Below are 144,179 nucleotides of genomic sequence, written 5' to 3'. Positions count from 1 at the left end.
GCTTCATCTCAAAACAAAACAAAACAAAACAAAAACAAAACCCTAGTATGAGGTACAAGGCCCTGTGTGAATTCACCACCTCTCATTCACTCTTATTATAGACACTGGTGTTCAATAGTGATAAAAAGCAAACACTGTTCCTGCCTGCCTTCATGGAACTTATGGTTTGCTTGGGGAGACAGACATTAATCAACTCAAGACTCAAATAATTGTATATTCACAAACTGTAGTAAGTTAGTAAGTTCTCTGGATGAAAGGTGGTTAGTTCTCTCTCTCTGTCTCTCTTTTTTTTTTTTTTTTTTTGAGATGGAGTCTTGTACTGTCATCCAGGCTGGAGTGAGGTGACGTCACCTGGGCTCATTGCAACCTCCGCCTTCCAGGTTCAAGTGATTCTCCTGCCTCAGTCTCCCAAGCAGTTGGGATTACAGGTGATTGCCACCACACCTAGCTAATTTTTTTGGATTTTTAGTAGAGGCGGGGTTTCGCCATGTTGGCCAGGCTGGTCTCAAACTCCTGACCTCATGATCTGCCTGCCTCAGCCTCCCAAAGGGCTGGGATTACAGGTGTGAGCCACTGCACCCAGCCAGGTGGTTAGTTCTTTAAGGACATATGGTAGGGATCCTGACATATGGTGGGTTTTAGAGAGTTCCATAAGTAGTGATATTTGATCTAAAGGAAGGATTGAATTGGTGTTAACTAGGTAAATGGTGAAGGTGGGGAAATATGTGCTCCCCTGCAGAATAAATAGTATGCAAAGACCTTCATGGAGGATGGACTGGAGGAAGCATAACACATTTTAGAGATGGAAAAATGGCTAGTGTGGCTGGAATGCAAGCAGTGACAGGGAGAGTTGGTAGAGAGAGGCTAGAGAAATAAGTAGGAGCCATACCATAAATGCCTTTTAAAGGCCACGACAAAGATTATTTTCATCATAAAAGCACAGGGGAGAAGCCATTGAAGGTTTTTAAGCTGGAGAATGACATGATTTTGCATATTGAAAGTATTTCTCTGACTTCTTCATGGACAAATGGATGGAGGAGAGCCAAAAAGGATGTGGGGAAATCAGTTAGGAACCTGCTGCAGTTATCCATTTGACTGGGCTGGGACCAGTGTAGTGGCAGTGGACATACAGAGAAGCAGAGATTTGAAAGTTTTTAGAATGGCTCATTGATAGAACTTGGCAATGGGTTGAAATGGCGGGGGTGGGGCGGAGTGAGGAAAAAGAAGATTTTAAAGATGACTCTTAGATCTCTGGAAGGGGACAAGTTTGAGGAGAGGAATGATCAGAAGGGTTTTTGAGGCCTGGAGTGGTCGCTCATGCATGTAATCCCAACACTTTGGGAGGCTGAGGCAGGAAGATCTCTTGAGCTCAGGAGTTTGAGACAAGCCTGGGCACCATAGAAAGACCTCCATCTCTACAAAAAATAAAATTAGCCAAGCGTGGTGATACATACCTGTAGTCCCAGCTATTCTGGAGGCTGAACCCAGGAGTTGAAGGCTACAGTGAGCTGTGATTGTACCACTATACTCCAGCCTGGGTGACAGACATAACTGTTTCTATTCCTTTTTTTTTTCTTTTTGTTGGGCAGCCTCCTAAATCATAGTAGACTCAAAGAGACTCCCCCATTTTTTTTTTTTTTTTGATATAGAGTCGCACTCTGTTGCCCAGATTGAAGTGCAGTGGCACGATCTCAGCTCGCTGCAACCTCTGCCTCCCAGGTTCAAGCGATTCTTCTGCCTCAGCCTCCGGAGTAGCTGGGACTTTTTGTATTTGTAGTAGAGACAGGATTTCACCATATTGTTCCAGGCTGGTCTCAAACTCTTGACCTCATAATCCCCCTGCCTCGGCCTCCCAATGTGCTGGGAGTACAGGTGTGAGCCACCGTGCCTGGCCCCCCATTTCTAAAAGAAAGAAAGAAAGAAAAAGAAAAAAGAAAGAAAGAGAGAGAGAGAGGCCGGGCGCGGTGGCTCACGCCTGTAATCCCAGCACTTTGGGAGGCCGAGGCGGGCGGATCACAAGGTCAGGAGATCGAGACCATGGTGAAACCCCGTCTCTACTAAAAAATAGAAAAAAATTAGCCGGGTGCAGTGGCGGGCGCCTGTAGTCCCAGCTACTCGGGAGGCTGAGGCAGGAGAATGGTGTGAACCCAGGAGGCGGAGCTTGCAGTGAGCCGAGATTGCGCCACTGCACTCCAGCCTGGGCGACAGAGCAAGACTCCGTCTCAAAAAAAAAAAAAAAAAAAAAAAAGAGAGAGAGAGAAAGAAAAAGAAAGAGAGAAAAGAAAGAAAGAAAGAAAAAGAAAGAAAGAAAGAAAGAAAGAAAGAAAGAAGAGAAAGAAAGAAAGAGAGAAGGAGGAAGGAAGGAAGGGAGAGTTTTTGGAAATGTTGAGGTGGAGGCATCTGTGAGTTGGTGCCTATTTGCCGCAGAAACCTACTGCTCCAGCCTCATCGATCTATTTGCAGATCTCTACATTTCCAGGATCTCTCTTGCTTCCTAGACTTTATAGATCTTGTTCTTTCTGCCTGAGGCGCTATCTTCATTACTCTCTCTCCCCCAACCTTCCAACTCCACTTTCCAGGAAGAAGATGTCTTAGTCCATTTCTACTGCTATAACAAAATATGTGACACTGAGTAATTTATAAATAATAGAAATTTATCCCCTCACAGTTCTGGAGGCCAGGAAGTTCAAGATCAAGGCTCTGGCAGGTTCTGTGTCTGGTGAGGGGCTGATTTCTTCTTCTAAGATGGCACCTTGAACACTATGTCCTCACATGGCAGAAGAGACAGAAAAGCAAAAAGGGCCTAGTTAGTTCCCTCCATCCCTTTTATAAAGTTACTAATCTCATTCATGAGGGCAGAGACTTTATGGCCTAATCACAACTTAATACTGTTGTATTGGGGATTAAGTTTCAACATAAATTTTGGAAGGAACACACACATTCAAACCATAGCAAAAGGAATTGCTAGAGGAAAGTCTCCAAGGTGTGAATGAGTACACTGCGTGAGTGTGTGTGTTTGTGAAAACAGAATAGCCAAAGGAGCAGAGTGGTTACAAGTGTGAGCCCTGTATCAGAGCATCTTGGCTCATAGTCTGCCATCCTTAGGTATCAATGACCTTGGGCAAGTTATTCTCTCAGCTTCAGCTTCCTCATCAATAACATGGGGATAATAATCACACCTATGATTTGAGGTTGTTATGAGGATTAAATTACTTAGTAATGCATATCAAGTACTCAGCAAAATGCCTGGCACAAAATAAGCACTCAATAAATATTGATCATAGTTATTGCATAGCGTTTGGGTGGGTGTGTGTGTGTGCGTGCGTGTGTGTGTGTGGAGTGGACATGGGCAATGAAGACACCAGTCTGAGTAGAGAAATCCAGCTGCATTTAAAAGAAAAGACGTGGGCCAGCCATGGTGGCTCACACCTATAATTCCAGTACTTTGGGAGGCCGAGGTGGGTGGATCACCTGAGGTCAAGAGTTCAAGATCAGCCTGGCCAACATGGCAAAATCCTGTCTTTACTAAAAATACAAAAATTAGCCAGGCGTGGTGGGGCGCACCTGTAGTCCCAGCTACTTAGGATGCTGAGGCAAAAGAGTTGCTTGAACCTGGGAGGTAGCAGCTGCAGTGAGCCAAGATCATGCCATTGCACCTCCAGCCTGGGTGACAGAGTGAGACTCCATCTCAAAAAATAAAAATAAAAGTAAAAAAGGCCGGACACAGTGGCTTACGCCTGTAATCCCAGCACTTTGGGAGGCCGAGGTAGGCAGATCACCTGAGGTCAGGAGTTCAAGACCAGCCTGGCCAACGTGGTGAAACCCCATCTCTACTAAAAATACAAAAGTTAGCCACGCATGGTCGTGGGGGCCTGTTATCTCAGCTACTTGGGAGGCTGAGGCAGGAGAACTGCTTGAACCCGGGAGGCAGAGGTTGCACTGAGCCAAGATCGCACCACGGCACTCCAGCCTGGGTGACAGTGAGAGACTTCGTCTCAAAAATAAAAGTAAAAATAAAAAATAAATAGAAGAAAATATGTGGCTGGAAATGAGAAGTGAGGCCTGGGTATGGATGAGGAGAAAATGTGAAAGATCACACTATCCATAAGTGGCCAAGTGAACACCTGAATCTAGGCTGGGATGTCAAATCCTCTGACCTTTCTACTCAACTTACGGCTTCTTTTTACTGGGAGGAAAAATGGTTGCCGAAAGGCAGGGTGTATTACTTCAGCAGGGAGAAGGTAGAATGCTTAAGATATGGCCTAAGGGAAGAGACAACATAGGTCCAATGTGTACAACCTTGTGTGTAAGGGAGAAGTGCTGGTAGGTGGTAACTTAAAAAAAAAGAAGAAAAAAAAAAAATATATATATATATGTATATATGTGGCCGGGAGCCATGGCTCATGCCTGTAATCCCAGCACTTTAGGAGGCAGGGGCAGGCGGATCACAAGGTCAGGAGTTTGAGACCAGCCTGCCAATATGATGAAACCCCATCTCTACTTTAAAAAAAAAAAAAAATTAGCCGGGCGTGGTGCCAGGTTCCTGTAGTCCCAGCTACTTGGGAGGCTGAGGCAGGAGATTTGCTTGAACCCAGGAGGTGGAGGTTGCAGTGAGCTGAGATCATGCCACTGCACTCCAGTCTAGGTGACAGAGCAAGATTCTATCTCAAAAAAAAAAAAAATATATATATATGTGTATGTGTGTGTGTGTGTGTGTGTGTGTATGTATGTGTATGGATACATATATGTGTGTGTGTATATGTGTGTGTATATATATGTATATAAAATTGGGTATAGTGTATGTGTCTATATGTATACGTGTGTGTGTGTGTGTATATATATGTATATAAAATTGAGTATAGTGTCTGTCTGGAGAGCTGGGTTCCAGCTCACTGGCTGTGTGGCCTTGAGCTGGGCTCATACTTTGTCTTTGCCTTTTCATAGTAGGACTAGGAATCCCTACCCCACCAAAGCAAGGAGCAAATGAGGTAACAAAAAAATAACATGTGAAACAGACCATTACCACCACCATCCACAAATAACATATGCACAAGCTCCTGGCACTGCATATGACACACACTAGGTGCTCCAGAAAAGGTTCTGGAATGAGAATCATCATTTCTCTCTATATATAGGTATGAAAAAAAGAACATGTGCACATTGTTGTGTGGATAGACAGGTGGTTAATATAGACTCTACAGGCCTCCTTTTTTCTCTTTTTTTTTTTTTTTTTTGAGGCAGAGTGAGACTCTGTCACCCAGGCTTGAGTGCAGCAGTGTGATCTTGGTCCACTGCAACCTCCTGCTCCTAGGTTCAAGCGATTCTTGCACCTCAGCCTCTCGGATAGCTGGGACCACAGGTGCGTGCCACTATGCCTGGCTAATTTTTGTTATTTTTAGTAGAGACAGGGTTTTGCCATGTTGGCCAGGCTGGTCTTGAACTCTTGTCTTCAAGTGATCCACCCGCCTTGGCCTCTCAAAGTGCTGGGATTACAGGCATGAGCCACTGCTCCCAGCCAACAGAGCTCCTTTTCTGAGAAATAAAAGATGTAGGTGTTCTCAGGCTTCCAGCTTCTCTCCTACCAGGTTCTGGCTGGGGAGGTGTCAGCCTCCTTTGGACTCAGCCCCTTGGATGAAATGGCACCCTACATTAAGGGGCATTATGGAGGCACGATCCGTAAGGCATGCCCAGGCTTCATTCATTTATTTAACCTAATATTAATTGAGGTCCTACTCCGTGCTGGGTGCTACACTGTATGCTGGGGCTATGATGGTGAGCAGAACAGACCTATTTCCTGCCCTCATCAAAATCATGATCTAATGGGGGAATGTAATAGTTTTCCATGTGTCCAGTAACAAATTACGAGTGGCTTAAAACAATAATTAATTTTCTTACAGTTCTGGAGGTCAGAAGTTTAAAATGGGTCAGTAGGGCTGAGTTCCTTCTGAAGGCTATAGAGAAGAATAAATTTCCTTGTCTTTTCCAGCTTATTGAGATTGCCTGCACTCCTAGGCTTGTGGTCCCTTCTCTCTTCAAAGCCAGCAATAGCAGGTCAAATCTGCACACTGCATCACTCTTATATCCTCTCATGCCTCCCTCTTCCACTCTTCCACTTATAAAGACCGTTGTGATTACACTGGGCCCACGTGGGTAATCTAGGATAATCTTCCCATCTCAAGGTCAGCTGATTAGTTACCTTAATTCCATCTGCAACCTTAATTCCTCTTTGCAATGTAGCATAACACAGTAATAGGTTTTGAAAATTAGAGGCCAGGTGCAGTGGCTCATGCCTGTAATTCCAGCACTTTGGGAGGCTGAGGTGGGCAGATCACTTGAGTTCAAGAGTTTGAGACCAGCCTTGCCAATATGGTGAAATCCTGTCTCCACCAAAAATATAAGATCACACCTGCACTCCAGCCTGGGCAACAGAGTGAGACTATCCTAAAAAAGAAGAAGAAGAGGAGGAAAAAGAGGAAGAGGAAGAAGAAGAAGAAGAAGAAGAAGAAGAAGAAGAAGAAGAAGAAGAAGAAGAAGAAGAAGAAGAAGAAGAAGAAGGGGAGGAGGAGGAGGAGGAGGAAGAAAGAAAGAAAGAAAGGAAGAAAGAAACAAAGAAAGAAAGAAGGAAGGAAGGAAGAAAGAAAGAGAAAGAAAGAAAGACAGAAAGAAAAGAAAATTAAGTTGTGGATATGTTCAGGGTGCCATTATTCTGTCTACTACAGGAAGGTAGATATTAAACAAGTAAATACATAGATAAAATACATTATTTCAAACTATAAGTTTGAAGGAAACAAATCTCTGAGATTGAGAATATAGTGTTTTTTTTGGGGGGGATGGATTTTATTTTAGTGAAAATAGGCAAGGAAAGAAGAAATTATTATTATTATTATTATTATTATTATTACTATTATTATTTTGTGATGGACTTTCGCTCTTGTTGTCCAGGCTGGAGTGCAATGGCACGATCTCGGCTCACTGCAACCTCCACCTCCTGGGTTCAAGCGATTCTCCTGCTTCAGCCTCCCGAGTAGCTGGGATTACAGGCACCCGCCATCACGCCCAGCTAATTTTTTGTATTTTTAGTAGAGACGGGGTTTCATCACGTTGGCCACGTTGGCCAGGCTGGTCTCGAACTCCTGACCTCAGGTGATCCACCCACCTCAGCCTCCCAAAGTGCTGGGATTACAGGCATGAGTCACCACACCTGGACTTTCAGTTACTCTTTACTTGCTGTTTTTCCCTTCTATCAGACATCCCTCTAGTCATATTAACACCATCCCAGGCCAGGCGTGGTGGCTCACTTTGAAGAGGCAAAGGCGGGTGGATCACTTAAGGCCAGGAGTTCAAGACCAGCCTCTACTTTCATCCCCTGTGCAGTCTATGAGGTCAGAGCCCTAAGGATGGGAAGCAACCTCCCTATGCCAGCAGGCAAGCCCATGACCCTTGGGATGTGCTGTGGTAATCCAGCCCCTTGGAAGATGGGGGCAACTAGAATGTGGAGCACCGGAAGGCTGGTGCACTTACAGTTTAGTGATGCAGCCAGTCAGAGGGTTAATCAAGATAGAGACCTTTGCCCACAGAGCCAGGATGATTTCATCTCTATGGCAAGCATCATCAATCAATCAGGAGGCCTGGAGCTCGGCAAGTTTTTGGGAGATGAAAAGAGAATGCAAGCCACAATCCTTGCCTTCAGGAGCTTTTATTGGAGATCCAGAACCCATGTCACAGGAAGAGTAAGACCTCTCCAGTTTCCAGGTCAGCTTCTAAACAAGAGAAGCTCTCATTTCTCCTGAGTCTCAGATCTGGTCCCGAGTCATGGTAGGTACTTGGTCCAGGTCTGCTCTCAGCAGAGAGATCCACCAGTAAGCCCCTGTAATTTTTTCTCCCTCTCTAAAAACTTCTCAGCTTCTATTTTCAGATGTCCCCAAAGCAACAGGAGCATGGGATCATTAATCTTTTGTATTAACTTGCTTGATTCTTATTGCTCTTGAGTCTGGAGACCCAGTGGAAAGAACCCTAGCCTGGGAGTCAGGAAAACTAGTCTTTTCCCTGACCAAGTCCATTCACTTCCCTTGGCCTTAGTTTTCTCACTTGTAAAATTGGGACACGGAGCCTAGATGATGTTAAAGGTGTAATATTTTAAGATTCTGATTTCTGTTTTTACTCTTTCATAAGGATGTGGGAGAGATGGATTTAGGCAGTGATGAAGGACCATGCTCTAAGATTCAGAGGTTCTATGAGTTAAACAAGGGGCTCTCTCTTCTCCCAAACATTCTGATTCTCAGAATTAAATAGCTGGATGTCTTTGGAACCAGTCATCTGGCAGTATATTTAGGACTTTGTTGGCCTGCAGAAAGTAGAACCAGACCTCTTGGCCCCCAATCCCAAAGTCTTAGAGAAGTGGAGGCTGGGGAGTTGGGAGTGGTGTGTGTGTGACAGGAAACTGGAGAATGGCTTCTCCTCTTCCCCTGTGGCATTATTTTGCCAACACCACATTCTCTGGAGCCACTGGAAAGGCACATGATGTGGCTGGTTTGAAGGGGCACTTCAAACCCAGGGGAGGGCCCTGTATTTTCCCCACTGAGACACAGCCACATATGGGCTTACATCTTCATGTAAACACATGACTAGGCTGAATATAAACCAATGTCTTTGGTGCAGTGTGAAGTAGGGGGAAGTCTCTTAAAAATAGTTAGGAATTTTTGAGGCCTGTATTTCTCAGAAAAAAATAATGTTAAAATGTGTTCTGGTCTGAGACTAGGGACTAAAGAATGAGAAAAAGTGTTTTAGGAAGGTAAGTGGTGGGAGGAAGGGGCTACTATATATTAGGCTGACTTGGAAATAGAGATTAGGCCCAACAACACACATACAAGCAAATGGGCACATAAACAGGCAAGCATGGGAGCCTGTTTGCTCCATGTTTATGTTATCCGTGTGTATGGATAACATACATATGGCCAAAGGCACATCTGGGCCCAGGAAGACTCTGGAACCTACATTTATATACCACATACACACAGCTATGATCACCCTTTTTCTATGTACAAGTATTTTTTTGTTTGTTTTTTTTGAGACGGAGTTTTGCTCTTGTTGCCCAGGCTGGAGTGCAGTGGCACGATCTCGGCTGACTGCAACCTCCGCCTCCCAGATTCAAGTGATTCTCCTGCCTCAGCCTCCTGAGTAGCTGGGATTACAGACGCCTGCCACCACACCCAGCTAATTTTTTGTATTTTTTGGTAGCGACGGGGTTTCACCACATTGGCCAGACTGGTCTTGAACTCCTGACCTCAGAAGTTCAAGACACACGTGAGTCACTGCACCTGGCCCTAAGCAATCATTTTATGGTTTGTAAAGACCCTCCTTTTTTTCTTTTTCGAGACAGAGTCTCTCTGTCACCCAGGCTGGAGTGCAGTGCAGTGGTGCGATCTCGGCTCACTGCAAGCTCTGCCTCCCGGGCTCACGCCATTCTCCTGCCCCAGCCTCCCGAGTAGCTGGGACTACAGGTGCCCGCCAGCACGGCTGGCTAATTTTTTTTTTTTTTCTTTTTTGTATTTTTTAGTAGAGACGGGGTTTCACCGTGTTAGCCAGGATGGTCGCGAACTCCTAACTTCGTGATCCACCCGTCTCGGCCTCCCAAAGTGCTGGGATTACAGGTGTAAGACACCGCGCCCGGCCTTGCAAAGACCCTTCTTACAGCCAACCTTATATATCCTCCTGATAAATAATCTTGGGAGATAGCTATTATTATTACCTCAATTTTTACAGGAAACTGAGGCTTGGGTTAATCAATTGATTTACCTAAAGTTGCTGAACTATTTATTGGAAAAGCAGACTAAAACCAGGTCTTCTGTTTCCAAAATTTACTGCTTTCAAGGTGGCACTTTCTCTCTCTCTCTTTCCCTCATACATATACGAAAGAAAAAAAAAATGTGTCGTTATCTTGCTATATATACATAAAGGCATATACGTACGAAAAAAGCATATGTACCACCAGTGGCCAGCAGGAGTTTTTGGGTTGTGCTCTCATGGAGGCCTTAGTAAGAAGAGAAGGGTCTGCTCAAAGCCCTGAGCCATCCTCCTTTCTGTTCCTTGTCCAGTCACCTATGACTGTTTTTTCAGAGCATTGTTATGCTGGGGTAATAGTTTTTATTGGCCCTGCTGAGATGAAGTCTTTGATCCCCCTACCTCAACACTTAGGATGCGGGGAGTGGTGAAAAAATATATTATATTCCTGTTTCTTTGTCTGTCTCCCTCACTAGGTTGTGAGCCCTATAAGGGTAGAAACTTTCTTTTTTTTCATGTCTGTATACACAGAGCCTAGCACAGTGCCTTTTGTATAGTAAGCATACACACAAAAAATTGTTGAATGAATGAATGAATGGATGAATAATAAAGTCAGATAGGCTTGTTTCAAGACCCTACTTATAGTGAGATCATGGTCAAGTGACCTTACTTCCTTGAGCCTCAGTTACCTTATCTGTCAAATATGTATTGACACTCTGATTACCTAAGATGTTCTTGGTAGTGAATGACATAATGATTTGAAAATGACTCTGTTTTTATTTGAGGGCTTCTAACATATTGATTTTATAGACCCTTAGAACATAGAAATTTTCTCTTCAACCTCCCAGAGTATGGGGTCATCTAACCTTTGTTAACCAACTTTCAATTATGAGGACCTCAGTACTTTTTGAATGACTCTCTCCAGTTTTGGACAGCTTTGACTATACAAACCTTCTGCCTCCTGTCGCCCCGTGGCTTTCTCCCACTGGTTCCAGCTCTGCCTCTTGGCATTCAGAAGTCTGATTCAGAAGAAGACATAGACATCTCCCTGAATCTTCTCAAAGTCGAACAAGCTCAGATGCTTCAACTGTTCCTCATGTGTCCTGGGTGCCAGCCCCCTCTCCAGCCAGCTTACTCCCCCATGGAGAGACCCTAGTGTGTATGTGTCCTACTTAAAGTGGGGGCCACAGCAGGATACAGTTCTTCAAATGAGGTGTCACTAGGGAAGAAGAAGGTAGCACTGTTCCCTTCCTCCTGGACCCTAGACTTCTGGGTTTGAATGAACTCTCCTGGCAGCCACAACTTCCTGCTAACTTTTATGGGGTTTATTATCAAGTAAAACTTCAGAGATCTTTTTAGCTATGCTGCTACTAAGCCACATCTTTCTTATCTTTTCCTCCATGAGGTTGGCTATTTGGACTCAAGTACAATTCTTCCATTTGTTCTACTTTTAAGCTTTACTATTATTTGGGCTTGTCATAAATTTGGGTCCAGATTCTGTTGCCTAAACGATTTACATTCTCTTTGAGATCCATCTTATTTTTCTCTTTTCTTCTCTTCTTCTTCCTTTTCTTCCTCTTCTCTTTCCACCTCCTCCTCTTTCTTTTTTTAGTGTTTTATATAATTACAAAAGTAATTCATGCTCATTAAAAAATCAAAGAATACAAAAATACACAAAAATATTTACATTACATAAAAATTATCTCTTTACTCTTTTCTCTGATCCCAATCTTCTCTTCAGAGATAAACACTGTCATCAGTTTGCTGTGCACCTTTCCCCTTTTCTAGGGACCTATAAAAACATGTGTGTAAAAGTATGGATATTTTAATTCATAAATGGGGTCATACTATACATATTGATATTGTTCTGTGACTCTTAGTAATAGATCTAATAGATCAAAACCCTTTTTTCATGATAGCTTGTGGATTTTTGTTTTGTTTTGTTTTGTTTTTTGAGACAGAGTCTTGCTCTTGTTGTCCAGGCTGGAGTGCAGCAGCACGACCTCGGCTCACTGCAACCTCCGCTTCCCAGGTTCAAGTTGTTCTCCTGCCTTAACCTCCCAAGCAGCTGGGACTACAAGTGCCCGCCATCATGCCTGGCTAATTTTTGTATTTTTAGTAGAGACAGGGTGTCACCATATTGTCCAGGCTGGTCTCGAACTCCTGACATCAGGTGATCCACCCGCCTCAGCCTCCCAAAGTGCAGGGATTTACAGGCGTGAGCCACCACGCCTGGTTGATAGCTTGTGTTTTCAAAAGATTGAATTACTGTATGGATATACCGTAATGTATTTAATTAGTACTCTAGTGATGGACATTTATGTTGTTTCCCTTGATTATTATAGCATTGCAGTGAATGTCTTTGTAAATGCCTCTCTGTACACAGTAGAGTGTTTATCTAAGGCAGACTGGGAACAGAGCTGAAATGATTTATACCTCTGTGTGTGTGTGTGTGTGTGTGGTTTTTGTTGTGAGTTGGGAGAGAGGAAGTGATGACATAGGATACTCTGTTCCATTAGTCTTGTCTCGTAACAGGATAACTTGAGGCAATGTGAAGGGGAATATGTGCCCTTCGAGAAATGGAACATAATACAAGTTGATAGGCCTAGAAGGCTGGAAATGAGCAGATCCCTCTCTTCTGTGGCCTAGCTGAGCAACCTGTCATGAACTTCAAGGATATGCTTAGAAGTGTTCTGGACTCCTTCTGCGTGGAACACAAACTGTGATCCCTTTATGGGAACAGCTACAGCCCAGCCTGGAATGGAAAATTAAAATAAAAAAAGCAGCGGCTGACAAGACAAAGCAGGATGTGGGAGGGAGACCAGATGAGCTCTGCGAACCTACTGCAGGCACTGTGGGGCTGAGGGAGACAGAGAGCACGAGGAGGGCAGGAAAGACCAAGGGAGGGCTTCGTGCAAGAGGTAGGGCCCAGGAAGCCCAGAGACAAGAGCAAGCACATGGTGCTTCTGCGTGCAGTGAGTAGCCCAGCTAGAGGGCATGACCTGTGCTGAGGAGCCATGGGAGGAAAAGAGGGCTGGGAAGTTATGTGTGTGCATTGGTGTGTGTGTGAGGGGTCACCTGCCAATTCTGAGTACACATGAAGGCCATGTTTCTGAAGATCACCATGGTGACCATGTGGAAGCTGGCCTGGACAGGCAGCCTGGAGGCAGGGAGACCAAGGAGGAGCCTGTTCCGACAGTTGAGGCCAGAGTCGGGGAGGGCTGACCTGGGGCACTGGCAGTGGAGATGGGATGGAGTGAAGCTGTGAAGGATACACAGACAGAGAGCAGGGCTTGGTGACTGATGGCAGGGGTCAGGCAGAGTTAAAGATGATGACACTGTGCACACAAAAGACGGCACCAACAGCAAAACCACCAACAGATACAGAGCTGCTGGGAAGGGGAGCTTGAGGGGAGAAGAGTGTGAGCACCCCTCACAGAGCCTCTCATAGAACCTGACACTTAACGGGCACTCGGTCACAGATGGCTGTAGATGGTTTGCAGGCGGGCCATGAGCTCAGCAGGCTGTTTTCTCTGGGCACATGCAGACTGGTCACATATGCAGGGTGACTGGTCAGTGGGGGCAGGGCTGGGGGGCTGATGACTTGACTGGGAGATCCTGTCTATGGAGCCAATTTCATATTCCAAGAGGATAGTGGCTCAAATTAAATTGATATTGGCTGGCTGGGGAAAGTGCTTGAAAAGCTTCCAGCCCTATCAGATGAAAAGCCAGAGAGAAACTTTGTCCTCTCATGGTGGTCCATTAGTGTGATTAATAATAAATATTCCCAGACACTTGATACTGGCAAAATGCCTCATCAGACTGCTTATGATTATCCACCTGCTATTTTGAGCCATTAGTCTGACCACTAAGGTGCAGGGGTGATGCGAATCTTAAAATACACCCCCTTCCTCAAGTATGTCTGGTCATAGTTCAGGACTGAGAAGGTCACAGATTCAGGCTGACAGAATGAAGGTGGACTTTGGGCTGACACTACCTGGGCCCAGATCCCTGTGTCACTATCCAGAAATCAACAAACATGTGACTTTTGGATAAGTCACATCACTCCTCAGATCCTCAATGTCCTCATTTCTACCAATGTAACTGTCATTTCTCGTGAGGGTTACATTGGGGTTAGATATTGAAATGGCCTCCCTAATGCTCAGCACATAGTAAGTGCCTTGTTTAATATTATCTTCTCTCCTTTTACCCAAATAAGCTTTTTGTTCTTAAGAAGTAGCTACAGGACTGAGGATGGTTAAAAGCATGATTTTCCTACTACTGCAGTTTGTACTCTCAGCCACATTATGCTATGAGAGGGTCTTTTTCCTTAGGGGAGACAACAGTACCTAAAGAATAAGCTAAAGAATACTTTAGTTTATTCTCTTTTTTGTGTAAGGGGCACAGAGAGTCAAGTGTTTGCACTACTGACCCAGGGGAAGAAAAAGAGAGAGAGAGAGTGTGTGGGGCCCCAAGCTGATATTTTTTCTCATCTGTCTTTGACACATTTCTCTTCTATGAATGAAGCTAGAACAGCAATGTCAGGGGCTTAGTTAATTCTTCCTGCAGGAAAAACCCAAGAGCAAATGTGCTGAGTGAAGCAGAAGGACTTTCCAACAATGATGAAAACGAAAAACAGCCCTCAGAAAGTTTTGAGTGATGGGGAACTTTCAATTGCTACCATTCAGTGAATTGTTCGGGTGGAGGGATTCTTTTTGCAATGTATCCCTAGGATTCAAGACTGTTCCCCAACCAGTCTGTCTCTGATATTGCCTCTTCTGCACTGCACTGCATCCCCTGAAGGAGGAATGCCACTTGAAATGCAGAAGCTTCTTTATTGCAGTGAACTTAGATCTAGGATGGGAACAGTATATGCGCAGATAATTAAAAGTCCAATTTCATTTCTCTGTTGAGCTTGGACATAGACTTTCTTTTTCTTTTTCTTTCTTTTTTTGAGACAGAGTCTCACTCTGTCCCCTAGGCCGGAGTGCAGTGGCACGATCTGGGCTCACTGCAAGCTCCGCCTCCCGGGTTCATGCCATTCTCCTGCCTCAGCCTTCTGAGAAGCTGCGACTACAGGCGCCTGCCACCACACCTGACTAATTTTTTTTGTATTTTTAGTAGAGACAGGGTTTCACTGTGTTAGCCAGGATGGTCTCAATCTCCTGACCTCATGATCTGCCCACCTTGGCCTCCCAAAGTGCTGGGATTACAGGCGTGAGCCACCGCACCTGGCTGAGCTTGGACATAGACTTTCATATAAAGCAGCTTGATTTTTCTTTTTTTCTTTTCTTTCTTTCTTTCTTTTTTTTTTTTTTTTTAGATGAAGTCTTGCTCTGTCGCCCAGGCTGGAGTGCAATGGCACAACCTTGGCTCACTGCAACCTACACCTCCCGGGCTCAAGCGATTCTCCTGTCTCAGCCTCCCGAGTAGCCGGGATTACAGGCATGTGCCACCGTGCCTAGCTAATTTTTGTATTTTTAGTAGAGACATGGTTTCACCATGTTGAGCAGGCTGATCTTGGACTTCTGACCTCAGGTGATCCACCTGCCTCAGCCTCCCAAAGTGCTGGGATTACAGGCGTGAGCCACCGTGCCTGGCCACCTTTTTTCTTTTTTCTTTTTGAGATGGAGTCTCATTTTGTTGCCCAGGCTGGAGTACAGTGGCGTGATCTTGGCTTACTGCAACCTCTGCCTCCCGTGTTCAAGTGATCCTCCTACCTCAGCCTCCCAAGTAGCTGGGACCATAGGTACGCACCACCAGGTCTGGCTAATTTTTTGTATTTTTAGTAGAGATAGGGTTCACCATTTTGGCCCGGCTGGTCTCGAACTACTGGCCTCAAGTGATCCACCAGCCTTGGCCTCCCAAAGTGTTGGGATTACAGGCATGTGCCATCGCACCCGGCATCACATAAATCAGCTTCATGCAGTTCTTGCTTGCTGTTCCCTTGACTTTGATGCCCAGACTGGCTGTAGCTCCAGAATCTTCCCAGGCCCCAAGGAATCCTGAGCCTTTCCAACCGGACCCCAACTCAGGCCCTAAAGCCCTGATCAAATATTCCTTTGCATCTCCTGCCCACTGACTCAGATGCCCCTAGCTTCCTTGGACTCCAGCTCCAGAGTGTCCCTGTACCACTTCTGCTCATACTAGCCCTCATTGGCTGTACTGCTTGAAAAAGACTTGCCTGTCTCCCTTAGAACTTTCTGAATTTAGCTTGTCTAAAAACGCAAATCTCTTCATACTCCTTACGTTCCTCTCACAGAGTAACCAACCTATGTGTAGATGTATGGCTCCTATTTCTATGTCTTCTCTCTAGAAACACTGACAACCCTCATCAGATCTAAACCTACTCATGGGTATTACTCTGGCCCCAGGATGATTGATCTAACTCTCAGTTCAAATAGGATCACAGTAGGGGGTAAGGTGGGGAGACTATCAGAAGTTTGGGCAATATAGGCGTGAAGTGGTTCACAAGGAGATAGGAAACAAAGCTGCTTCACTGCCATCTTGAAGAACAAGATAGTACCTCAGCTGCCTCTGCTCTGCTCTGGAGACAGGGGCATAACTGAGATGAGTACCTCCTAGCCAAAGTGTTTAATGTCTAGCCCCTAAACAATGTCTAGCTATTGACCATAATCACCATAACCAGCTTCTGTTTGGTGAAGTGGGGAGGAAGGCACTACTTCTCTAGTTCTAGCCCTCAAAATATATTGCTTTATTTATTTGACTCTCAGCCTGAACATTATTGGTGTATAGAAATGCTACTGATTTTTGTACATTGAGTTTGTATTCTACAACTTTGCTGAAGTTGTTTATCAAATCTAGGAGCCTTTGGGCAGAGATTATGTGGTTTTCTAGGTATAGAATCATATCATCTGCAAAGAGAGATCGTTTGACTTCTTCTTTTCCTATTTGGACACCTTTTATTTATTTCACTTGCCTGATTGCTCTGGCCAGGACTTCCAGTATTATGTTGAATAGGAGTGGTGAGAACGGACATCCTTGTCTTGTTCCAGTCCAGTTCTTTTTTTTTTTTTTTTTTTTTTTCTTTTTTTTTGAGACGGAGTCTCACTCTGTTGCCAGGCTGGAGTGCAGAGGTGCAGTCTTGGCTCACTGCAATCTCCTCCTCCTGGGTTCAAGCAATTCTCCTGTCTAAGCCTCCCAAGTAGCTGGGATTAGAGGCACGCGCCACCACGCCTGGCTAATTTTTGTATTTTTAGTAGAGATGGAGTTTCACCATATTGGCCAGGCTTGTCTTGAACTCCTGACCTTGTGATCTGCCCGCCTTGGCCTCCCAAAGGGTTGGGATTACAGGCGTGAGCCACTGTGCCCGGCCAAGTCTTGTTCCAGTTCCTTAGGGGAAAGGCTTTCAGCTTTTCCCCATTCAGTATGACGTTGGCTGTGGGTTTGTGATAGATGTCTCTTTTATTTGTTTGTTTTGCTTTATTTTTTTGAGATGGAGTCTTCCTCTGTCACCCAGGCTGGAGTGCAGTGGCGTGATCTCAGCTCACTGCAACCTCCGCCTTCCGAGTTCAAGTGATTCTCCTGCCTTAGCCTTCCAAGTAGCTGGGATTACAGGTGTCTGCCATAATGCCTGGTTAATTTTTATATTTTTAGTAGAGACAAGGTTTCACCATGTTGACCAGGCTGGTGCCGAACTCCTGACCTCAAGTGATCTGACCACCTCGGTCTCTCCGACTGTTGGGATTACAGGCGTGAGTCACCTATAGATGGCTCTTATTATTTTGTGGTATGTTCTTTTGATGCCTAATTTGTTGAGGGTTTTTTTTGTTTTTTGTTTTTTTTAGACTGAGTCTCGCTCTGTCACCCAGGCTGGAGAGTGCAGTGGCGCGATCTCGACTCACTGCAAGCTCCACCTCCTGGGTTAATGCCATTCTCCTGCCTCAGCCCCCCGAGTAGCTGGGACTACAGGTGCCCGCCACCACACCTGGCAATTTTTTAATTTTATTTTTAGTAGAGATAGGGTTTCACTGTATTAGCCAGGATGGTCTTGATCCCTGACCTCGTGAACCACCCACCTCGGCCTCCCAAAGTGCTGGGATTACAGGCATGACCCACCATGCCCAGCTGAGGGTTTTTATCATAAAGGGATGTTGAATTGTATTGGAACCTTTTTCTGTCCTATTGAAATGATATGATTTTTGTTTTTAATTGTGTGTATGTGGCAAATCAAATGTATTGATTTGTATATGTTGAACCAGGTTTGCACTCCAGGAATGAAACCTATTGATCATGGCATATTAACTTTTTGACGTGCTGCTGGATTCATTTGCTAGTATTTTGTTAAGGACTTTTGCATCTATGCTCATTAGGTATATTGGCCTGAAGTTTTCTTTTTTCATTTAGTCTCTGCCAGATTTTGGTATTAGGCTGATGCTGACTTCACAGAATGAATTAGTGAGGAGCCCCACCTCCTCAATTTATTTTTAGAATAGTTTCAGTAGGACTGGTACCAGTTCTTCTCAAGAACACATCCCCATTTACAATAGCCACAAAGAGACTTGGTGCTGTGGCTCACACCTGTAATCCCAGCACTTTGGAAGGTTGAGGTGGGCAGATCACCTGAGGTCAGGAGTTTGAGGCCAGCCTGGCCAACATGGTGACGCCCTGTCTCTAGTAAAAATACAAAAATTAGCCAGGCAAGGTGACGTATGCCTGTAGTCCCCACTACTCGGAGGCCAAGGCAGAAGAATTGCTTGAGCTCAGGAAGCGGAGGTTGCAATGAGCCGAGATTGTGCCATTGCACTATAGCCTGTGTGACAGCAATACTCCGTCTCAAAACCAAACAAAACAATAGCCACAAAGAAAATGAAATATCTAGGAGTATAGTAGCTAATCAAGGAGGTGAAAGATCTCTCCAAGGAGAAGTAAAAATCACTGCTCAAAGAAATCAGAGATGACACAAATAAATGAAAAAATATCCCGTGCTCATGGATCGGAAGAAGCAATATCGTTAAAATGGCCATACTGCCCAAAGCAATTTACAGATTCAACATTATTCCCATCAAACTACCAATGTCATTCTTTACAGAATTAGAAAAAACCATTCTAAAATTCACAGGGAACCAAAAAAGAGCCCAAATAGCCAAAACAATCTTAAGCAAAAAGAACAAAGCTGGAGGCATCACACTACCCAACTTCAAACTATACTATAAGGCCATCATAACCAAAACAGCATGGTACTGGTATAAAAACAGACACATAGACCAATGGAACAGAATATACAGAAAACTCAGAAATCAGGCCTCACACTTATAACCATCTGATCTTCAATGAGGTCGACAGAAACAAACAATAGGAAAGAACTCCCTATGTAATAAAAGGTGCTGAGATACTTGGCTAGTTATATGCGGAAGCGTGAAACTAGACCCTTATCTTTCACCATATACAGAAATTAACTCAATATGGATTAAATATTTAAATTTAAGATCTGAAACTATAAAAATCACAGAAGAAAACCTAGGAAACACCCTTCTTGACATAGGCCTTGGTAAAGAATTTTTGTCTAAGTCTCAAAAAGAATTACAACAAAAACAAAAATCGGCAAGTGAGACCTAATTAAACTAAAGAGCTTCTGCACAGCAAAAAGAAACTATCAACAGAGTAAACAGACAACCTACAGAATGAGGAAGACATTTCTAAACTATTCAACTGACAAAGGTTTAACATCTAGAATCTATACGGCACTTAAATCAATAATCTAAAAATAAATAACCCCATTAAAAAATGAGCAAAAGGCTGGGTGTGGTGACTCATGCCTGTAATCCCAGCACTTTGGGAGGCTGAGGTAGGTGGATCACCTGAGGCCAGGAGTTTGAGACCAGCCTGGGCAACATGGGGAAACCCTGTCTCTACTAAAAATACAAAAATTAGCCAGGTGTGGTGACACGCACCTATAATTCCAGCTACTCGGGAGGCTGAGGCAGGAGAATCACTTGAACCCAGGAGGTGGAGGTTGCAGTGAGCTGAGATTATGCCATTGCACTCCAGCCTGGGCAACAAGAGTGAAATTTTGTCTCAAAAAACAAAACAAAACAAAACAAAACAAAACAAAACAAAAAAAACTAATGAGCAAAGGACATGAACAGACACTTCTCAGAAAAAGACATACAAGTGGCCAACAAATATATGAAAAAAAAAAAAAAAAAAAACGCCTGTCATCACACATCATCAGAGAAATGCAAATCTAACCCACAATGAAATACCACCTCACATCAGTCAGAATGACTAATATTAAAAAGTCAAAAAAAAAAAAAAAAAAAAAAAACAACAAATGCTGGCAAGGCTGTGGAGAAAAGGGAATGCTTATACACTATTGGTGGGAATGTGAATTACTTCAGCCACAGTGGAAAGCAGTTTGAAGATTTGTTAAAGAACTTAAAACACAGCTACATTTGTTCTAGCATTCTTATTGCTAGGTATATACCCAAAGGAAAATAGATCATTATACCAAAAAGACACATGGACTTGCACGTTCATCGTGGCATTATTCACAATAACGAAGACATGGAATCAATGTAGGTGCCCATGATCAGTGGTCAATTGGATAAAGAAAATGGTTGACTGGATAAAGAAATGGTTGACTGGACAAAGAAAATGTGGTACATATACACCATGGAATACTGTGCAGCCATAGAAAAGAATAAAATTGTCCTTAGTAGCAACATGGATGGAACAGGAGGCCATAATCCTAAGTGAATTAGTGCAGGAACAGAAATCCAAATACCGCATGTTCTCACTTATAAGTGGGAGCTTAACATTGAGCACCTACAGACATAAACATGGGCACAACAGACATTGAAAACTACTAGAGGTGGGAAGGAGGAGGACATGGGTTGAAAAGCTTCCTAATGAGTACTATGCTCACTGCCTGAGTGCAATATATCCATGTAACAAACATGCACATGTACCCCTTGTATCTAAAATAAAACATGAGGAAATAATATTTAAAAAATTTCTTGCTTGTACTATGGCCAGAGCTTCTTTTTTTTTTTAAATTTTTTATTATTATTATACTTTAAGTTCTAGGGTACATGTGCATAACGTGCAGGTTTGTTACATATGTATACTTGTGCCATGTTGCTGTGCTGCACCCATCAACTCATCAGCACCCATCAACTCGTCATTTACATCAGGTATAACTCCCAATGCAATCCCTCCCCCCTCCCCCCTCCCCATGATAGGCCCCGGTGTGTGATGTCCCCCTTCCTGAGTCCAAGTGATCTCATTGTTCAGTTCCCACCTATGAGTGAGAACATGCGGTGTTTGGTTTTCTGTTCTTGTGATAGTTTGCTAAGAATGATGGTTTCCAGCTGCATCCATGTCCCTACAAAGGACACAAACTCATCCTTTTTTATGGCTGCATAGTATTCCATGGTGTATCTGTGCCACATTTTCTTAATCCAGTCTGTCACTGATGGACATTTGAGTTGATTCCAAGTCTTTGCTATTGTGAATAGTGCCGCAATAAACATACGTGTGCATGTGTCTTTATAGTAGCATGATTTATAATCCTTTGGGTATATACCCAGTAATGGGATGGCTGGGTCATATGGTACTTCTAGTTGTAGATCCTTGAGGAATCGCCATACTGTTTTCCATAATGGTTGAACTAGTTTACAATCCCACCAACAGTGTAAAAGTGTTCCTATTTCTCCACATCCTCTCCAGCACCTGTTGTTTCCTGACTTTTTAATGATCGCCATTCTAACTGGTGTGAGATGGTATCTCATTGTGGTTTTGATTTGCATTTCGCCAGAGCTTCTTAACTGAGCTCTTTGTCTTCTGTACATTAGCTGTCTGGCCTTGAGTAAGTCCTTTCCTCTTTCTGATCCCCAGTTCTCCTGACCTGGAATGAGATTGGACTAACTAGTCTCTGATAGTTTATGCTCTCCCTCTATTTCCCATCCTCTTCTCTCCAGAGGTCCAACCTCATCTTTCTCCCTCAGCCCCTCTTTCCTCCTATTTCTTAGCTCCCCCAGCCTCTGACACCCCCTGCCCCTGCTTGGACTTCTATGCCCCTTTCTTTTTTTTTTTTTTTTTTTTTTTTAAAGACGGAGTCTCACTCTGTCACTCTGGCTGGAGTACAGTGGCGTGATCTTTGCTCACTGCAGCCTCTGCCTCCTGGGTTCAAGCAATTCTCCTGCCTCAGCCTCCCGAGTAGCTGGGATTATAAGCACATGCCACCACACCCAGCTAATTTTTGTATTTTTAGTAGAGATGGAGTTTTGCTATGTTGGCCAGGCTGGCCTTGAACTCTTGACCTCAAGTGATCTGCCTGCCTCAGCCTCCAAAAGTGCTGGAATTACAGGTGTGATCCACCACACCTGGTCCCTGTTTCCCTTTTAGTAGTGTGTTCAACTGCTTGACACTCTCTACCCAATTCTCCCCTGTGCATGTGTGTTGTGGGGAGTGGTTGGCATGGGAGGTGGGGAATGACACAGAGGGAGTTTCCACTTTCCAGAAAGTTGGAGCTCTAAGTAAATTCTTTGTCTTTAGGCATTTAGCTTCATGCCAGGCCCCTGTGGGTTCTAGGTGAACATGAGTGAAGAAATCAGTTGAGTTCCTTGAACTTCTGGTGAAAAAGGGCCTATGGCAGTATTAAGGAGTGTGATGAGCTGCCATTGCTACTCCTGCTGCTGAGGCTTTCTGGTGAGTGCTGCTCTTCCTTGGGGACGACTGCTCATGAAGACTGTTTGGACTTTCCGATGAGTGCTGCTCTTTGAACAAATGCTTAGCTCAAGGAAATGATCTTGGCAGGGAACTTTGTTTACCCTAGCACACATCAATCAATCTTGTCAGCAGTGAGAGAAACCGAGGCACATTGAATCGTGGACACTGTTGGGCTGGGAAGGCAGAGGAGGATGGAATAAGACTACTGGCTCCTGAATGCAAATGCAAGACCAGCCCATATGCAATCCTCTTAGGCTCATCTATTGTCCTAGGGAGTATATTTCCTTTCTCATCCCTTTATAATGTCAGAGTGGGAAAAGACCTTGGAAGTCCAGGAGTCCAGTCCTTTCTTGCTACAGAAATGGAAACTCAAGCCCAGAGAGGGGAAGGGAATTACCCAAGGCCACATAGTGGTCACAGGATGAGTTAATGGCAGAGCTATGAGTAGAAGCCAGGTGTCCTGACCTCTCAAATATCCTTTCTATTGTCTCAAACCGGCTTAGCATCTGTGGTGCCTTACCTCACAAAGGATACTCAGACCATGCCTTCACACGGTTGCCAGCGGAGAGGAGGAATAAAGGACTATTGCCAGCCACTTTCAAACTAAAACTCAGACTTATTTTATTTTACTTTTTTTGGAGACTGAGTCTCCAGCTATTGCCCAAGCTGGAGTGCAGTGGCCCAGTCTTGGCTCACTGCAGCCTCCGCCTCCCAGAAGTGATTCTCCTGCCTCATCCTCCCGAGTGCCTGGAACTACAGGTGCATGCCATCAAGCCCGGCTAATTTTTTTGTTTTGTTTTGTATTTTTAGTAGAGATGGGGTTTTGCCATATTGAGCAGTCTGGTCTCGAACTCTTGACTTCAAGTGATCTGCAGACCTCGGCCTCCCAAAGTGGTGGGATTACAGGTGTAAGCCACTGTGCATGGTCTCACTTATTTATTATTATTATTATTTTTGAGACAGAGTCTCTCTGTGTCACCCTGGCTGGAGTGCACTGGCACAGTCTTGGCTCACTGTAACCTCCGCCTCCTGGGTTCAAGCGATTCTCCCGCCTCAGCCTCCTGAATAGCTCGGATTACAGGCACATGCCCGTCTAATTTTTGTAATTTTAGTAGAGACGGGGTTTCACCATGTTGGCCAGGCTGGTCTTGAACTCCTGACCTCAGGTGATCCGCCTGCCTCAGCCTCCCAAAGTGCTGGGATAACAGGAGTGAGCCACCGTGCCTGGCCCTCACTTATTTTTTTATATAGATATGGGAAGGGGTCTTGATATGTTCCCCCAGGCTGGTCTCAAATTCCTAGGCTCAAGCAATCCTCCTGCATCAGCCTCTCAAAGTGTTAAGATTACAGTCATGAGCCACCACACTCAGCCTAAAACTCAGACTTGACCAGACGACTTCAACAGTCTAGAACACTGCCATCCTGGGATTCTGTGACCTTGACAAGAAGCAGAAAGGGAGCTCGCAGACAAACCCCAAGGGTGTGGACTAGGGAGGTCACATCCAACCTGAGGGAATTACAGCCAGCCTCATCAGGACATCAGAAAGTGAATGTACTGGGGGAGGGGCTAAAGGATCAGGGCACTGATTTGAGGAAGGTGAAGACTGGCATTTAGAGGAAGGAAAGATAAATGAGGACTGAGCAAGGATGGGTAGGAAATATAATGGGGAGAGTCCTACAGAAGAGAATGGATGAAGTGTTGGAAGAGGTGAGGCAGTTTAGTCAAAAGAAGAGAAGTTTCCTGTGGACCTGAGATCTTCAGGCCTTTGAGGAGCTGTTAGGGACAACAGGGGATTTGTGTGGCCTCAGGGAGCAGAACCGAGATCCATGGATGGAAGCCATAGAGAAAAGGAGTTCAGACACGGCAAGAACTTTCTAAGAGCCAGAGTTGTCTAGAGAAGGAAAAGATAGCTGTGATAGGTAGTGAGCTCCCCATCAGTGGAAAGTTGCAGTCAGGGGCTGAGTAAGCATCTGTCAGGGCCCAGGGTCTGGGGCCTGAGTGGGGGTGGGGCTGGAAGGCCAGGACGTGCAAGGCTGGGGGCTGTGATGGGGGTGGGAGAGGAGCGGGGTGGGTCTGGGTCGGGAGTGGTAGCTACCTTAGGTCCGCCTGGGCCCAGCCGGGGCCTCCCACGTGGGCGCTGTGGTCTGGCTGCGCCCGGCCGGGCCAGGCGGGGCTGGGCGGGGCAAGGCCAGCGGTCGGCTGGGAGGCGGGCGCGAGGGCGGGGAGCGGCGCGGAAGCCGGGCCACATAAAGGAGCGGGCGGCGCGACAGGGGCGTCTCTTTCCTGGGTGGGGTTTGTGAAGTCGTGGCCCGTTAGCAGGAAGCCTAACAGTCGCCCCGACGCTAGTGAGGGACCCAATCTGAGTCCCCGGCCAACCGAATCCGAGCCGTGTGTACTGCGTGCTCAGCACTGCCCGACAGTCCTAGCTAAACTTCGCCAACTCCGCTGCCTTTGCCGCCACCATGCCCAAAACGGTGAGTGCCGGGGGTGGGCGCTGTCGACCCCAGTGGCTCTGGCTGAGCCTCATAGCCCTTTGCTGATGGCTGAGGGCTTGGCCAGCCACCGGCCCGCCTGGGACGCCGCTCCCTCCGCCATAGCCAAGGGTAGGGAGGGGACCGGAGTGGGATCCTGGTCTGGTGCGCCCTCAGGGGTTGAGGGGGTGTCCAGGCTGGAAGTTTGGACAGGGCGAGGCCTGCCTCTTTCTCAGGTTCCAGTTCCCTGTGTCTGAGATGCAACAGTGAGGACGGCTTCGTTGGGGCCTGGGGTTTCCCCTTTTCTCTGACGGGCCATGGGCACAGAGGAGAGGATTCTGGTCCAGAAGACAACACTTTCCCCAACTCAGTAATTGACACATTTCTGGGGCAAGGCTGCCAATGTCCAAGAGGGGCCATGGGAACAGAGAAGCAGGGAGGAAGGAGGGAGCCGCTCGGGGCGGATCTGGCACCCCCACTCATCTTTCCCACAGCCTCACCGGGTGGCTCCAGCTGTTTTCCACTAGGAGGTGAGGAGAGAGATGTGAGGAAATCGTCATCGAGGATGCACCCGAGAGCACCAACACTTATTTAGGCACCAGTCTGAGGAGAGGCCTACCTCATCTCCTGGGAGAGAGGACCGGTTTCTCCCTCCCCTCCACCCCCAAATCCCTGCCCCTCCTATTGCTTAATGCCTCTCTAGCTCCTCCTATCCCCTCCGGACTATTTTGTGTGGTGTGGGTTCTCTCGTGGGGCCACACCTTTCTAGAGTGGTGGTTGATTTGGGGATGCGTCTCCACCCCACTGGCTGCTATGAGAGGAACAGAAGCCTCCTGGGAGTGGGGATAGGGGGGCCGGATGCCCAGTAGGGAGAGGGGAGGAGGGGTGTGCCTGACTAATGAGCTCTGCTTGCTTTTGTGCAAGTCATGCCAAATGGCTGCTGAGGCCCTTCCCTTGCTCAGAAAGGCCTGGTGACCACCCTGGCTTGAGTCCCTTAGGCCAAACAGCTTGTTGGGCTGGCCTAGGCAATGCAGTGCTCCCAGATATGTCTCCCCAGGACTGCTTGAGACTTGTAGAGGTGAGATAGTGACTAGTAGCCTTGAAAAGGGCTGAAGGCCCCTGGGATGAGAGGAGGCAAGTTGAGGGACCAGCCTTTTGGGTTTGTGATGAGCTTTGGTTGCCACGTTACTGTATACCAGCCTCACTGCCAAGTCGTTCTTGCCTTTCCAGAACGTTGTCCTTCAGAAACACCAAGTTTTCAAAAAGTATGTGCTTCACTGTCTGTCTCCTTTAAATTGCTTGTGGTTTTAGGACATGCGACTTTTACACACTTTCTTCCCTAACCCCTGCCCCCAAAGAAAGAGAGTAATGGTTTTGGAGAGAGGGGAAAATACCCCATTGTCTGCCAAAACAGGATTATAAAGATCCTGTCAGGAGCGGCTCCTTGGGTCTCTTTCTGCGGTTGAGTCCTGACTCCTCTTAAGGTGCGGCTTTGCCTGAACAGTTGGGTGGATCCCTGGGAGTAGACATTGCTCCATGGCCTTTCTTCTGTAGTGGCATATCTCATCCTCAATTCTGAGATAGCCCACTTTGAAACACAACTTCATGGGCCTGGAAGTTGCCTCAAACTTGCATTAATGTCTCATCTGAGTCAAAGTGGAAAAGAAGACAAGACAGTGTATTTATTGTTTTCCTGGGAACGGAGAGAGATTGAAGTATAAGCTGTTTGTAGTCAGTCCTGGAGTAATGAAGGTACCTAAATACTGAAGGCATTTTTATGCAGATTGACTGAAACCTGAATCAAATTGGAGGGAGAGGGCTGAGTTTTGATAGACTGGAAGCGTTAGAGAATTTTCTATGCTTCGACTCAAGGAATGGTCAACTTTTAGGAAAAGCAACTATATTATGTCTGTTAAGACCGTAGAATCTTAACCTGAAAGGGACTTTGGAGACTATCTATTTAGTAAAACTCTCTTAAAAACAAAAACAAAAACAAAAAACTAATGAGGATATTGAGACCTACAGGGAAAGACCTACCTAAGGGCACATGGTGACTGAGCCAAGATTGGGGTCCAGGCTTTCTGATGCTTATCTCATTGACCCTCTATTCTGACCCAATGATTGAGTTCTTGACATTTGAGTTCCTTTTCTTGCTCCAAACAAATTACCCCCTATTCTCAGACCTTTATGGGCCTCAGATAAAAGGAAATGAGTAATTTGAGCAAAGTGGCCAAGGTTGGCATTTGTGTGGTCTCCTGGTAAGGTTCAGTAGTGTCACCACGTGCCTCCTGTTACTTTTCTTATTCCTCATACCAAGGCCGAGGTGTTCAGGGGCACACCCTAGTTCACTGAATACCAACCAGTAATGTTAATTAAAAGGGGAAAATATTTCCCTTTCTCTGCTCCATTTTCATTTATGTGCTTTAGGCTATTTCTAGCGTATGACAGATAGAGAAAGGTAATGGAAAATCAAACTCCTTCATTCATATGCAGCATGTCTACAGCCTATCTAGGGTTGGTTTCACTTTTATAGCTAATTGTCCCTCCTAGTCAGCCCAACCACCCCTATATCTGTTAAAACATGCCGGCCGAGCGCAGTGGCTCAAGCCTTTAATCCCAGCACTTTGGGAGGGCAAGGCGGGTGGATCACGAGGTCAGGAGTTCGAGACCAGCCTGACCAACATGGTGAAACCCCGTCTCTACTAAAATTACAAAAATTAGCCAGGTGTGGTGGTGTGCACCTGTAATCCCAGCTATTCGGGAGGCTGAGGCAGAAGAATGGCTTGAACCCGGGAGGTGGAGGTTGCAGTGGGCTGAGATTGCATCACTGCACTCCAGCCTGGGCGACACAGCGAGACTCTGTCTCAAAAACAAAAAAGCAAAAAAACAAAAAAAACATGCCTCACTATCCACCGCCACCCTTGCCTTCTTGCCATTCCTTGGACTCTGCTTCTGGTTGCTAGTTTCCTGAGTCTGCTTTAGTAGTCAGAATGGAAAAGCTTATTAATTGCCATCTACATTTTTAGGTGATGATGACAGTTATATATATATTTTTGAAAAGGCCTTTCCCCCTCCCTACCTTCTTTGATTTTTTTCTTTTAAGATCACAAAGGACTTGAGGCTTTCTTGGATTTCCTAAAAAAAGAGTGTTTTGAATTTTTGAGATGTTCTTGAGTTTGTGGGATTTATTAAATACTAGTATTGAAAAGGCTCTCCACAACTACAAAGTCCAATTCCTCTCATTGTATAGACGATGAAACTGAAACCATGTTAGGGGAAGACTAACCTAGAGTGATGCAGTATGCCAGTTGCAAAGCTAGGACTTGAATCCAGGTCTTAGTTAGAGGGTTAGTCTTGGTGAAATACCTCTTTGATCTGCTGGGGTTTTAGCCATAGATCAACAGATCAGGGGAAAGGCAATCAAGTGGTCATTTGATGGGACCATCAATGTGAGCAGACATAGAGCCTAGATCCTTGAAGTATTTGAAGGTGTCTGGGTCAGCATTCAGCTAAACTTTAACAGAGGCTATGTGAACTGTTTATTCTCCTGCCATTCCTAGCATTACTTGAGCCACTCGAGTGGCACTAAAGTGGTACTTGGTAAATAGGAGCCAGAATCTCAGTCTTTTAACCCTTGAACCAGCCCTGCCTGCAGACTTAAGTGTGGGGAAAAGGATCAGGAAGAGAGGTTGTATGAGAGAGGATCCTGCATCTCTTGACTTTGGTTCTTCAGTTCACTTGGCCCTTTGTGAAAGTGTAGATGATAGAGACAGAGCAGGAACCATCTTGGGAATTTCCTTTACACATTTCTTTTAACAGCCCTCTGGGTAGGGAGGGGGCTAGTGGGGCAGGAAGGCCTTTGTGGGACCCACACTAACTAATCTATACTCTCGTGTTAGGCTTGGAGAGGGAAAGGTTGCTCTGTGAGTCAGTGATAGAAGTAGTATTGACCACTAATCTTCTAACTTTCCGTTCTCTAGCTGCCTGCAACAGTAGCTTGTTTTAGGGTGTTGTTCTGACTTTTCTCTTACCTCCTGCTCCCATGAAACTGCTTTACCGAATGATGGAGCTGGAAAGGACATTTGGAAGTCATCTAGTCTATTCCCTTGCCTCCAAATCTAATTCTCTCTGGATGAGATAATATGACAGCTACAATTATTCTGAACTCTGTTCTAGTGTTGCATGGCAACAGCCTGTCTTAGGTCCCTTTGTATCTTTCTGGGAGTTTCCCCCACTGGAATTTCTAAACTCAGGGTCCCCAGAGGGGAGAAGATCTGGCTACCAACACTACCAGAGTTAGGCGTTTCATAACCATAGTTGCTGGAAGTTTGGCATTGTTACAGATTTCAAACAGTCTGTCTCCAATCTTTCAAAGATAGAATTGAATTTATCATATACCTCTTTCCTAACTCACAATCTTCTTTCCCTGCCACCTGCTCTATTACTTTGCTTGCAAAGGGGAAAATACAGGTACAAATGTGGTCTCCTTTGGGATAGTCTGTTGGTTCAAGTGAAGGGGGTGGTATTTTCATGATTGACTGGCTTTGCTGTCCATCCCTCCTTCCCTTTCATGCTTAGAGCTGAAAAACTTTTCAATTCCAGGTTCTAATTTGTGGTGTAGAAGTTGTCACTTGGGAGGGTTAGCTCAGGATTCCATGAATTTGGAACGTGGGTGTTGGGAAATGGAAAGCAACACTGAACTGAGAAATTTTCTTCTCTTTCCATGTAAGAAGAACTTCTCTCCTGTCCTCAGTAAAGTGAGCCAAATGAAGTGGGACTTTAGGCAAGTCCTTTCTTAAGGCCCTCTGTCTCTCCAGCTTGTCATGAGGGAGGTGTACCAGTGATGGGTAAACTCTAGGAATCCCTCCAGTACTGATGCTTTTGAGAATCTTGATGGTATAGCATTAAGTCTCTTATTTGTGTGTTCATTTCTTCAGACATTCTTTCGTCAACGTTTGGGCACCTATGTGCCAGGCAGTATTGGAAATACAAAATTGAACAGTGCTTATTAAAATGTTTCCTCTTGTCCCATTATACTTCTGGAGTGCTGTTTCTTCTTGAGTGCTGAGTTCAGAATGGACTGTTTCTCACATGGGAGTTAGTTTGTTTCATTATTAGATCCAAGAAGAATACTGTCTTGAGTACTCTTGGCCATTTCTTCCTGAGTCTATGGGAGAGAAAGGGCTGTGTCTTTCCTTACTGTGGAAAGAAATAAACCAAGTGAGAGTATATTATGAAGGTTGTGGGTTGACTGAAAAGCTTTGGACAAACACCAGAAGCTTCATAGATTTTCCTGCCATTCTTCCCACATTTTTCAATGACTGCCTGCCTGATAGTAGAATAGTCCCTTTTATTTCTGCTGAAAGGAAGGCCTGGAAGCTACTAGATTATGTTTCAGATTTTCTTCTAACATGGTTAGTGTGGTAGTTAGATATATTGGTAGATATTGAGGCCTTCCTAAGGGCTCCGAAACAAGCCTCCTAAAGTATCTACCACCAGTGAGCTGAGGACTGGCTATTGTGGGGTACAGCTTATTTTTTATTTTTTATTTTTTTTTAATTTTTTGATACGGAGTTTTGCTCTTGTTGCTCAGACTGGAGTGCAATGGCGCAATCTTGGCTCACCGCAACCTCTGCCTCCTGGGTTCAAGCGATTCTCCTGCCTCAGGCTCCCCAGTAGCTGGGATTACAGGCATGCGCCACCATGCCCGGCTAATTTTGCATGGGGTACAGCATTTCAAAGGCATTTGCATCTAGGGCAACCCAGAGCTTCCCTAGCCTTAAGCTTTCCATTAGCTGGTTGTTCTGGATGGGCAGGGTTTCTCACAGGAGTGTTTTGAACCACGGAACAACTGAGTTGGCCTTAATTCTTCTGCCTCAGCCTTTATCTTCTTGATGGGGGCACTAAAGTCCAGAAAAGGGAAAGGATTTGAGTGAACTGGTTATAGTGCCAGGAATAAAACCTAACTTGCTTGGCTCCAGTGTAGGGGAGGGACGTTGAATGCCTACCTTCTAAATGGCACTCACTGCGAGGTGCTCAGTGTCTTCTCCCTCTGTGCTGGTGGTGACATGACTGTGGAGTTATGGTCATGGAAAGAGCAAGTTCTTCTGAGAATGTAGAGCTGACTTCATGGATTTCTTTATTTGGAAATGGTTCAGGCTCTGACCTTGTCTCAGGAACTCTTTGTAGCACTTCCCAGGAAGGTAAGTGTTTTGCTTTGGCTTGTGAAGGGTGGTGGAAGGCATATGTATAGGCTGAAAGGAGGTAGAAAGAGGACACTAGTTACATTTTCCTGCTTGAGACTAGGCCTTGCTGTCCTAAGAAACTTTAGGGAGTAATTTCTTCATCGTTATTCATAGCCAGAGGAGTTAGGCAGCTTGTTCGAGGTCCCAAAGTTGGTAATGGTATTGAAAGGAGAACTTGGATTTCCTAATTCCCAAGTTAGTGGTCTCCCACTGGACTTGGCTGTCTTAGAAGGATGACTCCATCCAGAGAGCACAGACTTCCAGAGAATTGGCTCTGTGGTGATTACATTAACAATATGGCTACAATGGAGTTCCCCTAAAATGCTTTTGCTATAGCAGGTTTTTCTGGGATCTCCGATGACTGTCTTCTCTTCCTGCCCACCCCTCACCCCAGTTCCCTGCTTTCTCTTTGCCCTGTTTAATTCTGAGCTCTGACCTCTTTGAATTCTGAATTCTGACTCAGTGCTCCAGCTTGATCTGCCCCTTGAGTTAGGAGAACAGTATGGCACTTTTTCAATTTAGTGACAATATTTGCTGCTGTAGCAAATTGTTTGAATGCAGACTGGAATCTCCTGTCCTCAAACTTCACCACTCACCTCTAGGTGCTTATAGGCCAAGTCTGGGGCAGGAAGCTAAAAAAGGACCTTTCAAGCCTCCATGGAAAGGAAGCATAGTGTTGCAAAACAGACTCTGAAACTAGACTGCTTGGAGTCACATCTGAGCTCTGCGACCAACTAGTTATGTAGCCTTGGACAAGTTATTTAACTTCTACACCTCATTTTCCTCAATCATAAATAATAATAGTACTTACAGGGTTGTTGTGAGGATTAAATGAGGTAATTTATGTAAAGGGCTTAGAACTGTGCCTAGAATCTGACAAGTGATATACAGATGTTATGATTATTTGTTGAATTAGTATATGCCTAACTTTGTGCTAGATGGGATGGACAAGAAAGAAGACAGGTAGTTGAATTCTCACCATTTAATGAGTGGTTACTATGTACTATTTCCCATAAGGGATAGAAATAAATGAAGGGATGATGTAATTGCTGCCTTCAGAGATCTCCTATCTCCTATTTAATTGGGGATTTAGGGCTAACTCACTTAAAAATGACTTGAGAAAAATATATACTTTGCATGGCATTTTCTACAACTTTTTGAGGAGAAAGGGTTTACTGGGACATGAACAGGGCCTTAAAGGGTGTGTACACTTGGGAGCAGTGGCCGTTCTGGGTGGGAAAGTGATGTGTTTTGGGTATGTGGGTGTAAACCAGGTGGCCCTAGGCTGATGCTCTCTTGACAGTGACTTTTTCTGAAGTGAAGGGAGGCTTGAGGTGCTGACTGATTCAAGGGGAGCCACAGATATAAGCATAGATGAAGCTGCTCTTTCTAGGGTCATATGGATCCAACAGTCCTTTCTTAATTGGCAAACAAGGGTCTGTGGGGGAGACTATACCTTTGGTTTTCCAGAATTGGGCAAATTAATATATATTTTTTTTGAGATGGAGTCTTGCTCAGTTGCCCAGGCTGGAGTGCAATGACGTAATCTTGGTTCACTGTAACCTCTGCCTCCTGGGTTCAAGCGATTCTTGTGCCTCAGCCTCCCAAATAACTGGGATTACAGGCATGAGCCACCATGCCCAGCTAATTTTTGTATATTTAGTAGAGGCGGGGTTTCACCATGTTGGCCAGGCTGGTCTTGAACTCCTGACCTCAAGTGATCCACCCGCCTCGGCCTCCTAAAGTGGTGGGATTACAGGTGTGAGCCACCACGCCCCGCCTGGGCAAATTAATTTTTAAAAATGTTGCTTCTGTTGCCTAAGTAGGTATGTGAGAGGGTCTTTTCTTCATGCTTACACATGAACTAAACCAAAGAATAGAGCTTGGCAATAACTTTTTATGTCAGCAGCCTAGAAACAGCCTTTAATTCTCCCATTGACTGTGCTAGAAAATCAGGTATTTGGGAAAGGGTGGAGATACAGGGAGGATTTCTCAGTGTGTGGTTGTTGGAGGTGGAGGAATATGACGTTTTCTGGCCAGGGCACAGCTGCAGCATCCGTGTCTTGAATTTGGAGAAAAGGCCTTTTGGGCAACTTTCAAAGCATAGCCCTTTGTTGGTGCCACAGATACCAGATCTGATGCTTCTTTCAATCGGCTTGTTATGGCATAAGGTAAGTGTTGATATATCTTCTAGGCCACTAGTATGGCAAATGGCTCTGTGCTTGCTTAATAGAACTTTTTTGCCAGTTATCTTCTGTGATTGGTAACTTTGAAGATTGAAGTTTCTTCCCATTCCTGGCAACCCTTCTACCTTGTGGGAATTTGACAGATACATTGTACATCCGGGGTATTGGTCTGGGCCTAATGAGAGAAGAGTTGAGATGTGACAATTTGGTTGTATAAAACAAGATATAATCCTGAACTTTTCCTGGGTATATATTTGGGAAGTGACTGGGGCCAAGGCCTAGGAGGGGGAACAAGGCATACCTATCAGGCTTGATCAGTATTTCTTTCCCTTTCTTTAGCCTTGGCCTCCATTAAATACCTGAGAAGGATCAAGTCTTATTTTTCTCAAGTTGTGTGTTTAGATAAGGTTCCTGATCTCACTTTCTTGATCTAATCTGCCCTCCCTCCACCCATGATCCATTTCTTTTTTTTCTTTCTTTCTTTTTTTTTTTTTTTTTTTTGAGACAGAGTCTTGCTCTGTTGCCCACGTTGGAGTGCAGTGGCATGATTTTGGCTCACTGCAACCTCCGTCTCCTGGGTTCGAGAGATTCTCCTGCCTCAACCACCCAAGTAGCTGGGACTACAGGCATGCGCCACCAAGCCCGGCTAATTTTTGTATTTTTTTAGTAGAGACGAGGTTTCACCATGTTGGCCAGGCTGATCTTGAACTCCTGACCTCAGGTGATCCGCCTACTTCAGCCTCCCAAAGTGTTGGGGTTACAGGTGTGAGGCATTGCGCCTGGCCGATCCATTTAGTTTTTCAGAATCTCAACCTGGATGTTTGATGAAGCTCACCAAGAGCCTCTTTTTTATCTGTTGTAATTTTTAACTGAGGTTGACTAATCTATGGTATGGAGTTGGAGGGTGAGGGTCAAGGTAACAGTCAATCTGGGTATCATTAGTTAAGTCGTACAAATCTTTGCTATTTTCAAGGGTTTTAAGTGAGCTAAACTCCTCTCCAAACATCCTTGTAGATACTTGTGGGAGACTGACTAATTCCTTTACAAAGAAGAAAAGTCACATAACTTCTTTGCCTTCTAATTTTCCTTTTCTCCAACATGAAAATATCAGCAATATTAGAAATAGGCAAATGGAATTTGAGCGTGGTGGCTCATACCTGTAATCCCAGCATTTTGAGAGGCCGAGGCAGGTGGATCATTTGAGGTCAGGAATTTGAGACCAGCCTGGCCAATATGGTGAAACCTCGTCTCTACTAAAAATAGACAAAATAGCCAGGCGTGTTGGTGGGCGCCTGTAATCCCAGCTACTGGGGAGGCTGAGGCAGGAGAATCACTTGAACCTGGGAGATGGAGGTTAGAGTGAGCTGAGATCACGCCGTTGCACTCCAGCCTGGGTGACAAAGCAAGACTCTGTCTTAAAAAAATAAAAATATAAAAGAAAGAAAAAAGAAATATGCAAATGGAAAAGAACAAAACCCCCTCCCAGGTTCCTTATTTCCCTTGGTGCCTGGGCCATTGTAGATCTAGCATATGCCTGGTGGGAACATCTACCATTTGCTTTAGGGTTACACTACAGCTTTCTACTTTGAGTGCTTGAAGAGCTGCTCCAGCAGGGCCTGTTGTTGGCCTGGTGAAAATCTAGCCTAGTTGCCTTTCTGTCTGCCATAGCCTGGGCATTTTCCTAAGGTTGGGATTTTTTTTCCCTCTGGCCTTAGGCCAGTTGCCAGAGGAAACCGATGACTAAAGGCTTCCTCCCTGCGACGTCAACTTCTGGAACCTTTCCTGATGATTCCTACCAGTCAAGTCTGCCTTATTTGGCTATTTTCTCCCCCCTCAAGTTACTCCCTCTCCTTGCCACCCCACCTCAACTAGTCCTCTGTTCCCCTTTAGTACAGGGATTGCCTTCTTCAAGTTTATACAATACCACCTGCAAACTTCTTTTCTTCTTGTTTAGAGTCCTAATATGGGGGAGGAGTGGGGAAGATGAGAGAGCTCTGGAATGACTGTGATTTCTCCACCCTGCTTTCTTATCTTCCTTTATCCTCTTGGCACTGCCTGGTCACTCCTCTCCAGCTTCTTACCTAGATCTTTGACAGCCTAGGAGTGGTCTCGATTGGCCTAAAGAGGTTCAGAGTGTGGGGGTGGGATGGGGCTAGGGCTTTCAGTATTTGAAACTATTTCTTTGGAGCAGGTAAAACCTTCCAGTTGGTAAGTCTAGTTCTTTAAGTATGCCTGTTGTATGCCCAGGCTTCTCACTTGGCTTTCCAGGGTGGGCTGAGTCTAAGTTCCCTCTACCTCCCCTTCCCAGTCCTGAGCTATCTAACTTTAGGTTAGAAGAGCTGAGCTTTTGACACTTACAGCTTGGGACAGTTGTCTAGGTGTCTTTTTAAAAATACCTTTTGAGAAGCTTCCTTTTCCCATTTAGAATGGCATTGAGTGTGTCATTTTCTCCTCCGGCTATCAATATATGAGCAGCCCCCTCTATTTCGGTGAGCTCTGCTCTGGATATATTGGATCTACCTACCAGAGAGCTCACTGTGGAGATCCTGGCTTGGAGACACAACTGTTGACTACATGCCTTGGGTGGGGTCTTGGAGTCCAGCCTGCAGACTACAGTTGCTGGCTATTTTTGGTTATCTGTGACTCAGGAAGAATAGAAGACCCTTGGATTGGTCATTGTTCCATCAGGGAAAGGGAAGACAAAGAAACAAACTAAAACTGAGCGCATATGAGATTTGACTTCCTTTACTCCCTCCCCCACAACATCCCTCTTTGTAGGGCTATGAAATTGCTTTTGACTAAGTCTTAAATTGCTAAGCTCCTTTTCCCCTTCCTCTATCTTAGTCATTGTTGACTATGTTGCCCTTGGACGGGGAGAGTTGGTGATGTGGGCTTGGGTGGAGCAAAAGGGAGAATTTCTAGTCAGGAAGATTGCCACACACTTAGTATTGGGCTTTCAACTGATCTTATATTTTGTAAATAAGATTTCCTTTGGTATTAGTCCTGGAGATCAAAGGAGAGAGACTTCTGAATTTTCTGTGAGGGCCTACAAGGCTGATAGAGAATAAGCAAGTTTCTGGGAGAGGTGTACCCTTCACTGGATCTGTTTTTGCCCGTCCTCTACTTCTTCCTCCTCTTCTTCCTTCTCACTGACATTTTATCCAGTGCTTGCTTGTGAAACAAGGATCCCACATTGGATCTCTAGCCACCTAAGAGTTGGCCATGAACATAAAACTTAACTGCTCTAGGCCCCTGGAGAAAGCGCAAGAAGTCTTGGCATCCGTTTTCCTTCCTTTAGAAACAAGTTCCTTGGGCATCCTTGGGCAGTTTAAACAGAGAAGCCTTAGTTGGGTAGTGCTGGGCAGTGCTATTAGGGGGAAGATTCTTCTCCAGCATTGAGCTGGAATGGCCTTTGGGCTATGCAGGAGCTTGCTGCTGGAAGCAGCTGCCTTGCTGGAAGCTTCTCATTCTTCCTAGGTGCCTCACATGGGTTGTTAGCCATGCCAGTTGTAGGTGGTGGATCAAAATGACCGTTGGTTTGGGAAGGTAGGCAAGCAGGTGGAGGAGGAAGGAATGTAGAGTCAAATGGAAGAAGAGTGGTTCTTTATTTTTATATTTCCCCTTTTTGTAAAACTCAGCATGACATATGACAAAGTTTAGCAAATAGAGAAATTGTGTATAAATTCATCATTTTAACATGGCAATAATTATTTGTATTTCTTGTCATATCTCATATATGTACCTTAGTTTTCGATGGTGCAATCATTGTGTACATAAAAAAGTTCTACTTCTTTCCCCCTACTTAACACATCACTAAAACTTAGATAAATGCTATTTAATTTTAAGAAATGAACATTCTAATGGCCATGTAAAATTCTATTCAATGGCTATGCCATAATTTAAAATCATTCTCCTTTGGGGGAGCATTTCGATTACTCCCAGCATTTGTTAGTATAGATAACATTCCCATGAATGTGAAAAGAGAAAATTGAAACCTCTTAGCATGGCATGTAGGGAGATCCCTTTGGTACCTCACCCCATTCTAGCTTCCTCTCCCAACTCAGATTCCATTTATTCCCACATGTATGCTATGTGGTAGCTCTGTGGGCCCAAGGTTTCCCAAGTCCAGGTAAGCCATATCCATCCTTTTTCTTCTTTTCATCCAGCTTTCTCAGGTTGAATTTTTGTTGTTGTTGTTGTTGTTTTGTTTTTTTGAGACAGAGTCTCACTCTGTTACCCAGGCTGGAGTGCAGTTGTCCAAACTTGGCTCACTGCAACCTCCACCTCCTGGGTTCAAGCGATTCTTGTGCCTCAGCCTCCCCAGTAGCTGGAATTACAGGCATGTGTCACCACACCTGGCTAATTTTTGTATTTTTTTAGTAGAGTCAGGGTTTTACCATGTTGGCCAGGCTGGTCTTGAACTCCTGGCCTAAAGTGATCCACCCACCTCAGCCTCCCAAAGTGCTGGGATTACAAGCAAGAGCCACAGTGCCTGGCCATGATTTTTTTTTTTTTTTTTTTAAAACTGTGGAAAGCAATGGCATACTTCTTCTTTCTGCTTTAGACTATGTTCTTTCCTTCAGCTTGAAATTTCAGGTGCCTCTTCTTCACCTCCCCCCACCGCTCCATGTCACTTCCACTGGAAATTTTCTTTATTACTCTCAGATAGTATTGTACTATCTTTTGTGTGTCCATTGTACTTTGTAAGAACTTCTGTTATGTTATTTACCATGCGGAATTGCAGCCATCTGGGCTCCTAGGGTTGCTCTTTCATTAAACTCATGCATTTGGAAATTTCTAGCTCTTCCTGCCTCAAGAAGGGGCCATTCTCCAGGTGGAGGTGGTTAGGAATGGACAAACCTTTGAGGAGCATTTGGTCAGTAATATACATGGTGAGGGAGAAGCAGTAGCAATGAATGCAGGGGATCCAACAGTGTTGGATGAGCACCTGGTAGGGCATACTAACCACTAGTAATAGAAAAAATACACCTTGGAGAAGGGACAGGTATATTAGCACCTGTAGGGAAGAGAGGCCTGAGGGTAAGAACAGAGAAAGCCTAGCTGGCCTTGAGTCACTAGTGCAAATTCTGAAACCATTCCAGATTTTAGTTCCCCATCTGTGGAATGGAGAGAGTAATAGCACCCTACTTTTTAGGGTTATGCTGAGGATTCATTCAGTGCACTAATGCATCTGCAAGTGCTCTGTGAGGTGTGAGGAACAAAGGAAGGAAGGTAGGCCCAGGACATTCCAGTATGTTTGTTCCAGTTGGCCTTTTAAAGTTCTGTCCTATGTATGATTCCAATCAAGCCTCTGAACCCAGAAGGCTAGATGCTACAGTTTCTCTAAACCCCATATAGGTGCCCCTACAGCTGTTTTTTTTTTTTTTTTTAAAGTAGGAGGTATGCAGGAAAGTACCATCTCCTCTCTGATTTGAGCAACATGACTCCAACTGACCCTAGCATAACCCTACTCAAGAATGACCACAAGTGCCTGGGGAGGGAGGTGCCACCTTCACCTTAGCTCTTTAGTATAAAATAAGTGGTTTAGAGTAGAGGGTTTCCTAACATCCTTTTAGCTGTAGATAGAAGTATAGAAGCTACAGTGAAACTGAGCACCTTTCAGGTCTTCTGGTCTGAAGCCTGCCATGCACTGTGGGAAGAACAGATCTTCATGTCTGTCACTAACTGTATACTCTTCAGAGGCCTGTCCATCTCATCTGTCTTAGGAAAACAGTTCATGAAGAACCATCTAAGCCAAATTCAATGTCTTTGAGTGGAGAATCCCAATTAATTGCTTTTTGTTTTCACCACATACTACCCATGGCTTCTTTTGTTGTTTTTGTTGTTGTTGTTGGGACCCTTGGCTTCTTGCTGCTGCCTTGACCATTTGCATACCCCCAGTCCACCCCAGGATTTTATGTTTTGTAAGGAAGCAAATTACCTAAGCCAGTGGAAGATCTACTCGTATACTATAAATCAACACGAAGAAGGGACTTGCTCAAGGTCACGAATTGAGGCAGAAGCAGAAACTGGTATTGAAGGCAAGACTCTCAGGAGTGTGGTCTTTCCATTATATCAGTCTAGCCCACTAGTATGTAAGCTTCATGAGAACAGAGATGGTTTCCAACCACCCATTGTATCCCCAGTACCTAACACAATGATGCCTGGCATAAAGTAGATTCTCAACAAATATATATTGAATAGATATGTTAATAGCTACTATTTTCATGTTGGAACTGTATTCTTTAGATTCCTTTAGCTAGATCTACCAGACAGCCAAACAACTATTCGATTGATCCACTGGAAACTACCTAATGTGGACCCAGCTGGGCCCTGGCAGAATGGAGCAGGGTAGCACCAGGGAATGGGAAGGTATTGTCTCTCTTGTGCATCTTGGAGAGACTGTTTGTCTGTGAGTGGCCAGCATGTTCATAGCCATTTCTGCTCCCTTTTCCCATATCTTCACATAGTACTGTAGTGTTCATGTCAAGTGAGAATATTGAAATCAAAGCTTTTTGTGGATTCTAACAGGCAGCCATGCAAACATTTCTGTCCACCTTTGTGAAGTAGCCCAAAGTTTGGCTGTAGAGTACATATTTGAGACATTACTCAATTTTTTATTTTTTGTATTTGTGCTACTCATTATGGCATGGCCAGCAGGCAGGGCTGCATTGTGTAATTTAATCCTGAGAGGTTTGTGCACCTGAGGTTTAGGGATTCCGTTGGCCCCTGTGCTGAGGCCTAGGAAGAGACAGGCACAGATCAGGGAGGATAGCAAGGAAGTCCTGGAGATCATAATGTTGGGGCATCCAGTGGATATCCACTCTTGCTATTGCTACTGTTTCCACCACCACCACCACCACCACTACCACTACCACCACCACCACCACCACCACCACCACCCAGGCTGCTTTAGGGCCCAGAGCTGCATATCTTTGCAGACTTGGTATGTTTTGTCCAAGGTAGGCTAATTTTGGGGGCAGTAGGAGGTATTTTCCTACCATCCACTCCTGAGAGAGGGGTAGGGCCAGCATTTGAGAGGTGTAGGTTTATGCTTACTAGGTAAGGTTGGCTGTCCTAAAATAGAGAGAGCTTCTGAAGGTCACTTCGTCTTTAAAAGACTTTTCCCATCTGTTTTTTAAGTCCTGAGCTAGACAGCATATAAGGAAAGTTAATAGACACAATTTCTGCTGTGTGGTAGGACAGATTTAAATAAAGACAGGCTTTGTTTTATAATTTTGGATTAATTTTTCATTATGAAACTAAACATATTTGTTGTAAGAAGTGAAACAGCATTGAAAAATATAAAACCTCCTGTCTTCTGCCCCTGGCTGTATTCTCCAGAGACAACCATCATTAACCAGTTAGTTATGTGAACATAGACTCTTTTTTTCTGTTTTTTTTTCTTCTTTCTTTCTTTTTTGAGATGGAGTCTTGCTCTGTTGCCCAGCCTGGAGTGCAGTGGTGCGATCTTGGCTCACTGCAATCTCTGCCTCCCAGGTTCAAGTGATTCTCATGCCTCAGCTTCCTGAGTAGCTGGGATTACAGGCGCCTGCCACCATGTCTGGCTAATTTTTTTCTATTTTTAGTAGAAATGTGGTCTCGCCATGTTGGCCAGCCTGGTCCTGAACTCCTGACCTCAGGTGATCCACCCGCCTTGGTCTCCCAAAGTGCTGGGATTATAGGCATGAGCTGTACCAGCCCATAGACTTTTTTTTCATGCATTTGTACATATATGCCTTTAAACGCACAGATAGTACAAATCCATATTGTTCGGCTTTTTTAACTTAGTATGTGCTGGCCATCTTCTAATGTCAAATCTGATTTTAAAGTCTACAGGGGCTCATTAATAAGCAAATTAACAAATAGGTAGAACACTTTTTAAACATTATTTTTATTTTTTATTTTTTTGAGACGGAGTTTTGCTCATTTTGCCCAGGCTGGGGTGCAATGGTGTGCTCTTGGCTCACTGCAACCTCTGCCTTCTGGATTCAAGCGATTTTCCTGCCTCAGTCTCCCGAGTAGCTGGGATTACAGGCGCATGCCACCACAGCAGACTAATTTTGTATTTTTAATAGAGACGAGGTTTCACCATGTTGATCAGGCTGGTCTCGAACTCCTGACCTCCCCTAATCCACCCGCCTCGGTCTCCCAAAGTGCTGGGATTACAAGCGTAAGCCACTGTGCCTGGCCAAAATTTTTTTTGTATAGAGACAGGGTCTCACTCTGTTACCCAGGCTGGAGTGCAGTGGTGTGGTCGTAGCACACTAACCTCCAACTCCTGGGCTTAAGCAATCCTCCTGTCTCAGCCCCCTGAGTAGCTAAGACTACAGGTGCATTCTACCATGCCCATTTTTTTTAAAATTTTTTTTGTATGGACAGGGTACTAGCTATGTTGCCCAGGCTAGTCTTGAGCTTCTGGGCTCAAGCAATCCTGTCACCTCAGCCTCCCAAAGTGTTGGGATTAAAGGCGTGAGCCACCAACGCCCGGATAAATTGGTGGAACACTTAAAATCTACACAAATATAGAGGCCATACTCTTCATTAAGTGGAAAATAAAGAAGATGTAGTGAGGATTTGTCTGTTTGAGAGGGAAGGCTTTCTGAAGATGTGATATGTGAATCCTTCTGCTGGGATGAAAGATGATGGTAGCTGCTCCCCTTTCCAAGCTCAGTAGGCCCCACCTATAGAGATTGCTTTAGATCCTGTGTCTAAATGATCTCAGTGGAGTGATTAGTGGTAGGATAAACTTATTTTCTGTGCTTAGCATGGTCCCCTTCCTGTTCTGTGGTTCTGCCAACTTGGGATGGTTTGATTCCAGACAGTACCTGACTGAGAATCCTGTACCTCAGAAGACCTCTGGCTGTTGGAGCTGTCTGAGGTGAAGGAAAGAAACTTTGTGAGTGTACATATGTGTGTGTTTGTGGTAGGCACATGCTTTTCCAGTGTTCTCCAAAGAAGAGCAGTGGAGACTGGTCCGATGGTAGTGAGTTTCTGATGGTACTGGGTTATCAGAACTTATTAACATTAGCATCACCAAAGTTTTTGTTTTTGTTTTTCTGTTTTTTTGAGACAGAGTCTTGCTCTGTCACTCAGGTTGGAGTGCAGTGGCATGATCTTGGCTCACAGCAGCCTCCACCTTCCAGGTTCAAGCAGTTCTCATGACTCAGCCTCCCAAGTATAGGCATGCACCACTGTGCCTGGCCAATTTTAATATTTTTAGTAGAGACAGGGTTTTGCCATGTTGGTCAGGCTGGTCTCGAACTCCTGGCTTCAAGCAATCTGCCTGCCTTGGCCTTCCAAAGTGTTGGGATTGCAGGTGTGAGCCACCATGCCTCAGCCACCAAAGTTGGTATACAACCCCCCACTGCTAAATTGGACTGGCTTAAAAAAAAACAAACAAACAAAGAAGAGCTTTGGAAGGGCCTGTCAATTATCAGAGAAGCTGGATTAGAATCCCCTTCCTAACAACATACACATCAGGAATCTTGTCCAGGTGGTAGGAAAGTGGAATTTTGCAGGGTACTCAGCTGTAACTGAGCCACTAGTTGAATAATTGAGGAAGATAGTGATTTGTGAAATACAAATATTTTGAAAGAAAAATTCTAGCCTAGTGGTTGCTGGTCCTGGTCTTAGAAGCTTTCTAGCTTGAGGGTATTGATTATGTTGAAGGAACCAGGCCAGTAGAGGAGAAGCAGAATTACCAGAAATGCTGGCTCTATTCTGCCCACTCATGGCAGGCCCCACCTTTCTCTTGCCTTTTTATTCCCATACTTCCACAGTGGGTGGGGCGGAGTTCTGCTTGCCCAGCCTGGAACCTCTGCTACCAGAGGTTGACCCTGACTGGGCTAGGCTCACAGGCCACTGCAGGCATTATTCCCTTCCCCTTCAGACAAACAGGAAGCTGCCTGCAAACTCTGAGTGACTGACACTTTCAGAAGCTTTGTGGGGCAGGACATTTGAGATGAGGCTGCAAAAGGAAAAGGAAATGACATTTTAAATAATTTTTTGGGCTACTTGAGAAGGTGTGGATCCAGAGTATCTCCAGGCATTTATTGTAGGCCAGGCTTGTAGGAATATCTGTGTTTCCATACTTACTTGCTGTTTGACCTTGGGGAAGTTCGTTAACCTCCCTGAGCCTCCCCTTCTCCCATTGGTAAAGCGGGAAGGATTATGTGTTAACCTCAGAATTGGTGGGAAACTTGGTTAAGTTAACAGTGGAAGGCTCTGAAATGTTAGCTTTGTAGAAAATCAAGTGTACGGGATTCAGGTGCTCAGAGAAGTTTAAATCATGTTTTAATAGTCTCTGTTGACAAAAGTAGTAGAGTATGTCAGTAGATGAAAGACTTTCAGCTCACCACTAAGAATAGTTATGATCCTTAAAAGGGTGAGCCTCAGTTACCAGAAAATGTTCAGTTCTGTGGTACAGCTCATTTATAGACCATTTAGGACCAATGAGGCATTGTCATATAATCATCTCTCAACCATCCATAATAAAACTCTCTTCTTGGCCGGGCATGGTAGCTCATGCCTGTAATCCCAGCACTTTGGGAGGCTGAGGCGGGCGAATCATGAGGTCAGGAGTTTGAGACCAGCCTGACCAAAATGGTGAAACCCCGTCTCTACTAAAAATACAAAAAAATTAGCTGGGTGTGGTGGCGAGTGCCTATAATCCCAGTTACTCAGGAGGCTGAGGCAGGAGAATCACTTGAATTCAGGAGGCAGAGGGTGCAGTGAGCTCAGATTGAGCCACTGCACTCCAGCCTGGGTGACAGAGCGAGACTCTGTCTCAAAAAACAAACAAACAAACAAACAAATCCCCTCTCTTCTCAGCTACCTGTGGACTGCCTGTTCTAAATAATGTGAGCTCAGGGAATTTAAGCTCTTCTGATAGTACAAATAACACATAATTAGTTATGCAAACATGTCCCAAAAGTTTCCAGGGTGAAGTGGTTAGGTTGCTATTGCTGAGTAATCCATGGAGTATTACTCTTATGTTGATAGGGGTAACTGATCTTAACTATAAGGAAAATGGTGAACTTTGCACTCTGGAGCAAGGAAAGTGATAGGCTTCTACTTCTCAGATCATTTGTGCCCTCACTGACCATCCCTCCAGCTGTGAACTCAGGTAGAGGCAGCACATTTATGAGAATCGGATTGGAAAGGAGGCAATCCTTCAAAGATTGGAGGTTGAGAAGACATGTTTGAGTGTGCCCTGCGTAGACTTTTATTCCAGGGAGAGTCGAGTAGTTCTCCCTTCACCACACTCTGCTGAGATTGTCCTTTGGCAAGAAGAACCAAGCTTAAAGAAAATCTTAAAAGAGCCATTAGGAACCTCTTGGGGCAAGTTCTTTTGGAACCTCTAGCTGTTTAACAACCCAGAAAAGGAAATTCTAGGGTTAGGAAGCCGGAAAGGATTTATAATTTTAGGGTATAGCTGCCCATTTTACAAATAGTTTTCTGTTTAAAATAGCCAAGTCAGATGCGAATTGAAGGAATCTCTTGATAGGTTGGCTGGCATTGCCCTGTAATTTTCTTCCAGTGTCCATGTAATGATAATTCTCTATATTTATAATAAGTTTCATAGTTGTAAAACTCTTTTTTATTGTTATTACTGTGTCATTCGATATTCATCAACTCTCTACAGTTATGGATTATTATAGTTATCCATAGGTTAGGAATTATTATCTTTTTTTTTTTATTTTTTAAAATAGAGACGGGATTGCACTGTGTTGGCCAGCCTAGTCTCGAACTCCTGGGCTCAAGAGATCTGCCCACTTCAGCCTCTCAAAGTGCTGGGATTACAGGTGTGAGTCACCACACCCAGCCAGGAACTATTATCTTTACTTAAACATAAGGTAAAACTGGGGCTCAAAGACTTTAAGTGGCTGCAAAAATTACTCAGCTAATGAGTAATGGAGACAAGGCTTGATTGGGAGACAGAAGACTTTGGTTTTCGACTATGCACAGGGTGGAGTGTGGGAAGGGAAGGCAGTGTTGTTTCATAAAGGCCTGGACTTAAGCTCTGGTCATGATTAGGTCGGAGTTCTGAAGCTAGAAAGGAAGTTTCAGCTTTAAACATTTGGCCCTTCCCCCGTTCCAGTGGTTGCCCAACCTCTTTTCAGTCTGTCTTCTAAAAGATCGTAAGTCAAGACTAATGTTTAGAGAGAGAGCACTTGGGGGCTGTGTGGGGATGGCCACCTGTTATGTTTGTGTCCTGCCTGCTTGGGGCCTGGCCTGACTCTGGTTTTGCAGCTGGCTTCCTGTGTAACGCATTCTTGGTAGTGTCAGACCACTACCTTCAAGGCTAGTTGTGCTTTCTACCTGGTTGAGCCAATAACTTATTTTGTTTTGCCATGCTCCTGGACGTATAGGAGTTGCTTGTTAGTAAGTGAAAATTGTTTGGGAGCTGCTTAGACCTAGCTAATGTAGGGTCTTGTTTGTACCTTGGTGGGAGCAAGAGCATTGATCCAACTTTTTGTTGAGAGGAAGAGGTATTGGAGAATCATGGAAAGGGCACTCTTTTTCAGTTGAAGAGCTGCTGTTTATTCTGGGCCCTGCTGTTAGCTTTCCAGAGCAATCTTGACAAAGTCCTTGCTCCGTTTTGGGCCATGGCCTGTTCCACAGGAGGTTGGTTTGGCTAATCTCTGAGGGCTATTTCCTGCTCTGAAGCTCTGATTTATTCAGAAATGTTATATTCCTCTAACAATGGAGGCTGGTCTGCCCCACCATGGATACAGGAATGGTGGCACACATCTCAGAAATGGTTTTGTTCTGTGGGGAACTGAGCCAAATGGACAACTCTACCAGCTCTGAAAAGTTGGAAGTGGTCAGCTGTGTCTGAATTTTGTAAGGGAGCATAACTGGGCCGAGGGGTGGGCAGGCAAGGGTGGTAGGCATCATTAGAGGCCGGATGTGGATGAAGAGGGAAGAGGTGCCCCGGAGAGGTAGTTCATAGATAACCCACCAGAAACAGGTGATAAACTGACATCATAAGGTAGATGGTTTATCTCAGTCCATGGGCAGGTAGTTCCTAGTCACAGGCAGTTGGTACTCCCTCAGGAATGTGATACCATCACATGGGAATGTGTCACTAGAGCAGCCAAAAGGCTGTGGATGCAGGAAGAGCAGCTCTCTCTTGTCACCATTCCCTCTGTGTAGGGTGGGAGGTTCTTAAAATTGGGCCATAGAGACCATATATGGCAAATGAAAAAAACAATTCATAATGGCAGATAGGACTGGTCCTTTAGAGAAAGGAAAAGTTGTAATGCTTGCTTGATGTCAAAGCATGTGGGGTTGGATTTGCTAGTTCCAATACATTTTAATTTTTTTTTCTTGTGGACTTGAAACAAGGTTTGGAAAAAGGGGGAAATTTGAACTCATGACCCTAGGAGACCAGAATGAAGCTGAATGTTGACTGTTAGAGCTGCCCTTCTTATAATAGGGGACTGAGTTTTGCATGGAGCCATCTAGGCTCCCTGACTTCTCATCTACCTTGGCCAGGGTGTACCTGGGGAAGTCCAACTTGCCTGTGTAATTGATCTTGATCAGTTGGTAGGAGCACATGTAGACTCTGATTAATTGGTTTGGGTTAAGGCTTTGGGAATCAATATTTTCTAAGCACTCCCACAGGGACTCGGGCAAAGGTTGATACTACATCTCTAATAGAAGCCTCTCCTTGCTACATGTGACAAAACTGAACCAGAGAAAGGGGAGGGAGGCCTATGCCCATGCCAACATGGCATGGATACAGCTGATCTGAGCTCTGAGCTAATGCTTTTTCCCGGGCTCTTTGGACTCTTTTAACAGTTCAACTGGGCATCCTCTAAACTTGGTCAGAGGTCCAGGAGGAGATAGTAGTTATGGCGCCCAACCCACAAGTGCTGGAGGAAGGGGTGGGGTTAACTAATTGCACCCAAGGGAGGTGAGCAGCCCTTTTTAGAGAGTGAGTTCACTGTCTAGGCATGAGCAGACCAGTGGTTGGGGGAAAGGAGAAGGATAGAATAGGGTAGGAGGTGAGTAATGCTGTGAGCATCAAGACATTCAGTTAGTGAGAACTTTATAGGGAGCTGGTGAGCTCCAAGGACCTGGTGACTTCACTCCTCAGATCCATGTGGACTTGCAGGGCTGGGACCCTGTCTCAGTGTCCAAGACTTGTGTCTTGTGCTTGGGAACTGAGGACTGCTTGTTCTCTGCTTCCTGCTTCAGTTGGATGGCCTTTACACTTGATTAGGGAGTGAGCCCAGCCATAGAGCAGCCTCTGCTTGGCCCCAGCCCCTATTGCTACTATCCTTTCAGAGTGCATCAAGCTCTCCCACATGTTGGGGCACACCATACCATAGTGTGGTCTTTGATTATTTTTCCACTGTTTTACATGTAGTATCCCGATTAGAGAATAAGTTCCTTCTGCGGTAGGAAAGGGGTCTTTGTTCCAAATCCTTCCTGGGGGTATGGGAAGGTGCTTAATGGAGAGAAGCAAGTAGTTTGAGTAGGACACTTTGGGTTTCTTTTCTCTCATCAGTATCAAAAGGAACTTTTCTTAGGAGAGAAAGGTGACTTGGAGCTTTAGGGTGGATATAGTACACACTTCATTCTGTGGGGTCCAAGAATTATGTCTTTTTCCTACTAGATGGGGAACCCCTTGAAGTAGTACTTGTCATAGTGTCTGTATTCCCAGTGCAGAGTAAAATACCCCACATTTTGCAGGGATTCAATAGCTGCTGAATTGGTTTAAGGACATTTTTTGTCTTACCCTCTCCCTTGAGTCAGATTAGATTCCCTAGAAGCCCCCTATCTCCTGGCTGAAGACTATGGAAGCTAACGGGGGAGGAAAAGAAGGGCTGTATCCACGGTTGGCTGTCTATGGCACCTCTTGTATCCAGAAATCCACCTATAATTCTTAGCAGTAGTTAACTTTTCAGGTGTATATACTTTCACATGTAGATGTTTTTTATTTATTTTCTTTTCCTTTTTTTTTTTTTTTTTTTTTTGAGATGGAGTTTTGCTCTTGTTGCCCAGGCTGGAGTGCAATGGTGCAATCTCGACTCACTGCAACCTTCGCCTCCCGGGTTCAAGTGATTCTCCTGCCTCAGCCTCTCGAGTAGCTGGGATTACAGGTGCCCGCCACCATGCCTGGTTAATTTTTTGTATTTTTTGGTAGAGATGGGGTTTCACCATGTTGGCCAGGCTGGTCTTGAACGCCTGGTTTTAGGTTATCTACCCACCTCGGCCTCCCAAAGTGCTGGGATTACAGGCATGAGCCACTGTTCCTGGCTCTTTTCTTTTTCTATAGGAGGAACAAGTGTGAAGAGCCAGGGTGGGAGGTTAGAAGGTAGGCACTCCTGAATGGTTGTTTCTTCCCACCACTTTTGAGAGAAGGGCCAAGCAGATCATGAACATCCTATACTTAGTCCAGAGGAGAAAGACCTTAGTGTAGTGTTGGCCACTAATGGAGGTCATTGGCCGTGGATCTCTGTGGTGGCCTTCTTTCATTCTTAGCCTCTCACTTCCATTGAGTTTGGCATCCTTAGCTTGATTTCCTTTTATTCTCCAATCCTTTTCTGAGGGAATAGGGAGAGAAGCAAGGCACACATGTTCCTTTGCTTCTTGAGCCCTTAATTGGCCAACTGGGAGGGATCCCCTTCTTGCTTCTTTCTGCTTCATGCATGCGGAGCCAGAGGCCTGGGAGTCAGGTACTTTATGGCTCAGCTCCTGGCCTGGGGCCTCCTATCGTGGGGATCAGCTTGGCCTAGGGCCTTCCTAGTATGAGAATGAGCTTTTGGGGAAGATGGTTAGTGGTCTAAGCTTATTATCTATTTTTTCTGCCAGTGCCTTTGCATAGGAAGGGAATAGGCTGCTATGTATGATTAATTGGTATGTGGGCCAGTTATCTTTGGCTAACTTTCAGATAAAACCTTTGCTCTCCATCTTTTTTGGAAAGTAGAATGTGAAAAGAGATATTTATCCAGGTTTGAGGCCTTGCAGATAGTCAGTGGAGTTATCAGACTACTAATATTTGGTTTAGTCTAGGAACTGGTGAACTTGCCTGTTGGACCAGTTTTTGTATGTATCGTAAGACTAAGTTTTACAATTTTAAAAGCATTTTTTGTTTTTTTTTTTGTTTTAATTTTTTTGTTTTGTTTTGTTTTGTTTTGCTTTGAGATGCAGTTTTGCTCTTGTTGCCCAGGCTGGAGTGCAGTGGCATGATCTTCGCTCACTGCAACTTCTGCCCCCTGGGTTCAAGCGATTCTCCTGCCTCAGCCTCCTGAGTAGCTGGGATTATAGGTGCCCATCACCACTCCCAGCTAATTTTTGTAGTTTTAGTAGATACAAGGTTTCGCCATGTTGGCCAGGCTGGTCTCAAACTCTTGGCCTCAGGTGATCCTTCTGCCTCGGCCAGCATTGTTTTTTTTTTAAAAAGAGAAAAGAATATGCAACAGAGACCATATGTGGCTTACAGAGACAGTTTGCTAATCTCTGCTACTCTATGCTTTAAACTGCCAATTTATTGTATACCTATTTCTTATATACTCATGACTTCTTAATAGTCACCTCTTTCCTGAGCCAGACACACTGCAGGCCTTTGAATCCTGCTTCTTGTAGCCAATCATAAATACCTTTCATGTTGGTTACTAACTAACCAAACCACTGTGTCTCCTTCCATGTATACATGGGGTCTGTGGTCACCTAGGGTTAGAATTAAAATTGTATCCTTGGAATGGAAATAACTTGGTAGATGATGCTTTCCTCCAGCTCAGTGTTGCTTTGTAAAACTTTGCTTTTCATCGCAGATAGCCCAAATCTAGAAAGTACACAGCTCCTGTTGATAGTAATTAGGGAGATTTGAAAACACAAACACAAAAGTCCAAAGCTGTACTCAACAGGAGATTCCAGAGCTGGGGCCAGCTCTTTCTGTTACTTCCCTCACACTTAATTCCTGGTTTTGTTGAGCCTCCTAAAATCAAATCTGGCTTTTTGAGAATGTGCTTTGTGTTCTTGTGGGACCACGCCTGGACAGAGAATCTTGGCTACTTTGGAGCAAGACACTGAAACTGTTTGGAGTTGTGAGGGTGATACTAGTGTAGTTCTAGTGATAGGCTTATCCAGCCAGGGAGGCATTCCTGGCTTCATCTGTAGCCCTTATGCCCTTTATACTATGTTAGCTTTTGCGTATTTATGGGGGTTCATACCTATTTGAGCACCCATACCCATTTGTGTCAGGTCTTTGGGAATCCTGGAGTGGAAGGAGTATGGTGCCAAGGCTAAGTCACTCTCCTGGAAAGGTCAGGATTCTAATAGGAGGTGCCTCATGTCTGCTCTGGAATGCCTTTTCTTCTCCCTGCTGCTGTGCCTGCCTTCCTCAAACACACCTAGGATTGTAGATATCCACCCAGCTCTAGGCTACTAGGCCTGGGAGACTCAACCACTGGGCTTACTGACCGCTGGGCTCAAAGAGTTGAGCAGCACTTACCAGGGCTGCTCCTTTTCTCCCCTTTTCTACTGCTCCCCAAACCCTGTACCTCTACCCACAGTAGCATAATGGATATCAGGAATATGAAATGATGCTTCTGCCCTTTAAGGACTAAAGAATATTTATGAGTAGTCAATGAGTGAGGTTGGCTTAAATGGTTTTCAGGTGATAATTAATGGTGAGCATCCTAAGTAGAGTTGCCTCAGGTCTTCCTGTGATTTTTTTTTTGGAGGGCCTAGAGTCTGATCAACATTGCTCAAGTTGATTCAAGAGAAAGGAGGGTGGTAGTTATAAGATAAATGAGAAACCAAATATTAGAATCATTTTAACCATTATTTATTGCTGCATGACTTTGGGTAATCTATTTAACGTCTCTGAACCTTAGTTTCCCCATTTTTAAAATGGAGGATAGTGGGCTGGGTGCGGTGGCTCATACCTGTAATCCCAGCACTTTGGGAGGCCGAGGCGGGCAGATCATGGGGTCAGGAGATCCAGACCATCCTGGCTAACACGGTGAAACCCCATCTCTACTAAAAATACAAAAAATTAGCTGGACGTGGTGGCATGTGCCTGTAGTCCCAGCTATTCGGGAAGCTGAGGCAGGAGAATTGCTTGAACCTGGGAGGCGGAGGTTGCAGTGAGCCGAGATCTCACCACTGCACTATAACCTGGGTGACAGAGCGAGACTCCATCTCAAAAAAAAAAAAAAAAAAACCCAAACCCAAAATGCAGGATAGTAATGATACCTACTTCACTGAGATTTATGAGAGTTAAAAGAACTCAAGAGTATGAATATATCTAGGAAAGTACCTGGCATATTGAAAGTGCTCGATAAATGGCTGGATTCCCTAAATCTTTTCCATCATATTTTGCCCTCTTTAAGGATTTAAGATTGAATAATTTTAGAACCCTAAAGTCTGCTTTTAATTTGTGAGTGTGCCTCCTGTACTGCACTATCTCTTTATCATTTTTTTCCCAAAAATCATGAAAGTGCTGGGATTTTCCAAAAATCCCAAAGTGCTGGGATTACAGGCATGAGCCCGGCACTCTTTATGATTTTGTTTTAATAGATGAAGAAAACGATACTTCAAACAGTGATACTAATGACTGGCCTAGTTTGTGGTGAAACCCACTGAGCCTTCTGCAGCAATCTGTTGGAGGGAACGGTTGTCTGAGAATCCATGTGGGTGTGTCTATCGCTTTGTAAAGAGGAACTCTAGCTCTGGGGGGCCTTAAAAGTCCCAGGATGAGGGAGTAGTAGAAAAGGAGAAGAGGCACATGAGACCCAGGGTAGAAAGGATGGTTATGGGGTGGGAAGAATGGAGGATGTATGGAGGAGAAAATGATTAGAGGAATTCTTACTTAAGAAGGCAAAACAGTTTGTGAAATCAGTGGATCTCCGCCCCTTTGCAGAAGCCAGGCAGCCTTGGCTGAGGCCCACCTGAGACCCTTGTTATGCTGGTAGCTTTCACTTCCTCTTTGTGTGTGTGTGTGTGTGTGTGTGTGTGTGTGTGTGTGTGGTGGAGTGTAGATGCAGAGGGATCTTAGTTTGGTTGCCTTTCCAGGTCTATCTGTCGTTGGGCAGGTTATCCATGTGTATTGAAAGTATGTTGTTCGGCTGGGCGTGTTGGCTCACACCTGTAATCCCAGCACTTTGGGAGGCTGAGGTGTGTGGATAACTGTTGGTGAAACCCCATCTCTACTAAAAATACAAAATTAGCCATACGTGGTAGCACATGCCTGTGATCCCAGCTACTTGGGTTGCTGAGGCATGAGAATTGCTTGAACCTGGGAGGTGGAGGTTGCAGTTAGCCAAGATCATGAGATCGTGCCATTGCACTCCAGACTGGGCTGCAAGACAAAACTCCGTGTCAAAAAAAAAAAAAAAAAAAAAAAAAAAGAAAGAAAGAAAAGAAAAAACAGAAAAGAAAAGAAAAGAAAAAGAAAAAAGAAAGTATGTTGTCATGGGCTCCCTCAAGTCCTGAAGAGTGATTCCCCTGAGGTCTGTGTGAGCTAGGATGCGGAGTGCTCATTAAGCTAAGCTGGTGCCTCAGTGGGGCTGTGGGAACATAATTAGCTTCTTACCTTTATTTTATACATTAGTCCACCTTGCCTGGCTTTGTCTTCAGGGATTTCTGTCTCTGATTGTGGCCCATCTCCCCCAAATCTTATGAGCTGGCACCTAATGCCAAAGTGGTGGGAAGATCTTTAATTCATTTTCTTCTGATAAATTCTGGGAAGAGGGTCAGGAAGCTGGGAAAGGAGACGTTGATATTTAACTTCATGCCTTTGAGAGAGTTTTTGCTTGTATATTTCTCTGTGTCATTTGAAAGGAATACTTTGTGTTTCTTACCTCCGTATCCCTGTACATGCTGTCTCTCTACCCAGAACACCATGAGGCTCCTTTTCCCTTTAATCTTTTTCCTGTGATAATCTCCTTTATCCTTCAGGAGAGGTCAGCTCTATCTCAAGAAACCTTCTGCCTTCTCACCTCCCCTTGTCTCCTCACCTTCCCCATTATGGCCTGGATGCCTCTTGCTTGTGTTTCCACAGTCCACTTTAATTACCTCTATCTCTGCACTTGCTGTAGAGAATGATAATTTCTCATCCATTTATCTGCATATTTCCTCCATCTGACAAAAAATGCCCTCACGTGCTTGCTCATTCACACACACACTCACACGAATTATTTCAAAGCCTGATCTGATCCATATTGGGTGTCTGATAAAGTGGTGGTATGTGGAACCTGTATGTGTTTACATACGTCTGTGTCGATAATGTGGGTTCTTTCTGAAACACCTGAGGTAGGTAAGAGGTAGTCTTACTTGTTTTTCCAGATCTTACTAGAATTGTAGATTTTTAGGGTTTGCTTTGGATTATGGAACAATGTATGTTGCCTTGACCATTAGGGAGGCTTCTGGGTAATTTCCGTAGAGATTCTGGCTGGCCTCTTTATTGTTGTCTGAAAAAACTAGACCAAACATTCGGGGCTGAGGGTAGGATTCTTATTCTCTCCAAAGAACTGATATGAATATGTGTGTGTGGGGCTAGGTGGGTTCATGCTTGCTCACCTCAGCATTGAGGGGTGTGAAGGTTATATGTTTGTGGTGGTAGGGGTGCTAAAAACCCTTTTATTATTGCAGGATAGCTTAAATAGCTTTTACTAGTCTCAGTAAATTGTTAGCTGAATTTGTGGTTTGGAGGGAAAGATGTGGCTTTATCAACTCGAAAAAACAAAGCCAGCTTTTGGAGAAGTTATCTCAAGCTACATAGGGACCAAAACTAATAAGCTGGATGCCATGTGGTCTCTTATCTTATCCTTGCCACCAAGGGACTTTTCCAAAACAATCATAGATCCATAGAGCCCAAGAGCATTCTTTGGGCTCTCTATACCTCTGCTTCCAGGAAGGTGGTCATGACAGAAATGAAGGCTGTGAGCTATTGGCTGTAAACAAATACACCTGCAGCAGGTTATGAGGCCACCTTTCAACCTTCATTATATCCACTGGAGGTAGGTATTTTGAGAGTAGGTATTTTCTTAAAGTCTACATGGTAAACCTTGTTCCCTAATGGGGATGAGAATTGGATTAGGCTGTAAGATTAGGTGTAGGGGAACAGCAGACTGGGTGGGGGTTTGGGGACATCCTGCTTAGGGGTAGCCAGCCAAAGTCCCCCATACAAGCCCAACCAAGGATCATGCCACATTGAAGGTCTGCACTTAGTAGTGAGGCATCTGCCTTCCAACTTCTCACGTGAGTAAGGAGGCCCTCCCTGAATATTCAGATGGATGTTCAGCCACATTATTTGCTATATTTATAGGGTGGGAAGGGAAGACATGGGGGAGCCAGGGAGTCCGAGCTGTTTAGAGAGGAGAGAAGGAAGTTTCAACAATGAGTAGGTTCAGGCTGTGGTACACCCTGGCTGCGCCTTCCTCTTTGAGTTTGTCAGGGGACCTTCCTATGGCGTGAGATCATTTTCTTTTTCAAATGGGCCAAAGCCACTGTAGGCACATTTAAATCAGGGTGCTTTAACAGAAATACCAATGCTGGCATCTAAAACCCATGTGTAATGAGACTTGAGTGACACTTGGGACCTTTTTAAAAATATAATTTTCTTTTGTTTTTGTATTTCCTGGTTTGTTAATCAAGGAAGAACACTGGCATGTCATCTTCCAGTCTCCAAATGTAAGTTAAATTGTCAATTTGGGTTTTTCCAGAAAATTAATTTTTCCAGAAGTGCTTTGAATCATCATCATCTATCTGTAGGCATGGATCCTCCAATTTAGAAGGTGCTCCTAGTGTTACCTAGTTACCCTTCCTGTTCCATTCTGTGAAACTGTGAGATTTACTGTAGATTATTCAGTCTGGTCAGATAGAGAACTGCAGCTCCCTCCCCAGTCAACGAAAGCCACCTCTATGGAGGGGAAGTATGGTAATGACATTATCTTTCCTTAGGCAGCCACGTGTTCTCTGAGAACAGGATGTGGGGAGGGCTGGGCCCCAGTCACAGGGTATGGGGGTGGGCACCGGAAAATGGGCTGGTGGTAAGGCAGTGAGGATTAGTGCCTGCCTCCTTGGCTTTGAGAGGCATGAAGAACTCCTGTATTCTTGATTGTTCACTCATGTGTACACCTCACCCTCGCACATGGCATGTCTGTGTTCTTAACCTAAGAAAGACTGTACCTGAGAAACACTTTGTGTAAGAGCCCCAGCTCTTTGGCCTGCAGAAACTCAGTGAGGCGGAGTGAGTGGGTCCAGGCTGCTCACTGTACCAACCCATGCCTTGTGATTCTTTATGACAGCCTGTGGCTTCAGGCCACTTTGGCTAAGCTTTGTTGGGGATCTGGGCCCCAGTAGATAATGGGCAGCTTTGCTGCTCTTTCTCAGGGCCCCAGTTGTTTCCCTCCCCACAAATGGCTCCTTAGCTGAGGTGATTTGCATGTTCAGCTTCCTTTCAGGCCCCATCCTTCTCTTCTCCCTGCCCCCCACTGCTTCTGCTGGGGACCTTTGGTGATGTGCTGCCTGGGGTGGGGAAAAGAGGATGTAGCTAGCTTCCTGTGCAAAAGAGGGTGGGGCGCCGGCCTTCCTGCCTGTCTGCCCACCCACCCAGTGCTTGAGGAATTGCCTGAAGAGTTCAGTTCAGAGTCACCAGAGGCTGAAGGGCTTTCTTCAGAGTGGAGATTGACCTTTGCTCATGCTGGTCTTGGTCTCTCTCCACAGTTTTCTACTGTGGGAATAGCTGAACACTTTTTTCCTGAAATCACAAAGCTGAAAGGACCTTTAGAGGCCAACTAGTCCAACCACTTCACATTACAGATGCGGAAACTGAAGCCCAGAAAGTCATATAAGTGCTATAAGGAATCAGTGGCAAAGCTAGGGATGAGTAGAATTCTAGAAGGTCAGACCTAGAGCTCTCTCCCTCCCCTCAAGCTGTTAATCCAGTGGGTTACAAACTGTTTGGCTGGGCTACCTGGTGAGTTACAGCCTCCCTTCAACCAGAACAGCTCTACTTTTACATACTTCATATTTTGAAGTTTTGTGTGATTTTCAGTTTGGGAGATTGAGGAGGCAGGAAGCTGTTAAAAATGTAATAGAGTCAAAACCACTGAGTAAAACCCAGACATTACAGTTGGGAACACTCAGACCTACAGTGGGAAGGGAGTATCCCAAGTTTACTGGGATTAGATTCAGACCCAATCTCTGAACCACCATTCGTTGCTGGTTGCTCTGAGCTAATGATGTGACTCCTTCTACCACAATGACTGTTCCTACCCTGTGTTACCAATGCTCTTCTCCTGTCCCAAAGACAGCCTCTTTTGTAGCATCCTAAGACAGACCTGAAGTCCAGAGGCTGCTCAGTTTCTTGGATGAAACAAATGGTAATAGGCAAGCCTTTGGAAGGACCTTTGTGTAGACTTAAATAAGAGAAGCTTGGAAAGGTAAAGAACAGAATACTAGTAGTTAGGGAGATCAGGGTTCTAGTTCTATTTCTTTCACACTTGAGCATGTTGTTCTTTACCTCACTGAACCTCCATTTCTCCCTTCTTTAAAATGGTACTTGTCTCGGTCCTGTCTTTTTCTTACAGGGTTTAATTCAGTGAGAAAATGCATATGGGCAAGTATCTTTTAAATTGTAGAGCACTGCACACATGGGGCTAGGATTATTGTTGTATACAAGTGAGCCAGAGGCCCTGGAAGAATCTGGGTTGTATAATGGGATTGCAGGAGAAAGGAACTAAAATTTATGAAACATCTACTACATGCCAGGTACCAAGCCAGGTGCTTTTCTATTTGTAAAGGATAAAATGTCATCCTTGCAACACTCCGATGAGGTAGGCATTATTACTCCCATTTTACCTGTAGGAAAACTGAGGCTTTAAGAGGTCTAGGGACTTGTAATGTTCCACAGACTACCTCTACAGCCCAGGGTTTCTATCAGGTATTTGTGAAGAGACCTTAAGAATGCTTAAGAATGTCCTGTGGTTTCTACTGGGGCTTTCTAGCCCACTCCCTGCCTCACTCCAGCCTGTCTCCTCTGGTGGGGATGAGACTGTCTCTTGTTGGCTTCATGTCTCAGTCCTGAACTCTTTATCCTCAGATTTCCTTGGTGGTGCACTGGGCACAATTAGGTGCCCTTGTTTGACCTTTCGCTGATGGGGAGCCCTTTGGGTCAGCCACCTTTTGCCTGATAGTAAGGACGTCCTGCTACCCTGGGGTACTGGTAAGGAGAGCCAGGGATTTGTAGCTAGTCAGACAGACTTGGCTCTTGGTCAAGGTCATGCAGCTAGAAAATAGCAGTTGGTTCCTTTCTTTGAGACTCAGTTTCCTCATTCATAAAATGGGTTTAATAATGCTTAACTTGCATGTGTCTCTTGTCCAGTATGCTGGTAAATGTTTAACAATCAACTCTTTGGCAAATCCATGATTTTTACCGTTTGCCAATTCCCATGGTATAAATACTCCCACCATGGCTGATTTCAGGCTACCAATATGCAGTCCTTGGTGGAGGAGTTGGGAAGAGATGTGCATGATCAGCTCTACTGCAAGCTGGTTCTAGTGCACCATTGCTAGTCACACCTATTTTAGACTCCTACCCTCACCCTCCGACCTACTCACATCTGTATGCAAATGCAGCATCCTCTCAACCATGCCTCTTCTTTTCCTCAAGTTCCAAGAACATCAAGGAAAGGAAGAGCTTCATTTAAGGTCTGCTCCTTGCCCGAAAGTTCTTCCAGAAAGAGTGAATGTGGAGTGTTTAAGAGGCAGAGAACTCAAGAGGGCTTTGAGTGGGGCCCTAATTATAGCATCATGTTTTGACTGCTGAAGTATCTGAACTGTCTGTTTTTTCCCACTGTTTGATTCTTAGCTAGATGGGACGATGGTTGAAGATCCTGGACAATGGCCTGAGGGTGTGGTGCACTTAGCGTTCTGATTGTGATTTCAAAGTCTCCTCCTCTTCCTGCCATCTGACCATACTTTGCTGGATGCTAACCTCAAGGTCCCAGTCATGGGGATCTCTGGGCCAGAAAGCATTGTGGATGACCAGACGCCTGGTCCTGTTCTCTCATTTCAACAGCATCAGGGCCATATGTTGTTTCTTTGAACTTTTCAGATGGAAAGAATCACCTGAGGCATTTGTTAAAAATGCTAATTCCCCAGAGTCTCCTCTGGAGAGTCCAATTCAGTAAGCTTAGGGTGGTGTCTAGAAGTCTGGACTTTCTGACCAGTGCCAAATTCTTATAGTAGTAAGCTAAGTTTGGGATATACCTCATTAAGCACTGCACAACACTCCTGCCATGGTGGCATCGTTATACCCATGTAACAAATTGAAATTTAAGAGTTCATGGCTTATTATTGGTAGACCTGGATCTTGAGATCAGGTTTTCAGAACACAAAGCTATGTTGCTCTTACTACAGAGACATTACTTTAGTGCACAGTGGTGTACGTGGTGGTGTGTAGTGATGATTCTAGGTAGGGAGGAGCAGGGATAATCCCTGCACTACTTTACAAATAGGGAGGCCAAGGTACAGAGGGATTTGAGGGCAGTAGCGGAACTGACCACATCCTTGCATCCTTTATCTTTTGTGAATGTGGACTGTATTCAACCCTGGAGAGCCATTTACCAGGTCCAGCAGCCCAGATGTCTCTATAGTTGGCTTTTTTTTTTTGACAGAGTCTTGCTCCGTCGCTCATGCTGCAGGACAGTGATGTGATCTTGGCTCACTGCAACCTCCGCCTCCTGGGTTCAAGCGATTCTCCTGCCTCAGCCTCCCAAGTAGCTGGGACTACAGGAATGCGCTGCTACACCCGGCTAATTTTTGTATTTTTAGTAGAGACGGAGTTTCACCATGTTGGCCAGGCCGGTCTTGAACTCCTGGCCTCAAGTGATCCGCCCGCCTTGGCTTCCCAAAGTGCTGGGATTACAGGCGTGATCCACCGCACCCGGTCTTTCAGTTGTTCTTTACTTGTTGTGTTTCCCTTCTATCAGACATCCCTCTAGTCCTATTAACACCATCCCAGGCCAGGTGTGGTGGCTCATGCCGGTAATTCCAGCACTTTGAGAGGCAAAGGCGGGCGGATCACTTAAGGCCAGGAGTTCAAGACCAGCCTGGACAACATGGTGAAATCCCTTCTCTACTAAAAATACAAAACTTAGCCAGACATAGTGGTGGGTGCCTGTAATCCCAGCTACTTAGGAGGCTGGGGCAGGGGAATTGCTTGAACCTGGGAGATGGAGGTTGCAGTGAGCCACGATCACGCCATTGCACTCCAGCCTGGGCGACAGAGCGAGACTCTGTCTAAAACAAAACAAAACAAAACAAAAAAAACAAAAACAAAAAAACCCATAAAACACCATTCCATGAGAGGCTGGTTGGCTCGGGGGGTATAATCTATGCCACGGGCTCCCAAATCTGGCTAGGTCTTGGAATTACCTGAGTTGCTTAACTTCTGATGCATGGTCCCTACTTCTGACCTAGTAAATCAGAATCTCTGTGGACAAGGTTGGGAAATCTATATTTTAAAAATTGACCTCAGGTGATTCTGATAAGCTAGTTTGCAAACCCAGTTTGTGATCTTCTGGATACCATCTGAGGGAGTTTGGAGGTCCCAGTAGGTTGTGTTGAGGGTTGCAGACTTGTATGTGTTACTGGGACATAACTGGAGAAAATGGCAAGGCAGAATCCAGAATAAGGAGGGAAGATCAGGCAGCCTTTGAAAATAATAAGGTAGCATAGGTGCTGTGTTATGCTCTGCCTCTCCATAGGATTCTGCTTCTTGGGGAGGAAATCCCCATCCCTCTCAGGAGATAAAATATTTAAAATAATGCTGGAATATGTGTGTATTTAACTGTTGTGCACGGTTTCACATTGTCTTGCCAACTCGAAGTGTAATCACCTTTTAGTTTTCCCTGAAAGTGAGAGTCCTTTATGCTAGAAGGGCTCTTTAGGGGTCTTCTTGGGCAGCCCCTAGCCCTCTGTAGTGGAACAGGTTTTTGTTTTAAATTATTCCTAACAGGTAGGATATTCGTCATAATATGGCTAAAAGGGGAGTGGTTAGTAATCATCACATTCTACTTATGATGTGTCAAGTACTTTCATGTCTGTTATTATTATTATTTTATGTTTTTATTACTATTAAATTATTTTCTTCCTCCAGTGTCAAACATGTTCTATTATTTTAACTTAAATCTCCCAATAACCCTGTAGTGAGGTCGATATTATTAGACCCGTTTTATAGATTAGGAAACTGAATTTTAGAAAGATGAAGGTCAAAAAGGCTCCAAAGCTCAAAATGCTGATACCATTATTTCCAGAACAAGGGCTCCAGTTTTGTGGGTTCCACAGATACCAGGTTTGGTTCTTAGCTTACCAGCAAGATAGTTAGGAAGCCAACCTTAGCCTACCCCTGGGTTGAAACTAGAGCTTTGATTTGCTTTGTTTTGCCTTTTTTTTTTTTTTTTTTTTTTTTTTTGACAGGATCTCTCTCTGTTGCACAGGATAGAGGGCAGTGGCGAGATTTTGGCTCACTACAACCTCTGCCTCCTGTTTTCAAGCAAGCGATTCTCATGCCTCAGCCTCCTGAGTATTAGTAGCTGGGACTACAGGCGTGCGCTACCATGCCCAGCTAATTTTTATACTTTTTGTAGAGACAGAATTTCTCCATTTTGCCCAGGCTGGTCTTCAACTGGGCTCAAGCGGTCTGCTCACCTCACCCTCCCAAAGTGCTGGGATTACAGGCATGAGCCACCACACTCAGCTGGAAACAGAGCTTTCTGATTAGGGCCAGAAGCGTCCCCCTGCAACTGCATATTTGACTAATCCTGGCTTCAGCAGTTTTAATATTCCCATGAGCAATAGATGGAACCCAAGTTTGGGTTTGGATCAGCTCCAGTGTGCTTCAGAAGTATGATACTGGAGGTTGCTGGAGTCTGTTCCTAAGCAGAGGGAATAGAGCCCTCTTCTGGCACCCGGGGCAGAGCTGGCATATTCAGGCAGCCAAAAATGGTCAGTTTCCAGTGTACAAATACTTCCTGTGAAACTTGCTGGCAGGAAGCTGGGTCAAGCAGGAAACTGACGCTAAGAGTGAAGCTCAGCTAGGTGTGGCCCCGGATAGGGGCTTTGCCCATTTGGAGATTTACTTTATTAATGATGGACCTGCACTCCTTTTATTTCAGCAGCTTTGAAGTTTTATGGGAGTTGAACGAATCTGTTGTTCTTGGCTGCCTAGATATGAACCCATTACTCAAATTCCCTTCCTCTTTCTCTGCTCTGTGCCCTCCTCAATCCCCAGCTTGAGTCTTGGCTATGCCTGTTACTGGGGGCCTTCCCAACCAGTTGCTATTTAAGTTTTTCCAAAGGAAACAGTTCTGGAAACAAGGCTGTCTGAGTTTTCCTTCCATGGTGTTATAAAACATTTAGTCTCCCTAGAATGGGTGGTGGTGATTGTCTCACAGCCTGAAAGTTAGGCCTGCCCTCTGTTGAAAGCTAAACTTCCAAGCAGTGCCAGCTTGGAGTTTTTCACAGAAACAAATTGATCCAGCCTCCTCCACATAGTTTTTTTAGATCAATAATAGTATGCTTGAAGTATCTACTGTTTTCTAAATGCCAGGCTGGCACTATGGCTTTCTAAATAGGCTAGTAGATCAAAAGCCAGTTTTTTTGTTTGTTTGTTTTTTTGAAACGGAGTTTTGTGCTGTCACCCAGGCTGGAGTGCAGTGGCACAATCTCGGTTCACTGCAATCTCTGCCTCCCAGGTTCAAGCAATTCTCCTGTCTCAGCCTCCCTAGTAGCTAGGACTACAGGCACACGCCACCATGCCTGGCTAATTTTTTGTATTTTTAGTAGAGACAGGATTTCACTGTATTGGTCAGACTGGTCTCGAACTCCTGACCTCAGGTGATCCACCCACCTGGGCCTCCCAAAGTGCTGGGTTTACAAGCGTGAGCCATCACGCCCAGCCTCAAAAGCCAGGTTTTTAACCCCTCCTCCCACACTGCCTAGCAGCTGTGTGGCTCTGGGCCAGTGCCTCCATTTCTTTGGACCTCAGTTTCCCCAGCTGTATGTTGCAAGGTTCGAATCGAGTGATCTCTGAGGTATTTTTCAGGTCTGACAATTTGGAATTCTGGACTGTTTATTTTCTTAGAGGACAAGTTGAAGTTCAGAAGGGAGAAGCCATATGAGATTCTAGGATGCATGGGTTGAAATAATGAGAAAATGTAAAAAGGAATGGCCATGCTAAGGAGCTGGTGGGACAACCCATGTGCCTAAGAAGGAAAGATGAGTTGGGGCTGGAGAGTATTTGCCCTGGGGATATGGTTTGGCTAAGGTGATTTTGAAAGTAAGAACTGAAGTTAGGTTCAGACACTAAGGAGATGGTTTTCTTCCTGACTTTCACGTGTGGAGAGAAAAACAAGAGGGCTCTACCTGGGCCTGAGGTTGAACAAAAGGCCATGCAATTAAGGCTGGATTAACAAAGAAACTAACTTGCTAAAGTGACATCACTATCTCTGATTTTTTTTCCTTCAATTTTCACCTTTGACCTGAGCTCTGCTCCCACAGGGACGAGGTGGTTATATTTCCATTGCTAACCATCACACATATGGTAATTGGAGGAGTAACTCCCAGTCTCCAGTATGCCCTTGTCTTCCAGTTGAAATGCTTCTTGAGGAGATTTGGATGACAGGGCTGGGTCAAAACAAATAAAAGGGGACCCTTGTCTCCCATGCCCTCTGGAGCTGTTGGAGTGGTTGAAGAACTACTGCTAACCCATTAAGCTGTGAGTGAGGTTGGGTGTTCTTCTTTCTAGAAGTTACTGGGAAAAGGCATGGGCATACAAAAGGTTAACCCTAGGCAGGTCTTATGGGCCGTATTGAGAGTCTGGAAGAGGTCCTAGTAGATAACTGTACCAGTTACCACTTCCAAGTCAACAGGGAAGAGGCTGGCTTGCTGGGAAGTGAGTGAGTCAGTGAAGGAGGAGGAGGAGGAGCAGAATGGCCCCTAGGCTAAAGATTCAAAGCAAACCTTGTTTTCCCCCTTATGGAAAATAGCTGCTTGAGACAGTGCTGTCATCCAGAGAGGCAAAACAGACCAGGACCTGCCTTGCCCTGCCTTGTCCCCATTCTTAGTAGCAGGAAATGGTGGGAACTGGGGCCTAAACAATAGAGTTTAGCCTCTGACCTGATGAAGGCAGTGTGAGTGACGCTGCGATGACTATTCTTTGACCAGGGAAGATACTAGAACTCTGGGATTGCGTTAGTAGGGCTCATCCTTCCTCTGGCTTCCCTGCCCCACTTATACTTGCCTTCTTTTCTACACCAGCAGCCCCACTAAAAGCCCAGCGGGGGTGGTCCCTGGGGGAGGTGGCAGGTGGGAAATGAGGTCATTGAACTCAGACCCAATTGGGCTGACTCACAAGCTCTGCCCCAGTGAGACAAGGGGACCTTCCCAAGCAGTGCTTCCCAGATGTGCCCAGGCTTCCTATGCCAGAATGTTTGAGTCTTAGCCAAAATAGTTGCCAAGGCAGTGTCTGAAGACAACATGACAGGAGAGGTGGGTGGAGTTGTGGAAGGAGCTCCAGGAATGTCCAGAAGACCCGCCTCCACTACTTGTTGACTTAATAAATGTGACCTCAGTGATGTTAAGTGAGACTGTGTGTGATGAGGCCGACACATTGTTGGCATTCAGTAAGTGTTCATTTCCAACTTTCTGTCACCTGCCTTTATGCACTTCAGTTTTCTCATCTATGAAGTAGGGATGGTAATGTTCATCCCCTGGGCTCGGAGGTCCATGCTCCAGGCAAGTTACTTGTAATTATTTGACTTACTCTCTGCTTTTCTCTCTGACTCTTCCAAACTTCTCTCCAGGAAAGAGCCATCTTATAGTTCAGTGACATGGGGTAGGTGAGGGGAAACCATTGACAATCCCTTTTGCTGTAGCTGGGCTACTGCTCACCTGGGTGCTCCTGACAATAGGCAAAGAGAGAGTTGCTTATTTGAAACTGGCAGGCCCGGAGACCAAAGTACCTCAGCTGCTGGTGCTAAGGCAGAGGTAGTATCTGGCCTGGTTACTTCTGTGTCTCAGCCCAGCTAACTGGGGACATGAGAGAGATCCCAGTTTGTTGAAGGCTTTGGACAGTGGACCACCGAGATGAATTTGTTTGTGCTTAGCGAAGTGCTTGGTGTGGGAAGTGTCTATGTTGAATTGCTCAGTAAATAACAGTGGGCTTATTGTTCTTGGGCAACGGGTGGGAGGGCCAGGGCATGTGAGAGGATGACACTCCCCCTTCCCCAGACACACATGCAGACATTTTGTTATTGTTCCTTCAACCCTTAATGTTCTCCTGAGACACAGTCTTTGACCTCATGCTGTGCCTAGATCCTCAGGGCCTGGCTTAGGCAGGGATCTAGCCTTATAAACAGTTCTCTGCTGGGGACTACATCTTGAAATGCTACCCCACCCAGGTCAGCTCCTTTATTCCTGTCAAACTGAAGGGCTGACTGGGAATTTTCTGCCAACTTTGGAAACTTCATTTTTAGGTTCTTTCCTCCCAAACAAGACCACTGTCTTCTCTTTGGGGAGAGAGCAACATCTAGGCCCGAAAAGAAGACCATGGGTGCCCACTAAGGGTGAGCATCCAGTGGGCCCTCTGTGGCAGTGAGTCTGGGTCTGCAGCCCATCTTGCACTCTTGGATCCCAGATGAATCTAAGAGAGAACAAAGGGATATTTTTGATCAGGACTTCTATCGATCACCTTCAGGCCCCAGCTGTTACTACCCTTACTCCTTGCTACCTCTGACATGTACACAGAAAACAGGAGAGCATAGACCCATGGCCTTGTCCTCATGACTTAACATTTTTTTTTAAATTTAAATTTTAAAATTTTTATTATTTTTTAACTTTTTTTTAATTTAAATTTTTAAAATTTTATTATTTTTTAACCTTTTTTTTTTTTTTTTTAAATAGAGATGGTCTTGCTATATTGCCCAGGCTGATCTCTAGCTCCTGGCTTCAAGCTGTCCTCCCACCTTGGTCCCCCAAAGTGTTGAGATTTACAGATGTGAGCTGCCGTACCCAGCCTAATTTTGATTTTTTTAACCTGATACATATTAATAAATGCGTACATAAATTGTACATATTTATGGGGTACATAGCAGTGTTTCGATATATACAATATATAGTGATCAGATCAGGGTAATTAGCATACCATCATCTCAAACATTTATCATTTCTTTTTTTGAGACAGGGTCTCACTCTGTCGCCCAGGCTGGAGTGCAGTGGTATGATCTTGGCTAACTGCAACCTCTGCCTCCCAGATTTAAGCGATTCTCCTGCCTCAGCCTCCTGAGTAGCTGGGATTATAGGTGTGTGCCACCATGCCCAGCTAATTTTTGTATTTTTAGTTGAGGTGGGGTTTTGCCATGTTGGCCAGGATGGTCTTGGACTCCTGGCCTCAAGTGATCCACCCGCCTTGGCCTCTCAAAGTGCGGGGATTACAGGTGTGAGACACCATGCTCGGCCGGGTGTTTAACTTTCTGTGCCTGGCTTATTTCACTTAACATAATGTCCTTCAGGCTTATCCCTGTTGCTGCAAATGACAGGATTTTATTTATTTATTTATTTATTTATTTTGAGACGGAGTCTTGCTCTGTTGCCCAGGCTGGAGTGCAGTGGCATGATCTTGGCGCACTGCAACTTCTGCCTCTCAGGTTCAAGCGATTCTCCTGCCTCAGGCTCCTGAGTAGCTGGGATTATAGGCACACGCCATCACACCTGGCTAATTTTTGTATTTTTAGTAGAGAAGGGGTTTCACTGTGTTGGCTAGGCTGGTCTTGAACTCCTGACTTCAGGTGATCCACCCATCTCGGCCACCCAAAGTGCTGGGATTACAGGCATGAGCCACTGTGCTTGGCCAGGATTTCATTTTTTATGGCTGAATAATATTGCATTATGTATATATGCCACATTTTCTTTTCTTTTCTTTCTTTCTTTCTTTTTTTTTTTTTTTTTTTTTTTTTTTTTTTGAGACAGAGTCTCACTCTCTTGGCCAGGCTGGAGTGCAGTGGCACAATCTGGGCTCACTGCAGCCTCCGCCTCCCGGGCTCAAGTGATTCTCCTGCCTCAGCCTCCTGAGTAGCTGGGATTACAAGCATATGCCACCACGCCCGGCTAATTTGCCACATTTTCTTTATCCATTCATCTGGTTTTGCACACTTGGGTTGATTCCATATCTTGGCTATTGTGATGTGGTGATGCAGTAAACATGAGGGTGCAGATATCTCTTCAATATACTGATTTTTTTTTCCCTTTGGATAAATGCCTAGTTGTGGGATTGCTGGATCATATGGTAGTCCTATTTTTAGTTTTCTGAGAAACCTCCATACTGTTGTCCATAGTGGTTATACTGGTTTACATTCTTGCTAACAGGACTCACATTTGCTTCTGAGTTAAGTGGAGACAGGAATGGGAATTCTTTTGTGTTTGTTTTTCTTTCCAATTTTTTAAAAACCTAAAATTATTTATCTCCACAATGAAGTTCAGGAAACCTCAGGCTGCTGTCCCTGGGGAAGAAGACACAGTGGAATGGCAGAAACCCAGAGTAGGGATTCAGAAAAAAATAGGTTCTGGTTGGGTTTCAGCTCACACTTTCAGATTTTGGTAGAGCCCTTGTACTAGGGTGATCCACTAGGAGGGAGGAAGCATGGGCAACCCTAGCCTCTCTGACATGCTTATTCATCATTCAGGATGGGCCCTTCTTTACCAACTGATTTATTTAAGAAATATTTGTTTAACGAATATTTGATTACATACTTTGGGCCAGCACTGGGCTCCACCCTTGATTGGTGCCCTGAAGATGCTGGATTGGCATGATCTACAATTGACATGATCTGTACGAGACACTGGCTTGCTTCCTTTGAAAATTATTTCCAATATTGAGAATTAAAGGGAACTTGTGGGTTTTGGAATATGTCCCTGGAATCCCACCCCTTCCCCTTTCCTTAATTTCCTTCCTGGGTGTTTTCTTCCAAAAGCCCAGCTCTGATTGTGCCCCACTCTGCCTGGAACTTCTAGACTGGCTGGCCACTGCCAACAGGATTAAGGCCCAGCCTTCTAGCATAGCCTTCAATGCCCTCTACCTACCTTCCTAGACTCTGCCCTCTCTTCACTTTGCAGGCCTCATTCACCCTGGAGTAGGTGTATATACTGACTTCTATAGGGGCCATCTGCGTCCTTGCCTCCCTCTGGGCCATCATACATGTTGTTTTCTCTATCTGGGACATTTGAGTGCTCTTGTCCCTACCCACACAGTCTTTCTTTTCCACAATCCAACTTATTCTTTGGAATCAGTGCAAACACCACTTTGAACTGTGGTTCCTAATTTCCATGAAAGGTTTCCTCTGTTCTTCTGTTATGGCACTTCTCAGGGTCTCCCTTGTACATTTTAGTTTTTGTGTTTTTCAGTAAGTGCTTTGAGATCAGGGACTGGTTCTACTGCTCTGTTCCAACCATAGTTCCTTAAACATTGTGTTCCATTAATATTGGGTGAATTGAAATGAATTTATAGGAAGCTCCTTAACCTGGAGTCTTCAGACCTCTATGGGGTCCATGGATAGAATTTGAAATAGGAAGGATATATGAACTTGGATGGAGGAAAATAACTTATTTGGTTTTTTTTACCAACCTCTCCTTTGTAATTTAGCCATTTGTTCAATTATGAATGTAGGCAAATAAAAATAAAAATAAAAATAAAAATAAAAATAAAATAAAGGCAGCAGTAATAGCAGTACCCATGACCTTGTTACCAACTCTTAGGTTGTGGAGTGTTTTCCTGGATTCTACCGTTTTTTTTTTTTTTAGTTTACTTAATAATAGAAGTTTATATAGAAACTATCTAATATACTTCTTTTTTTTTTTTAGATGAAGTCATGCTCTGTCACCGAGGCTGGAGTGCAGTGATGTGATCTCGGCTCACTGCAGCCTCTGCCTCCTGGGTTCAAGCGATTTTCCTGCCTCAGCTTCCGGAGTAGCTGGGACTGCAGGCATGCACCATCATGCCCGGCTAATTTTTGTATTATTGTTATTTTTTTTTTGAGGTGGAGTTTTGCTCTTTTTTCCCAGGCTGGAGTGCAATGGCATGATCTCAGCTCACTGCAACCTCTGCCTCCCAGGTTCAAGCGATTCTCCTACCTCAGCCTCCCAAGTAGCTGGGATTATAGTCATGCCCTACTATGCCCAGCTAATTTTTTGTATTTTTAGTAGAGGTGGGGTTTCACCATGTTTGTCAGCTGGTCTTGAACTCCAGACATCAGGTGATCCACCTGCCTCGGCCTCCCAAAGTGCTGGGATTATAGGCGTGAGCCACCGTGCCTGGCCTAATTTTTGCATTTTTAGTAGAGATGGGGTTTCACCATGTTGGCCACGCTGGTTTCGAACTCCTGACCTCAAGTAATTTGCCTGTCTTGGCCTCCCAAAGTCCTGGGGTTACAGGCGTGAGACACCACACCTGGCCCCTAATATACATATTTTTATATCACAATTAGTTATTGTATATTTGTCAAAATATATTATTTGTGCTCAATACATGTTTGAAATTACAGTGGCAATAACTAACTAATAAGACCTAGTGCTAGGTAATTACTTAATGTGGCAATAAGCACATATTATTAGATTTTGATTTACATTTCAACTGTTTCAATATAATTTTGTTTTATTGTGTCTACTTTATTTCATGCATTTACAAATATTCTGAGAAGGGGTCCATAGGCTTCACTAGACAGGTCAGAATGATTCATGGCACAAAAAAGTCAAGATGTCAAATATCCCCATCTCTGTGTGTGTATATTATGCTGTATCTATCTCCAATATCCCCTTGTTTGGTATCCATTCATTTAGCCAACATCTTGTGTGAGTACCCATTGAATCTTGAGTACTGGAAAGTAAGATGTAAACTTTGAGGTGAGAATGAAGCCTATTGTTCTAAAAGCTCACTGCCCCCTTTCTATTCTCTCCTGTCCCTTCAGTCAGTGGTGTTTTGAGGTCACCCCTGACCTGGCTCAAGGGTGATTTGCGGCTGGATATAGCATGGTGCCCTTCAAATTCCAGTCCAATGGCCCCATCCTACTTTATGAGGGCCCATTCTATAGGGGTCACTGACTTGGCAGGAAGCCTAGGGTAGTACCAAATCAAAGTGGCTAACCTTGCCTTACTCCCACTGGGGTACTTGCCTTACTTGTTCCTGCCTTCAGGGCCTTTCCTGTCCCATTGTCAATCCTAAAATAGATTTCCTCCTTGGCTCCCTAGTGAGATTTATTTACAAAGTTGTTTTCTGGGCCTGATCCTCATAGTAATTGTTTATCTGGCAAAATGGCTGCCTGGCCCCCTCTTCCCTGCTCCTGACCCGTGTGTCCAGGAAAGTCCTAGGGGTTCAAAGACTGATAAGGCTTAATGTCTTACTCACTCCATGGAAATTTGCATCTTTGGCAATACTATATCTAGTGCTTCCCCTCAATACTATTAGTAGTATGTGACCACCTTAGAAAATGTAGATTTTTTTTTTTAGTTTAAAGAAGGGAGAAAGCATCCATAAGATCACCACCCCAAAACCAAGCCTGACTATTACTTGGACAAGATTCCAATCATCCCTCTATGTATACATTTTACAAAGTTGAGCTCATGGACTCTATGAAATACTGTTTACACTTCCTCATTCAATATTACTAAAGTGTCTTCCCTAAGCATGAAATTGTCTTCATAAAGGTTTTGTATGACCATATAACAAGCCATCTTGTGGCTGTACTATATACATTATTTAAGCAAAATGTCTAACAACTAAAAATCAATCTTTTATTTCTTTTAATAGTAGACTTTTGCACTCTGTAAGAGGAGTTTAGTATATTGGTTTACATTGTGAGGTTTGGATTTAGACCTGGATTCAAACCCTGTCTCCCCTGCTTAATAGCAATGCGACTTTAGACAAATACCTATTTCTTTATCTCCAATGTGGAGATAATGCTCTACTTCACAGGGTGATTATTGATATTAAATGGGGTAGTACATATGAAGTGCCTGGTGAGTAGCAAGTGTTGATACAGGAAAGCTGCTGCCTGTTACTATTACTACTGCTACCATTACTACTGAGTTTTCAACCAAAGGAATAAATCTCTAATTATGACATTTCAGCTATCATTGACCTAGGTTTGGGGATCTATTTGTAAAGGTGGTGAATATTTTTTCTAGTGACCGTGAAGTCATATGTGTGTGGCTGTCTCTTATTTTGGTCTGGGCCTGTTTCTGGACCTTTGTCTCCCTACTGACTTGGCTTTGGTAGCACCTCTATGCTGCCCATACCCACCTCTACTGAGGCCCCCTTCCCCTCTTGAGCCTAAGAAAGCCAATGGGACATAAATATAGGAAGCATTAACAATGCAAGGCAGTATATAGAACCACAGACATCAGCACTGAAATGGTCTTTGGACCATTTATCTTGTTTAATTGGCTGCCCTTCATCTCATTCCTGCCTTTGCACAGGTGAGGGAAACTAAGGCCCAAGAAAAGGACAGGAGTTATCTACGGTTGTAGATTTGACCAGTTACATGCTAGGCTTGGAATCCAGTGTTCTTCTTTGTTTTTAATTTTTATTTTAAGTTCAAGGGTACATGTGCAGGTTTGTCATATAGGTAAACTCGTGTCATGGGGATTCATTGTACAGATCATTTTATCGCCCAGGTATTAAGCCTAGTACTCATTAGTTATTAATATTTTTTCCTAATCATCTCCCTTCTCCCACCCTCCACCTTCTGTGTGTCCATGTGTTCTCATCATTTAACTCCCACTTATAAGTGAGAACATGTGGTATTCTGCAACCTCTGCCTCTCGGGTTAAAGCGATTCTCATGCCTCAACCACCAAAGTAGCTGGGATTACAGGTGTGTACCTCCTTGCCTGGCTAATTTTTGTATTTTTAGTAGAGGTGGGGTTTTGCTATATTGTCCAGGTTGGTCTAGAACTCCTGGCCTCAAGGGATGTGTCCACCTTGGCCTCCTAAAGTGCTGGGATTACAGGTGTGAGCCACTACGCCCAGCCTGGCATTTGATTTTCTGTTCCTGCATTAGTTTGCTAAGGATAATGACTTATATTCCATTCATGTTCCTGCAAAGGATATGATCTTGTTGTTTTTTATGGCTGCATAGTATCATACATTTCCTTTATCCAGTCTACCATTGATTGGCATTTAGGTTGATTCCATGTCATTGCTATTGTAAATAGTGCTTCAATGCACATGTGCGTGCATGCATCTTTATGATAGAATGATTTATATTCCTTTGGGTATATACCCAGCAATGAGATTGCTGGGTTGAATGGTAGTTTTGTTTTCAGGTCTTTGAGAAATTGCCACACTGTTTTCTACTATGGTTGAACTAATTTACACTCCCACCAACAGTGTATAAGGGTTCCCTTTTCTTTGCAATCTCACCAGCACCTGTTTTTTTATTATTATTATTTTTTAATAGTAGCCATTCTGACTTGTGTGAGGTGGTATCTCATTGTGGTTTTGATTTGCATTTCTCTAATGATGTTAGTTTGTTATATATGCTGCTTGGCCACATGTATGTCTTCTTTTGAAAAGTATCTCTTCATATCCTTTGCCCACATTTTAATGGGGTGTTTGTTTTTTTTCTTGTAAATTTGTTAAAGTTCCCTATAGATGCTGGATATTAGACCTTTGTAAGTTGCATAGTTTGCAAATATTTTATCTGGTTCCATAAGTTGCCTATTTACTCTGCTGATGGTTTCTTTTGCTGTGCAGAAGCTCTTTAGTTTAGTTAGATCCCATTTGTCAATTTTCGCTTTTGCTTCAATTGCTTTTGGCATCTTCGTTATGAAATCTTTGTCCATTCCTATGTCCACAACAGTATTGCCTAGGTTTTCTTTCAGGATTTTTTTAATTTTTGAGTTTTACATTACTTTTACATTTAAATCTTTAATACATCTAGAGTTTATTTTTAAATATGGCATAAGGATGGGGTCCAGTTTCAATCTTCTGCATGTAGCTAACCAGTTATCCCAGCACCGTTTATTGAATTGGGAGTCCTTTTTCCATTGCTTGTTTTTGTGGACTTTGTCAAATATCAGATGGTTGTAGGTGCGTGGCCTTATTTCTGGGCTATTCTACTCCATTGGTCTCTGTCTGTTTTTGTACCAGGACAATGCTGTTTTGGTTACTGTAGCCCTCTAGTATCATTTGAAGTTGGGTAGCATGATGCCTCCAGCTTTGTTCTTTTTGCTTAGGATTGCCATGGTTATTCAAGCTGCTTTTTTTTGTTTCCACATGAATTTTAAAACAGTTTTTCCTTGTTCTGTGAAGAATGTCATTGGTAGTTTGATAGGAATAGCATTGAGACTATTCTATAAATTGCTTTGGGCAGTATCACCATTTTAATGATATTGATTCTTCCTATTCATGAGCATGGACTGTTTCTCCATTTGTTTGTGTCATCTCTGATTTCTTTGAGCAGTGGTTTATAGTTCTCCTTGTAGAGATCTTTCACTTCCCTAGTTAGCTGTATTCCTAGGCATTTATTCCTTTGTGACAGTTCTGAATGGGATTGCCTTCCTGATTTGGCTCTTGGCTTGACTGGTGTTGGTGTATGTGAATGCTAGTGACTTTTGTATGTTGATTTTTGTATACTGAGACTTTGCTGAAGTTGTTTATCAGATTAAGGAGCTTTTTGGCTGAGACTATTGGAGTTTCTAGATATAGGATCATGCCATCTGCAAACAAGGATAGTTTGACTTCCTCTCCTCTTGCTTGGATGCCCTCTATTTCTTTCTCTGGTCTGATTGCTCTGGCCAGGACTTCTAATACTGTGTTGAATATGAGTGGGTGAGAGAGGGCATTCTTGTCTTGTATCGGTTTTAAAAGGGAATGCTTCCAGCTGTGGCCCATTCGGTGTGATGTTGGTTGTGGGTTTGTCAGATGGCTCTTACTATTTTGAGGTATGCTCCTTCAATACCTAGTTTATTGAGAACTTTTAACACGAAGGGGTGTTGGATATTCCTGAAAGCTTTTTCTGCCCTTTAGATTATCATGTGGAACCCAGTGCTCCTTATCCTGCTATTAATTTGCCTCTGCAATTGTTTACCAGTGCTGTAGATAATCCAGGTAGATCAGAGGTGAGAAGAGAACCCTGTGAGCTGAAGCTGGCTAGTATAGATGGAAAGGCCTTCCTGGAAGAAGTACAGTTATCATTTGCCTGCTCTTAGTTGTAGGATGATTTGCATTCTTTTTTAAAATTTTTTTTCTAGACAAAGTCTCACTCTGTTGCCCAGGTTGGAGTACAGTGGTGTGATCTCGGCTCACTGCAACTTCTACCTTCTGGGTTCCAGCAATTCTCATACCCCAGCCTCCCAAGTAGCTTTAACTACAGGTGTGCACTACCATGCCTGGCTAATTTTTGTATTTTTAGTAGAGATGGGGTTTTGCCATGTTGCCCAGGCTGATCTCAAACTCCTGGCCTCAAGCAATCTACCCACCTCAGCCTCCCAAAGTGCTGGGATAACAGACATGAGGCACTGCACCCAGCCTACATTCTTATCTGTTCTTTGGTAAGTATTGCTCTGTGACTGTGTTGTTTGTCTTCAGTAAGCTGCTTGGGAGCAGGGGTTGTGTTCGGGTCAATATTCTCCCTTCATCCCTGTCAATATCCAAGTTGCTCAGGCTCTTAGCATCCTAGCTCTCTCCTTTGTGGTTGAGCAAAGACACTTGTCTCAGGCTCTGTTGAACACAGAGCCAGATGACTAACCTGCTTCCTTTGATCTCATCCTAGATCAGTGTGCGTGTGACCACCATGGATGCAGAGCTGGAGTTTGCCATCCAGCCCAACACCACCGGGAAGCAGCTATTTGACCAGGTAAGGTGGAGATTCCTTAGCCTCCTCTCCTTCTCCCAATAGCTTCCACCACAATGCCAACAATCCATGCCTTTTGCCTCTTGTCAAAGAATCTCTCTTCCTGTTCACTCCAAGATAGGTCAAAATGAAGGCTGATTCCAGCCTTAATATAAAAGGAGGCAAAGTTTAACTTTGGCAACCTGCACCCTATGGTCCTGATTAATTTTATCTTTGGTCCTGAATAAGGGAGAAAAGAAAAGGGTGTATATTCTATGCTAGATGCTTTAAAAATCTTAGCATATGGAGCCTTCCTTTCAACTCTGAAACATGTAAGTGATGTCTTCTCCATTTTAATGATGAGGCTCAGAAGTTAAATAAATTAATTGCACCCAAATGATATTTGACTGGGATTTGCACCCTATATTCTTGCCACTGCACCACACTGCCTCTGTCTCATGTTTTTACTTCCTAGTAGAAGGAAACTAACTTACTCTCCTCGAAGTAGTAAGCTCTATGTACATTTCTCTCAAAAGAATGTTGGGACTTAGGGCAACATGGGAGGTGATAGATGCAGTAGGAGGCTGTTTCATCTCCTGCAGGCATGCCATGAAGATAATTGCTTACTCACCATAGTGAAGTGGTCATTCCCATCTCCAACCCAAGGGATGTCCCTTTGTTGTGAATCATTATTGTCAGAAAGGATGTACTATATACTATAATAAACAGATGGGAGCTACAGACATTTTTTGCATTCAAGGGAATGTGCCATCTGTGGCCAGACTTCTAGGAGCAAAAATGAGGCTCCCATTTCCAGAGGCTGGGACCTCACCAGACAGGCCATTATCCCATTTCTCCACCAGCCTCCAATGAGGTAGAGGTCTGAGTTATTGTCTGGGATGTTAGGCTGCATATCACCCTGATGGATTCTCCAGGCCCTCTTGCTTCCCTTTCTTCCTTGCTCTCTGTATCCTTCTACCATATGAGAACTTCCCCAGGGTTAGGGAGAGGAAGAAAGAAAGAAGGAGGTTGTGTTCAAATAAGCTAATTCTATTCCTGTGAATACTCCTGACTGGTGAGAGAAAAGACAAGAGTAGAATGGAGACAGGGGTAGGAGAGGGCTAGAAATTTGAGAACAGCTTGTGTACGCCTTCTGAGTTCTTATTACATAGAGTGGGAAAATTATTTTCTGTGGCTAATAGAGATGAGAGTTAACATTTATCCAGGACTCAGTGTATGCTAAGTATTATGATAAGCATTTGACTATAACAAAGCTCTGTGAGTGCATGAATTAGTACTGGCACATTTTGCAGATGAGGATGCAAAATCCTCATTTTCCTAGTTAGACCCTGGGAAAATTATTGAACTCTCTGGGTTGGTATCCTCATCCCCCCAACCGCCGCCTACAAAAAAAAAAAAAAATCTAATACTTACCTTACAGGATTTTTGTGAGTATATTATGTTTTGTATCTTACCTGTTACTCAAAAAACTGATTATAGTGGCATATAAGGATATCTAATCCAAAAAGATAAATTAGAAATCGGTGAGAAAGATAAGAAAACACAAATAGGAAAGAAAGTGTTAGCTGGAAGAAAGCATCCAACATATAGTAGAGAAGTAATAAATGATGGTTCCCTTTCCAATACCATTGTGCTTCTTGTATTATTAATTGAGCTGGAGTTGACGTGATGTGGTGGCTCATGTCTGTAATCCTAACACTGAGATGGGAGAATTGCTTGAGCCCAGGGGTTCGAGACCAGCCTGGGTAACATAGTGAGACCCTGTCTCTACAAAAAATTTAAAAATTAGCCTGGCATGGTGGTGCACACCTATAGTCCCAGCTACTCAGGAGATTGTGCCAGGAGGGTTGCTCAAGCCCAGGAGTTCGAGGTTACAGTGAGCTATGATCATGCCACTGTACTCTAGCCTAGGTGACAGAGCAAGACTCTGTCTCAAAAAAAAAAAAAAAAAAAAAAAAAGTGAAGAAAAATAATCTAGAGTTGGGAAAGTTGGGAGATGGGCTTAATGATCCTCAAAATATCTAACTTTAGATTTAGGTGGAATTTACTTCTCTGGAGTTTGTTTTGTGTTTGTTTTACTTTGAATGGCAAAGTGTAATCATTGATACTTAATTTGTGAAAATACAAATTAGTCTGAGGAATATTTAAATATAAGTTTACTACAATTCAAGTGACGTGCTTACATTCACATAGCTCACAAGTGATTACGGTGCTAGTCTGGAATGACTAAATGCATTCGAATTATAATTGTGCTTTTCATTCTCCCTTCGCAAGGAGGTTATATTGGAGAACTTTTAAAGGGACAGCCTAGTGAAGTCAAAAGGGCCTGGATAGACAGCCATGAATCTTGGGCTCTAGGGCTGGCTCTGTCACTAACTCCCTGTGATACAAACATTTCCCTTCTTTGGGCCTCAGTTTCTCATCTGTACAATGCCTAACTTGTTTCTCAAATCTGGTTATCTCTCAAAAAATTTATCTGGCATTTATTTGTGCATTCCATCTCCCTTTCTCTCCCATTTCTGTTCCTAGTATTGGGATTTCAGACAATCCTTTTCTGTAAAAAGGAGGGAAATGCGTCACCTGAGTATGATCAGCTGCTGGCATATGTGAGGAGGTAGGGCTAGCTGGCAAGGGATCATCTCTTCCTTGACAGGCTTCTTACTATCTCTAACACAAAAGGGAGGAGGTGTCCATAGAATACATACGCTTTTGGGCCCTTTGTTTTAGATAGATGTTTTGCTATCATTCTGGGTAGCAGCTATTAGAGAGGGAGGAGGTTAGTCAGTGCAGATTTTACAGACCAGCTGGGAGCCAGAGGCTCCTTTGACATTTACCTATACTCCTTCCAAGAGCCCTGATTCTACTAATTCCCCCTCCCAAACCAGATGATGCCATCCCCTACCCTCAACACTGGGGGCTTTGTGTATGTGCATTGCAGGGGGATGGCTGTGGAGGGTGAGGAAGGCATGATCTGGAGCCTGTGGGGGGCAGAAAAATTCTTGAACAAAGAGGTTTATTAACTTCAAAAAACCTCAGTGCCTGGTAGTTTTTGTTAGTGTTGGTTTGGTTTGTGTGCTGTGGGTGTGGATTTGAGGGAAGCCCAGGTAGTAGGGAACCCTGGCCAGATTGGTATGCTAGTTCTGAATGCTACTGCTTCCAAAACAAAGCCTTTGAGAGACTTGGAAACCAAGAAGTCCATGACTTCCCATCATTGTTATCTTGAGAAGTATTATTTATTCAACACATACTATGGACTATCCCTGGCTAGGCGCTTTAATCCTCACAATGATCCTGCCTCTGCGAGGTGAAAGAACATACCCTAGGTCATGTAGTTAGTAAGTTGTGATACGAATTTTGAATACAACTCTGATCACAAAACTATACTTTTCCTGCACTGCACTACTCTGTTTGGGATGATTGAGAGTATTTAACTTAGAGAAGACTCAAGGAATATATGATTTCTGTATTCAGACCTCTGAAAGACTGCCATAAGAAGGAGAGGGGCAGTCACATTCTGTAAGTCAGAGGGACAGAGATGAACCCCACAGGTGAAAAAATACAGGGAAAAAGATTTGAACTCAAGGAATTGAGCATTTGGCCCTCTTGAGGCCAAGGCAGGTCAGGTCAGGAGTCAGTAGAGGTATGTGTTCATAGGCAGTTGGGGGATGTGAGCTCTTCTCTCTCTAACTTGATGAGGCATAACGGAGGAAGTCCGTTCTCTCTGACCTTTGGGACCCATCATTCAAGGAGGCCCTCCTGGTGGAGCCTGGGCCTGGGAGGAAGGAGCTAGACTCCTTGGCAGGAATTGGCAAAAGCTCTACGGCCATCCTGGAACGCAGCAGTCATCTGGCCGATGACCAGAGAGGAAGCCAACCAAAGAGGAAGTACTCCTTGGCACCAGCAATAAATAATAGGCAACAATGGGATGCCATAGCTTGAGGAGGTCTAGGACCTGGTGGGAAAGGGAAGTAGGGCTCATAGTTTCTCTCATTTATCTCTCTTCTTGTGAGTGTGCTTACAGCTAGAGGGGAGAGAGAACATGTTTTGCTATAGTGATTCTGTCACTTGCTTCAACTTCTAAAGCTTTTGATCTTGGATTACCTAGGTGCCACTAAAGGGCAGTGCTCAAAGACAGAGGTGAAATCTCACAGCATCGATTAATTCATCTATTTACTGATTCATTCAATATTGACTGAAGTTCTACACTGTCAAACACCATCTCTGTTCTTCAGGAACTTTGAGTTCCTTACCTATAAAGGCATAGAAAGGAACATGCAACTCTCTACCCACAAAGAATGAAATAAACGCCCTTGAGGCTCAGGTTCATGAGGTGGTATATAAAGCATAGGATTTAGAACCAGCCCTGAGTTCGAATTCTGTCCTGTTACTTCGCTGTGTGACCTTGGATGACTCATTTAGCCTCTCAGTACTTAATTTTCCTTAGTAAAATGATAATCACTCTAATCTCAGAGATTTTGTGATTTAATCCTCAAATAAGTAAAATGCCCGGCGCATACCAAGCATTCTAATATTGGTGGTTCTTATTAAGGACTAAAGTAGGTGGCTTTGCCCTGAGAGTTCAGATGAGGGGGCTAGGAAATCAGGAAGTTCTTCTGGCTCAGTAAAGTACTTAGTACTTGAATACTCTGCAATAAGGACAGTAAACCTTTTTATCTTTCATTTTATAAAATAACTAACATCTATTATTGTAGTAGGAGGATCTCCATCTTACAGATGAGGAACTGAGGCTTACAGAGGTGAAATTACCTGTTTAAGGTCATATAGCTAGGAAGTGGTATAGCTGGGGCTTAAAACAGGGCACATAGCATTTCCAGTTTTTCTTATGCTTTTGGTCAACTGTCCTCTGGAACCTTCTTCCACTTTACCTGCTTCCAAAACTTAGAACCCTAGCTAGGTTGGGCATGGTGGCTCATGCCTGTATTCCTAGTGCTTTGGGAGTCCAAGGTGAGAGGATCACTTGAGGCTAGGAGTTTCAGACCAGCCTGGGCAACATAGCAAGACCCCATCTCTACAAAAACTTAAAAATTAGCTGGGCATGGTGGTGTATGCCTGTAGTCCTAGCTACTTGGGTGGTTGAGGCTGGAGAATCACTTGAGTCCAGGAGTTCAAGGTTACAGTGAGCTATGATTGCACCACTGCACTCCAGCTTGGGTAACAGCAAGACCCTATCTCCAAACAAACAAACAAAAAACAATAAAAGAAATAAACTTAGAACCTCAGCTAAGTATGTTCTCTGTTATAGAGCAGGTGACCACTTGACCACAGGCAACGTGTAATAACAGAAACAGCACTAGTGGTAGCCCATCTTGGTACTTTCCAGTGGTGCAATAATTTGCTTTCAGGTGGGTGGCTGATGTAGATGCTGCCAGATCTGTAATGGTATCTTGAGGGTCTCAGGTGTTTGGGCATTGATGCAATTTTGCACATTGTTCTTGCACAGTTCTTCTCTTGTGGCTCCAGCATTACTCCCTCGCTCTGTCACCCAGGTTGGAGCGCAGTGGTGTGATCTCACTGCAACCTTCGCGCCCCACAGTCTCAACTGATCCTCCCACTTCAGCCTCCCAAGTAGCTGGGACCACAGGTGCCCACACCAGCTATCTTTTTGTATTTTTAGTAGAGATGGGGTCTCACCATGTTGCCTAGGCTGCTCTCGAACTCGTGAGCTCAAACAATCTGCCCGCCTCAGCCTCCCAAAATGCTGGGATTACAGGCATGAGCCACTGTGCCCAGCCATGCTCTGGGCTTTTGAAGTGGCTGATGTTATCACTAGTTTGTTTACTCAGATAAGTGCATGGGGGATTCAAGAAGAGAATCTCTGGGCTCCTAAGCTGACCTGATCTCCCCTCCCCTTTACAGACCTCAGATGTAGGTTGCCTCCACATGACAAAAGGAGATAAAAGTTTTTTTTTTTTTTTTCTTACTTCCAGAAGCTCCTGATAATTAATGAAGATTTATTCCGAGGCAGATCTTTTCTTTTCACTGGACATCAGTTTTCCAGTTTTTGTTGCTTGAACACTGTAACTCTCCACAGTCATGGAGCTGAGTAGAATACACAGCCTCCAGTTTCTTAAGCTAGTGTCTTAACTGAAGTCCTAGTTTCTTTAGGTGTATGTGGCAGGTTCCAAGAGGTACACAAAGCTATGAGATGAATGTGATTTATTATTCTAGAGCATTAATTTTACTTGCAATAATTTTTAAAATTCATCCTTTATGGAGTAGAATATAAAATTTGCACAAATAATTAAAACTAAACCTGAGGCTTCAAAGAAATTATAGCTGGCTTACAACCATCTACTTGTTATCTCCCCCTACCCCATCCTACCACACCCACTGTGTCCCTTGGTATATGCATTCATTATTTTCTGTTGCTTAAAGATTTTTTCCATGGGAGCTTTGAGAAATACTGGCTCAGATCAGATAAACTGGCTGTCGGGTCAAAGGGAGCCAATAAAGAATTTTCTTTTTCCTCAGGGATAGAACCATTTCTCAGAGTGGAATGATAAGGACCCTAGTCACTGGAGCCACAGAGGTTATTCCTGGAACTGGAAGCTATATGCTAAGCTCTCACTTGAAAATAAGGTTTCTCTTTCTTCTGAAATGGAGGTCTCAATTGGAAGCAAAGCTGGAAGCAAGAAAAACTTGGCTTGGAAAAGGGGTTTAGAGTTGCCTGATAAAATGGTTCATAGCACCCGCATGGACCTTAGAGATTTCCTTGCAGCCTGGGGTCAGGAGTCATCCATTTTTGTTCTTTGTTCTTTTTCAGTTTCAATTCTGATTTCAGACCATATTTCCTTCCCGCCACGTCCTCAATTTCTCACTTTGGGACTTCAGTGCAGGCTGAGAGATATTACTCATCTCTTTAAGCCCTAGAGCCTAAGGAAGTGGAAAATTTGTGTTTCTGATTTCTTTATGTTCACAAAGGAAGAGGCAGGCTCAGAGAGATCACTCCCCCTCCCCCCACCACTGAGCCTGAATTCTCTCTCTTTTTTTTTTTTTTTTTAATAACGCTTTAGGTATTACTTTGTCCAACTTCTCCTCAGTTACTATGGATCTCAGAACTACTTTAGTCACCGTGATCCTCCTTCTCTCTCTCTCTTTTTTCTTTTTTTTTGAGACAGAGTTTCACTCTTGTTGCCCAGGCTGGAATGCAATGGCATGATCTCGGCTCACGGCAACCTCCACCTCCTGGGTTCAAGCGATTCTCCTATCTCAGCCTCCCAAGTAGCTGGGATTACAGGCATGTGCCACCACACCCAGCTACTTTTCTATTTTTCAGTAGGGACAAGGTTTCTCCATGTTGGTCAGGCTGGTCTTGAACTCCTGACCTCAGGTGATCCACCTGTCTTGGCCTCCCAAAGTGGCCAATCCACCTTCTCTTATCACACCCCTACTCCCACCCAATAGTGTAACAGACAATGTGGTGCAAAAAGAGGCTAAGGGGCTCACTCCTGGGATTTCTGGGCCTGGCTGCATAGTCTGTGCCTACCTCACTTCCTTTCAGTCGTGGAGTCTCTGAGCCTGTACAATTAGTACAGAACTGTACTAACTACAAGTTAGTACAGGCAAAGATCAGTTGCTGCTTGTCTGAGTCCATTTTATGTTTTTTTTTTTTTTTTTTTTTTTTTGATGGTGTCTCATTCTGTCACCCACACTGGAGTGCAGTGGTGCAATCTCAGCTCACAGCAACCTCTGCCTCCTGGGTTCAAGCGATTCTCCTGCTTCAACCTCCCAAGTAGCTGGTACTATAGGCACGCACCACTATGCCCAGCTAATTTTTTGTATTTTTAGTAGAGACCGGGTTTCACTGTGTTAGTCAGGATGGTCTCGATCTCCTGACCCTATGATCCACCCATCTTGGCCTCCCAAAGTGCTGATATTACAGGCATGAGCCAACACTCCTGGCCCATTTTATGTTCTTATAATAAAATACCTGGGGCTAGGTACTTTATAAAGAAAAGAGGTTTATTTGTCTTGTAATTGTAGTGGCTGGAAAGTCCAAGAGCATGGCACCAGCACCTGCTCAGCCTCTGGTGAGGGCCTTTGTGCTGCTTCATAATGTGACAAAAGGTCAAGTAATTCACAGGGACAGGGGTCCCCATGACTGAAACACCTCTCATTACACACTACCTCTTAATGATTCTACCTCCCAGCACTGCCACACTGGCAATGAAGCATCAACATGAGTTTTGGTGGGGACAAACCACATCCAAACCATGGCACTGCTCTACTACTTCTGTTCCAAGTCTGTTCTCTCCCCATGACCTAATATCCTGGCCCTCATGGTCCATCTTCTCTTCAGTATCTTTAGTGGGTCTTCTCTCTCTCTCTCTCTCTTTTTTTTTTTTGTCTCTCTCTCAGCTGGATTGTTTCTTGGATCTTGCCTCTTCCCACCAACTGCATCTGGACACACTATTCTTCTGCAACCCTGTGGAAAATAATTAGAAATGTTCATTGGGCCTTGGACCCTGTTTAGATCTAGGATGATATAAGAGGTGCTTTAAAAATTTCTTTTCTGTTCACGCCCACCCACTACCTTTATCCTCTGCAAAAAGCCAATATTACATTTCAACATAAGCATTCACATTTCTCCATCTGAAACTTTCTGGCAGTTCCAGCTGCCTATTGACTTAGAGTCAGGGACTCACCTGGCCATTGAATTCTGGAAGCCTTTTGAACTTTCCTCATTACCTCTTAACCCCATTGATCTTTTCTAAACATGTTTTTAATTATCCACATCAGCAAGAGGTAGTTGGGAAATGGGATTGTTTTTATTAACCATCTGCAAAATAACCTTGTAATGTAATTAGTACAATGATAGAACTTAAGAGAAGAAAGAGATCATTGAAGCCATACTCCCCAATTTGGATGGATAAGGAAGGTGAGGCCCAGAGAGGAAAGGTGCCATCTTAATATCATACAGCTAGTTGGAGACAGACATGAACATTTTGCTCAGGTTTCCTGATACTTGATCCAAGCTATGAAAGGGAAGGGTGACCTGGTAAGCAATGGAGGTTGATGACTAGAGGGACATAGCTTCTCCCCAAAGTGGTTGTTGCTTGGGTCTGTATGCTTGCCAGGAAGCATATCTCGATGCAGAAGTAATCAAAGTTTATTATCTGGATGGGATATTTAGGCTAAAAGAGAGACAAGACAATTAATTACTTGAGAAGCTCACGAGTCCTAAGCTCAGATGAGTACTTGGCATTAGGAGATAGCATGCTAGAGAAGAAAAGGTACAAGCTTTATTTAGTCAGACACATCATGGTTCTGTATGGCTCTGTAATTTTAGATGCATTACCTCTTTAAGCCTTAGTTCCTCATTATAATATGTTGCTATCTCACAGGTTGTTTACTGTTCAGTGCCTGACACATGATTGGTGCTTAATATATATGAGCTACTTTTTTCCTTGGGGCCTCTGAAGCTCTAGATTGTAAACTCTGGGTGTGACTGTGGGGGACTTTGGATCCATAAAAGAAACTTTGTGGATACAGTGTTGGAGTGTATATGTGTGTCTTTGTGAGTGTGTGTGTGTGTATTTTGAAGGGAGATACTAATTCGTTCATAAGGGAAGGACATCAGCAACACTGGGTCCTTGTTCCCTGCTTCCATCTCTAGGTATATTTCTGTGATTCTTTCTCACCTTACCCTTACCCTCCACTTGCATCCTTCCCCCAAAAAAACAAAATAAAGAAGACTGCCTAAGGCCAGCCTGACCTCATTAGGATGTGGCTCAGCTTCACTGCTGCCATCGACAGGGACAGGGGTGGGTATGCTGGGGTTGAGCTGACAGCCAGACTATTAACATGCTAATGTCAGGGACTAGAGAACAGAGCTCATCTGTGTTCTCTTGGCAAGCCTCCCTTTCCTGCCCACTGTTCAGCCAGGAGGCTCAGGACAACAGGGAGCACCTCAGCTACTACACTGAGTTACTTACCCTATTTCTACCCTCAGGTCCACCCTAAACCTGTGTAAGAGGAATCATGACTGGGCTCTGATCAGGGTTGGAAAAAATCCTCTCAGAACCTAGGCACAGCATGGCTTCAGAGTCCTTCACAGTCCCTGTTTTATCTTCTCGAACATTCTTTATTTGGGGTATTGTAAATGGAACTCAGTCTTAAGGGTGTGGGTACTACCCCCAGTTGCTAAGGATAAAGGACGATATATGGGAGCAACCCAAGAGAACAAGATGCAGGAGTTAATCCAACAATCTCCACATTCAGTCTTTAATCCATCATGGAAGTGGAAAGTGGCATGACATTGTAGAGGGAGGGAGAAGGTGGCAGAAATCACTGGATATGCATGGATTTGGAGTCAAACAGACATGGTTTGAACCCTAATTTTGTCACTCATGACCTGAACCTTGGGCATTTCTTCGAACCTCATTTTTGATATCTATAAAATGGGCCTGAATATAAGTCTAGCATAGGGATATTATGAAAATTAAAGGAGATGATGGATGTAAGGTTCTTGGTATGTGCCAGTGCTCATAGGTAATAGATCCCTTTCCTACCCCAGCAGTACTTTGTGCAGAGAGATGCCGACATCAGTTCTTGATTGCTGCCCAAGTGTGTTTTCTTGCCAGACCCTGAGCACCTTAAAATTTTTAAGGGCAGATATCATATTGACTTCAAACTTTGTGTCCTCTGTGCCTCACATAGAGGAGGTATTCAATCAATGGTTGGTTGTTTTGGTTTTCTCTTCTAGGTGGTGAAAACTATTGGCTTGAGGGAAGTTTGGTTCTTTGGTCTGCAGTACCAGGACACTAAAGGTTTCTCCACCTGGCTGAAACTCAATAAGAAGGTAACTGCTTATTCCTCGGTTGGGTTTAGAATTCTTTTCTTTTCCAGAACATTCCTGGGAGGGTACCATGTGCTAATTGGCAAATCCTGGATACCTAGGGCTGTGTTTGTGACTGGGTGGTCTGTTGACCACCTGGATCAGAATAAGGACAGAGGACTCAGGCAAGTAAAAGCTCTTGCTCTGTCTCCACTTTGACTTCTAACAGCAACAATGGCCAGCATTCAAAGAAGAAGAGACTCTTTTCTTTCTACTGGGAACACTAGCTTGAACTTTGACTTGTTTTGGATCAAATCCATTAGTGGCTCTTCAAGAAAGGATTGGTATCCTCTTCATCTCTCCAAAGTCAATGGCTTTAGGGGATTTTTTTTTTTTTTTTTGAGAAGGAGTCTCGCACTCTTGCCCAGGCTGGAGTGCAGTGGTGCCATCTCAGCTCACTGCAAATTCTGCCTCCCAGGTTCACGCCATTCTCCTGCCTCAGCCTCCCAAGTAGCTGGGATTACGGGCACCTGCCACCACGCCCGACTAATTTTTTGTATTTTTAGTAGAGACAGGGTTTCACCATGTTAGCCAGGATGGTCTCGATCTCCTGACCTTGTGATCCGCCTGCCTCGGTCTCCCAAAGTACTGGGATTATAAGCATGAGCCACTGTGCTCAGCCGGGGATTTGTCAAAAAGAGCCATAGATTCTTGAACTAGAAAAAAAAAAAATCTGAAAGATCTCACAGTCTTATGCTGCACCTTCTCCAGCAGTCAACTGATATCTGAACCCCATATAGATGTTTCCCTCTTTCTTGACCTTTTACCTCAGTTGGACCCCAAATGGAATGGTTTGAGTCCATGCAAGCTCTCCACCCCAAGCAGCATCTCCACGAGAACCTGGTAGCCTTCCATCTTTGTATCCTCAAACTGGCTGGTCTTGTCCTTAGAAGTCTCCATACTGTCCTGCAGTTTGCTTCTCTGATTGTGTCTAGGGAGTAGGTACCCCACCTTCTGCTGGTAAAGTCTTGTTTTCCTAAAAAGTTGAATCTTTTGCTGGACAAGTGTGGAGCCACTAGTATTCCATTTCAGGCTTTAAAAAATGGTCTAATTTGTGCTCTTGTCTAGCCAATTCTCAATCCTTAGTCATATATCCTAGTCCTTACTTTGCTAATTTATGAAATTGGAGGAGACTTATAAGACAAGCTGAAAAGAAGAGCTTATACCTACTCTCAGAATTTGGGGATAGTTGGATATAGTCAGACAAAAGTGGTTTGAAGACTTCTGATCATCAGTCGGTATTAAGGTAATTTCAGGAAGAAATTCCCAACAGAAAGTGATTACAGACATGGGATTCAGTCCCCAGTGAAAGTAATGTATTGTTTTTCTTAATTACCAGGGGGTTGCCACCCAGCTCTCTAAGATTATGCAAATTGATGATCTTTCAGTGTGTTTCCCCTACCCCACAGCCACTCTGTCACCCTTAAAACCTATTTTTTGAGAGTCCATAACCCTTACTGCTCCCAGGTGACTGCCCAGGACGTGCGGAAGGAAAGCCCCCTGCTCTTTAAGTTCCGTGCCAAGTTCTATCCTGAGGATGTGTCCGAGGAATTGATTCAGGACATCACTCAGCGCCTGTTCTTTCTGCAAGTGAAAGAGGGCATTCTCAATGATGATATTTACTGCCCGCCTGAGACTGCTGTGCTGCTGGCCTCGTATGCTGTCCAGTCTAAGTATGGTGACTTCAATAAGGAGGTGCATAAGTCTGGCTACCTGGCCGGAGACAAGTTGCTCCCACAGAGGTGAGGTGATTCCCTGCCCTCCTTTGCCTTGGCCATAAGGGGCTGCAGCCCACAGCTGACCAATCCCTGCCCCACAGGGGATGCCAGATCTGTTCCTCTCCATTGGGATCTGTCTGAAGGCTGTGTTATGCTGCTCAAGAGACATTTGCATGTAGTGTCATACTTTGTTGTTGTTTTTCTGGCTTTCCAAATAAAAAGCCTTTTTTCCCCTCTGTCTACCTGATTACAGAACTTTATTACCTGGGAGGCAGGTGCTTATGTAGAACCAGAGATTGAGTAATTTCTTTCACCCCTCCCTGGTTCCATTTTCTCAGTTCTTTTTACTGATTTAGATCTCTTATATCAGAAGTTCGCAGGGGAGAGAGAGAAATAAGCAAACCAGGGACATGGGGAACTCAAATAGTCTTTTAATATTGACAGCTAGTGTACAGAGCTTTCTCCTTTTGTAAACTTCAAAGTCAAAAGCTCTAAAACCCTCATTATTTTTGTTTTTGCATCACAATAACACACAAAATGAACAAAGCAGGCATTATCCTTATTTCCTGGCCGAGGAAATAGAGGTGCAGAGGTACTCACACTGACTTTCCCCATCTGCTGCAGCTCATCTGAGGCAGAGCCAGAGCCAGACCTGGAAGCTTAGCACCTTAATATTTTAACACTAAATTTTTTCCAACTATACACAATGGCCATTTCCATAGTCTTTTTGATTAGAAGGAAAAGCTTTGCTTCATTCTGGGAGCCTCAGTCCCACTGGAGTTATGGCATATATGTACAACACACCCGTAAGATATTAGGGATAGTGCTTGTACCCTGGGGTCTCTCCCTGAGTCATTGCCATGATATCTGAGATGGCATGTTTAAAGCTAACTTTGTTTATAATCTAGTAGGTCTTGGAGGTTGGGCCTGTTGGTTTTTCTCAAAGCCATTAGGACTCAGTTCATTGCTCTGTAGCCAAAGGCCATTCTTTCATTTCTGAGCAGTATTCTTATAAACATAGACTGTTGGTCCCAAGAGGATCTAGAAGAGAGTATACCTGGCTCTATGAGGTCCATCCCTACTGTTAGCCCCTCAAGTCAGCACAAACTCCTGATACTTTATTGCTATGCTTAGGGACCACAGCACATCATTTGATTTGTGGATAAAGGTACAAAGGAAGGTGTTCCCCTTGTTGTTTTTGATCATCCATTCTTGTAGCTCTCTTACCTTTCAGGCAATTCCTTGTGTCTAATTTAATACCTTTTTAGCTATAATTTCAGTCTGCTTCCAGTGTGACCTCAGTTGGCTGACTCTACATCCTCTTTGCATCAAGCCCTTAGAAAGCTAAATGGGCTTCCCTTCTCTCCTGCACAGGGACTTTTGTGCTTTAAACTACTCATCACCCGTTGTCTTTCCAGAGTCCTGGAACAGCACAAACTCAACAAGGACCAGTGGGAGGAGCGGATCCAGGTGTGGCATGAGGAACACCGTGGCATGCTCAGGTAAGCTTGCCCAAGCAGTGGTGGGCCCCACTTCCCTTATAGGGTGAATGAGAATGCGTTCTGGGGAGAAGAGACAGATGACAAGGGACATTGGTAGATGTTGGAGGAAGAGGGAACAGGGACGATAGAAGGCAAACTAGGACCATTATAAGGCTGTTTTTTGTTTGTTTGTTTTGCTGAATGGTGGTAACTGATAGCACAAACAGTTTTGACTATCAAGAAATAGAGGGGACCTCAGGATGTCCAGGGAGCTACTGGGCCACCAAGGACTCCTCGCACCCTACCAGAAGGAAATAAGGAAGGAGCTCTTAAACATGGCAAAGCATTTTTGAGGTTGTCTAGTTGAAGGACAAATATCATCATTTTGCCATAACCACATTCTGAGCCCTGCTAAGAATGTGTAAGAGGCTGTCACAATGAATGAGAGAAAGAAAATTGCTTCTGTGGCAGCCAACATGCCAGAGGCCAGCAAGGGTCAGCCCATCTTTATTCCCTTTGGGAGCATAGACCCTAGGTTTTTGTTAGGAGATTTTGCTTTGCAAAAGTCATGCTATGCTCTGTTCTCCATCATCTGGTTGCCTTTTGTCCCCTTTCCCACTCCTGAGAGCAAGATCCTTGTCAGAAGTACAGAGTAAGCAGGCTTTCTCTCTCCTTGGGTCTGACTCACAAGCCCCACTTTGTGACCCCCAACTGTGTCATTTAGGGAGGATGCTGTCCTGGAATATCTGAAGATTGCTCAAGATCTGGAGATGTATGGTGTGAACTACTTCAGCATCAAGAACAAGAAAGGCTCAGAGCTGTGGCTGGGGGTGGATGCACTGGGTCTCAACATCTATGAGCAGAATGACAGGTATATCTCAGATCTCTTTTAGTTTATTTAGGTTATGATAACATCTAGGGCTCACTTTTCACCAAGGAGCAAGGCCATAGCTCTTGCGTCTCACCTCAGTTCTTTTTCTACCTAATTTAGTCCAGCCCAGATGATTTCACAACTTTCCTTAGGCCTCTAAATCCTGTATTGACTAGATTCACACTGTCAACTGTGGTAGCCACCAGCCACATGGGGCTATTGAACACTTGAAATGTGGCTACTTTGAATTGAGATGTGCTGTAAGTGTAAACTACACACTGGACTTTGAAGATTAGTGTGGAAAACAGAATGCAAAAATGTCTTAATATTTTTGAAAATATTTACATGTTCAAATGATGATATTTTAGATATATTGGGCTAATTAAACTTATTAAAATTTTATTACATCCATTTCTTTTTACTTATTTTCATGTAGCTACTAGAAAACTTAAAATTATATATGTTATGTTTTTATTGGTTTGTGCAGGCCTAGACTATCTTATCGGGATGTATTATGATTAGTCTCCTGTGATAATTAAATGGCTTTTGGCCTATAATCCTCTCACTGTAGCCTTATCTCACTTGCTTATATTTTTCACTTGGTGTGCTCTTGGTGAGAATGGAGATCAATAGATTTTTGTTCCATATAACTGCTGAATCTTGGAGTTCATTATTTACTTTTTCTCTAACTTTTGTAAGCTTGGATAGAAGAAACTCAGTTAAATAGGGCTGGGGATTCCCTTGAGAAATTGTTACAAGTTCCATGCCTCAAACAGAAACCTAACAAAACAAACTCGAGACAATGAATCATATGTTAGTTGTAGTATCAGGAGATCCTTTAGTGAACTCAATGCTGGCAACTGACCTGGTGGCATGTGATGACACTGGCTGAGCTGGCACCGAGTCTACCTCCTCCAGAGAGAAGTGTTTGTTTGGCCAAGCTTGGTGGCTCATGCCTGTAATCCCAGCACTTTGGGAGGCTGAGGAGGGAGGATCGCTTGAGCCCAAGAGTTCAAGACCAGACTGGGTAACATAGTGAGACCTCATCTCTATTTATTTAAAAAAAAAAAAAAAAGAAGAAGAGAGAGAGAGAGAGAGACATAGAAGCTTGGGGGTGACGTGAGGGCAAGCCACCAGTTCTCTACGCCCTTCTTGTCTTGCCCTTGTCCTGATATTATTGGTTTCCATTTCTACAGACTAACTCCCAAGATAGGCTTCCCCTGGAGTGAAATCAGGAACATCTCTTTCAATGATAAGAAATTTGTCATCAAGCCCATTGACAAAAAAGCCCCGGTGAGTGATTCCTCCCTCTGACCAAGACGGGTACTTGCCAAGGCCTTCTATAATGAGCAATCATGCTATTCTATTTTTCTCTTCCTTTGCTGGTTTGTGTGTGTGTGTGTGTGTGCACGTGTGTGTGTGTGCGCGTGCATGTGTGTGCACACATGCACGAACAGGAAGCACAGATAGAGATTGGGAATGGAGGGAGATGTTGATGCCAAAAATGGCCAGCAGACATCCTGTACCTGATTCTACTCTGCTACCTGTCTCCCTCACTGTGGATGAGGGAGAGCCACAGGCAGTGTTAAGTACTGCTTCTTAGCCATTGTCTCTGCCGCCCTGAGGTTCTGGGGTGGAAACCAAATGCATCTTGTATTTCCAAGCCCCTGGGGTCTCGAAAAGTGGACACTGTTCACGTATTTGATTCCTTTCTTTTCTTTTCTTTTCTTTTCTTTTCTTTTCTTTTCTTTTCTTTTCTTTTCTTTTCTTTTCTTTTTTCTCTTCTCTTCTCTTCTCTTTTCTTTTCCCCTCCCCTCCCCTCCTTTCCCTCTCTTCCCCTTCCCTTCCCTTCCTTCCTTTTTTGACAGAGTCTTGCTCTGTCGCCCAGGCTGGAGTGCAGTGGCACAATCTTGGCTTACGACAATCTCAGCCTCCCGAGTAGCTGGGATTACAGGTGCATGCCACTGTGCCCGGCTAATTTTTGTAGTTTTAGTAGAGACAAGGCTTCACCATGTTGGCCAGGCTGGTCTTGAACTCCTGACCTCAGGTGATTTGCCTGCCTTGGCCTCCCAAAGTGCTGGGATTACAGGTGTGAGTCACCATGCCCAGCCCTTGATTTCTTTTTTTTATTATGGAGAAATGGCTGTGACCAGAGAAGTACAAATCCCAAGATGATCCTACAAACTTCTGGGTAGAACTTGACTGCTGCCCTCTCAGACTTTTCTCCAGAGCATTCCAAGACCAAAAAAGTGCTTTAAGTTCACTCATTTCTCTAACACACTCGCCACACTTCTTACCCACTCAGTAGCCTGCAGCTAACAAGACCAGACAGCTGGTGATTGTGGTAGGGTAGGAAACTGAGCTGAGTATCTCCTTTTCTGGGATACCTCATGTTCAACAAGGCCCAGTGACAATACTGCGCCTGACCCTTTTCATGAAGGCTCAACCATTCTTCTCCAGCCCTGAGGTGTCTGAACTTTCCCTGCTAGGGACTTTACATGTTGTGTCCTTAAACCCTCAGCAACATGGTCAGGTAGGTAGTAAGTAGCATACTAATTTTATGGTTGACAAAACTGAGGTTAGAGAGATGGAGTGATTTGTTCAAGATAACACAGCTAAAAATGGTAGAACTGGGATTTGTACCTAGGTGATTTGACTTTGAGAGCCTGTGCTCCCTCCACTGCACCCCAAGCTATATGAGACAGTAGCAGTGTGTGGTCAGTGGCAGAGGAGATGGCGGTTAGCCCATCATCTGGTGACTTTGGTCCAGTGGTACTTGTAGTAGCAAACTCAAACTCACTGGATTTTCTTGTGTGTTTTCTTTTATTGCTACTGTGCTCAACTTTTATCAGAAAAAGTTAAGTAACAAAGCCAGCTGAGATCAAGGACTCATTTTAAAAACAACAACCAGGACAAGCAGTGATCAGGAGATTTATGTATTTATATATGTATTTACAGCCTGCCTTGTTCCAAAAAGGATTTAAGGGGCTGGCTCTAGGATTTGCTTTCAGGAGATTGTAGAAACAGTCCAGTCACCCATACTGCACCCACCAGCGTATTGTCAGGGGTCATTTGGCTTCCAAAAGAGGTCACCTGAGACCTAGCATGTTCCCTAATTAGCAGAGAAAGTTTGAATCCTTCAACTTGATTAAGAGTAATTTAGGATGCTCTCATAAGCAAAGATTGAAAGAAATTGTGGGAAGAACACGGGTTTCAGAGTCAAGAAACCTGGGTTTCTAGTCTTTGGTCTGCCTGCTGTCTGACCCTGGGCAAGTCACTTTACCACTCTGATAATTAGTCTTCCCATCTGTAGTGCAGGAGGTTAGATTAAACATTCTTTTCAGTGCTTTTGGATTTAGCTTTTCAGAAGGCAGAAGATCACCTTCACCTGGCCCTCCGAATTCTTTCTGATTGCTGATTTCCCACCAGGACTTCGTCTTCTATGCTCCCCGGCTGCGGATTAACAAGCGTATCTTGGCCTTGTGCATGGGGAACCATGAACTATACATGCGCCGTCGCAAGCCTGACACCATTGAGGTGCAGCAGATGAAGGCACAGGCCCGGGAGGAGAAGCACCAGAAGCAGATGGAGCGGTAGGTGCTGCACACTGATGTGGGGGGCCAGGGCTGGGGCAAGGAAGCTTCTCAAAGGTACCCAGCCTGCTAAGTCAGGACATGAGGCCAACCTAGGACTTCATAGATAAGAGGTTAGACACCAATATTCACATTTATTCAGAAAACATTTACCAAGTTTGAGGGGCAGTTTTTACAGAGCTGGATCTAGCAGGAACCTGCCCTGTAGGACCTCATAGTCTACTCAGTCTAGTAGCAGAGAGAGGGAAAACAATATATACATAACTCAAGGTACAAACGCCATGCCATTCATTCACTTAATAAATATTTATTGAGCAATGAATAAGAAAAGACCAAAAATCTCTGCTTTTGTGAAGCTAGCATTTTAGTGGGGAGGAGACAAACATAATAAATAAGCAAATTATGCGGTACATAAGATGGTTAAGAATTGCTATGGAGAAAAAAACATAGAAGAGGGGTGGGGAGAAGGGTAAGCCAAGTATTCTGAGGGCTCAGATGGAGAATACCTAGCCAAGGGAGATAAGAAGGTTCCTGGAAGAGGTGCTAGGGCAAGAAAAAGCAAATACCTATTCCAGATTTGTAACAAACTCTGGGAAAAAGAAGCCTAGAGCTGGGCTTTAGGGTAGACAGATTTGGACCTGAGGACTGATGCACTAGCCATAGAGATTACTGGACTTGAAGCACTTCATCCCAGCAGAGAGCCAAAACTTGTCTCCCTACAAGGTATATAGGGCAGGTCTTATTGGACCATTTTCAAGATAGGGGAACAAGAGCAAAGCAGTGACATAGCTAAGGTCACCCAGTGGGTTGGTGGGAGAGCTAGGATTCCTGACTCAGGGGCACATTGACAGGGCCCCGTGTACACTGGCCTGTGTGGGGCTGTGATATGAGGACAAAGGTATAGAGGTAAGGGAGGGTGGCCCAAACTCTCAATCCCTGAGTGTGTTGGGAAGGTTGGGCTGAGAGACCCAGAGGCAGCAAGCCTTGCAATTCCCCAGGCTTTTTTTTTTTTGAAAATGGAGTCTTGTTCTGTTGTCCACGCTGGAGTGCAGTGGCACAATCTCAGCTCACTGCAACCTCTGCCTCCCAGGTTCAAGCGATTCTCCTGCCTCAGCCTCCCGAATAGCTAGGGCTACAGGCGCATGCCACTACGCCCAGCTAAGTTTTTGTATTTTTAGTAAAGATGGGGTTTCATCGTGTTTGCCAGGATGGTCTCGATTTCCTGACCTCATTATCTGCCCGCCTCGGCCTCCCAAAGTGCTGGGATTATAGGCGTGAGCCACCATGCCTTGCCTCCCCAGGCTTTTATGGAGCTTTACTATCCTGTTCTATCCATTTTATCTCCTTCCCTAGTGCTATGCTGGAAAATGAGAAGAAGAAGCGTGAAATGGCAGAAAAAGAGAAAGAGAAGATTGAACGGGAGAAGGAGGAGCTGATGGAGAGGCTGAAGCAGATTGAGGAACAGACTAAGAAGGCTCAGCAAGGTGAGGCTTGGAGTCACCTTGGAGATTGGGTTTTTCCAGACCTGACTCTAAGCTGGAGAACCTTCTTCCTGAGCTGTAGACACAGACAATATAGTTCAGGTGTGGCTACAGACTAGAAAAAGAATGGGCAAGAAGAGAACTCAGAACTTTCTGTCAGCTTTGTCCTGGGGTGGATCATTTCCAGGAAGGAAGCTAGTGTGTCATCTTTATCTCTGTGCTCTTCACTGCCTTCTCCCCTCCTTTTCTGCCCAGAACTGGAAGAACAGACCCGTAGGGCTCTGGAACTTGAGCAGGAACGGAAGCGTGCCCAGAGCGAGGCTGAAAAGCTTGCCAAGGAGCGTCAAGAAGCCGAAGAGGCCAAGGAGGCCTTGCTGCAGGCCTCCCGGGACCAGAAAAAGACTCAGGAACAGCTGGTAAAGCTGTAGGATGGACTGGGGTTTTGGGAACTGAGCTTTCTTCCTTGTCTGCCTACTTACTTATAGTTACTTTTGCTTACATGCTGGCTCTTTAGAGCAGGCTACCACTCCATGGGCCTCCAGCAAATAACTAGTTCAGAAGCAAGTTGAGAAGTCACTAGTGTGGCCCAGGAATTTTTGCAATCTTCCCTAACCCTTAGTTTCTGTTCACTTTCTTTATCCTTGGGTATCTGAGCTGATTGGCCTGGCAAAGGAAAGGGAAGGAGAAAGGAACAAAAGGAACTCATACTTGAGTTCCTGCTGTATGTTGCTGTGTTGGAAATATTTCCCTTTTCCTTACTTATTTCTTCTTCCCAGTAACCCTATGGGATTAACCTCATATGAGATAATATGCCCAGATAAGGAAATTAGAGCTCAGAGAAGAGATTCACCAAAGGTCACACAGTTGTGGCTAAATAAGGATTAGAACCCATTTCTGCCTCTGTTTGAAAGCTTTGCTCCCTGAAATCACATGCAACTGTGTCTATGCATTTTGGGGGCATTTGGCATCAATACTTTCATCACAGTTTCCAAGGGTTCTGTGACACAGAAGTGAAGAACCTGTGGTCCAAACTCCTTGACATATACTCTTCCCCTCTACTGTTGGAGGTGGGAATATAGGGAACCAAGACCCGTCTCTCATGAGGAAGCTGTCATGGGAGATTTACCCAAGGTGTGCATAAGCTTTTTTCCTTGTTCAGATCACCTTGTGACACTTGAGTGTCTTTCCTGTACTTGTCCTGGGAAGAGTCTTAGTGGAATCCTGAGCATTCTAGGATATCAGGAAAGGATCTGCCACTTCAGGAAGTGACCCAGTGATGGCCAAAGCTTTACTGAGGCCCCAGCTGCATACTTGCCAAGAGGGGGATGGGGAGAGATAATGAGGAAGGGACAGAGATGGCATATTGTTTGTCTTCAGGAGGCCTACAGTCTAGGTGGGGGAACTCTGACTTAAAGTGGTGGTCAGGAAAGATGGGACTGGAATGAAGTGGTGTGGTAAAAGAGTCTCTGAGGCAGCAAGCAAGTGGAGCAGTAGGTCCCTTACTAGTCCCCCAGGGGAACTTGGGTTGAAGACACCTGGGTCCTGAGGACCAGAAGGCCCAGCTCTCACAGGCTTCCAATTTTTCCATAGGCCTTGGAAATGGCAGAGCTGACAGCTCGAATCTCCCAGCTGGAGATGGCCCGACAGAAGAAGGAGAGTGAGGCTGTGGAGTGGCAGCAGAAGGTAAGACACAGGGCCTAAAGCAAAGCATTGAGGGAATGGGTACCGTATGCATAGGTTACAGCTCCTTAGATTCCTTATGTTTTGGATCCCTCCCTCTTTCATACTTCCTACAGCAGGCATCATGGGAGAAGGTACTCATGGTTTCCTCAAATACTTACTGGAGTTCTTCAATACCTTTAGGAAGTTGGCACAATTGCTCTTGTTTTATGGCTGAAGAAACTAAGGATCAGGCAGATGAAGTGTCTTGTCCTACCTGGTGCCTGCCTCTTGCCAGACCATTCTAGGCATATACAGGATGCCACAGTTTAACTGGTCTCACTGAAAGTCTTTCTCTCCTTCTGTCGCTGGACAGGCCCAGATGGTACAGGAAGACTTGGAGAAGACCCGTGCTGAGCTGAAGACTGCCATGAGTACACCTCATGTGGCTGAGCCTGCTGAGAATGAGCAGGATGAACAGGATGAGAATGGGGCAGAAGCTAGTGCTGACCTACGGGCTGATGCTATGGCCAAGGACCGCAGTGAGGAGGAACGTACCACTGAGGCGGAGAAGAATGAGCGTGTGCAGAAGCACCTGAAGGTATCCAAGTAGGGCCAAGGGTCAAGGAGACTATATGCATTGATTTAGTAGCCCATGGTATTCTCTAACCATCATGGGAGATAGGTATAAGATCCTGTCCCAGTGCTGTGTGGGAGCCCAAGCCTTTCTTAAGTGACAGCTTTAAGGATAGGTACCTCTCCCTTATTAATCAGACCTTGGGCTATCTCTTCCCTTTTTGAGATTTTCTCTCTACCCCACCTCCCACTCACTACATTCACCTCTTACATTAAGAAAATATCTAGCTGACAAAATTCCCACCTGAATCTTTGGTATGTTGTTCTACTCTCAGAGAATACCCATTATCAGCTGGTCCCCTAAGTCTGTTTTATTTTATTTTTTTTAAATATTCTTGCCCCACTGCAGTTCTAACAGAGTTGGAAATGACTCATTATTTATATATAGAGAGAAAGGGTAAGGAAGAAAGAAGGAAACAGAAGAGAAGAGAAGTCTGGTCAAATAACAGGAGGTAAAATGAGAGAAAGCCATTGACCTCTGTGTTCCTGTGCACCCTCACAGGCCCTCACTTCGGAGCTGGCCAATGCACGAGATGAGTCCAAGAAGACTGCCAATGACATGATCCATGCTGAGAACATGCGACTGGGCCGAGACAAATACAAGACCCTGCGCCAGATCCGGCAGGGCAACACCAAGCAGCGCATTGACGAATTTGAGTCCATGTAATGGGCACCCAGCCTCTAGGGACCCCTCCTCCCTTTTTCCTTGTCCCCACACTCCTACACCTAACTCACCTAACTCATACTGTGCTGGAGCCACTAACTAGAGCAGCCCTGGAGTCATGCCAAGCATTTAGTGTAGCCATGGGACCAAACCTAGCCCCTTAGCCCCCACCCACTTCCCTGGGCAAATGAATGGCTCATTATGGTGCCAATGGAACCTCCTTTCTCTTCTCTGTTCCATGTAATCTGTATTGCTAGAATATCCTACTTGCCCAGCCCAGAGGTACTTTCCACTTGATTTTGCAAATACCCTTACACTTACTGTTGTCCTATGGGAGTCAAGTGTGGAGTAGGTTGGAAGCTAGCTCCCCTCCCCTCCCCTACCACTGCCTTCTTCTTCAGGGTCCTGAGATTTACAGGGTTAGAGTATTACGCGGTTTAGGGAATGAGACAGGACCTTGGATATCTGCTCCAGGATGTCAACTGACCTAAAATTTGTCCTCCCAGTGCCCATCCCGTTTAGAGTTATCTAGGCTTTGTAATGACTGAGGGATAAAAAGATGTTCAGTCATTTTTGTTTCTACCTCCCAGATTGGACCTGTTATAAACTCAGCCTCAATAAGCCTTGTCATTGACTTTAGGGACTCAATTTCTCCCCAGGGTGGATGAGGGAAACAGTGCCTTCAAGAGGCTTCACCAAACGTACTAGAAGGCCATTGGCCATTCTGTTCTGGCAAGGCTGAGTAGAAGATCCTACCCCAATTCCTTATAGGAGTATAGGCCTGTCTAAAGTGAGCTCTGTGGGCAGAGCTACCCCTTACTTATTATTCCAGATCTGCGGTCACTTCGTGGGATCTGCCCCTCCCTTCTTCAATCCCCAAATCCTCTCCAGCTATAACAGTAGGGATGAGTACCCAAAAGCTCAGTCAGCCCCATCAGGACTCTTGTGAAAAGAGAGGATATGTTCACACCTAGCTTCAGTATTTTCCCTGCCAGGGGTTTTAGGTCTCTTCCCCTCTCAGAGCAACTTGGGCCACAGCTCCTGCTTCACAGCCATCCTGGGCTTGGCATCTAGAGCTTGATGCCAGTAGGCTCAACTAGGGAGTGAGTGCAAGAAGCTGAATATGGTGAGAGAAGTCTGTGCCCTGATCCCAGTTTACTCAACCCTCTCACTTGACCAAAATCCCCTTCTCATCACTCCCCTCCAAAGTGGTGACTGGGCCCTGCCTCTGTTTGACAAACCTCTAACCCAGGTCTTGACACCAGCTGTTCTGTCCCTTGGAGCTGTAAACCAGAGAGCTGCTGGGTATTCTGGCCTAGTTCCTTCCACACCCTTACCCATTGCTCTCAACCCAGGAGCATCCACCTCCTTCTCTGTCTCATGTGTGCTCTTCTTCTTTCTATAGTATTATGTATTTTACTGATATCTAAATACTGATTTCTGCCTTCCTTGCTAATGCACCATTAGAAGATATTAGTCTTGGGGCAGGATCATTTTGGCCTCATTCCTTTACCACCCCCACACTTGGAAAGCATATACTATATTACAAAATGACATTTTGCCAAAAATATTAATATAAGAAGCTTTCAGTATTAGTGATGTCATCTGTCACTATAGGTCATACAATTCATTCTTAAAGTACTTGTTATTTGTTTTTATTATTCCTGTTTGTCTTCTCCCCAGGGTTCAGTCCTCAAGGGGCCATCCTGTCCCACCATGCAATGCCCCTAGCTTAGAGCCTCCTTCAATTCCCCTGTCCACCACCCCCGACTCTGTGCCTGACTTTGAGGAGTCTTGTGTGCATTGCTGTGAATTATTGACACTCACTTGGTGATATGTCCTATATTGGCTAAATTCAAACCTGGAATTGTAGGGCAATCTATTAATAGCTGCCTTAGAGTCAGTAACTTACCCTTAGGGAGGCTGGGGAGAAAGGTTAGATTTTGTATTCAGGGGTTTTTTGTGTACTTTTTGGGTTTTTTAAAAATTGTTTTTGGAGGGGTTTATGCTCAATCCATGTTCTATTTCAGTGCCAATAAAATTTAGGAAGACTTCACAGTGACTCAATCTTTCTTTGTATTATGAGTGGGTAGCTCTAAGATATTTCACTGCAATTTCTATTTACTCTATATATTACCGTCTTATCTTTGGTCTCATTTCATCTATACCTTAGTTCTATGGAGAGGAGTGATATGACTATCCCCATTTTATACAGGAGAGAATGGACTCAAAGAAGTATAATAACTTCCCAAGGTCACAGGACTGTCTAACTTAATAGTTTGTGCCCTTTCTGTAGTTCCAGGCCAACTTTTCTACTGTGGGTGTGGATCCTGCATTGACCATGTGATGCTCCTGGACTTGCCTGGCATTGGGACCTAAGAGATACTTATTTGTATTTCTTGATTTCTCTTGGGGTGGTCAGGCCTTGTCCTGCCTCCTTGTCAGGAAGGCCTTCAGGCTTTTCCCACCTCCTACTACTCTCACATATTGTAGTGCCAATAAAGGTCAGGAAAACTACCTTGGGTCCTGTTTCTGAAGGCAGTGGGGAATGGAGTGTGAAGTGAGGATGGAGAGTGTGTGTATGTACAAAAGCTATTGGGGAGTACTTTATAGTTTATAAAACATGTATAAAATATTTCGTAGCCTAGATATGGTTATCCTCATTATGCATATGAGGAAACTGAGGCCAGACAAACCTTCTAAACTGTCCTGGACCTGGCACTCTCACCAGTTTCCTTCCTGGTAAGCCAACGCTTGCAAGGAAAAATAAGTTATCATATGTTCTCTTTTTTCTTTCTTTTCTTTCCTTTCTTTTCTTTCTTTCTCCTTCCTTCCTTCCTTCCTTCCTTCCTTCCTTCCTTCCTTCCTTCCTTCCTTCCTTTCTTTCTTTCTTTCTTTCTTTCTTTCTTTCTTTCTTTCTTTCTTTCTTTCTTTCTTTCTTTCTTTCTTTCCTTTTCTTTTTCTTTCTTTTCCTTTCTTCCTTCCTTTCTTCCTTTCTTCCTTTTCTTTCCTTTCTTTCCTTTCTTCTTTCCTTTCTTCCTTTCTTCCTTTCTTTCTTTCTCCCCTCCCCCTCCCCTCCCCTTCCCTTCCCTTCCGTACGTCTCACTCTGTTGCCCACTCTGGAGTGGAGTGGTGCAATCCTGGCTCATTGCAACCTTCAAGCGGTTCTCCTCCTGCCTCAGCCTCCCTAGGAGGTGGGACACTACAGGCACACACCATCATGCCTGGCTAATTTTTGTATTTTTAGTAGAGATGGGGTTTCAACCATGTTGGCCAGGCTGGTCTTGAACTCCTGGCCTCAAGTGATCTGCCTGCCTCAGCCTCCCAAAGTGCTGAGATTACAGGTGGGAGGCCATGAGGCCTGTCCCAGTTATCGTATGTTTTGTGAGCTTTAAATCCTTACAACAACCCTTTGAGGCAGTGGCTCAAAAACTTGTCTGCACATTAGAACCCTTTAAAGATTCCAAAGCCCAGACCATATCCTCAAATCAAATTATAATCTCTAGTATTGGGATCCAGGCACCAGTGTATTTGATGATTCCAGTGTGTCCTCCTGGGAGTGGGCAGACATATACTAGGAAGAGGAGACATTTGCACAGCTTCAATTCTAAGGTAGCAGATATAGTTCTAAGTCCCTGGAACATCAGTGTAGGAGGAGGCCTTAGGAATCTCTGCTAATGATTATCCCAACTGTTGTTGCCTTGGGAAGTGAAGGAGTTTTAGATCCCTTCCAACCACAACCAGAGGATGTCTGTCTTTGGATATTGGGTTGTATGTGTGGTAATTATTTATTTATTTATTTTAAATGGAAAACAGGTAGACTTCTTCCAGAAAGATGGATGTGGCAGGCAAGATAATGGCCCTCTAAAGACATCCATGTTCTAATCCATGGAACCTATAAATATGTTACCTTACATGGCAAAAGGGACTTGGGATGTCATTGGGTTAAGGGTTTTAAGGTAGGGAAAGGGTGTTGTATTATCCAGGTGGGCCCAATATAATCACAAGAGTCATTAAGATGGAAGAGTGTCAGATTCAGAGAGATTTGAATATGCTGTGTTGCTGATATTAAAGATGGAGGAAGGGGCCATGAACCAATCAATGCAGGTGCCTTCTATAAAATGGGAGAGTCAAGGAAATTGATTCTCCCCTAGAGCCTCCAGAAGAAATGCAGCTTTGTGGATACCTTAGTTTTAGCTCAGTTTTAGCCCATTTTCGACTTTCATCTTGTTACTGGAAAGATGTTCGATCCAGACCCCAAGAGAGAGTTCTTGGACCTCGCACAAAAAAGAATTTGAGGTGAGTCCATAGAGTAAAGTGAAAGCAAGTTTATCAGGAAAGTAAAAGAATGGTTACTCCATAGGCAGAACAGCAGTATGGGCTACTTGATTGAGTATACTTATAGTTATTTCTTGATTATATGCTAAACAAGCAGTGGATTATTCATGATTTTTCTAGGAAAGGGGAGATATTTCCCCAGAACTTAGGGTCTCTCCCCTTTTTAGACTATATGGAGTGACTTCCAAATGTTGCCATGGCATTTGTAAACTGTCATAGTGCTGGTAGGAGTGTCTTTTAGCATGCTAATGCATTATAATTAGTGTATGATAAGCAGTAAGGACAACTAGAGGTCACTTTCATTGCCATTTTGGTTTTGGTGGGTTTTTGCTGGCTTCTTTACCGCATCCTGTTTTATCAGCAGGGTCTTTGTGACCTGTATCTTCTGTTGACCTCCTATCTCATCCTGTGACTAAAAATGCCTAACCTCCTGGGAATGCAGCCCAGTAGGTCTCAGCCTTTTTTTTAATCCAGCCCCTATTCTAGATGAAGTAGCTCTGGCTCAAACGCCTCTGACAATCTGACCTCCAGAACTACAAAGTAATCAATTTGTTCTGTTTTAAGCCACTATAGCATTATTCTCCATTTCCCTATTTCTTGAAAATCCTTATTCTTGAAATGACAATATTATAGAAATGGATAGTATTCCATGGTGTATATGTGCCACATTTTCTTAATCCAGTCTGTCACTGATGGACATTTGGGTTGATTCCAAGTCTTTGCTATTGTGAATAGTGCTGCAATAAACATACGTGTGCATGTGTCTTTATAGCAGCATGATTTATAATCCTTTGGGTATATACCCAGTAATGGGATGGCTGGGTCATATGGTACTTCTAGTTGTAGATCCTTGAGGAATCGCCATACTGTTTTCCATAATGGTTGAACTAGTTTACAATCCCACCAACAGTGTAAAAGTGTTCCTATTTCTCCACATCCTCTCCAGCACCTGTTGTTTCCTGACATTTTAATGATCGCCATTCTAACTGGTGTGAGATGGTATCTCATTGTGGTTTTGATTTGCATTTCTCTGATGGCCAGTGATGATGAGCATTTTTTCATGTGTCTGTTGGCTGTATGAAAATGTGGCACATATACACCATGGAATACTATGCAGCCATAAAAAAGGATGAGTTTGTGTCCTTTGTAGGGACATGGATGCAGCTGGAAACCATCATTCTTAGCAAACTATCACAAGAACAGAAAACCAAACACCGCATGTTCTCACTCATAGGTGGGAACTGAACAATGAGATCACTTGGACTCGGGAAGGGGAACATCACACACCGGGGCCTATCATGGGGAGGGGGGAGGGGGGAGGGATTGCATTGGGAGTTATACCAGATGTAAATGACGAGTTGATGGGTGCTGATGAGTTGATGGGTGCAGCACAGCAACATGGCACAAGTATACATATGTAACAAACCTGCACGTTATGCACATGTACCCTAGAACTTAAAGTATAATAATAAAAAATAAAAAATAAATAAAAATTAAAAAAAAAAGAAATGGAGAAGGGAACAAATTATTGGTTGCTGCAGTTAAAGAACAAGGCAGGGGATGGAGAGCATGTGAGAAATGGATATGGCTATGAGAGAGAAACAGGAGGGGTCCTTGTGATACCTAGTGTCTTGACTATATCAATGTTAAAATTTTGGTTGTGATATTGAAGGCTAATTTACAAGATAATACCACTGGGAGAACATGAGTAAATCATACATGGGATCTTTCTGTATTATTTCTTACAACTGTATGTGAATCTACAAAGACTTAAAAAAAATTAATTTAAAAACTAAGGGGTAAAGGTGCTGGGTGTATATCCAAGAGCAATGAGTGCTTATGTCCACCAAAAGACATAGCAATACTATTTGCAATAGTGCCCAATCTGGAAACTAGCCAGACTTTCATCAACAGGAGAATGAACAAAACAATTGTATATTCATAAATGGGGTATTGCTCAGCAATAAAAATAAATGGACTACTGTGATATTGTGAAATATATATATTTGGTCTTCCTCCCATTTTCTGGCATACCACTCCTAAAGTCCTTGGGATCTCCAAACTGCTGTCTTTTTGTATGCTAATGATTGACTAATAACTTCAGTGTGGGGCTGGTCACCAGAAAGACAAAGCATGAAAAGAAGGATGGGACTTTAACCTCCAGGGAGGGAAGAGGGGCTTAAGGTCAAGTTGATAGCCAATGACCAATAGTTTAATCAATGATGCCTACATAATGAAGTCTCCATAAAAATCTATTAAGTTGGTGCAAAAGTTATTGCTGTTTTTGCCATTAAAAGTAATGGCAAAAGGTGTAGTGGCGCATGCCTGTAGTCCCAGCTACTGTTCGTTGGAATGGCTGAGGCACGAGAATCACTTGAACACAGGAAGTAAAGTTTGCAGTGAGTGGAGATGACTCCGCTGCACTCCAGCGTGAGTGACAGTGCAAGACTCTGTCTTTAAAGAAAACAACAACAACAACAACAACAACAACAACAACAACCCTCACTCTGGATCCTCCTTGAAGAAGCAGCCAAAATTCCTTAGCCTAGGCTCTTCACTATTTGACTTGTCTTATCTTCCACTATCCGTCATCATCTATCTCCCCACAGCACTTTGCATTCCAGGCATGCTAGACCTGGCATCCCTCAAAATTCCAGACTTTCTCATAACGACGTTCCTTATAATAATAATTGTAATTAGCATTTATTAAATACTTACTCTCTGCTAGACACTGTTCAGCATGCTTTACAGTTATTACCACATCTCTTCACAGTATCTCTGAGGCAAGGGCGATTTTTACAGATAAGGAAACTAAGGCACAGAAACGATAAGTAACTTGCCCAAAGTCACATAGCTTGAAGTGACAGAGGCAAGATTTAAATGTTTCCTGGAGCTTCAAATTCAGAATAACAAATATACTATTTTTATTCTTATTCCACTCGGCTCATCTTCTTATGTATCTCTCTCACTTGGTGGCGCCACTATCCACACCTTTTTCCAGAATAAGAACTTGGATATTTTTTCTTGACAATTTTCTTTCCCTAGCTCAGTCCCTGTGCCCAATCTCCTGCCTTTCATTCTGCAAATAGCTTTTTAATGCCACATCTACTTCTCTTCTGCTGCTGGGACCGTTGCCTCCAGTGAGTGGCCTCCTCACTAGATCTCCAGTCAACTTTCTATCCTCTGCTGCCAGTAACTTGTCAGAAACTTCTACTCTTCTCTCACCTTCTTTGCTCAGCTTCTCCATTCCTACGTGAGTTGGTCTCACATTCTCTGCAAGGCACAAGTGATTTCACCAGTTCAGTGACTAATTATGGCCTATGTATTCATGACTCCCATGTTTATCTCTCTAGTCCCTAACTCTCTCCAAGTTCAATTTGGACAACTAACTGCTCTCTTGAAACCTCCACCTGCATATCTAATACAATTCTTAAAGTTTACTCAGTCGAAGCAGAACTCTTGATTTTCTTCCCAAATCCTTTCCTCCCTCAATCTTCCTCACCTCAGTAAATGATACCACCATTTACCCAGTTGCTCAGGCCCCCAAGTCAGGCACCATCATTCCTCTTTTCTCACTCCTAGAACCAGTCCATCGGTAGTAAGACCTGTCCAATCTACTTTCTTTATTTATTTTATTTTTATTTTTTTCCACACGGACTTTCACTCTGTTGCTCAGGCTGGTGTGCAGCAGCATGATCTCGGCTCACTGCAAACTCCACCTCCTGTCCTCAAGTGATTTTTCCGCCTCAGCCTCCCAAGTAGCCGGGACTACAGGCATGCACCATCACTCCTGGTTAATTTTTGTATTTTTAGTAGAGACGGGGTTTCGACATATTGATCAGCCTGGTTTTCAACTCCTGATATCAAGTGATGCGCCCACCTTGTCCTCCCAAAGTGTTGGGATTACAGGTGTGAGCCACTGGGCCCAGTCTATCCAGTCTACTTTCATATGTGACTCCAAACACAACTACTTTTTACTTCCTCCAATAAATCACCTAATCTGAGCCATTATTACCTCTGGTCAGGACAAATGAAATGACTTCCCAACAGGTCTCTCTGCCTCCACTTTTGCTCTCCTACAGTCCATTCTTCACACAATAGCCAGAGAGACCTTTTACAAGTGTAAATTAGGTTACATCACTCCCTTACTTTAAACCTCCTGTGGGTTTTTTTCTTTAATCACACTCAGAATGAAATTCGAATCTGTGCTATTACCTTCCAGGCTCTAGATAATCTGGCCCTTGCTCACCTCTGATTTTGTTTCACCTCTTAGCACCCTTCTCTGGCTTACTATGCTTCAGCCACATTGTCCTTGTTTCTTTTCCATTAAGATCTTAAGCTCATCCAAGTATCAGGCCTTTAACTACCCCATTGTCTGGAATGTTCTTGCCAGAGAATTTCCCATTACCGGCTCCTCATCATTCAGGTCCCAGCTCACAGAGGTAGTCCTTTGTCACCCTATCTAAATTAGTCCCCACTTCCCAACTCACATACACACCTATAATAGCTAACGTATATGGCTTACAATGTGCCAGATACTGTTCTAAGCCCTTTTGCATAAATTAAATCACCCTTGCTATGCTCCTACAAGATAAATACTGTTGTTGCACCATATTATAGATGAGGAAGGACACTAAGACACAAAAAAGTTAAACAACATTCCTAAAGTTACACAGCTAATAAAAGGGCAAACCATGATTTGAATTCATTCTCTATTCCATTATCCTGTTTTATTTTTTCATAATATTTCTCACTAACTGAAATGATCTAATTTATCTATTTCTTATTGTTTATTACCCATCTGTCCATCTAGAATATAACCTTCACAAAGGCAGGGACTTTTTTGCTCATAGCTGTATTCTCCAACATTACCTGGACACAGTAAGTACTCAATGTTTGTTGAATGAGTTAATGGCTCCTCCCTAGGAATGCGCGGCTTTCTCTAGTTGGGATGATCTTCCTCTTTCTTTCTGAATTCCAACTTATAATCTTTTTTAAAATGTATTTTGTAAATGTTTTTAAATTCTTATTTCCATAGGTTTTTGGGGAACAGGTGGTGTTTGGTTACATGAGTAAGTTCTTTAGTGGTGATTTGTGAGATTTTGGTGCACTCATCTCCCGAGCACAGTATATACTGAACCCAATTTGTGGTCCTTTATCCCTCACCCCCTTCCCATTCTTTCCCCCTGAGTCCCCAAAGTCCCAACATCTAATCTTTTAGGACCAGCTTTAGTCTTGCTTTCCCTCAGAAACCTCCTGTCCAGCCTCCCCTCCTCACTAATGTACCATATTGTCTGCTCCTCCCCTGGCTTCAGCTCATGAATGAAATGACACTGAGTGGCACTCTTCATGTGTGAATCTACATTATGTCATCTCAACCTGATTATATAATCCCTCCGAAGAGGGACAATGTCTTTTTCATCACAAAATCTTCCACTGCCAGACCAAGCTTAGTACATAGATTCCACATGAATACTTGCTGTATGAATTGGAAACTCAGTTTCACTAAATGCATTACCTGGCTCTTCAGATCATTTATAACCATGTGAAATTGCAGACCTGTCCTGTGGTAGAATTTGCTGTCAAAAGACATTGTTATTTTAACCTCTTGTTTTCTGTGTCCCAGCCAGCTTGCCCACCCATAGCTGAAAGTCTTCCAATCCCAGAATAACTTAATTTTTCTCACAGACCTTGGTTTGGATCTTGTCAGAGGGGTTTAGGAAGTGTCAGTTCCACCCACTGTTTTTACATATCCATTGACCTCTCCAGGAAAACTTCTAGTTTAGCTTGAGTCCCTTGTCTTGTCTTTCTCTGTCAGTACAACTTTCTTCCTCATCCTGGTTAGGGGTATTTTTAGTGAGTTTTGGGTCTACATAAATAGAACAACTTGGCAGCAGGGTAGTTCAGATGCCATTTTTCTGGATAAGTGAAAAACTGTTCAATGGTCTACATTTCTGAGAAGGTAAGGTAAGGGTCTTATTACCAGTGGCAGAATTTAGTCTCACCCAAATAGAAATGGGCTTGTGGCAAAATATCCAAAATAAAGACAGCTCCATAAACTGCTCCTTACAAATGCAATATCTTTGCAAAGTAAAACCCTGCCCAAGTATTGTCTGTTAGGAATTTGCTGAGCTGTGTGTGTGTGTGTGTTTTTTTGTTTTGTTTTGTTTTGTTTTGTTTTTGCAATCAATGCAGGCCCAAAGGGTCTTTGCTAAAATCCACTCTTGAAACTTGAAAATCCAGAATTATTTCTTCTTCTGAATTATTTCTTCTGATCTTGGAGCCCATGTTTTGTTCCTCTATTCCTCCTTTATTGCTTTCTTTTGCAGTAAGTATTTCCTAATGCAATACTTTATTTAGTGTTTTCTGCTTTTTGTTGTTGTTGTTGTTGTTGTTATTTTGTTAATGGTTGCTCTAGGGCTTACATCTTAACTTGTGAAAATCACCTTCAACTTATACAAACTTAATTCTGGTGAGATAAAGAAACACTTACATGGCTCTATTATCTCCCCTTTTTGCACTATTATTGTTATGTGTGTGTGTGTGTGTATGTATATACATATATATATATATATACTGGGAGATATACACACACACACATATATATAACATATATGTCACAAATGCAATAATATATTGTTGTAATTATTACTTTATACAATTTCAAGTCTATTAAAGAAATGAAGAAAAAGAGGAAAGCAAGTATATATTCATGGATTTCATTATATTTTGTTTCTTTAATATAAATTTCCTCTCATCTACCTCCTTTGAGCTATCACTGTCAAATATATGACATTTCTATATGGTATAGACCCAACAGTATACATATTGCTTTATATAATTGTCTTTTAAATCAGTTAAGGAGAACAGAGAAAAACATGAATTTATACTGTCTTTTATTCCGTAAATAACTTTACTACTGCTCTTTGTTTCTATGTGTGGATTCGAATTGCTGTCTAGAATCACTTTCTTTCAGCATGAAGAACTTTTCTTAATCCTAGAATTTCCATTTGGTTATTTTAAAAAAACAATTTACATCTCTTTATTAATATTCTCTATTTGATAAATCTCATGGCATCTTTTACTTTCTTTTTTAATTGTAATTTTTTAACATTAAGATGAAATTCACATATTACAAATTCCACACTTTCAAAGTGTATAATTCAGTGAATTTTAGTCTATTCACAAAGTTATAGGCTGGGCCTGGTGGCTCACACCTGTAATCCCAACACTTTGGGAGGCCGAGATGGGCGGATCACCTGAGGTCAGGAGTTCGAGACCAGCCTGGCCAACATAGTGAAACCTCATCTGTACTAAAAATGTAAAAATTAGCTGGACGTGGTGGCAGGCACCTGTAATCCTAGCTACTCAGGAGGCTGAGACAAGATTGCTTGAACCTGGGAGGCAGAGGTAGCAGTGATCCAAGATTGCACCATTGCACTCCAGCCTGGGTGACAAGAGTGAAACTGTGTCAAACAATAACAACAACAACAACAGCAACAGAAAAAAAAAACAAAGTTATACAAATACCACCAGTATCTATTTTCAGGGCATTTTTATCATCCCTAAAAGAAACTTCATATTCATTATCAGTCACTTTCTACTACCCTCCTCTCCTTACCACAAGCCCCTGGTAACTTTGTGGCCCTAATAAATCAATAAGTTAACAGGAACCAGGGAGGAGCCAGGCTGGCAGAACAGGGACCTAACCCGGTTTGCAGGGCTTACCTCTTTGTGTGAAAAACCACAGTCAGTATCTTGCAACACCAGAAACGGAAAGCATGTGGGTTGCAAGACAGCTAAAAGTAGCATAGTGTTTCCCCTGGGCACCTGCATAGGAAAGACCTGGCAGTTAAAAATTACCCCAACATATTCTTAGCATACAGCACAAATTCACTTGCACATAGCTCCCACCGGCATGATCTTATAAAACTTTTGTCCATCCCCTGCTTCTTTGCAGGCAGCCTCTTCTCTGCTGTGCTGCCCATTGCTTTCTTGCAACATGTCTTTGTATCTTCTTTAATAAATTCCTTTTCCTTTACCCACAACTGTCTTGGTAAATTCCTTTACTGCCGACAACATCGGCCCCAGCTAGTCACACCCACAACATTTTGGTGGCCCATATGGGGAGTGTGTGGGACTGATCAGGGAGACTCCGAGACTGCTCGAAGAATGCTTGGGAACTGCTCAGGGAGTGCTCAGGAACTGCTTAAGAATGTCTCTCCTTGTTTCTCCCTTTTCTCTTCCCCAACTCCAACCTCTTGGTGGACAGTGTCCAAGCCTGGAGACAATTGATGGTCCCAGTTGAGGCCAGAAGATGGTCCCCAGAAAACCAGAAGATCCTGATAACACATCTGACCACTGCCCAGTTGGATGGAAGTTTAGAGTTTTGCTTTTCTTTCCAGTCTTCCTGTGAAAAAATTCCAGTATCCTTCTGGCAATTGATGGTCACTGACCAGGGCCACTCTCTGGTGTGGCCTGAAGGTTAGGGGCTGAACAGGTTTGTCTACCTTGCTGGGAAGAGAGGAAAACTGTCTCTCCAAAGTCCCCAATCCCTACACGTAGCACGATTGGCAGCTAAAGCTTGACTATAGCTAAGCTACACATGTTTTGGGGAACTCAGACCCCCTCTTTCTCATTCTAAATTTTCCTGTAAAGACAGTCAAACCTGCTCTGGATGTTGCCAAATCAGATGATCTCAAGCGGCCTCAGGTGAATCTCCCCATTGCCATTCCCTCTCCTGGGCTGGTTCCAGGCTGAGTTCTCCCTTCATCCTCATTCCTCCTACCTGGACTGGCCATTCAGCATAAAACCCCAGGGCCATCAGCCTCAATGCTGGGAGATCCTTCCAATAGGTAGGATGTCCCTTTGGAAAGTGCATCTCGCAGTCCCTCAGTGGACATGAGTGGAACCCTTTTCCTCGGCGGGATTCCCTGAGACAAAGTGTGGTTCATGACCCCAGCGGACATTAACCCCCAGCGGCTTGTCATTTTCAGTCCCATCATGAGACAAATCTCGTCTATTCCCTCAGACTCATCTCGAGGTTGCTTCCTAAAACACTGGGATAAATTTAACCCTTAGACTCTCAAAAAAAAATGTATATTTTGTGTGTGTGTACTACAGCATGGCCCCTATGCAGGAAATCCTCAAATTAGCCTCCTCATTCTTTTATAACTGAGAGCAGAATAAGGAGAACAAAGCTAATAAAAAAGAAAACCACAGGAACATTAGGCAGTCTCAACTGTTGGCTATTTTACAAGCCCCCAGCCCCCTCCAGGTAGCCCTAAGGACACTCCTACAGGTAACTGCCATTGTGCAAAAGACCAGACCACTGAAAGGCAAACTGCCCTAACAGGATAAATGTGAAAAGGCCCTGCATGGCTTGCCCCCTCTGCCACAAGCTTGGCTACCGAAAATGGAACTGCCCTAAGGGTCAAAATGTTCCCCAGAACAGAATCCCAACCCCTGATGGCTTTGAGCTACAGGTACTCTCTTCTCTGACTGGCTTCCAAATCAGAGTCACCATCAACAAGACAAAGCCAAGGGCAACTCTGGAAGTGGCAAATAAAATAAATTTCTTTTTTAAGTTTAAGAACTGCCTACTCTGTACTAATCTTCTCTAAGCAACTCCCCTCCAAATCTTTCCTTCAGTAGAAAAATTCACACCACTTTATTCTACTTAAAGGATAAATTACTATTCTCCCAAGAGTTTCTGGTAATATCTAAATACCCCACCCCTCTTTGGGACAAAAATATACTTTCTATGATGGGTGTCTGCTTCATATTTACCCAACCTCTAAATTCCTCTTTCCCTCTAATAATTAGCCCTGTTTCTCCCAGAAAAGCTACCCAGATCTATAACCAATAACTTCAAACTAAATATTCCTACCTCACGGGTTTTAAAAATAGCCCACACTTATTCAAACAAGCAAGAAATCTAACTGAGCAATCACTTGATGGGGGATAACTTCTACATCATGTAGATAACCTCCTTATCTGCTCTCTCTTCTCAGGACTCACACAACGGCATGTAATACAAACCATAACTTCCTAACAGAATAAAAGTACCTTGTCTAGTTAAAAGATTATAAAGGTGAAGAGGTATTTTTTGGTAAGAAATGTTACAAAGAAAGAATCTTATATGGGAAATTCTTGTCCTAAAGTAAAATAACGGTTGCTTAAGAAAAGAGGATGTCCAGTACAAGTTAGATAGTCCAACAAGTATGTCACTGCCAAAAGCAATCTACATATTCTTTTTCTTTCTTTCTTTTTTTTTTTTTTTTTTGAGACAGAGTCTCATTCTGTCACCCAAGCTGGAATGCAGTGGCACAATCTCAGCTCACTGCAACCTCTGCCTCTTGAGTTCAAGCAATTCTCCTGCCTCAGCCTCCTGAGTAGCTGGGATTACAAGGGTGTGCCACCATGCCCAGCTAATTTTTGTATTTTTAGCAGAGACGAGGTTTCACCATGTTGGCCAGGCTGGTTTCGAACTTCTGACCTCAAGTCATCTGCCTACCTCAACCTCCTAGAGTGCTGGGATTACAGGCATGAATCACTGTGCCCAGCTGCAATCTATATATTCAATGCAATTCTCATCAAAATACCATCATCATTCTTCACAGAACTAGAAAAAACAATCCTAAAAGTCATATGGAATTTAAAAAGAGCCTGCATAGCCAAATCAAGATTAAGCAAAAAGAACAAATCTGGAGGCATCACATTACCTGATTTCAAACTATACTACAAGGCTATAGTTACCAAAACAGCATGACACTTGTATAAAAATGGGTACATAGACCAATGGAATAAAATAGAAAACCCAGAAATAAAGCCAAATACTTATAGTCAAGTTATCTTTGACAAAGCACACAAAACCATAAAGTGGGGAAATGGCACACTATTCAACAAATGGTGTTGGGATAATTGGCAAGCCACATGTAGAAGAATGAAACTGGATCCTCGTCTTTTACCTTATACAAAAATAAACTCAAGATGGATTAAAGACTTAAATCTAAGACTTGAAACCATCAAAATACTAGAAGATAACATTGGAAAAACTCTTTTAGACATTGACTTAGGCAAAGACTTCATGACCAAGAACCCAAAAGCAAATGCAACAAAAACAGAGATAAATTGATGGAATTTAATTAAACTAAAAAGCATCTGCTCACCAAAATAGTCAGCAGAGTAAACACACAACTCACCAAGTAGGAGAAAATCTTCACAAACTATGCATCCGACAAAGCAGTAATATCCAGAATCCGTAAGAAACTCAAACAAATCAGTGAGAAAGAAACAAACAATCCCATCAAAAAGTGGGCAAAGTATATGAATAGACAATTCTCAAAAGAAGATATACAAATGGCCAACGAATATATAAAAAAAGTTCAACATCACTGTCAGGGAAATGCAAATTAAAATCACAATGCAATACCATCCTACTCCTGCAAGAATGGCCATAATTAAAAGTTAAAAAAAAAAAATAGATGTTGGCATGGATGTGAAAAGGGACTACTTTTACACTGCTGGTGGGAATGTAAACTAGTATAACCATTGTGGAAAACAGTATGAAGTTTCCTCAGAAAACTAAAAGTCAAACTACCATTTGTTTGAGTTGGAGACTGTATCTTCTTCAATTTTTTGGAAAGGTTTGTGAACAATTGGTTTCAATTGTTTAAGTGTTTGGTACAATTCACCAGTAAAACCATCTTGTTCTGATTTCTTTGTGAGCAGCTTTCTGAAGACAAATCCAATCTCTTTACTTATAAGTCCATTCAAATTTCTATTTCTTTTCGAGTCACTTTCAGTAATATGTATTTTTCTAGGAATTTGTCCACTTCATCTAGGTGATTTAATTTGTTGGCATACGAATTTTCATCATATCCTCTTGTAAACTTTATTTCTGTAAGCTTCAGGTTAACATATTCCCTTTCAGTGCTGATTTTAGTCATCTGAATTTTCCCTTTTATTCTTGGTCAGGTTAGCTAAAGCTTTGTCAATTTTGTTGATCTTTTCAAAGATCTAACTTTGGTTTTGTTGATTTTCTTTATTGTTTGTAGAGTTTTTAAAATTTATTTCTGCTTTAATAATTACCCTTTCATTCTTTCTGTTTGCCTTGTGTTTATTTTTCTTTTTTTCTAGTTTCTTAAGGTGGAACACTAGGTTATTAATTTAAGATCATTCTTCTTTTTAATGTAGGCATTTACAGCTATAAACTTCCCTCTAAGCAGTGCTTTAGCTGCTTCCCATAAGTTTGTCTAAGTTAGGTTTTTGTTTTCACTCATCTCAAATTATTTTCTAATTTTTCTTGTAATTTCTTCTTTGATCTCCTGTTGTTAAGGAATGTGTTGTTTAACATATTTGTATACATTTTCAGAATTTTATTTTTATTGATTTCTAATTTTATTCCATTGTTTTCAGAGAACATATTTTGTGTGGTTTTAATCTTTTTAATTTCTTTGTTTTTCTTTTAAAATGTAGATAAATAGATATAGATATATAGTATGCTGGAATGAGGTATTCCTCCTCCCCAGGTTTTGTTCTTGCCTCTATTCGTTTATTTCATGAATTTTCACTACTAATTCTGCAAAGTCTTTTTTTTTTTTTTCTCATGTGTAGCTATTGAAACCTCTGCTTGCTTATCTTAGTGGCCAGCTAAAAATTCGACAAATATTAACTTAAATGCCTAGAGCCAATAAGTCTAACAGTCTTCACTGAAGGGCTTTGTGTACATGTTGAAACACGATTTCAACCATCAGCCAGGCAGTTTACAACTTCACTTTAACCTTTACTTCCTGCTTGTACAGCGCCTTAATGACAGCCAGAGGTGAGAACTTATGGTCTTCTCAAGTCTTTTATGAGCATGTGCCCAGCCCTGACCATGGATACAACCCTAAACATGTGAATGGCACTCTACATTCCCAGGAATATGTAGGAGATTATCAAAGCCCCTATGAGTGTCCCATTTTTCAGGTTTTAAAAAAATTTTATTTTAAACTTTTTGGTTTAGTGTTTGCATCAACTCTTATCCACACCTCAGGTAGTGTATTGGTAAAACAGTTGCCTCTGTTTCTGATAAACACCCTGGGAAAGTCTTTTTGTACTCAGTCAGGTCTTCAAGGGAACAACCAAAGAGGTCATATAATAGCAAATTCTCTCTGAATGAGGCTTTGAAGCGTCTCAACCCTGTTTTGCCCTATGTAGTTGTTACCATGTTGCTAATTTTCATCATGACAGTGGGCTGTTGGATTTCAAAACTACCATGGAACTGGGAAAGAGGAGGTGGGAACACTAAAGGTAAAAATGCCGTAAGACTTGTGACTTGCTGTTCTTAGTAAGATTCAGCCATATATATATATATATATATATTTTAAATGAATGGTCCCTGGATGGCTGTAAGACTTTAGTTAATGTCCATGTCCAAAAGAGTTGATTCTGACAGTTTTAAAACCAGTTGTCTTATTGTATTTATGGAGGATAGAATATATAGATGTTCTTACTCCTTCATTTTTACTCCTTCCTTTTTTCTTTAAGAATGATTTCCTTTAGTTCTTTGAACATTATTTTTTTAATGTACTTTATTTGTGCGCAATTTTATGTTCACAGCAACATTGAGTGAAAATATAGTTTCTATATACTCTGCCCCCACACATGCATAACCTCCTACTTTATCAACATCTCACAACAGAGTGGTATATCTGTTACAACTGATGAACCTACCTTGGCATCTCATTATCACTAAAAGTCCATAGTTTACATTAGGGTTCACTCTTGGTGTTGTGCATTCTGTGGGCTTTGAAAAATGTATAACATGTATCCACCATCATAGAATTACACAGAGTATTTTCACTGCCCTAAAATCATTTGTACTTTACCTATTCATCCTTCCCTCTCCCTAACCCCCAACACCCACTGATCTTTTTACTGTTTCTGTAGTTTTGTTTTTTCTATAGGCTGATTTCTTTCACTTAGTAATATGCATTTAAGGTCCCTCCATTTCTTTTCATTGCTTGATAGTTCATTTCTTTTTGCCACTGAATAATATTCTATTATGTGGCTGTACCACAGTTTATTTATTCATTTACCTGTTGAAGGGATATCTTGGTTGCTTCTAAGTTTTGGCAATTATGAATAAAGCTGCTATAAACATCTGTGTACCTTTTCTTGCACGGACATAAGTTTTTACTCATTTGGATAAATACCAAGAAGTATGATTCCTGAATTATATGGTAAGAGTATGTTTAGTTTTGTAAAAAACTGCTTAACTTCTCTATGATTCTCCCACCAATGCCTTCCCCCCTCAAGAGGTAGCGATTGATGACCTCTGTCATCACAGATTTGTTTTGCCTTTTTTGAACTTCATATAAAGGTTATATAAAGTTTACATACAGTACATTTGTATATAAATTTTATATAAAAAGTTTATATAATGTTTATATATAATATGATAAACTATAAAGAGGTTGTATAAAGTTTATATATAGTATGTTTGTATATAAACTTTGTATAAACTTTATATGCAGTATGTCATCTTTTGTGTTTGGCTTCTTTTCCTCAACATAATGTCTGTGAGATTCATCCATATTACAGTATGCCAAGTTGTATTCCAGTGACCTGGAATAGTCTCCTTTTGATGGATGTTCGGGATGGCTCCAGTTTTTGCCTATTATGGATAAAGCTACTATGAATATTCTGATAGAAGTCTTTTAATGGTCCTGTACACTTATTTTTTTGGGTGTATTTCTAGGAGTGGAATTCTGAATTATATGGTAATTATTTTAGTTTTAACCAGTAGTGCCAAACAGTTTTCAAAATGGTTAAGCCAATCTACATTCCTATCAGCAATATGTGAAATTTTCAGTTGCTCTACATCTTTGCCAATTTATGTTGTTTTAATTTTAGCCATTCTAGTCAATTCTAGTCATTTTTAGCCAATAAGATACCATAAGTGGTATCTTATTGTGGTTTTAATATGCATTTCCCTGATGACTACTGACGTTGAACACATGTGAGTATATTTGTTGATATTTGGATATCACCTTTTGTGAAATGCTACATTGTGAAGTTCTATTTTTAATTGTGTTGTCTTTTTCTTACTAATTTGTAGACGTTTATTAAATATATTCTGGAATGACTATTTTGTCATATATATAATAAATATTTGCTCCCAGCTGTGGCTGGTCTATTCACTTTCTTTATGATGTTTTTGGATGAAGTAATTTTAATGAAGACCAATTTGTTGTTGTTGTTGTTGTTTGTTTGTTTGTTTTTGAGACGGAATGTTGCTCTGTTGCCCAGGCTGGAGTGCAGTGACATGATCTCAACTCACTGCAATCTCCACCTCCTGGGTTCAAACAATTCTCCTGCCTCAGCCTCCCGAGTAGCTGGGACTACAGGCGCACGCCACCATGCCCGGCTCATTTTTTGTATTTTTAGTAGAAACAGGGTTTCACCGTATTAGCCAAGATGGTCTTGCTCTCCTGACCACGTGATCTGCCCGCCTCGGCCTCCCAAAGTGCTGGGATTACAGGCGTGAGCCACCACGCCCGGCCTATTAATTTTTATAGTCTATGCTTTTTATTATGCTCTGTTTTTAAATCTTTGTCTACCCCAAGTTCACAAAGTGCATTTTTATCTAGCAGATTTTTTGTTTTAGCTTTTATGTTGCATCATCTTGAATAAATTTTCATGTATGGTGGTAGGTGTCAAGGCTCTTTTTTTCCTATAGATATCAATTTACTTCAGCAAGATTTATTGAAAAAACTATCCTTCCACACCCATGAACCTTCAAGTGCAATGATAGATATGTCATAAATCAAGTGACTGTATATGTAGGAGTCTAATTCAAGACTCTGTTTTGTTCCATTGTCCATTTGTCTATCTTTGCACTAATATCACACTGTCTTAATTGCTGTGTAAAAAGTATTGAAAGCTGGTAACATTAGAAAAATACACTTTGGAGAAAAATTGCCTATTAAACTATGTGTCCTGACAAGACCAGACAAGAGAGCTCACAAAGGGTAAGATTCAGTTGTGTGGACAGCTGAAGCCAAGGTACTAAGTATTCATATTTGGCAGGGCAGAGACAACCTGAGATGGGGCACGGGAAGAGAATTGGGCTTCAGAGTTTGAGCTCCTGTGGAGTTGCACAAAATATCCAAAGAGCAGCACTACCTGAGGGTGGAGGCAAAAGGCACAAGTCAGGCCCAGAATTTGTTAAATTCCAGGAAACTGAAACTGATGACAGATCTCTCTGTAGGAATGGACCAGGAAGTATGAAACCACCATTGAAAGCAGTTCCAGATGGGGGAGTGGGTAATTAGCCAGGCCAGCTGTCAGATAATCTGTCAGTTCACAAGAATGGCCTTCCTGAGGTGCAGAGGCCAGTTAGTGGCTATCCAGAAATCATAAGGAAGATTGGGCAAGTTGGGAAGCTGGGGCTCCAGGATGGACATGCCTAGGACTGGTATCAGGCACAACACACTAGTATGTCCAAACCAGCTGTTTTTTTAAATATTAAAGCACTTTGATTCCATGGTCGTTAGTCTTCCTTCTCAACATTGCCCTGCCCACTATAGACCCCTTTCTAGGACTCCCTAGATTTTCCTACAATCAAGCATCTGCCTTAACTGAGGGTTTCTGAGACTCTGCTCCAGCTCTATGGCCAGCTTGCTTTAAGATAGGTTGGTGCCCTGTGCCTTTACTATTGCTGGTTATTTATAAAATCCCTCCTGAAGGCTGGGCAAGGTGGCTCACGTCTGTAATCCCAGCACTTTGGGAGGCTGAGGCAGGCAGATCTCTTGAGGTCAAGAGTTCGAGACCAGCCTGGTCAACATGGTGAAACCCTGTCTCTACTAAAAATACAAAAAAATTAGCCAGGCTTGGTGACACACGCCTTTAATCCTAGCTACTCCAGAGGCTGAGGTGTGAGGATTGCTTGAACCCAAGAGGCGGAAGTTGCAGTGAGCAGAGATCACACCACTGTACTCCAGCTTGGGTGACAGAATGAGACTCCGTTTCAAAAAAAAAAAAAAAAAAAAATCCCCCCTGAAGACATACTAAGCAAGGACACTGAGGCAGAAGTTTAGTATATACCGAAGGAGAGTAGGTAGTTGTTACTCACACGCTTCTAAGTTGCTCAGAACTCACCCCAATAACATGTCTAAACTAAGTCACAGTCTTACTGTATGACGTCACTGATCTACCTTAAGGCAAGGTTGGGATTTGTTCAAGAGTGGGACATGTACACCAATGTTCATGGCAGCATTACTTACAATCACTAAAAGGTGAAAACAACCCATGAGTCCATCAACAATTGAATAGATAAACAAAATGTGGTACATACGTATAATGGAATATTATTCAACCTTAAGAATGAATGAAGTTCTGATACATGCTATAACATGGATGAGCTTTAAAAATACAGTGCGCAAGACACAAATGAAAACATTGTATGAGCCCACTTATATGAAATAACTAGAATAGGTTAATTAATAGAGATAAAAAGTGGAAAAAATGTTATCAGAGGATGGGGAATGTGGATGGAGAGTTTTTGCTTAATGATTAGAATTTCTGTTTGAGATGATGAAAAAGTTCTGGAAATAGAGTGGTGATGGTTCCACAACATTGTGAATGCAGTTACTGTCACTGAATTGTACATTTAAAATGGTAAATTTTATGCTATGTATAATTTACCACAATAAAAAACATGCTTTGTTAAAAAAAGAATTGTCCATGGTGGTTCAGTGGTTAGGATAATTTTGAAAGAATGAGACAGCAGGTTGGGAAGGTGGATGGGCATCAGTGACTCAAAAAGAAAGGTAGCAGAAGCTGACACCAGACATACATGAAACAGACCCAAAGGCCTAGAATCTCCAAAGTCTCCAGTTATCCAGTCAGTCCCCAACCCCAACAATCTCTAATACTACTTTATTCTCTACAGACAATGTCAGAACCCTTCCATGTTCAATGCTTCTGAATTGAAGCTCTTATTTGGGGTGAAAACTACATGGCCTAAGTGCTTTCTGTTGTCTGGCATAAGATCTGGCAGCATCCAGGTGATTCCACTGTTTCCCGGTCCCTGGGGGCACAGTAGCACTTTCGCCTTTTCATTTATGCCCAACAACACAGATGTAAAAATTGGAACAGATGGTGAGGGGGTTTCAAATTTGTTGGCTGATTCTCAACTCAGGAAAAGCAGCACAGGGAAAGATCTGCTCAACAAAACAAAACATGATCCCCAGCAGGTCTAAACAAATAAGTGTTCAAAATGTATTTAGTGGCACTGAACCACCAAAGGAGAGAAGGGACATCTGACAGCATGGGAGCAGGAAGATACATACAAAATAAAATTATCATTATTATTACTATGAAGCAAGCCACTGACAAGCTGGATAATTTGGGGCTTGTGCATTTCTTTTATTACTTTTGTTAGGCAGATTGGCTGGAAAAATGATTTCTCTGGGTAGAATGGGACTACTATGGACTCTTTTTTTTTTTTTTTTTTTTAAATTATACTTTAAGTTCTGGGATATATGTGCAGAAGGTGCAGATTTGTTACATAGGTATGCACTTGCCATGGTGGTTTGCTGCACCCATCAACCTGTCATCTACATTAGGTATTTCTCCTAATGCTATCCCTCCCCTAGTCCCCCATCTCTTGACAGGCCCCAGTGTGTGATATTCCCATCCCTGTGTCCATATGTTCTTATTGTTCCACTCCCACTTATAAGTGAGAACATGTGGTGTTTGCTTTGCTGTTCCCGTGTTAGTTTGCTGAGAATGATGGTTTCCAGCTTCATCCATGTCCCTGCAAAGGACATGAACTCATCCTTTTTTATGGCTGCATAGTATTTCATGGTGTATATGTGCCACATTTTCTTTATGCAGTCTATCATTGATGGGCATTTGGGTTGGTGCCAAGTCTTTGCTCTTGTGAATAGTGCTGCAATAAACATACGTGTACATGTGTCTTTGTAGTAGAATGATTTATAATCCTTTGGATATATACCCAGTAATGGGATTGCTGGGTCAAATGGTATTTCTGGTTCTGGATCTCTGAGGAATCGCCACACTGTCTTCCACAATGATTGAGCTAATTTACACTCCCACCAACAGTGTAAAAGCATTCCTATTTCTCCACATCCTCTCCGGCATCTGTTGTTTCCTGACTTTTTAATAATCACCATTCTAACTGCTGTGAAATGGTATCTCATTGTGGTTTTGGTTTGCATTTCACTAAAGACCAATGATGATGAGCTGTTTTTCATATGTTTCTTGGCTGCACAAATGTCTTCTTTTGAGAAGTGTCTGTTCATATCCTTTGCCCACTTTTTGATGAGGTTGTTTGATTTTTTTCTTGTAAATTTAAGTTCTTTGTAGATTCTGGATATTAGCCCTTTGCCAGATGGATAGATTGCAAAAATTTTCTTCCATTCTGTAGGTTGCTGGTTCACTCTGATGAGAGGTTTTGTTTGTTTGTTTGTTTATTTGTTTGTTTTTTTGCTGTGCAGAAACTCTTTAGTTCAATTAGATCTCATTTGTCAATTTTGGCTTTTGTTGCCATTGCTTTTTGTGTTTCAGTCATGAAGTCCTTGCCCATGCCTATGTCCTGAATGGTTTTGCCTAGGTTTTTCTCTAGGGTTTTTATGGTTTAGGTCTTACGTTTACATCTTTAATTCATCATGAATTAATTTTTGTATAAGGTGTAAGGAAGGGGTCCAGTTTCAGTTTTCTGTATATGGCTAGCCAGTTTTCCCAACATGATTTATTAAATAGAGAATTCTTTCCCCATTGCTTGTTTTTGTCAGGTTTGTCAAAGATCAGATGGTTGTAGATGTGTGGCATTATTTCTAAAGCCTCTGTTCTATTCCATTGGTCTATATATTTGTATTGGTACCAGTACCATGCTGTTTTGGTTACTGTAGGCTTGTAGTATAGTTTGAAGTCAGGTAGCATGAGCCTCCAGCTTTGTCCTTTTTGCTTAGGATTGTCTTGGCTCTGTGGGCACTTTTTTGGTCCATATGAAATTTAAGGTAGTATTTCTAATTCTGTGAAGAAAGTCAGTGGTGGCTTGATGGGTACAGCATTAAATCTATGAATTACTTTGGACAGTATGGCCATTTTCACAATATTGACTCTTCCTATTCATGAGCCAGTCTTTCCACCTGTTTGTGTCCCTTCTTATTTCCTTGAGCAGTGGTTTGTAGTTCTCCTTGAAGAGGTCCTTCACATTCCTTGTAAGCTGGATTCCTAGGTATTTTATTCTCTTTGTAGCAATTGTGAATGGGAGTTCACTCATGATTTTGCTCTCTGTCTATTATTGGTGTATAGGAATGCTTGTGATTTTTGCACATTGATTTTCTATCCTGAGACTTTGCTGAAGTTGCTTATCAGCTTAAGGAGATTTTGAGCTGAGACAACAAGGTTTTCTAAAAGTACAATCATGTCATCTGCAAACAGGGACAATTTGACTTCCTCATTTCCTAAATGAATACCCTTTATTTCTTTTTCTTGCCTGATTGCCTTGGATAGAATTTCCAATACTATTTTGAATAAGAGCGGTGAGAGAGGGCATCTTTGTCTCGTGCTGGTTTTCAAAGGGAATGCTTTTAGTTTTGCCCATTCAGTATGATATTGGCTGTGGGTTTGTCAGAAATAGCTCTTACTATTTTGAGATGCATTCCATCAATAGCTAGTTTATTGAGAGTTTTTAGCATGAATGTGTGTTGAATTTTATCAAAAGCTTTTTCTGTATCTATTGAGATAATCATGTGGAGTTTGTCATTGGTTTGTTTATGTGATGGATTACGTTTATTGATTTGCATATGTTGAGCCAGCCTTGCATCCCAGGGATGAAGCCAACTTGATCATGGTGGATAAGCTTTTTAATGTGCTGCTGGATTCACTTTTCCAGTATTTTACTGAGGATTTTCGCATCGATGTTCCTCTGGGATCTTGGCCTGAAATTTTCTTTGTGTGTGTGTGTGTGCCTCTGCTAGGTTTTGGTATCAGGACAATGCCGGTCTCATAAAATAAGTTAGGGAGCAGTCCCTCTTTTTCTATTGTTTGGAATAGTTTCAGAAGGAATGATACCAGCTCCTCTTTGTACCTCTGGTAGAATTTGGCTGTCAATCTGTCTGGTCCTGGACTTTTTCTGGTTGATAGGCTATTAATTACTGCCTCAATTTCAGAAGGTGTTATGGGTCTATTCAAGGATTTGACTTCTTCCTGGTTTAGTTTTGGGAGAGTGTATGTGTCCAGGAATTTATCCATTTCTTCTAGATTTTCTAGTTCATCTGCGTAAGGGTGTTTATATGCAGAGTTGAATACAAACTCTGATAGTAGTTTGTATTTCTGTGGGATCAGTGGTCATATTCCTTTTATCATTTTTTATTGCATCTATGATTCTTCTCTCCTTTCTTATTTATTAGTCTGGATAATGGTCTATTTTGTTGATCTTTTCAAAAATCCAGCTCCTGGATTCATTGATTTTTTTTGAAGGGTTTTTCGTGTCTCTGTCTCCTTCAGTTCTGCTCTGATTTTAGTTATTTCTTGCCTTCTGCTAGCTTTTGAATTTGTTTACTCTTGCTTCTCTAGTTCTTTTAATTGTGATGTTAGGGTGTCAATTTTAGATCTTTCCTGCTTTCTCTTGTGGGCATTTAGTGCTATAAATTTCCCTCTAGACACTGCTTTAATTGTGTCCCAGAGATTCTGGTACACTGTGTCTTTGTTCTCATGTATTTCAAAGAACTTATTTATAACTGCCTTAATTTCGTTATTTCCCCTGTAGTCATTCAGGGGCAGGTTGTTCAGTTTCCATGTAGTTGTTGTGTGGTTTTGAGTGAGTTTCTTAATCCTGAGTTCTAATTTGATTGCACTGTGATCTGAGAGACCATTATGATTTCTGTGTTTTTTCATTTGCTAAGGAGTGCTTTATTTCCAATTATATGGTCAATTTTAGAATAAGTGTGATGTGGGGCTGTGAAGGATGTATATTCTGTTGATTGGGGATAGAGAGTTCTGTAAATGTGTGTTAGTTCTGCTTGGTCCAGAGCTGAGTTCAAGTCCTGGATATCCTTGTTAATTTTCTGTCTTGTTGATCTGTCTAATATTGACAACGGTGTATTAAAGTCTCCCACTATCATTATGTGGAAGTCTAAGTCTCTTTGTAGGTCTCCAAGAACTTGCTGTATGAATCTGCATGCTCCTGTATTTGGTACATATATATTTAGGATAGTTAGCTCTTCTTGCATTGATCCCTTTACCTAATGTTAATGCCCTTCTTTGTCTCTTTTTATCTTTGTTGGTTTCAAGTCTGTTTTATCAGAGACCAGGATTGCAACCCCTGCTATCTTTTGCTTTCCATTTGCTTTGGAAATATTCCTCCATCTCTTTATTTTCAGCCTATATGTGTCTTTGCAAGTGAGATGAGTCTCCTGAATACAACACATCGATAGGTCTCATCTCTTTATCCAATTTGCTAGTCTGTGTCTTTCAATTGGGACATTTTGCCTGTTTACATTTAAGGTTAATATTGTTATGTGTGAAGTTGATCCTGTCATTATGATACTGGCTGGTTATTTTGGCCATTAGTTGATGCAGTTTCTTCATAGTGTCGATGGTCTTTACAATTTGGCATGTTTTTGTGGTGGCTGGTAAGGGTTTTTCCTTTCCATGTTTAGTGCTACCTTCAGGAGTTCTTGTAAGGTGGGCCTGGTGGTGACAAAATCTCTCAGCATTTGCTTGTCTGTCAAGGGTTTTATTTCTCCAGCTTATGAATCTGGATATGAAATTCTGGGTTGAAAATTATTTTCTTTAAGAATGTTAAATATTGACCCCCACTCTCTTCTGGCTTGTAGGGTTTCTGCAGAGAGATCCACTGTTAGTCTGATGAGCTTCCCTTTGTGGGTAACCCAACCTTTCTCTCTGGCTGCCCTTAACATTTTTTACTTCATTTCAACCTTGGTGAATCTGATGATTATGTGTCTTGGGGTTGCTCTCTCGATGAGTATCACTGTGGTGCTCTCTGTATTTCCTGAATTTGAATGTTGGCCTGTCTTGATAGCATGCAGAAGTTCTTCTGGATAATATCCTGAAGAGCGTTTTCCAACTTGTTTCCATTCTCCTCATCATTTTCATGTACACCAATCAAACGTAGGTTTGGTCTTTTCACATAGTCCCATATTTCTTGGATGCTTTGTTCATGCCTTTTCATTATTTTTTTTCTCTAATCTTGTCTTCACGCTTTATTTCATTAAGCTGATTTCAATATCTGATATCTTTTTTTTCTGCTGGATCAATTCAGCTATTGATACTTGTGTATGTTCACAAAGTTCTTGTGCTGTGTTTTTCAGGTCCATCTGGTTATTTATGTTCTTCTTTAAATTGGTTATTCTAGTTAGCAATTCATCTAACATTTTTTCAAGGATCTTAGCTTCCTTGCACTAGGTTAGGCCATGCTCCTTTAGCTTTGAAGAGTTTGTTGTTACCCACCTTCTGAAGTCTACTTCTGTCAATTCATCAAACTCATTCTCCATCCAGTTTTGTCTCCTTGCTGGTGAGGAGTTGTAATCCTTTGGAGGAGAAAAGGCATTTTTGGAATTTTCAGGCTTTTTGCGTGGATTCCTCCCCATCTTCGTGGATTTATCTACCTTTGGTCTTTGATGTTGGTGACTTTTGGATGGGGTTTCTGTGTGGATGTCCTTTTTGTTGATGTTGATGCTATTCCTTTCTGTTTGTTAGTTTTCCTTGTAATAGTTAGGCTCCTCTGCTGCAGGTCTGCTGGAGTTTGGTGGAGGTCCACTCCAGACCCTGTTTGCCTGGGTATCACAAGTGGAGGCTGCAGAACAGCAAAGATTGCTGCCTGTTCCTTCTTCTGGAAGCTTTGTCCCAGAGGGGCACCTGCCAGATACCAGCTGGAGCTCTCCTGTGTGTGGTGTCTGTCAACACCTGCTTGGAGGTGTCTCCCAGTCAGGAGGCACAGAGGTCAGGGATCCACTTGAGGAGCCAGTCTGTCCCTTAGCAGAGCTGGAGCACTGTGCTGGGAGATCTGCTGCTCTCTTCAGTGCTGGCATACAGAAATGTTTAAGTCTGCTGAAGCTGCGCCTACAGCTGCCCCTTCCCCCAGGTGCTCTGTCCTAGGGAGTTGGGTGTTTTATCTATAAGTCCTGACTGGGGCTGTTGTCTTATTTTTCAGAGATGCCCTGCCCAGAGAAGAGGAATCTAGAGAGGCAATCTGGCTTCAGAGGGTTTTCTGAGCTGTGGAGGGCTGTGCCAGTTGGAACTTCTCTGTGGCTTTGTTTACACTGTGAGGGGAAAACCACTGACACAAGCCTCAATAACAGCAGATTCCCCTCCCCCCACCAAGCTTGAGCCTCCCAGGTTGACTTCAGACTGCTGTGCTGGCAGCAAGAATTTCAAGCCAGTGGGTTTTAGCTTGCTGGGCTCCATGGGGGTAGGATCCACTAAGCTGGATCACTTGGCTTCCTGGCCTCAGCCTCCTTTCCAGGGGAGTGAATGGTTCTGTCTCACTGGCATTCCAGATACCACTGGGGTATGAAAAAAAACTCCTGCAGCTAGCTCGATGTCTGCCCAAATGGCCACCCAGTTTTGTGCTTGAAAATCAGTACCCTGGTGCATAGGCACCAGGGGGAATCTCCTGGTCTGCCAGTTGCGATGACCATGGGAAAAACATAGTATCTGGGTCAGAGAGCATCGTTCCTCAGGTCACAGTCTTTCAAGGCTTCCCTTGTCTAGGGAGGGAGTTCACTGACCCCTTGTGCTTCTCGGGTGAGGTAATGCCCCACTCAGCTTCAGCTCACCCTCCATGTCTGCAACCATTGTCTAACCATTCCCTATGAGATGAGCTGAGTACCTTAGTTGGAAATGCAGATGTCACCCACCTTCTGCATTGACCTCTCTGGGAGCTGCAGACTGGAGATGTTCCTATTTGGCCATCTTGCTTGCAACCTACCTAAAGTTTTAATGTGTATGGCCAAACTGTTGTGTTAATTTATACATCAAAAAGTTGTATTAATTTGTATTTCCGTGTGGTTAATTCTAACAATCTTCTTTTATGTTATTAGGTGCTGAATTAACAGGCTAAATATTTAAATTAAAAAAAATTTTTTTAAATATAAATGACTTTTTCTCATGGGTACTGATTATTCGTGTTTGTTCTCATTTGAATTGCCTTTCCATGCTCCTTGCTGTTTTTTAAATTGAGAAATTGATTTTCTTTATGATTTAAAATAATTATTTATATAATTCATGAAATATATCCTTTGTTAAAGATAATTTAAATATACCCTTCCTCCCATTTGTCAACTTTGTTTATGGTGTATATGTATGCACACAGATGCATGGGTTTAAGCATTCAGAATATTTTCTTTTTTTTTTTTTAGTCATATATTTGATTTCTTCCTTAATTTGAGTTTAATTTTAGCTTTTGCAACTGCTTGTGCCTTAAGAATAGAAACTAGTTTTTTTCTTATCCTCCATGGTGTCTATGGCAGGACTTTGCAAATAGCAGGGGCCCAGCACATGTTTCATTAACATTAAATCAATCTTTTGACAGATTTGAAGAATGCAGTGGAATTAGTCAAAGGACATGTTTTTCAGATGACCTTACCCTGAATGTGACTTATTGTATATACTTTCTTTCCATTCCTATTGAGGTAGTTGAGGGTTGAGTATTGAGATACAAAATGTATCCAGCCATCTAAATGTTTTTGATGTTGTTGGCATTCATGTGGTCTGCCTTGGCCTGTGTCAACACACATGGCCTTGTTGCGATCCAAGAACCATTCTGACTATCACTGAAGAGTAAGGGGAGGAAGAGAAGAAGTAGACTTGGATAAGTAAATTCCCCTTGGGGACTCAGAAGGGTAAAGTGAGGTGGCTGACACAACTCGATGTACCTGAAGGTAGGGCATTATGGATCCACTTTGGCTAACTCTTCTCTAAATGGAATTCCTTCCAAGAACACAGGCGGCAGTAGAGGAGCACGTACCAGGTAGTGTATGCAGAGCCATGAAAAAGATTTGGAAAATTATGCTCCCTACTGATTACTTGTAGAAGACGGCAGGAAAAGCTGTCTGGTTGAGTAATTACAAACATAAGGCAACTCATCCCTCAAAGCCTCCAGCTTCATCCCAGAGCTAAAGACTGTGTTTACTTTCACCCAAGGATTCAAAGCCAGAAGGGTCAGTCAGCAGGGCCCATTGATGCCAGACAGGTACAATGTTCAAAACAATGCATCTTCCATAACAAACAAACAAATAACAAAGCTCAGGAAAGCTATTTGATGCTGACCAGAGTTACTCTTTTGACTTGCCCTCACCCCCTCCACACTGGCCCTTTAAGGAAGCATAAAGTCCCATAAATTAAGGAGATTCAATCAGAGGGCCAGGACTAGACATGACAGTGCTATCTCTCAAGAAATCAGACCCATTGCTGATACCAAAATATTGACATTGATACAATCCACAGATCTTATTCAGACTTCACCATTTTATTTAGCCTTATTTGTATGTGTGTACTTACTGTTATAAAATTTTACCACGTATGTAAGTTTGTGTGTGCACCCTCACAGTCAAGATACAGAACAGTTCTATAAGAAGAATTACTCACGTTACTCTTTAATAACCACACCCACCTCCCTCTGGTCTCTGTCCCAAACAACTGGCAACTATTAATCTGTTCTCATTCTAAATATTTATTTTAAAAATATTAAATAAATGGAATTATACAATATGTAACATTTTGGTTTTAATTTTTAAATTCAGTATAATTACCTGGAGATATGTTATTAACAAATAGTACAGAAGCATTATTCATACAGCCAAAAGTAAAAACAAATGTAAATAAATTAATGAACAGATAAGCAAAATGTGTTATATATATATACAATGGAATATTATTTAGCCGTAAAAAGAACAAAGTGCTGATATATGTTACAATATGGATGAGCCTTGAAAATATGCTAAGTGAAAGAAGCCAGACAAAAAAGATTGCATATTGCATGTTTCTAGTTAAATAAAATGTCCAGGATAGGCAATTCATGTATCAGTCATTTGTTCATTTTTATTGCTGGGTAGTATTACATGGTATGGATGTACCACAGTTTGTTTAACCATTCACCCATTGAAGGACCTGGCTTGAGTCCGATTCTTGGATATTACAAAGAAAGCTGCTATTCACATTTGTGTCTAATTAATGTGTTCATTTTTTGTGTGTGTGTGAACATGTTTCATTTCTCTAAATAAATGCCCAAGAGTGCAATTGCTGTGTCTACGGTAGTACCATGTTTAGTTTCTTTAAAACAATTTTATTGAAATATAATTTGTTTTACACAATCACCCATTTGACCCATTTGACATGTACAATTTTTTTTTTTTGAGACACAGTTTTGCTCTTATCGCCCAGGATGGAGTGCAGTGACATGATCCCAGCTCACTGCAACCTCTGCCTCCTGGGTTCAAGCGATTCTCCTGCCTCAGTCTCCTGAATAGCTGGGATTACAGGAGCATGCCACCATGCCTGGCTAATTTTTGTATTTTTAGTAGAGATGAAGTTTTGCCGTGTTGGCCAGGCTAGTTGAGAACTCCTGACCTCAGGTGATCCACCCACCTTGGCCTCCCAAAGAGCTAGGATTACAGGCATGGATCACAGCGCCCGGCCTGACATGTAAAATTTAATAGCTTTTGGTACCTACTATGCATCCATAACCAAAATCAATTTTAGAATATTTTTATTATTCCCAAAACAAACTATGAATCATTTGTGTGAGAAACCACTGCCAATCCTACTCCTCCATATCACTTCACCCCAAGAAAACCACTAATCTACTCTCTTCCTCTATAAATTTGCCTTTTCTAGACATTTCATATAAATGGAATCATGCAATATTTAATGATTTTTGTCTGGCTTCTTTCACTTAGCATAGTATTTTCAAGTTTCATCCATATTGTAACACGTGTCAGTATTTTGTTGTTTTTAAAGCTGAATAATATTTCATTGTATGGATATACTACATTTTATTTACCTATTCATCAATTGGTAAATATCTGTTTCTCTTTTTGGCTATATGAGCAATGCTACTGTATTTTTCATGAAGAAGTTTTTGTGTAAACATACATTCAAAATTACCTTGAGTAAATACTTAGAAATAGAACTATCTATATCTATATGATCTGTATGATAACTCTGTTTAATGTTTTGAGAAACTGTCAGTCTTCAAAAGCAGCTGCACCATTTTACAATCTTGGATGCAATGTTTTAGAATTTCAATTTGTATACATTCTTGCTAACATTTATTTTTATCATTTTAAAATTGTAGCCATCTGCTATTGTTTGGATATAGTTTGTTTGTCCCTAGGAAAGTTCATGCTGAAATTTGATTCCCAGTGTGGTGATGTTGGGAGGTGGGGCCTGGTAAGTAGTATTTGGGTAATTGAAACTGATTCCTCATGGATGGCTTGGTGACATTCTCGTAGCAGTGGGTTCTTACTCTTGCAAGACTGGATTAGTTCTTGTAGGAATGGATTAGTTACCGTGAGAGTAGATTATTATAAAGTCAGGATGTCCCTCAGATTTTCCTGTCTTCACAGGTGCCTGCTTCCCCTTTGACCCTCTTTGCCACGTTGTGATGCAGCAAAAAAGCCCTTATCAGAAACCAGGTCTGTGCCCTTGAACTTCTCAGCCTGTAGAACTGTGAGCAAAATAAATCTCTTTTCTTCATAAATGACCCAGTCTCAGGTATTCTTTTATAGCAACACAAAATTGACTAAGATACTATTCCAGTGGGTGTAAAGTGTTATCTCACTGTGGTTTTAATTTTCGATACCCTAGTAAAAAATAATGTTGGGAAACTTTCCATATGTTTATTGGCCATTTAAATATCTTCTTTGGAGAAATGTCTATATAGATCCTTTACCTACTTATGTTGTTTTTTATTGTTGATGTTAAAATTTTCTTTATATATTTTAGATTTAAGTCCCCTATTAGATGTATGTTTTACAAATGTATTTTTACATTCTATGGGTTGCCTTTCTACTTTCTTGATAGCATCCTTTGAAGCACAAAGGTTTTAACTTTGATGATGTCCAGTTTACCTATTTTTTCTTTTGTTCCTTTTGCCTATAGTGTCATATCTAAGAAATCATTGCTTCATAGAAGGTTACAAAGATTTACTCCTAATATTTTATTCTAAGAGTGCTATAGTTTCAGCTCTTACATTTTACAAATTTTGAGTTAATCGTTATATATGGTGTGAAGTAGGGGGTTCAACTTTATTTTTTATGTGTGTTTATCCAATTGTCCTAGCACTGTTTTTTAAAGATTATTCTTTCCAACTGAACTGTCTTGGCATTTTTGTTGAAAATCATTGACTGTAAATATGAAGGTTTATTTCAGAACTAAAAATTTTATATGTCTGTCCTTATGCAGGTAGCACACTGCATTGACTACAGTAGCTGTGTAGTAAAATTCGAAATTAAGAAGTACTAGTATTCTATTATTGCTCTTCTTTTTAAAAATTGTTTTGGCTATTTTGGTTTCTTTGAATTTACATATGAATTTTAGGATCAGCTTGTCAATTTCTACAAATAACTTAGCTGGGGTTCTGTTAGGAATTGTGTTGAATTTCTAGCTCAATTTGAATAGTATTGCCATCTTAAGAATGTTTAGTCTTCCAATCCATGGACGTAGAATGCTGATATGGTTTGGATTTGTGTCCTCGCCCAAATCTCATGTTGAATTGTAATCCCCAGTGTTCGAGGAGGGGCCTGGTGAGAGGTGAGTGGATCATAGGAGTGCATTTCCCTCTTGCTGTTATCATGATAGTGAGTGAGTTCTCATGAGATCTGGTTGTTTAAAAGTATGTAACGTCTCCCACATGCTTCCTTTTTCTTTGCCTTCCACCATCATTGTAAATTTCCTGAGGCCTCCCCAGCCATGCTTCCTGTACAGTCTGAAGAACCATGAGGTAATTAAACTTCCTTTCTTTGCAAATTACCCAGTCTCAGGTATTTCTTTATAACAATGAGAGAATAGACTAATACAGAAAATTGGTACCTAGGAGTGGGGCATTGCTATAAAGATACCTGAAAATCTGTAAGTAACTTTGGAACTGGGCAATGGGCAGAGTTTGGAACAGTTTGTAGAGCTCAATAGAAGACAGCAAGTTGAGGGAAAGTTTGGAACTTCTTAGAGATTTGTTGAATGGTTGTGACCAAAATACTGATAGTGATATGGACAATAAAGCCCAGGCTCAGGACGTTTCAGATGGAGATGAGGAACTTATTGAGGACTAGAAAAAAGGTCATTCTTGCTATGCTTTAACAAAGAGACTGGCAATATTGTGCCCCTGCTCTAGGGATCTGTGGAACTTTGAACTTGAGAGTGATGATTTAGGGTATCTGATGGAAGAAATTTCTAAGCAGCAAAGTGTTCAGGATGTAGCCAGACTGCTTCTAACACTGTATGGTCATATGCATGAGCAAAGAGATGATCTGAAATTGGAACTTATATTTGAAAGGGAAGCAGAACATAAAAGTTTAGAAAATGTTCAGCCTGACCATGTGGTAGAAACAAAATTTGATTTTCTTGGGAGAAATTCAAGCCAGCTGCAGAAATTTGCATAAATTAAAAGGAGCTGAATGTTAATAGCCAAGATAATGGGGAAAATGCCTTGAAGGCATTTCAGAGACCATTGTGGCAACCCCTCTCATCACAGGCCTGGCCTAGAAGGGAAGAATAGTTTCATGGCCAGGCCCAGAGCCCGCTGCCCTGCTCAACCTTGGGACACTGCACCCTGCATCTTAGTCACTCCAGCTCCAGTTATGACTAAAAGTGGCCTGAGACATGTCTCAGACCACTGCTCCACAGAGTGCAAGCTGTAAGTCTTGACAGTTTCAACATGGTGTTAGGCCTCCAGGTGCACATAAGGACAAAGTTGAGGCTTGGGAGCCTCCACCTGGATTTTGGAGGATGTATGGAAACACCTAGATGTCCATTCAGAAGTCTGCTGCAGGAGCAGAGACCTCATGGAGAACCTCTAGTAGGGCAGTGAGGAGGGGAAATGTGGGGTGGATCCCCTACACAAAGTCTCCACTGGGGCACTGCATAGTGGAGCTGTGAGAAGACAGCCACCATCCTCCAGACTCCAGAATGGTAGATCCACTGACAGCTTCCACCATGCACCTTAAAAAGTTGCAGGGACTCAATGCCAGCCCATGAAAGCAGCTGAGGGAGCTGTACCTTGCAGAGCCACAGGGGAACATGTGCTCTGGGCCTTGGAGCCCAACCCTTGCATCAGTGTGGCCTGGATTTGAGACATGGAGTCAAAAGAGGTTATTTTGGAGTTTTAAGATTTAATGACTGCCCTGCTGGGTTGTGGACTTGCACGGGGCCTGTAGTATCTTTGTTTTGCCTGATTTCTCCCTTTTAGAATAATTGTATTTACCCAATGTCTGTACCTGACTGTATCTTGGAAATAACTAACTTGTTTTTGATTTTACAGACTTTCACGTAGGTGAAAGGGATTTGCCTTGTCTCAAATGAGACTTTGCACTATGGACTTTTGAGTTAATCTTGAAATGAGTTAAGACTTGGGGGACTGTTGAGAAGGGATTATTGTATTTTACAATGTGAGAAGTATATGAGATTTGAGAGGATCCAGGGCAGAATGATACGGTTTGAATTTATGTCCCCACTGAAATCTCATGTCAAATTGTAATCCCTAATGTTAGATAAGGGGCCTTGTAGGGAGTGATTGGATCCTGGGGGAAAACTTCCCCCTTGCTGTTCTTGTCATAGTGAGTGAGTTCTCACAAGATCTAGTTGTTTAAAAGTGTGTAGCACCTCCCCCTTCACCCTTTCTTCATCCTTCTTTGGCCTTGTAAGATGTGCTTCCTTCCTCTTCACCTTTTGCCATGATTGTCAATTTCCTGAGGCCTCCTCAGACATGTTTCCTGTACAGTTTGTGGAATCATGAGCCAATTAAACCTCTTTTTTAAAATAAATTATCCAGTCTCAGGTAGTTCTTTATAGCAATGTGAGTGTGGACTAATACAAATGGCTTTCTATTTATTCAGATCTTCATTGTTTTCTCTCATTAGCATTGGTAATTTTTAGCCTACAGAACTATACATGTTTTCTTGTATGTATAACTAAATATTTTCTTTGAGTGATTGTACATTATATTGTGTTTTAAATTTTGATTTCCACATGGTCATTATTACTATATAAAAATGCAAATGATTTTTGTGTGTTGTTGTGTCCTGTGACCTTGATGAGTTCCCACATTAGTTCTAATAAGTTTTTTGTATATCTCTTGATATTTCCTACATACATCATCATTTCACATGTAAATAGGGACAATTTTAATTCTCCCTTCACAATCTGTTTTCTTTTGTTTCCTCTTTTGCTTTATTGTGATGGCTAGAAACAAGAGTGATAAGGGCCAGACGCGGTGGCTGATGTGTGTAATCACAGTACTTTGGGAGGCCAAGGCAGGCAGATCACGAGGTCAGGAGATCGAGACCATCCTGGCCAACATGGTGAAACCTCGTCTCTACTAAAAATACAAAAATTGGCTGGGTGTGGTGGCACACGCCTGTAATCTCAGTTACTCAGGAGGCTGAGGCAGGAGAATCGCTTGAACCAGGGAGATGGAGGTTGCAGTGAGCTGAGATCACACCACTGTGCTCCAGCCTGAGTGACAAAGCAAGACTCTGTCTCAACAACAACAACAACAACAACAACAACAACAAAAAGAGAGATAAGAGTAAACATTCTTTTTTATTTTATATATATATATTTCTCTCTCTCTTTTTTTTTTTTGAGACAGAGTCTCTCTCTGTTGCCCAGGCTGGGGTGCAATGATGCAATCTCAGTTCACTACAACCTCCGCCTCCCGGGTACAAGGATTCTCCTGCCTCAGCCTCCTGAGTAGCTGGGACTACAGGCACCCAACACCATGCCCGAGTAATTTTTGTATTTTTAGTAGAGACGGGGTTTCACCATGTTAGTCAGGCTGGTCTCGAACTCCTGACCTTGTGATCTGCCTGCCTTGGCCTCCCAAAGTGCTGGGATTACAGGGAGTGAACATTCTTGATTTGTTCCCAATTTCATGGGAAAGCATTCAGTCTTTAATTATTAAATATCATGCCAACCTTAGGTATAATGTAGACACTCTGTATCAGATTTCCCTGTATTCCTAGTTTGCCGAGAGTTTTTATTATTAATGGTTACTGAGTTTTGTTGAATGTTATTTCTCTATCAGTTAATATGATCATACGGTTTTTCTTCTTTAGCCCATTGATATTACATTTGTTGCTTTTCAAAAATTTTTAAAGAAAAAATGGTTGTTTTATTCATTTGTACTTAAACCAGCCAAAGTAGTATTGATATCATTATAACGCAGCAAATACAAGACTTCTTTCCACAAATATTAGCATAACCAACAAAATAGGGGGTATAGTAAAACAGAGCCATAAAGGGCTGAGGAAGTCAACAAAGTGTGTTACAGCTTAACTCTTCACCCTTCACCTCAGTCCTTCACCCTTCACCTCAATAGAGTTTTTATTTTATTTTATTTTATTTTATTTTATTTTATTTTATTTTTTTGAAACAGAATCTGGCTCTGTCACCCAGGCTGGATTGCTGTGACTCTATCTCGACTCACTGCAACCTCCACCTCCTGGGGTCAAGTGATTCTCCTGCCTCAGTCTCCCGAGTAGCTGGGATTACAGGCTCCTGAGACCACACCAGGCTAATTTTTATGTTTTAGTAGAGACAAGGTTTCATCATGTTGGCCAGACTGGTATTGAACTCCTAACCTGAGGTGATCTGCCTGACTTGGCCTCCCAAAGTGCTGGGATTACAGGCATGAGCCACCACACCCGGACTCAATATTTTTTTTCTAAAAATAAGTAAAGCCCAATCCCAAACAATAGGAATATACCTTCATCACACCAATTTTTACTTTTGTTTCTTATTCTTGAGGTTAGATTCTAAACCCTAAAGATATCCAAACTAGTATTAGATCTACTTATCTATAGCCAGAGACAGCTTCTATCATGTTGTCCTTAGCAGCCAAGGTTATTAAAATGTCTTTTCTCCAGGAAGATCTAATAGGAAAAAAGAAAGAAACCTCTCTGATTAGGCTCCAAGCATTCCCCACCCTCCATCAAATTGACTGGGTAGGCATAATGGAAACCAGAACACGTGGTTTCCAAACAACAGAAATCCTATGAGGAAAGGGAGGGGAGAGGAAGGATTCAGCCAGTGCCCAGACTGAAACTGAGTAATATCAACTTCACTCATCTTCACACATCTTAAGTTTGCATGTTTGTGGAGTACTTCAGGAATAAATCTATGAATTGTGGAGTACTAAAATACCTAGTGGTCTGCTGTACTACATTATGGCTTTCCCCAGCAGTTTCCAAGGAAACCTCCAAGTCAGGAAAATTTGGCTAGAACTGCATGCAGGACTGCAGAGATTCCTCTCCATAGTTATAGAAGGAACTGTTTCAGGCCTGATTGTTCCAGGACTGGGTGCACCAGGTCTGAGTGTTCCAGGAGTGGTTGCTCCAGGACTGGATGTTCTGGATCTGGTTGCTCCAGGTTGAATTGCTCTAGGTTTGGTTGCTCCACATTGGAAGGTTTCCAGTCACGTTCACCAGGCATCCCTGGTGGTAGGAAGAGTCGAGACTGGGATAGGTAGGTGCTGAGGCCTTCTGAATCACACCATTGCTATTCTTTGGCCAGTTGTTTCTCTGCGACCTCTTAGATTTCGTTCTCTGGTTCTGGAACCAGGTCTTCACCTTTGTAGCTGAGGTTCAGGATGTTGGAAAGTTCTTGCATCTGCTGGAGGCTGAAGTATTTCTGTCTCTGAAATCTATCATTGAGTACACACAGCTGGTTGGAAGAGAACACAGTTATGGTCTTCTGTTTCTTGACCGGGACCTTGTTTTCCTTTTTTGTGGCACTCTTCTCTGCAGAAGTGGGTTGTTTGCCTTTGGGACTGGTGGAAGAATCAGGGCTGTCCTGAATAAGCAGATCCATGGAGGAAGGAAGAGGAGAGACAGTCTCTGTGTGAGGCATCTCAGCAGAAGACATTTGCAAGGATGGATAGTTTTCTTCAGGCCCACAGATTACAGGTGTAGGTGAAGAGTCTTTATAGTCGGATGCTTCGGAGCAAGGCAGGCTTTGTGGACAAGCTGGATCCACACTCATGTCATTACTGGGGAAGAGGAGGAAAAAATTTAAGAGTTGGACTGGAAAAAAGGCTAAGGTGGCTTTAATACTTTTTTTCTGGACGATCTTAGAGAAATATGACCTCCAGAAGCAAAAGTATCAAGAAGTTCGGATGAAGTGAGTCACCGCCACAATAACAGAAGGCAACCAGCTCAGTCCAGCAAAACTGCTTTTTAAATATTGAAAGAACCCTGCAGACATAGATAGACTAACTCTTACACTTTTATGGTGTATTATTCTTTTTTATAGACTGCTATGGTCTGAATATTTGTGTCTCTCCAACATTCATATGTTGAAATCTAGTCACCAAGGTGAGACGATTAAGAGGTGGGGAATTTTGGAAGGTGATTAGATCATGAAGGCAAAACCCTCATTGTTGGGATTAGTGCCCTCATAAAAAATCCCAGGAAGCTAGCTATCTTCTTCAACCATGTGCCATCTTTCAGTCAGAAAATAGGCCGTCACCAGACAATGAATCTGCTGTTAACTTGATGTTGGACTTCCCAGTGTCCAGAGCTATGAAAAATAAATTTGAATTATTTATAAACTACCTAGTTTATAGTACTTTGTTATAGCAACGTGAACGAACTGCAATATAGACTGTTGGATTAGATTTACTTAAATTCAAATGAAGACCTCCACATCTAAGTTTACAAGCTGCTGGTCTATGCTTTTCTTGGTTTGCACTGTCTTTGACTGATTTTGGTTTTAAAGTAATACTAGCTTTATAAGATGAATTGAGTAGTGTTTTCTATTTTCTGGAAGAGTTTGTGTAAAATCAGTGTTAATTATACTTTAAATGTTTGTAAGAATTATCTAGTGAAAACATCTGGTCCTATAGATTTTTCATTCAGGAGCTTTTAAATTAATTTTTGTTAATAATTATAGAAATATCCAGATTGCACATTTCATCTTCATTGAGTTTTGGAAGTTTGAGATTTTTAAGAAATTGGTCCTTTTTTCTTGTCAAATTTTCAAGTGTAACTTTTAAAATAGCATTCCTTATCATCTTTTTAATAGTTGCAGGTTCTATAGAGATACTCTCTACTTTATTCCTAATATTTGGATATACTGTCTCTGTCTTAATCTTTGTCAGTTTCGCTAGAGGTTTATCAATTTTGTTAATTTTTTTTTTCCTAGAAAACCAGCTCTTTGTTTCATTAACTTTTCTATTTTGTTTTGTTTTGTTTTTTCAATACCTCACTCTGTTGCCTAGGCTGAAGTGCAGGGGTGCTATCATGGTTCATTGCAGCCTCGACCTCCTGGGCTCAAGTGATCCTCAGCCTCCCAAGTAGCGGGAACCACAGACACACACCACCATGCCAGGCTAATTTTTATATTTTTTGTAGAGACAGGTTTTTGTCATGTTGTCTAGGCTTGTCTCAAACTCTTCTGGCTAAAGTTATCTGCCCATCTTAGCCTTCTGAAGTGCTGGGATTATACTTATGTGCTACTGTGCCCAGCTGGTTGTTTTTCTAATATTAAATCTCATTAATTAAAAAGATCTTTGGGCCAGGCAAGGTGGCTCACGCCTGCAATCCCAGCGCTTTGGGAGGCCGAGGCCGGCGGATCACGAGGTCAGGAGTTTGAGACCAGCCTGACCAACATGGTGAAACCCAGTGTCTACTAAAAATACAAAAATTAGCCAGACGTGGTGGCATACGCCCATAATCCCAGCTACTCAGGAGGGTGAGGCAGGAGAATTGCTTGAACCCGGGAGGCGGAGGTTGCAGTGAGCCAAGATTGCATCACTGCACTCCAGTCTGGGTGACAGAGCAAGACTCTGTCTCAAAACAAACAAACAAACAAAAAGGCTTTACCAATTCCTTCCTTCTGTTCATTCCTTCCTTCTGTTCACCTTGGGCTTACTTTGCTCTTCTTTTACTAGTTTTTATTTTTGCAGTAGACATTTTAAAAAAGAGAAGACCTTTTAAAATTAACATTTAATGATGTAGTTTTTCCTCTCAGCACTATTTTAACTCATCCCATATATTTTAATATATTCTACTTTGTTTTCATTAAGCTCTATGTATTTTCTAATTGAGGTAAAATTCAGGTAATGTAAAATTAACCATTTTAAAGTGTACATTTTAGTGAAAGCTACTATATTGACCATATTGTATAGCCATAACTTCTATCTGGTTCCCAAACATTTTTATCCCTACAAAAGTAAATGACATAACCATTAAGTAGACACTGCCCACTGCCTTTACCCCCAGCCCTGAGCAACCACTAATCTGCTTTCTGTTTCTCTGCATTTACGTATGCTGGATATTTCATATCAATGGAATCATACATCAGTGACCTTTTACATCTGGCTTCATTCACTTAACATAATGTTTTTGAAGTTCATTCATATTGTAGCATGTATTAATGCCTCCTCCTCCTCCTCCTCCTCCTCTTTCTTCTTCTTCTTCTTCTTCTTCTTCTTCTTCTTCTTCTTCTTCTTCTTCTTCTTCTTCTTCTTCTTCTTCTTCTTCTTCTTTCTTGTTCTTCTTCTTCTTTCTTGAGAAGCAGTCTCACTCTGTCGCCCAGGCTGGAGTGCAGTGGCACGATCTCTGCTCACTGCAACCTCTGCCTCCCGGGTTCAAACGATTCTCCTGCCTCAACCTCCTGAGAAGCTGGGACTACAGGCACGTGCCACCACAATCAGCTAATTTTTTGTATTTTTAGTAGAGATGGGTTTCACCATGTTAGTCAGAGTGGTCTTGATCTCCTGATGTCGTGATCTGCCCACCTCAGCCTCCCAAAGTGCTGTGATTACAGGCGTGAACCACCACACCCAGCCCAGTGCTTCATTCTTTTTAAGACCAATTAATATTCCACTTTATGCATATACTGCATTTTGTTCATCCGTTCCTCAGTTGACATTTGGATTTTTTCCGCTTTTTTGCTATTGTAAATAGTGCCATGAACATCATGAACATGTTTCTGTTTGAATACTTGTTTCTTGGATATATACTTAAAAGTAGAATTTCCCAACAGAAAAGTACAAGGGCTGCAATCATTCCATATCATTCCTAACACTTGATTTTTTTTCAATTTTAAAGAAATTATAGCCACCCTAGTGGGTATAAAGTGGTATCCTGCTGTCATTTTGATTTGTATTTCCCCAATAGCTAATGATGTTGAAAATCTTTTCATATGCTGGCTGATCATTTGCACGTCTTCTTTGGAAAAATGTCAATTCTAATCCTTTTTACGTTTTACTTTGGTTAATCGTCACTTGGTTGTTGAGTTGTAACAGTTCTGGGTACTAGAACCTTATCAGACATGTGATTTGCAAGTATTTTCTCCCATTCTGTGGTTGGTGTTTTTACTTCCTTTGTAGTGACCTTTGATGCACAAAAATTTTTAATTTTGACACTGTCTAATTTATCTTTTTTTTTGTGTGTGTGCATTTGGTGCATACCTAAGACTTCATTGCCAAATCCGATGTCTTGAAGACTCACTACATATTTTTTCTGAGTTTTATACTTTTCCCTCTTACACTTAGGTCTTTCATTTTGAGTTAATTTTTGTACATGGTGTGAGGTAGAATGTCCACTGTTTTTGCATGTAGATATTCAGTTTTTCTAGCATTCTTTGTTGAATATTTTTTCCATATTGAAGGATTTTGACATCCTTGTTAAAAACCAGTGGACCAGCTGGGAGCAGTGGCTCATGCCTGTAATACCAGCAGTTTGGGAGGCCAAGGCGGGTGGATCACTTGAGGTCAGGAGTTCAAGACCAGTCTGGCCAACGTGGTGAAACCCCGTCGCTACTAAAAATACAAAACTTAGCCGGGTGTGGTGGCAGGTGCCTATAATCTCAGCTGCTCTGGAGGCTGAAGCAGGAGAATAGCTTGAACCTGGGAGGCGGAGGTTGCAGTGAGCTGAGGTCAGGTCAGTATACTCCAGCCTGGGTGACAGGGCAAGACTCTGTCTCAAAAATAAATAAATAAATAAAAATAAAAAATCAATGGACCACATATGTAACTGTTTATTTCTGGAATCTCTATTCTATCCCATTAATTTATATGTCCATCCTTACGCTGATATGACAATATTTTAATTACTGTGGCTCTGTAGTAAGTTTTGAAATAGGGAAGTGTGAGTCTTCTAATTTTATTTTTCTTTCTCTAAATTGTTTTGGCTATACAGGGCCCCTTACAATTCTACCTGAATTTTAGAATCAGCTTTTTCATTTCTGCGACAAACGCCTTTGAAAATTTGACCAGGATTACATGGAATTCCTAGGTCACTTTGTGTAGTATTGGCATCTTAGCAATATGAAGTTTTCCAATCAATGAACACAAGATGTCTTCTCATTTATTTAGATCTATCATATTTTCAGCAATGTTTTATAGTTTTTCAATGTATATATCTTGCATTGTCTTGGTTAAACTTGTTCCTAAGTATTTTATTTTTTTTGATTCTATTGTAAATGAAATTGTTTTCTTAATTTCCTTTGCAGATTGTTAATTGTTTGTTTATACATATACAACTGATTTTTGTGTATTGATTGTGTATCCTGAAATGTGGCTGAATTCATTAAATGAGCAAGTTTGTGGAGTTTAAGTGATTTTGTATATAAAAGATCATTTTATCTGCAAACAGAGATAGTTTTATGTCTTCCTTTCCAATTTTGATGTATTCTATTTCTTTTCCTTGCCTAATTGCCCAGGCTAAATCTTCACATAAAATGTTTGATGGAAGTTGGGAAAGGGAGCATTTTTGTCTTTTTTTCTGATTTTAGGGGGAAAATTTTTCAGTTTTCATCATTGTGTATAATGTTAGTTGTGGGCACGTACCATAATATCTGGGACATATTTGAAGCAGTGTGTAGAGGAAAATTTATAGCACTAAATGCCCACAAGAGAAAGCAGGAAAGATCTAAAATCGGCACCCTAACATCACAATTAAAAGAATAGAGATGCACGACCAAACAACCTCAAAAGCTAGCAGAAGGCAGGAAATAACAAAGATCAGAGCAGAACTGAAGGAGATAGAGACACAGAAAACCCTCCAAAAAATCAATGAATCCAAGGGCTGGTTTTTTTTGAAAAGATCAACAAAACTGATAGACCACCAGCAAGACTAATAAATAAGAAAAGAGAGAAGAATCAAATAGACGCAATAAAAAATGATAAAGGGATATCACCACCAATCCCACAGAAACACAAACGACCATCAGAGAACACTATAAACACCTCTACGCAAATAAACTAGAAAATCTAGAAGAAATGGATAAGTTCCTGGACACCTACACCCTCCCAAGATTAAACCAGGAAGAAGTTGAATCTCTCAATAGACCAATAACAGGTTCTGAAATTGGGGCAGTAATTAATAGCCTACCAACCACAAATAGTCCAGGACCAGACAGATTCACAGCAGAGTTCTACCGGAGGTACAAAGGGGAGCTGGTATCATTCCTTCTGAAACTATTCCAATCAACAGAAAAAGAGGGAATCCTCCCTAACTCATTTTATGAGGCCAGCATCATCCTGATACCAACGCTTGTCAGAGACGCAACAAAAAAAGAATTTTAGACCAATATCCCTGATGAACATCGATGCAAAAATCCTCAATAAAATACTGGCAAATCATATCCAGCAGCACATCAAAAAACTTATCCACCATGATCAAGTTGGCTTCATCCCTGGGATGCAAAGCTGCTTCAACATACACAAATCAATAAACGTAATCAATCACATAAGTAGAGCCAAAGACAAAAACCACATAATTATCTCAATAGATGCAGAAAAGGCTTTTGACAAAATTCAACAGCCCTTCATGCTAAAAACTCTCAGTAAACTAGGTATTGATGGAATGTATCTCAAAATAATAAGACCTATTTATGACAAACCTACAGCCAATATCATACTGAATGGGCAAAAACTGGAAGAATTCCCTTTGAAAACTGGCACCAGACATGGATGCCCTCTCTCACCACTCCTATTCAACATAGTGTTGGAAGTTCTGACCAGGGCAATCAGGCAAGAGAAAGAAATCAAGGGGATTCAGTTAGGAAAAGAAGAAGTCAAATTGTCCCTGTTTGCAGATGACATGATTGTATATTTAGAAAACCCCATTGTCTCAGCCCAAAATCTCCTTAAGCTGATCAGCAACTTCAGCAAAGTCTCAGGATACAAAATCAATGTGCAAAAATCACAAGCATTCTTATACACCAATAACAGACAAACAGAGAGCCAAATCATGAGTGAACTCCCATTCACAATTGCTACAAAGAGAATAAAATACCTAGGAATCTAACTTACAAGGGATGTGAAGGACCTCTTCAAGGAGAACTACAAACCATTGCTCAATGAAATCAAAGAGGACACAAACAAATGGAAGAACATCCCATGCTCATGGATAGGAAGAATCAATATTGTGAAAATGGCCATACTGCCCAAGGTAATTTATAGATTCAGTGCTATCCCCATCAAGCTACCAATGAGTTTCTTCACAGAATTGGAAAAAATTGGAAAAAACTACTTTAAAGTTCATATGGAACCACAGAAGAGCCTGCATTGCCAAGACAATCCTAAGCCAAAAAAACAAAGCTGGAGGCATCATGCTATCTGACTTCAAACTATACTACAAGGCTACAGTAACCAAAAGAGCATAGTACTGGTACCAAAACAGAGATATAGACCAATGGAACAGAACAGAGGCCTCAGAAATAACATCACACATCTACAACCATCTGATCTTTGACAACCCTGGCAAAAACAAGAAACAGGGAAAGGATTTCCTATTTAATAAATGGTGCTGGGATAACTGGCTAGTCACATGTAGAAAGCTGAAATTGGATCCTTTCCTTACACCTTATACAAAAATTAATTCAACATGAATTAAAGACTTAAATGTTAGATCTAAAACCATAAAAACCCTAGAAGAAAATCTAGGCAATACCATTCAGGACATAGGCATGGGCAAGGACTTCATGACTAAAACATCAAAAACAATGGCAACAAAGCCAAAATAGACAAATGGGATCTAATTAAACTAAACAGCTTCTGCATGGCAAAAGAAACTACCATCAGAGTGAACAGACAATCTATAGAATGGGAGAAAATTTTTACAATCTACCCATCTGACAATGGGGTCATATCCAGAATCTACAAAAATTTAAAACAAATTTGCAAGAAAAAAACAATCCCATCAAAAAGTAGGCAAAGGATATGAACAGACATTTCTCAAAAGAAGGCATTTACACAGTCAGCAGGCACATGAAAAAATGCTCATCATCATTGGTCATCAGAGAAATGCAAATCAAAACGACAATGAGATATCATCTCACGCGAGTTAGAATGGCGATCATTAAAAATTCAGGAAAAAACAGATTCTGGAGAGGATGTGGAGAAATAAGAATGCTTTTACAC

The 144,179-nt window shown here is 42.7% G+C and overlaps 1 protein-coding gene and 1 pseudogene across 2 annotated transcripts; one reads left to right on the top strand and one right to left on the bottom strand.

The window, feature by feature from the left end:
• The first annotated feature begins 24,694 nt into the window (after positions 1-24,694).
• Positions 24,695-99,266, top strand: MSN (moesin). 2 transcript variants are annotated; one of them, XM_037994671.2, is made up of 14 exons: positions 24,695-24,948; positions 25,440-25,475; positions 74,169-74,252; positions 84,976-85,071; positions 86,575-86,849; positions 88,244-88,327; positions 89,031-89,177; positions 90,374-90,470; positions 92,607-92,770; positions 94,124-94,254; positions 94,507-94,667; positions 95,842-95,934; positions 96,287-96,511; positions 97,049-99,266. In XM_037994671.2, the coding sequence occupies exons 3-14, from the start codon at positions 74,190-74,192 to the stop codon at positions 97,211-97,213; spliced, it is 1,701 nt and encodes a 566-aa protein (XP_037850599.1). In that variant the 5' UTR covers positions 24,695-24,948; positions 25,440-25,475; positions 74,169-74,189; the 3' UTR covers positions 97,214-99,266. The 2 variants fall into 2 exon arrangements, with proteins under 2 accessions (XP_037850599.1, XP_007990112.1); XM_007991921.3 differs by lacking the exon at positions 25,440-25,475 and having other exon boundaries at positions 24,744-24,948.
• Positions 99,267-135,888: 36,622 nt separating this feature from the next.
• On the bottom strand, positions 135,889-136,876 carry LOC103232094 (homeobox protein NANOG pseudogene; annotated as a pseudogene).
• Positions 136,877-144,179: the final 7,303 nt, after the last annotated feature.

This window comes from Chlorocebus sabaeus, chromosome X (genome assembly GCF_047675955.1).
Source record: "Chlorocebus sabaeus isolate Y175 chromosome X, mChlSab1.0.hap1, whole genome shotgun sequence".
Classification (NCBI taxonomy): domain Eukaryota; kingdom Metazoa; phylum Chordata; class Mammalia; order Primates; family Cercopithecidae; genus Chlorocebus; species Chlorocebus sabaeus.
This window is presented reverse-complemented; position numbering and strand designations above follow the sequence as displayed.

Bases quoted from the DNA above. Each gene is read 5' to 3' on its own strand.
- MSN (XM_007991921.3), top strand. The intron at 86,850-88,243 runs GTGAGGTGATTC...TTGTCTTTCCAG, and splicing joins GACAAGTTGCTCCCACAGAG to AGTCCTGGAACAGCACAAAC. The intron at 88,328-89,030 runs GTAAGCTTGCCC...TGTGTCATTTAG, and splicing joins GAACACCGTGGCATGCTCAG to GGAGGATGCTGTCCTGGAAT.